At 41.2% G+C, this 144179-nt stretch overlaps 1 protein-coding gene and 1 long non-coding RNA gene across 4 annotated transcripts; one reads left to right on the top strand and one right to left on the bottom strand.

Annotated features, from left to right (window-relative positions):
* The first annotated feature begins 70204 nt into the window (after positions 1–70204).
* Positions 70205–103174, top strand: LOC126066067 (uncharacterized). 2 transcript variants are annotated; one of them, XR_007514998.1, is made up of 5 exons: positions 70205–70509; positions 80567–80809; positions 85887–86111; positions 97148–97315; positions 99097–103174. It is a non-coding gene; the product is annotated as an uncharacterized LOC126066067 (long non-coding RNA). The 2 variants fall into 2 exon arrangements; XR_007514997.1 differs by lacking the exon at positions 70205–70509 and adding an exon at positions 71162–71462.
* Positions 84271–132907, bottom strand: THBS4 (thrombospondin 4). Of its 2 annotated transcripts, none has more exons than XM_049866735.1 (22): positions 132619–132907; positions 127784–127987; positions 112840–113087; positions 109571–109679; positions 108821–108921; positions 108441–108492; positions 108012–108223; positions 106231–106368; positions 103429–103497; positions 99379–99531; positions 97075–97179; positions 96412–96519; positions 95940–96099; positions 94246–94364; positions 93303–93355; positions 90512–90705; positions 89323–89501; positions 88613–88661; positions 88317–88513; positions 87500–87672; positions 85381–85520; positions 84271–84481 (listed from the first exon to the last, which is right to left on the bottom strand). In XM_049866735.1, the coding sequence occupies exons 1-22, from the start codon at positions 132704–132706 to the stop codon at positions 84420–84422; spliced, it is 2913 nt and encodes a 970-aa protein (XP_049722692.1). In that variant the 5' UTR covers positions 132707–132907; the 3' UTR covers positions 84271–84419. The 2 variants fall into 2 exon arrangements, with proteins under 2 accessions (XP_049722692.1, XP_049722700.1); XM_049866743.1 differs by having other exon boundaries at positions 108821–108903; positions 132619–132906.
* Between the last annotated feature and the right edge of the window lie 11272 nt (positions 132908–144179).

Below are 144179 nucleotides of genomic sequence, written 5' to 3'. Positions count from 1 at the left end.
AGATGGTGTGGGACTGGGCAACATTTTGTTACACATAAGGTCCCCATGAGTCAGAGCTTACTTGGTGGTAACATAAGGATTGAAGACTACAGGCATTTTACTCCACTGTTCTATATTATAATGGAAACCCTGATGGCATAGTGATTAAGTGCTGCGGCTGCTAACCAAAGGGTCGGCAGTTCGAATCCGCCAGGTGCTCCTTGGAAACTCTATGGGGCAGGTCTACCTTGTCCTACAGGGTTGCTATGAGTCAGAATCAACTCGACGGCACTGGGTTTTGGTTCTGTATTAGCATCTCATTTCTTCTACACCAAGAATTCTGTCTCTAAAACATACAGGATGGGGAGCCAAGATGGTGGAATAGACAGACCCTTCCGTCAAGCCCTCTTTACAACAAAGACCGAAAAAAACAAGTGAAACGAGTATATTTGTGACAAGCTGGGAGCCCTGAGCATCAAAGGCAAGCTTAGGCGACGAACTGAGGGGCAAGAAAGGAAGAGGCCATTCAGAAGTGGAGAGGAGTTACCGGACCTGAATCACAAGGAGCCCTCAGGCACCATTCCTGGAGCGGTGGTGGCGGCGGCGGCGGGCTGGTACTCGCGTTTGGCTGTAGTTTCCTCAGGGAGAAGCAGCTAGCACACAGCCTACTCACAACTCCAGAACCTGAGGAGAATGGCACTCTCGGTAAAAGCTAAGTACTTGTGTATATTTTAGCACACCCCCACACCCCCAAGCTAGCTTCAGCGGCTGAATCCCTGGGCCTGAGATAGACCCTGGTGAGCACCTAGAGCCATCCTCCCTGCCTTGGGGAAGGAAAAATTTGTAACTGGGGGGAAAAGATAATTTGCTAGCTCCATTAAATGGGGGGGCTCAGGACAGAAGCTGCTTCTGTCCAGGGATAAACCGTCTGTGGACCTTGAGCACCTTTCTCTTCTGTGTGGACCCATGTGGGCCTATTTCGGAAGAATAGGCCCTTATTGGCAAACTCCGGCCATTTCAGCTGTGTGGTGGAGAGGTGGGTGTTTGACGTTTGACATTGCTTTGCCTATTAAACAAGGTCCTCACCTACCCACATCAGGGATCTAAGAACTGGTAGCTCCACTCACCCAGCCACCCGCGAGAGAGTCCAAAGATAACTGGTACCTCCCAGTCCTTACAACCAAAAACTTTGGGTGCCCATGGTCCCTCTGCAGAGCCCACCCACCAGCACATTCTAGGGGACAGAGACGCGTTTTCCTCAGAGACACTTGGGGGCCAATTCTCAGCCCCCTGCCTTGTTCAGAGCGTGACCCCCTGCTGCAATCAGATACCGGTATATACACCAATCACCCCTGCCTCTCTAAGACTATAGGACAGAGCCTGTGCCACACACTTGATATCAGCTACCTGGAAACCTGAGCTGAATTCATACAAGAAAACTGAATGGACTCCTAGACTGATATACCTGATAACAGCTCTAGCCAGCTGGGGACAGGACACCAGAGCTCCAAAGGCGAAAATAATCAAGCTAGCTCACTCAAGCAATCGGTAGGGGTATACCAAAACAAACCGAAGCAAGCAACTGCAACACAGTAAGCAAGCATGAACTAATACAATAACTTACAGATGGCTCAGAGACAACAGTCAATATCAAGTCACATAAAGAAACAGACCATGATCACCTCAACAGGCTCTCAAAACAAAGAATCCAGGGATCTTCTAGATGAAAGTGCATTTCTGGAATTACCAGAGGCAGAACACAAAAGTTTAATATAGAGAACCCTTCAAGACATCAGGAAGGAAATGAGGCAATACACAGAACAAGCCAAGGAACACACAGATAAAGCAACTGAAGAAATTAGAAAGATTATTCAGGAACATAATGAAAAGTTTAATAAGCTGGAAAAATTCATAGACAGCAATCATAAATTCAGAAGATTAAAAATAAAATTACAGAATTAGATAACTCAATAGAAAGAGGAGCAGAACTGAGCAAGTAGAAGCTAGAATTTCTGAACTCGAAGATAAATCACTTGGCACTAATATATTTGAAGAAAAATCAGATAAAAGAATTTAAAAACATGAAGAAACCTTAAGAATCATGTGGGACTCTATCAAGAGAAATAACCTGTGAGTGACTGGAGTACCAGAACAGGGAGATATAATAGAAAATACAGAGACAATTGTTGAAGATTTTTTGGCAGAAAAGTTCCCTGATACGGTGAAAGAAGATATCTGTCCAAGGTGCTCATCGAACTCCACATAAGGTAGATGTTAAAAGAAATTCACCAAGACATAATCAAACTTGCCAAAACCAAAGATAAAGAGAGAATTATAAGAGCAGTGAGGGATAAACGAAAAGTCACCTACAAAGGAGAGCCAATAAGAAGTAGCTCAGACTACTCGGCAGAAACCATGCAGGCAAGAAGGCAATGGGATGACATATTTAAAAAACTGAAGGAAAAAAATTCCCTGCCAAGAATCATATCCATCAAAACTGTCTCTTAAATGCGAAGGTGAAATTAAGACATTTCCAGATAAACACAAGTTTAGGGAATTTGTAAAAACCAAACCAAAACTGCAAGAAATACTAAAAGGAGTTCTTTGGTTAGAAAATCAATAATGTCAGGTATCAACCCAAGACTAGAACACTGGGCAGAGCAACCAGAAGTCAACCCAGACAGGGAAATCCAAAAAAAAAAAAACCCAAAACAGGGTAACAGCGATGTTATTATATAAAAGAAGACAACATTAAAATAATAAAGAAGGACTAAGAAATGTAATCATACACCTTCTATATGGAGAGGAAGATACTACGATACAAAGAAATAAAAGTTAGTTTTAAGTTTAGAAAAATAGGGGTAAGTAATGTAACCACAAAGGAGACAAACCATCTTACTCATCAAAATAAAATACAAGGGAAAAATATAGACTCAGCAGAAACAAAATCAAAAACAACAAATATGAGGCAAGGACAATATATAAAGAAAATCTACTCAGCATATGAAATCAAGTGGGAAAAAGAAACTTAACACACAAAAAAAGACATCAAAATGTTACACTAAATTCATACCTATCCATAATTACCCTGAATGTCGATGGAGTAAATGCACCAATAAAGAGACAGAGAGTGGCAGAATGGATTAAAAAAACAAGATCCATGTATGTGCTGCCTAGAAGAGAGTCACAGCTTAGACTCAGAGGAACAAACAAACTAAAAGGATGGAAAAAATATATCAAGCAAACAACAATCAAAAAAGATCAGGAGTGGCCATATTAATAATGACAAAATAGGCTTTAAAGTTAAATCCATCAGAAGGGATAAGGAAGGACACTATATAATGATTAAAGGGAAAATACACCAAGAAGATATAACCATATTAAACATTTATGCACCCAAGGGCAGGGCTGCAAGATACATAAACTCTATCAGCATTGAAAAGTGAGATAGACAGCTCCACAATAATAGTAGGAGATTTCAACACACCACTTTTGGTGAAGAACAGGACATCTAGAAAGAAGCTCAATAAAGACACGGAAGATCTAAATGCCACAATCAACCAACTTGACCTCGTAGACATACAGAGAACACTCCACCCAACTGCAACCAAGTATACTTTCTTTTCTAGTGCACATGGAACATTCTCTAGAATAGACCACATATTAGGTCATAAAGCAAGCCTTAGCAGAATCCCAAACAGTGAAATATTACAAAGCATCTTCTCTGACCATAAGGCCATAAAAGTGGAAACCAATAACACGAAAAGCAAGGAAAAGAAATCAAACACTTGGAAACTGAACAATACCCTGCTCAAAAAAGACTGGATTATAGAAGACATTAAGGATGCAATAAAGAAATTCAGAGAATCCAATGAGATTGAAAACACTTCCTATCAGAGCCTTTGGGACACAGCAAAAGCAGTGCTCAGAGGCCAATTTATATCAATAAATGCACACATCCAAAAAGAAGAAAGGGCCAAAATCAAAGAACTATCCCTACAACTTGAACAAATAAAAAGAGAGCAACAAAAGAAACCCACAGGCATCAAAATAAGAAAAATTAGAGCAGAACTAAATGAAATGGAAAACAGAAAAACAATTGAAAGAATTAACAAGACCAAAAGCTGGGTTTTTAAAAAAATCAACAAAATTGATAAACCACTGGCCAAACAGACTAAAGAAAACCAGGAGAGGAAGCAAATAACCCGAATAAGAAGTAAGATGGGCGATATTACAACAGACCCAACTGAAATGAAAAGAATCATATCAGATTACTATGAAAAACTATACTCAAACAAATTTGAAAACCTAGGAGAAATGGATGAATTCCTAGAAACACAGTACCTACCTAAACTAACACAAACAGATGTAGAACAACTAAATAGACCCATAACAAAAGCAAAGATTGAAAAGGTAATCAAAAACTCCCCACAAAAAAAAAACCCTGGTCTGGACAGCTTTACTGCAGAGTTCTACCAAACTTTCAGAGAAGAGTTAACACCACTACTACTAAAGGTATTTCAGAGCATAGAAAAGGATGGAATACTACCAAACTCATTCTCTGAAACCACCATATCCCTGATACCAAAACCAGGTAAAGACACCACAAGGAAAGAAAATTATAGACCTATATCCCTCATGAATGTAGATGCAAAAATCCTCAACAAAATTCTATCCAATAGAATTCAACAACATATCAAAAAAAATACTTCACCATGACCAAGTGGGATTCATACCAGGTATGCAGGGATGGTTCAACATTAGAAAAACAATTCATGTAATCCACCACATAAATAAAACAAAAGACAAGAATCACATGATTTTATCAATTGATGTGGAAAAGGCATTTGACAAAGTTCAACACCCATTCATGGTAAAAACTCTCAGCAAAATTGGAATAGAAGGAAAATTCCTCAACATAATAAAGGGCATTTATACAAAGCCAACAGCCAACATCACTGTAAATGGAGGGAGCCTGAAAACATTCCTACTGAGATTGGGAACCCGACAAGGATGCCCTTTATCACCACTCTTATTCAACATTCTGCTGGAAGTCCTATCTGGAGCAATTAGGGTAGATAAAGAAATAAAGGGCATCCAGATTGGCAAGGAAAACGTAAAAGTATCTCTATTTGCAGATGACATGACCTTATACACAGAAAACCCTAAGGAATCCTCAAGGAAACTGCTGAAACTAACGGAAGAGTTCAGCAGAGTATCAGGATACAAGATAAACATATAAAAATCAGTTGGATTCCTCTATACCAACAAAAAGAACATCGAAGAGGAAATCACGAAATCGGTGCCATTTATAGTAGCCCCCAAGAAGATAAAATACTTAGGAATAAATCTTACCAGAGATGTAAAAGGCTTATACAAAGAAAACTACAGTACACTTCTGCAAGAAACCAAAAGAGACTTACATGAGTGGAGGAACATACCTTGCTCGTGGATAGGAAGACTTAACATTATAAAAATATCTATTCTACCAAAAGCGATCTATGCATTTAATGTAATTCCGATCCAAAATCCAATGACATTCTTTAATAAGATGGAGAAACAAATCACCAACTTCATATGGATGGGAAAGAGGCCCCGGATATGTAGGGCATTACTGAAAAAGAAGAACAAATTACTTAACCTGATTTTAGAACCTATTATACTGCCACAGTAGTCAAAACAGCCTGGTACTGGTACAACAACAGATACAGGGACCAACGGGACAGAATTGGGAATCCAGACATAAATCCATTCACATATGAGCAGCTGATATTTGACAAAGGCCCCAAAACAGTTAAATGGGGAAAAGACAGTCTTTTTAACAAATGGTGCTGGCATAACTGGATATCCATCTGCAAAAGAATGAAACAAGACCCATACCTGACTCTATGCACAAAAACTAACTCAAGATGGATCAAAGACCTAAATATAAAATCTAAAATGATAAAGATAATGCAAGAAAATATAGGGACAACATTAGGAGCCCTAATATGTGGCATAAACAGTATACATAACATTGTAGAGAATGTAGAAGAAAAGCTAGATAACTGGGATCTCCTAAAAATCAAACACCTATGCTCTCTGGGTTATGCTCATCCAAAGACTTCACCAAAAGAGTAAAAAGACTACCTATAGACTGGGAAAAAGTTTTTAGGTATGACATTTCTGATCAGTGCCTGATCTCTAAAATCTACGTGATACTGCAAAAACTCAACTGCAAAAAGACAAATAACCCAGTTAAGAAATGGATAGAAGATATGAATAGACACTTCACTAAAGAATGACATTCAGGTAGCTAACCGATATATGAGGAAATGTTCACAATCATTAGTCATTAGAGAAATGCAAATCAAAACTACAATGAGATTTCCTCTCCAACAAGGCTGGCATTAATCCAATTAACAGAAAATAATAAATGTTGGCAAGGCCGTGGAGAGATTGGAACACTTATACACTGCTGTTGGGAATGTAAAGTGGTATGACCACTTTGGAAATTGATTTGGCGCTTCCTTAAAAAGCTAGAAATAGAACTACCATACGATGCAGCAATCCCACTCCTTGGAATAGATCCTAGAGAAATAAGAGCCTTTACACGAACAGATATATGCACACCCATGTTTACTACAGCACTGTTTACAATAGCAAAAAGTTGGAAGCAACCAAGGTGCCCATCAATGGATGAATGGATAAATAAATTATGGTATTTTCACACAATGGAATACTACACATCTATAAACAACAGTGAGGAATCTGTGAAACATTTCATAACATGGAGGAACCTGGAAGGCATTATGCCGAGTGAAATTAGTCAGTTGCAAAAGGACAAATATTGTATAAGACCACTATTATAAGAACTTGAGAAATAGTTTAAACTGAGAAGAAAACATTCTTTTGTGGTTAGGAGAGGGGTGAGGGAGGGAGGGTGGGAGAGGGGCATTCACTAATTAAATAGTAGATAAGAACTACTTTAGGTGAAGGGAAAGACAGCACACAATACAGGGGAGGTCCGCACAATTGGACTAAACCAAAAGTAAAGAAGTTTCCTGAATAAACTGAATACTTCAAAGGCCAGCGTGGCAGGGGCCGGGGTCTGGGGACCATGGTTTCAGGGGCCATCTAAGTCAATTGGCATAATAAAATCTATTAAGAATACATTCTGCATCCCACTTTGGAGAGTGGCGTCTGGGGCCTTAAACGCCAGCAAGCAGCCATCTAAGATGCATCAATTGATCTCAACCCATCTGGATCAAAGGAGAATGAAGAACACCAAGGACACAAGGCGATTACTAGCCCAAGAGACAGGAAGGGCCACATGAACCAGAGACTACATCATTCTGAGACCAAAAGAACTAGATGGTGCCCGGCTACAACCAATGACCACCCTGATACGGAACACAACAGAGAACCCCTGAGGGAGCAAGAGAGCAGTGGGATACAGACCCCAAATTCTCGTAAGACCAGGCTTAATGGTCTGACTGAGTCTAGAAGGACCCCGGAGGTCATGGCCCCCAGACCTTCTGTTGCCCCAGGACAGGAACCATTCCCAAAGCCAACTCTTCAGACATGGATTGGACTGGACAATGGGCTGGAGAGGGATGCTGGTGAGGAGTGAGCTTCTTGGATCAGGTGGACACTTGAGACTATGTTGGCATCTCCTGCCTGGAGGGGAGATGAGAGGGTGGAGGGGGTTAGAAGCTGGCGAAATGGACATGAAAAGAGAGAGTAGAGGGAGGGAGCGGGCTGTCTCATTAGGGGGAGAGTAATTGGGAGTGTGTAGCAAGGTGTATATGGGTTTTTGTGTGAGAGACTGACTTGATTTGTAAACTTTCACTTAAAGCACAATAAAAATTATTTAAAAAAAAATGTACAGGACGATAGGATATTCCAAACTTACCTTTATCCCACATTTCACACACAGCAGTTTCTGAAAATACTAATACAATTACCACCAATTATGATCAGTTTAAAGTGTTTTTTTTTTTTATTAATTTATTACCATTTTCCATGCATTTTTTAAAATAATTGTAGTCCCTGGGTGGTGCAGGAGGTTAAGCGCTCGACTACTAGCTGAAATGTTGGCAGTTTGAACCCTCGCGGAGGAGCTCTGGTTATCTGCTTCTGAAAAGTCACAACCTTGAATACTTTATGAGACAGTTCTACACGGCATACTTGGGTCCACCATGATTTGGAATATACTCGACAGCAGCTGACAACAACAACATCAACAATGCAAAAACTTGTTAAATGCCTTCCAATCGGTTATGACTCATAGCGGCCCTATGTACAACAGAATGAAACATTTCCCGGTCCTTCACCATTCTAACAATCGTTGCTATGTTTGAACCCATTGTTGCAGCCACCGTATCAATCTATCTTGTTGAGGGTCTTCCTCTTTTCCTCTGACCCTCTACCTTACCAAGCATGATGTCCTTCTCCAGGGACTAGTCCCTCCTGATAACATGTCCAAAGTACGTGAGCTTATAGTGATTATACATTACACTTTCCTTCTTTTAATCCTCGTTTAATCTCAATTCTATAAATAACTGTATGTTAATGACCATTTCCAGTCCTTATGTCAACGTCTTTCCAGTTATTTTGGTTGTCTGAAGTTTATTCTCTAGTAAATTCTTCATGAAAACAATATTCCTTGAGTTCTTGCATGCTGGTAACAGTTTGTGTTGGTTTCGCTGGATAGAAAATCTCATGGTCACATTCTCTTTTGAGTTTAAGGTGTACTTTCTTCTGGCATGAAGCATTGCTCTCAAAAAGTGGGAAGCTAATATAATTTTCTTTCCTTTGTGTAAATCACTTGCTGTGCTTCTCTAGGTGCTCAAAGAATTTTTATTCTTCTTTAAATTCAAATAATTTTATTAGGATATATCTTGGTTTTAGTCTAATTTGTTTTTCCTAGAGTTTTATAATAATGGAATCACAGAGAATGCACAATTCTGTGCCTATTTCCTTTCACTTAACATGTTTTTTTGATGTCGATCCATGTTGCTGCGTGTATCGGTAATTTCTAGTTTTATTTGCTGATGGTAATTTACTGCGTGAGTATACAATGAACCGTATGCACTCACCTGTGTGTGCGCATTGGAGTTGATTATCGTTTTTGGCTATTAAGGATAAAGTTGCTATGAATTTTCACATTCAAGCCTCTGTGTGGACACCTATACAGATCGTGTACATATTTTGTTAAATTACTGTTAAGAATTTTATTCTTCTGGGTGCTGTTATAAATTATATACATATATATAAATTTCTGATTGTCTGTTAAAAATAAATAGACCACAAAAACCTTGTCTCTTCTAGCCTGAGACCAGAACAAGACTGTGCCTGGCTACCACTACTGACTGTTCTAACCAGGAACAAAATAGAAGATCCCAGATAGAATGAGAGAAAAATGTGGAACAAAACTCAAATTCCTAAAAAAGACCAGGCTTCTGGAGTGATAGAGACTAGAGAAACTTCTGAGACTGTTGCCCTAAGGTACACTTTTTTAAAAAAATAATTTTTTATTGTGCTTTAAGTGAAAGTTTACAAATCAAGTCAGTCTCTCACACAAAAACCCATATATGGCTTGCTACACACTCCCAATTACTCTCCCCCTAATGAGGCAGCCCGCTCTCTCCCTCCACTCTCTCTTTTTGTGTCCTTTTTGTCAGCTTCTAACCCCCTCCACCCTCTCATCTCCCCTCCAGGCAGGAGATGCCAACATAGTCTCAAGTGTCCACCTGATCCAAGAAGCTCACTCCTCACCAGCATCTTCTCCAACCCATTGTCCAGTCCAATCCATGTCTGAAGAGTTGGCTTTGGGAATGGTTCCTGTCCTGGGGCAACAGAAGGTCTGGGGCCATGACCACCGGGGTCCTTCTAGTCTCAGTCAGACCATTAAGTCTGGTCTTATGAGAATTTGAGGTCTGTATCCCACTGCTCTCCTGCTCCCTCAGGGGTTCTCTAAGACACACTTTTAACTTGGAACTGAAGCTACTCCTGGAGGTCTCCTTTCAGCAAAATAATAGATTGACTTATAAAATAAACAAGATCATTTGTGAGGAATGTGCTGCCTTAAACAACTCTACAATACCAAATGGTCAACATTTGCCCAGAAACAAGGATGAGAGGGCAAGGAGGGGCAGGGAAGCTAGATAAATGGAAACAGAACAAAGTGGAAATAGAATGCTGACTCATTGCCAAAAATCGTAACCAATGTCCTGGGATAATTTGTACAAATATTGTTAAATGGGAACATAAGTTGCTGTACAAACTTTCACCTAAAATATTCTAAAGTCTTTTTTTTTTTTAAGTAAATAGAAATACAATCGGTCCTTTTATGTATTTTAATATATTGACCGTTAAGTGTAAAGAGATCTTGATAAACTCACTAGTCCCACAAGAATTTTTTTCAAAAGATTCCTTAGAATATTCCTGACAAGTCATGATATCTTCAAATAGAGACAGATTTACTTCTTTCCAATCTATATGCTTAAAAAAAAAAATTTTTTTTCCCTCATCTCACTAGCTACTAGCTAGTACCTCCAGTACAATGCTGAATGGAAGTGGTGAAAGTGGACATCCTTGTCTTGTTTTCAGTATGTTAGCCATAGGTTTCTTGTAGATGCCCTTTTATTCCTAGTTTGCTGAGATTTTTATCACAAGTTACTGTTGAATTTTGTCAAATGTCTTTTTGTAGATCTATTTTCTTGACATTGGTTTTTCCCTGGTATTCCATGAATTACTGTCTTAGTATAAAAGAGCAAAATCAGTGAAGTGTATATATATGTACAAATATATATGTAGAGAAATAGGTTTAAAGGAAATGGCTTATACAGTTGTGAAGGGTGGCAAGTCCCAAATTCATGTATCAGGTATCAAGCTGGAGGCATCTACTGACTCATGTGGTTGCAGGGGCTGATGAACCCATATAGGCAGGTCAGACAGTAGGGTGCTGGCTCATGGGGCTGTGGGAGCTGGCAAATTTCAAAATCTGTAGGTCAGATGGCAGACTGCTGGGTCATGTCCCAAGAACTGGAGGTCAGAGGATTATGAGTCAGATGCAGAATTCAGGGAGGGCAAGCTTTGCCAGAACATCCACATATATTGGATGTAAGCCACACCCCCAAAGAAACTCCTCTTTCAACTGATTGGCTGCTCACATCAGATTACAAAATGGCAGACAATTACATAATATCTGCCAACCCACTGAGTATCATGGCCTAGACAAGTTGACACATAACCTTAATGATCATAGCTCACCCCTTGTCAACTTGGCATCTATACACATCACCTTAAACCATACAAAATCTCTAAATAAAGACAATTATAAAGTCATTTCTGCCTTACATGATACAAATAACATGTGTACAACTTAAAATGCACTAGCCCCATTTACAGCTTATATTTTATAATAAATACTGGGGTAAGGGAAGGAAGAAAACAAAGATGTTTGCACACTTACACATAAGAAAACAAGGAAGAAATACTAAGATAATTACAGTCCTCATTTCTACAACTGGTCATGTGGTCATAGCTGGTATTTAGAACTACCTTCTTCCAAAATCCATTCCGTATTCCCTTTGCCGTCAGAAAACACCTCAGCTGGTGGTGGTTCTTTGCCTGAGGGGGTGACCCAAAGCTTTATTCCTGAAGGGACTGCACCGTGAGTAGTCATGTTGGTATTAATTTGCTGTGGTTTTCTATTGACTTTAATTATAGGGCATGGTAGTCCTAAGAGACTTCCTTAGGGATCTCCTGTATTCCAGACATACTCTTCTTTACCTCCATTATGTAATATCAATCCGATTTCCCCTTGATAATCAAGATCAGTCACACCAGCCAATATGATAACTCCCTTCTTCGTTGATCCAGAGGCATGAGGAGTCCAAGTGGCCGGATGGCATTCTTAACTTGCAGTTCAGTGGAATCAGTGTTGTGTCTCCTGGTGGGAACATTCCTCCCTTTAGAATAAGAACTTCTAGACACACAGAGCATAGGTTCACAGGGACAGGAGGCAAAAATTTTGCAAATGGGTCACTAGGGGCAATAATGAGTGGTACCATTCTCATTTCCACTGCTTGATTCCTGGACTCATGAATTCTGGCTATGGGAGAAATAGCACCATATATTGGGCGCTGGTTTAGAGCATATACAACCTCCTGGAGAACACTGTCCCAACCCTACAAAGTATTGCCATCTAGCTGGCACAGTAGTTGTGTCTTTAGAAGGCCATTCCATTGTTTTATCAAGCCAGCTGCTTCAGGATGATGAGGAACATAGTAAAACCAGTGAATTCCCTGAGCCTGGGCCCACTGCCGCACTTCATTTGCCATGACATAAGTTCCTTGATCCAAGGCAATGTTGTGAGGGATACCATGACGGTGGATAAGGCATTTCGTAAGTCCACGGATGGTAGTTTTGGCAGAAGCATTGTGTGCAGAGAAGGCAAATCTGTATCCAGAATAAATGTCTATTCCAGTAAGAACAAAATGCTGCCCTTTCCATGATGGAAGTGGTCCAATGTAGTCAACCTGCCACCATGTTACTGGCTGATCCCTCCTAGGAATGGTGCCATATTGGGGACTCAGTGTTTGTCTCTGCTGTTGGCAGATTGGGCACTCAGCTGTGGCTATAGCGAAGTCGGCCTTGGTGAGTGGAAGTACATGTTGCTGAGCCCAAGCATAAGCTCTGTCCCTGCCATCATGGCTACTTTGTTCATAAGCAGTGGCTGAGGAGAGAGAATGACTGGTATCCACAGAACGTGTCGTCCTATCCACTAGGTTTGTTAAACTCCTCCTCTGCCAAGGTCTCCCTTTGGTGACCATTGACATGAGACACAAATATCTTCACTTCTTTGGCCCATGCAGAGAGGTCTATCCACATGACACTTCCTCATACTCCTTGTCTCCAGTTTTCCAATCACGTTCCTTCTGAGTCCCTAACCATCCAGCCAAACCATTGGTCACAGCCCATGAATCAGTATATAATTTCACATCTGGCCACCTATGCTTCCAAGAAAAACGAACAACCAGGTACACTGTTTGAAATTCTGCCCACTGGGAGGACTTCCCTTCACCACTGTTCATCAGGGAAATCCCAGAAACGGGCTGCCTTGCTGCTACTGTCCACTTCTGAGAGGTGCCTGCATATTGTGCAGAACCATCTGTAAACCAGGAATGAGTTTTCTTTTCCTCAGTAAACTGGTCATTAGGAACTCCGCATGAGGAGTTCCCCCAAGGAAACCTGAAGAGTATACATCTCTGTCTTTGAATCTTGTAACAGGCCCCAGCTATAAATATCAGAATATTGTAGCTCTTTCTTTGTGTGTTTGAAAACAGTGAAATTTCTGAATTGCCTCTAGGGGAGTACAAACCCTGATGAGACAGGACTTGAGGGCTGAGTTGGCATGCAACACCCCCCCTCCAGACAAATCGGTAACGTTTAACACTTCTGTAGCAATATAGACCCCAAAATTTCCATCTTTTAACAAGGGGTTGGGGGAGTGTTCACCTCAGGTACAAGGATTCCCTGGGCGGAAGTCTCTCTGGCACCTGATAGTAATCCCATCCAAGCTAACATTAAAAACATTTTTACTCTTCAACTCTAGAAAGCCTTAACTTCAGGCCGTTGATGGACTGGGCTTTCCACTCCTTCTTGTCACGGTAGACGGGGCAGGGCTTGATACAGGAATGACGGATGCATGGTTTGATCCTGCAAGCTTTACAGCTGTGTGAGTGCTGAGCAGTACAGTGAAGGGTACTACTTAGGTACCCCTTAGGCTGTAACAGGAGCTCCTTCCACTTTCGAAGGAGCACCTGGTCGCTGGGCTGCAAAGAGTGCATGGCTATCTCAAGAGGTAACTTCTACTGAATCCACACTGCCATATGCAACTGGGACAGAATTTTGGTTAGAGAAAGCAAATATATGGACATTACATTAGGGGTCTGGGTGGAGGATTGCAGGGAGAGTTGGTTGAGTATGGTTTCCCATTAAGTACTTCAAAGGGACTGATTTTAAGTTTTCCCTGAGGTGAAATACAGACTCGGAGGAGAGCTAGTGACAGACCTGTCCAGGGCAGCCTGGTCCCTTGGCATGGTTTACTAAGGTGATATTTTACGGTCTGATTCAATCTTTCAACCTTTCCTCTAGATTGGGGTGTCTATGCTGCTTGGAGTTTCCACTTTATTCCTAAAGCAGCTGAAACCTGTTGTGCCACTGCGGATACAAAATGGGTGCCATCATCACCATTGAGACCTCTTGAAAGCCCGAAGTGGGCGATGATTTCTTTCAGAAGGGCCTTGGTTACCTCTTTAGCCATCTCGGTCCAGCAGGGAAAAGCTTCTACCCATCCTGAAAAAGAACTACACACACCAGTAAATATTTTATCTGATGTTTAGTTTTGAATACTTCACAAAAGGCAATTCACAGGGAAAGGGTCCTATTCCTTGAGGGCCAGAAATCTTGGGTCCATAAGTCTTCGGATTATTGACAGCACAAAGTAAGCAAGCATCAGCCGCGTGGTGAGTGGCTATAATGAGCTTTTCTTGAAAGACATGTTTCGTTAACCCAGTCAAATATGGTTTCTTTCCCAAACTATGAAGCCTGATATAAATGAAAAATAAAATTAAAAACCTGATTGGCAGGGATGAAAATCCTAACATCAGGGCTATGTTTCCAGCCCTGACTCTCTTGTGTGGCTCCCCAGTCCTGGCCTCTCTGTAGATCTTCCTGAGTATGTATATTGGGGAGGTTTGTCTGGCATGGAGAGGGTTGGGAGGAGAGCGCAAATTGGGCAGACTCCAGCAGCTACTCATTTGGCTTCCTGATAGGCTGCGTTATTCCCTCATATTATTGCATGGTCCCTATCATGGATTGAATTGTGTCCCCCCCAAAATATCTGTCAGCTTGGCTAGGTCATGATTCCTTTGTATGATTATATGATTGTCTACCATTTTATCATCTGATGTGATTTCCCTATGTGTTGCAAATGCCATTACTATGATGGAATAAAATGGATTAGCAGCAGTTATATTGATGAGATTTATAAGATTAGATAGTGTCTTAAGCCAATCTCTTTTGAGATATAAAAGAGAGAAGCAACCGGGGAGACATGGGGACCTCATACCACCAAGAAAGCAGTGCCAGGAGCAGAGCATGTCCCTTGGACCTGGATCCCTGCACAGAGATGCTCTCAGACCAAGGGAAGACTGATGACAAGGACCTTCCTCCAGAGCTGACAGAGAGAGAAAGCCTTCCCCTGGAGCTGGCACCCTGGATTTGGACTTGGAGCCTACTAGACAGTGAGAAAATAAATTTCTCTTTGTTAAAGCCATCCACTTGTAGTATTTCTGTTATAGCAGCATTAGATGACTAAAATAGTCCCCTTTTTGGTGAACTCGACAGTGCACTACTGCTACCTGCTGAGGTTTTAGGACAGCATCCAAAATTTGCAGCAGTTCAGTTCCATACTTAATAATTCTTTCTTGCGTTTAAGAGACCCCTTTCTTTCCACAGGCTCCATGCTCATGCAGCACTTTAAAAACATAATTGGAATCCGTGTAAATTATAATTTTCTTACCTTCTGCCAATTCCAAGGCTCTTATCATGGCAACGAGTTCAGTCTTCTGGGCCAAGGTGCCGGCTAGTAAGGGTTTGCTTTCAATAACTGCTGATAAAGACAATCGCATACCCTGCACACTGGCCTTCTACCATCAGTGAACCAGGTACTGTCTGGGTCGAGCAGGGGTTCATCTTGGAAATTGGGTGGACTTGAATAAATAGCATCAAGGACCTCAATACAATTATGGATACTTTCCTCTCAGGGGTCAAGTGGCACAGGGAGGCTGAGTTTAGCTGTGAACTCACCTGTAAAGTCAAATTTGATTCCCCCAAAAGCTGGGTTTGATATAGTGGTAGCCAACTGGAGGAGAGCCACAAATGTTCTTTTTGTTCCAATACTATAGTCACTGTGTGAGGGACAAATGTGATAGTATCATGTCCTAAAGTAAATTTGATAGCCTCTTTAATGAAAATGCTATCTGCAGCAACCGCTCAGAGACAGGCTGGCCAGCCTTTGATACAGGGTCCAGATTTTTAGAGAAATAGGCAACAGGGCTTCTCCATGGTCCCCAAAGCTGGGTTAATACACCAACAACTACTTCTCTTCTTTCGTTGGTATATAGTTTAAAGGATTTTTGATAATCTGGCAGCCCCAGGACTAGGGCTTTCGTCAACTGGGACTTTAAATCAAAAAAGTCTTGTTAACACTCGGGAGTCTATTTGAAAGTATCTCTCTCTGCCCCCTGAGTAGCCTGATAGAGAGGTTGTACAGGACCCCAAAATTGGGAATCCAGATGGTACAGAAACCCACAATTCCTAGGAATCCTCTGAGCTGTTTATGTGTCTTGAGAGGGGCTAGGCAGCAGATAGTTTCTATTACTTCAGGTAGTAAATGCCTTTGCCCTTGGGAGTTGAAGAAACCTAGGTATTTTACCTCTGTGAGGTTAGCTTGTAACTTTCCTAAAGATATTTGGTATCCAGCTTTGGCCAAAAAATTGAAGACAATCACAGTATTTGTGAGTCTTCTTCAGACTCACTTTCTATCAGGAGGTCATCCACTTGTTGCAGGACCACTCCTCAGTTGAGGGGAGGTAACTGCTCTAGATCTTGGGCCAGCACTGTTTCAAAAATTGTGGAGGAGTTCTTAAATGCTTGGGGTAGCACAGTCCCAACAGAGCTGCTTCTTTCCTTTGTCTGCCTCCCATTCAAAAGCAAAGATCAGCTGGGTCTCAGTGGCCAGTGGGATACAAAAGAGTTTTTTAAATCCAAAACAGTAAAATGAACACAGGAAGGTGGGAAGGCTGACAGTAGGGTATATGGGTTTGGGACTACCGGGTATAAGGTCTTCACAACTTTGTTAACAGCCCACAAATCTTGAACAAAATGGTACTTACCAGTTGACACCTTCGTCACCAGCAGAATAGGAGTGATGAATGGGAATAGGCACTCTCGTAACAGTCCCCACTCTAGGTATTGAGCGATCAGTCCCTGCAGTCCTAGGTGAGCCTCAGGTCCCAGCAGATATTGTTTAATCTAAGGAGGTATGACGTTGGGTAACAGCTCCATGGTCACAGGGAGGACAATCCAAGCTCATCCTGGCCAGCCACTTGCCCAAACCCATGGGGCCATGGCATCAACCACTTTTTGAGCCATGGGTGAGATGGGTGCCGGGGATAGCATTAATTGGGTGAGGGCCAAGAGAGCTGCTTGTATTTTCTAGGCATTTGCTGGTGGTACTGTCAGAAACAAGTCTTTTTCATCAAAAGAGATTTCAGAATGCACTTTACTCAGGAAATCCCACACCAAAAGGGTGACCAGGCATTCAGGCATGTATAGAAACTGGTGGAATAGCTTAGTTTCTCCTATTTCACAGCCCTTTGGCTGCCAAAATGATCTAGTCACCTCTTTTCCAGTCATCTGGGTGAGCACTGAGAAGGCTGTTCTGGTATCAACCAAAAGGTCTACTGGCTGTTCTCCTCCCATAACTTTTACCAGGGGATCAGTAGGAAGTAAATCAAAAGTTGTTTCCCCTGATCTCTGTCTTTCAGAGTCCTCCTCCAGCTCTTTCATAATTCCTTGAAAAAGCTTCTCCCCTTTTCAATCTTGCCTGGCCCTTTTCCATTCTTTCTTTTGGGGCATTCATATTTCCAGTGTCCCTCCTCTTTGCAAAATGCACACTGGTTTTTCGTAGTTGGGGCTTGTCCTTATCTTGGTCTCATTGTCTTCCTTCAGATGACTCTAGAGCATCAGCCAGTAGATTGGCTTGTTTCTTCACGTCTTGGTATTTTTCTTTCTTTTTCTCAGCCTCTTTTACCTGATCTCTCTTGGTAAAAACCTCAAATGCAATTTCAACCAATTGAGTTAAAGACAGCGCCCCTAGTCCTCCTTCCACCTTCTGCAATTTTCTTCAAATGTCAGTAGCAGTTTAACGAATAAAAGTCATGCTGATTGAGGACCATTCTGGGGCAGTACAGGGTTCATGTTTGTATACTTATGGGACCCTGTCATGAGCCATTCCAGAAAGGCTGATGAGTTTTCTTCTGACCCCTGAATGATCTCCTTGATTTTACAAAAGTTTATCTGTCTAGGTAAACTTTAGCCTGTACCGGAGGAAACCTTGGGAAGCTATGAGACTCCATCTGCCTTCTGTTGTATTCAAGTCCACCTTGGCTCTTTAGCCAGTACTGCTTCATCTGCTGGTACTCCAGCTACATTTTCTTCCTCATTGTATTTTTCTTCTGCCTTTTCTTTTGCTTTTGCTAAGACCATCTGTGTTTCTTCTGCAGTGAGGAGTGCATCTACTAAAGTCTGACAATCAGCCTATGTAGGATGGTAGGTAGCAAAAATGTGAGAAAAATGTTCAGTTATGGCATGTGGGTCTGACCGATACTCCAGAAGGTTTCGCTTCCAGTTATACAAATCCGAAGCTGGGAACATATTATGGACCTGCATCATCTGAGGTGGCCCTTCTGCAGCAGGGACTGGCACCTCCCGGAGTGGGTAAATCCCTCCTATGGGAACTGGGCCAAACTGTACCCCACTCCTAGTATGGGGTGGAGAGACCATATCTGTCCCACCTCTTTCATCCCACTTTAATGCCTTCCCATCCTCATCTTCTGATACCAGGGGGATTTTTGAGGCGGGGGAATGAAAAAAATCCTCCAGTTCTTCCTCTCCTACCCCACCATCATCACTTGCCTGCACAAGAGGGACTAAAACAGAGGCTTTATGTTTTTTCATTCCATAATGTCATAAAATACTCTATATACAGTTTTTCATCTCACTTGTTAGTTCGAGTACAAAACAGATCAAGCTGTATAATAGTACCAAAATCCCTAGAACCATTTACAGGCAACCTGACCCCACCGGGGAGCTGGTATTGAGGTTACACCTGATTACATAAACTTTTAAGGTATCTCTTAGTGGATCTCTCCCAAAATAAGTCCAGTTAGAAAGAATAAGACCTAACGGACTCTCAGCCAGAACCTTACTTCCCTGGGTACCCATTTGCAATGGGGAGCCTCACTGGTCTCTTTTCCAACCTCATGGGACCTAGTCATCCCTTCTTGGACGGAGTCTATGAGAACCAGTGCCCCTGTGGCTTTTACAGAGAACTTTCCACTCAGTGCTCAGCTACCTACCGTGGCCAACAGAAACTGCCTCCTTCCGTCTGAAGCTTGCAGCCACAGAGTCCTCCCCCATCGCCCGACCTCCAGGCCACCACAGGTTGAGGGACCTTCACAACTTGAGGAGGAGTGCATCTTCTCTCTCCCTGGGTCCTTCCCAGAGGGCCGGTCCTTAGGGAGAAGGAACCATGGCCAGAGTAATTTGAGCCCCAAGTTGGGTGCCAAAAATTTGTTGCCCGATTAGGGTCCATGCCCTGGAGCAGTTGAGCCAATGAAACGTACTCCAAGTCAGAAAGAGAGAGAAAGTTTATTTAGGAGGTGTCCACCAACAGAAAGTCTGACGGCAACACAGGCTGTCTCTGTGGAGTTCCAAAAGGCAATTTTACATTAGAGTTTATATATGATTTTTTTTTTTTTTTTTTTTACAAAGATTAGAACTGTCTTTGCAGCCTGCAGATGGCATGGCCAGAGAGTTATTAATTGCAAGATAAGTACAAAAGACTCTTTATCAGATTAAAGAGATAAATGAGGAACATCTCCTTATCAGGCTAAAGACATACATGCCAGACATCTGGGCTTTAATCTTCCTGTGGGGAGCTCATAAGTCACAGGTGGCTGGACAGAGCAAATCAAAGTCATTAACAAAGGTATGCAGAAAGGAGAAGGCAGGCAAAAAAGAAAAAAAAAAACTTATAGGTTCATCATGGTGTTAGTTATGTCAAGCTCTCAGTCACCCATTTTGAAAAGGAGAAAACATGCTGGGGAGTATTAGGGTCACAAGTCTGAATTCAGAGCTCTGGCTCCAGGGGAATGCTTTCTCTCTGTCGGCTCTGGAGGAAGATCCTTGTGATGCATCAGTCTTCCCTTGATCTGGGAGCATCTCAGCACAGGAACCTCAAGTCCAAAGGACATGCTCTGCTTTCTTGGTGGTATGAGATCCCCAACTCTCTGCTTGTTTCCTTTTCCATCTTGTAAGATAAAAGGTGGTGCTGGCCACACCCCAGGGAAACTCCCTTTACATTGGATCAGGGATGTGACCTTATTACAATTCCATCCTAATCCTCTTTAACATAAAATTACAATCACAAAATGGAGGACAACCAACCATTACTGGGAATCATGGCCCAGCCAAATTTATACACACATTTTTTGGGGGGACAGAATTCAATCCATGACACTACTGGACCCCTGGAAATTTCACTGAGGTAGAAGGGGCCTGAATTTTTGTCAGGTTAATTACCTGCCATCTGGCATGGAAATGTCTTGTCAATAAGACTAGAGTCATTGACACTTCTTCCTTACTAGGTCCCATCAGTATAATGTCATCAATATAACAGACCAGTGTAATGTCTGTGGAAAAAAAAGACGATCAAGGTCCCTATATCAATAATCTCAGACTGATCCAATTTTATGTACTTTACATCATTATCCCACATCCTTAATATCTATTATAGATTGAATTGTGTCCCCCCCCAAATATCTGTCAACTTGGCTAGGTCATGATTCCCAGTATTGTATAATAGTCTACCATTTTATCATCTGATGTGATTTCCCTATGTGTTGTAAATCCCATTACCATTATGTAATAAGATGGATTAGCGGCAGTTACATTAATGAGATCTACAAGATTAGATAGTGTCTTAAGCCAATCTCTTTTGAGATATTAAAGAGAGTAGTGAGCAGAGAGACATGGAGACCTCATACCACCAAGAAAGAAGCACCTGGAGCAGAGTGCAATCTTTGGACCTGGGGTTCCTGCTTGGAGAAACTCCTAGTCCAGGGAAGATTGAGGAGAAAGATCTTCCTCCAGAGCTGACAGAGAGAGAAAGCCTTCCCCTGGAGCTGACACTCTGAATTTGGACTTGTAGCCTTCTAGACTGAGAGAGAATAAATTTCTCTTTGTTAAAGCCATCCAATTCACTTGTGGTATTTCTGTTATGGCAGCACTAGATAAGCAAGGTAATAGCCATTTCCACACATACTCTCCAGGTTTCTGTTTGTATACCAAAAAACCAAATCTACTGCTATTAAATTGATTCTGACTCAGAGCGACCCCAAAGGGTTTCCAAGGCTGTAAATCTCTACAGAAGCAGACTGCCACATCTTTCTCCCTTGGAGCAGCTGGTGGTTTCGAACTGCCGATCTTTTAGTTAACAGTTGATCCCTTTAACCAATATATTAGAAAAATCAAGCAGTTCTTTTGGAGTGTAGTGTAGCTCCTTCTGGGTCATAATTTGTACTTCACCTCTTGGGGTTCTCTGTGACTTAAGTCTAGTTACAGGCCTGGAAGCAAAAATGGGTGGTGGGGGCAGAACTTGGGAACACTCAGCAATGTCTTGCAAGGCATCTGCCTCAGGCAATGCCCCAGTCAATGCCCCAGGAGCCACCTCAGGTGATATCTCAGACAAAGGCTCTTCAGGCACAGTTTGATTAATCTCATCAGATGGGGGTGGAAGAGATAATGGTTTTACTGGGGAGGGTGGTTTAGCAGACAAAAATGGAATAATCCCTTGAGATGAGAGTAAGAGAGCTGGTTCTGTTGGCAGGAGTGATTCAACAGAACTTACAGGCTCCAGTTCCTCAGTTTCCTGATTATCTGCCCATATGTCCCCATCCGAATTTTCAGGATCCCATTTCTTTCCAATCAATGCCTTCACTTTAACTTCAGACACCATTCTGTGTTAGGAATTCAACTGGCTTTGCAATCCAGCCACTCTTACTCTAGGTTTTTTTTTTTTTTTTTTTTGGCAATATCAGCTCTGTTACTACAAGAAATAAGACTTTCTTTCAAGGTGCAAGTGGCAACTTTCAAATCTTGTATGTGGCACTTGAACTGAAGCTTTGGGCTCATCCTTTTTTTCACCTTTGTCTATTGAAAGGAGAATTAACCAACCAGCTTCCCTATGCTTCTCATTCTGACGAAATTGTAGAAAAGTATTAAATATGCAATCACCCAAATATTTGTGTCTCACATATATTTAATCAATTGGTGGTGATATTTTTTATTATTCTATTGTGACCTCCCACCATGGATTAGCAGTGCCCTACTTACTACTGGAGGCAGAGTCATTGCTGCCTTAAAGACTAGCCAAACTTGAGAACTAATTCAGAAAATTCGTTCCTAGGATTTTGTCGTCTAGAACCACTCTTGGTACCAAATGCCTTAGGCTGAGTTCTCTAGAAAAGCAAAACCAGTGAAACGTATATATATAGGCTAGCAAGTCCCAAATCCATGGGTCAGGCATCAGGCTGAAGACTTCTGATTCACGTGGTCGCAGGGGCTGATGAACCCAAAATCGCCAGGTCAGATGACAGGCTGCTGGCTCACGGGGCTTCGGGAGCTAATGAATTCCAAGATCTGCAATTCAGACCGCACGCTGCTGGCTCATGTCTCAAGAACTGGAGGTCAGAGGATGATGAGTCAGATGCAAGAACGAGAGAGGAGGGCAGGCTTTGCCAAAACACCCAAGTGTTTTGGATGCAGGCCATATTCCCAAGGAAACTCCCCTTTCCACTGATTGACTACTCACATCAGATCACAAAACGGAAGATGATTACATAATATCTGCCAAACCACTCAGTATCACAGCCTAGCCTTTTTGACACATAATCTTATCCATCAGTATTACACTGACTGATTTTCAAATGTTAAGCTAATCTTACTTTCCATGAATAAAATCCAATTGACCATGATGTTATCTTTTTTATATGTTGCTGGATTTGATTTGTTAATATTTTGTAAAGTATTTTTGCATCTGTGATCATGCAGAATATTGGTCTGTAATTTTCTTGTCTTGTAATGAGTTTTTCTAGTTTTGGTATCAGGGTAAATTGAGCTTCATAAAATAAGTTGGGAAGTATGCTCTTCGCCTCTATTTTCTGGAAAGCTTTGGTAAAATTCATCGGTGAAAACATTTGGGCTTGGAGGTTATTTTGTGAAAAGCTTTCTAATTATGTGTTTGGTTTCTTTAATTAATATACTACTATTCAGATTTCTTTTAATTTCTTTTTTAATCAGTTTTGGTCATTGGTATCTTTTAAGAAATTTCATTATTTTATCTAGGTGTCAAATTTATTGACATAAAATTGTCAACACTATTCCACTATTATGCTTTTATTATCTACTATGTAATTTACACTCTCAAAAAGCAATGTACCCTCTTTATTTTATAATTGTATCCTCTGTTATCTCTTGATCAGTCCAGTTAGAAGTTTATTAAAAATTTTATTTATCTTTGCAAAGACTGACTTTTCATTTCATTGATTTTTCTCTATTTGTCTGTTTTCTATATACTTGATTTTTGCTTTTGTCTTTATTATTTCATTCCTTATTTTACTTTTAAGATTTTCTCTTCTTTTCCTAACTTTATAAAGTGAATGTGTCGATTATTGACTCGAGGACTTTTTTTTTTTGAAGTGTAAGTATTTAGGCCTACACAATTCCCTCTAGGCACTGCTTTAGCTGCGTGCCACAAGTTTTGATAGTGTTTCAATTGTCATTTAGGTATCTTCTAATATATCTTGTGATTTTTTTCTCCGTCATGGGTCATTTAGAAATTTTTTTACTTAACATCCAATAATTTGGAATTTACTAAACATATTTCGGTTATTAATTTCTATTTTAATGCCAATGTGGTGAGAGAACACAACTATATGATTTTGACCATTTTAAGTTTATTCAGACTTGTTTTATATCCTAGTATATGGTCTTTCTTGGAGCCCTGGTAGCACAGTGGTTAAGAGCTTGGCTGCTAACCAAAATGTTGGCAGTTCAAATTGACCACCCACTCCTTGGAAACCCTATGGGGAAGTTCTACTTTGGCTTATAGAGTTGCTATGAGTCAGAATTGACTCAACAGCAATTTTTTTTTTTAATTGTCTATTTTGGTAAATATACAATTGACAACTCCCATGCATCTGTCAGTTTGTTGTACTGTGGGGGCTTGTGTGTTGCTGTGATGCTGGAAGCTATGCCACCAGTATTCAAATCCCAGCAGAGTCCATGGGAGAGAGGTTTCAGTTGAGCTTCCATAGTAAGACAGAGTAGGAAGAAAGACCTGGTAGTCTACTTCTGAAAAGAATTAGCCAGTGAAAATCTTAGATTTTCTATGAACATTTGTCTGACATAGTGGCGGAAGATGAGTTTCTCAGGTTGGAAGGCACTCAAATACAGTGGTGGAAGAGCTGCCTCCTCAAAGTAGAGTTGATGTGGATAGAGTCAAGCTTTGGGGACCTTCATTTGCTGATGTGGCAGTACTCAAAATGAGAAGAAACACCTGCAAACATCCATTAATAACGGGAACATGGAATGTACGGAATACTAATCTAGGAAAATTGGAAATTGTCCAAAATGAAATGGAATACATAAAGATTGATATCCTAGGTATTGTTGTTTTTGTTAGGTGCCATCAACTCATAGTGACCCTATGTACAACAGAATGAAACACTGCCTCGTCCTGTGCCATCCTCACAATCTTTGTTATGCTCAAGCCCATTGTTGCAGCCACTGTATCAATCATCTAATTGAGGGTCTTCCCCTTTTTTGCTGACCCCCTGCTTTACCAAGCATGATGTTCTTCTTGAGGGACTGATCCCTTCTGACAACATGTCCAAAGTATGTTAGATGTAAGCTTGCCATCCTTGCTTCTAAGGCGCATTCAGGTTGTACTTCTTCCAAGACAGATTTGAATGAGCTGAAACGGACCGGTATTGGTCATTTTGAGTCAGACAATCATATAGTCTACTATGCTGCAACAATGGGCTCAAGCACAGCAACAATTGTAAGGATGGCTCAGGACTGGGCAGTATTTCGTTCTGTTGTGCATGAGGTCACTATGAGTTGGAGCCAACTTGATAGCACCTAACAACAACAACACTTGACAACAGTGTGTATTCTGCAGTTATTGATGGGTTGTTTTATTAATGTCTGTTGGAAGATAATTCTTCATAGGTCTCTCACATTCCTTCTTGACTTACAAGCAGAGGCACTGACAGTGCTTGTTTTGGAGTCCGTTTTCAAGGATGTTTGTAGTGCGAACAGAGGTTGAACACAGATCGTGTCTCCTTCTAGGGCAGAGGGCAGACTTGTTGGTAGAATAAAAACAAAGTTTACTTCAGGGCCAAATGTTAGGAAAGTTTTCTTGCAGCCCATTATTAACAACTGGGGTTCTTCAGCTGTACTGCATCCACCTGGGCCACTCAGCAGTGCCACCGGGGGACTTTGCGGGGAAAAGAGGAGCTAGCACAAACATGAAGCTCATGTTCATGGTTTCCTGTGCCAAAAGTAATAAAGTCCATTGTCTCTGACCCACTCTCACACTTTTCTCAAATATTGCCTTTTCAATGAAGTTCTGCCTGATTACTCAAGGTTCCCCCCACTTGCCTGAATCCTCTACCCCACTTTCCTGCTTTATTATTCTCCATAGCACTTAGCTCCATCTGACCTGCTGTTTATTTGTTTATTTTGTCTCTCCCGAGACTAGCATGTAAGGTCTCTGAGGACAGGGATTTTTATCTGCTGTGTTCACTGCTGTATTCCCGTTGTCTAGAATGGTGCCTGGCACATAATAGGTGCTCAACAAATAGTGATGAATTAATGAACATATGAGTGGATGAAAGAAGTATTTCTGAAAGGCAATAGTGAAAGACAAGACTAGAGAAATTTTGATGTCTCAAGAAGGGCTTTACATATAACATTGAAATGTCCATATCTGTATATTAATGTATATAGAAAAAGAATTATCATGGCATACGGGGAAAACGTAAGCAATATAAACAAGTGTTAATATTTTTAATATTGAAAGTGACCTTACAAAATGAATAAGAAAAAGATACTCCTATAGCAAAGTGGATAATCAGTGAACATATGAAAATAATGTTCAGTTTTATTAGTAATTAAAGAAATTTTGTTTCGCCCATCAAATTGGAAAATAATTTTAACTAAGTGCTGAAGATGATAAAGGAAAACGGTGTTTTCATAGGTTGTGGTGAGCCCTGGCGGCACAGTGTTTAAGAGCTTGGTTGCTAATAAAAGGTCAGCAGTTTGAATCCACCAGCCACTTCTTGGAAATACTATGGGGCAGTTCTACTCTGTCCTATAGGGTTGCTATGAGTCGAAATCAACTTGACAGTAAGGGGTTTTGGATTGGTGTGAGTGTGACTCAAATTGCCTAGGGCATTGAGCAAAATCTATCTTGAAAGAAATACAACCAGAATGCTCCCTGGCAGCAAGGATGGTGAGATTTCGTCTCATGCACTTAGAACAAGTTATTAGGAGAAACCAGTCCCTGAAGAAGGACATCATGCTTGGTAAGGTAGAGGGTCAGAGAAAAAGAAGAAGACCCTTGACAAGATGGATTGACACAGTGGCTGCAACAATGGGCTCAAACATAGCAACGATTGAGAGGATGGCGCAGGACCAGGCAGTGTTTTGTTCTGTTGTAGGTAGGGTCACTATAGGGTTGCCGTAAGTTGGAACTGTGACTCAACAGCGCCTAATGACAACAATAACAGCAAAAGCCCTAAAAAATGGCATACCTTTTGATGTGGCTTTCTCAATTCAAAGAATATTCCTAAGGGATTAAAGAGAGATAATTACAACTATTTTAATTACAAGAACATCCTACAATGTTTCTAATAGCAAAATAATGGAAATAAATTTCTTCAGAACATTTACACATGAAAATTATAAGTAACTAATAAAGTAGTGTTGTAGAAAAATATTTCATTGAATGTGTTCAGATGTATTGTTAAGTGAAAAATAATTTAGAAAACTCTTTAGATAATGTGATTCTAATCATGTGTGTGAACACAATGCATGTACAGGCTCACACTCACAAAGGAAATGTCCCCAAGTACTCATCTATTGTTTTGTCTTCACAGCAGCATCCCCCGCTCTGCTTTTCCTCCTCCATATTTGGGAATTGTCCTCATAGTTGTAGCAGGAACGGCCATTTTCTTTCCACGAAAACCCACTGTCACAGCTACAGTAAATTGATCCAGGAGTGGACTTCCAACCTAAGCTGGGGCATTTGGTCTCTGTCTGGAAATTTGGACTTGGAATTGAAAGAGTTCAGCTTTAGTTGGGCTAGTCTCTTGAACTGGGGCATTTAAGAGCTTAAAAGATGTTGTTTGTGGCTGTTTTAGGCATCATGGTTTGGGACACAGAAAGCCAATTTGCAGTAAGATACAGGATTAAAACGTGGGCACAGGAGCAGTTGTAAAAAGAGAGAAGGGAAAAGGAGGGAGAGAGGGAAAGAGGTAGGGGGTGAGGGGGGAAAAGACAGGGCGAATGGACTTGTTGGATTAATAAGTAAGACCAAAGAAGAACTGACACCTTTGAATTGTGGTGTTGGCAAAGGATATTGAATATATCATGGACTGCCAAAAGAACAAACAAATCTGTCTTGGAGGAAGTACAACCAGAGTTCTCCTTGGAAGCAAGGATGGTGAGACTGCGTCTCACATACTTTGGACATGTTCTCGGGAGGGATCAGTCCCTGGAGAAGGACATCATGCTTGGTAAAGCAGGGGGTCAGCGGAAAAGAGGAAGACCCTCAACGAGATGGACTGACAGTGGCTGCAACAATGGCCTCAAGCATAACAACTATTGTGAGGATGGCAGTGTTTCTTCTCTTGTGCATAGGGTCACTATGAGTTGGAACTGATTTGATGGCACCTAACAACAATGATTAAGTTTGGGATCAATGTTTACATGTTTAAATTATTTTAATTTATTAAGATTAAGCTTTTTAGTTTAGTGTGTTGTAAGTATTTAGGAAGGTTTTTGTCTATAGAAATGTGAGTCTGCTTTTTTAAGTGTTTGAAAATTAAATATTATTAAAATTACATAGTAGTTTGAAATTTCTAAAAAACTTAATTTAAAAAGTTTTTGACAAATATGGAATACAGACGTACTGGACCCATAAAGGCTGGAGGGACCCACAAATCTATTGCCCTTAGATAATCTTTAAATCCTGAGCTGAAATTATTCCCTAAAGTCATCTTTAAACTAAGCAAAAATTTAACTAAGTTGGTAAAGAATGTTTGTCTTGGGTATTGAGATGTTTTAAAGAATTATTTATATGAGATCAAATTGACAACAGTAACTCTAAAGCATAGATGAGAAGTTTAGAAGGTGATAAGTCTAAGACAATGGTGGTGAAACAATACGGGTAGAGGCAGCAAGAATGGTGATACAATGAGAAGAATGCAACCAATGTCATTGAACTGGACATGTAAAAGCTGTTTAATGAGTGTATGCTTTGCTGTGTATATTTTCACGAAAAATAAAATACATATTATTAAAAAAATAGAAAAAAATTTTGATAAATATTTGGGTGTACTTTATCAAATTTATGTGCCAATTAGCTATTAATCCAAGAGCAAATAAAATTGGATAATTTAAAATATTAACATGAAAATTAATTGGTAATTATACTCCTGAGTTTAAGGCTAAAAAATTAAAATTTGAAACATATATTTTAGCACATGAACGATAAATTGAAATCCAAGCAAATGTTTATTTGAATGCAAAAAACTCTCTTGACACATAAGAAATACTCCGTTGACACTTTGGTGGTCGGTATATTAGTTTAAGCTACTTTATGCTGTGTTAACAAGCAACCGCAAAAAATCTCAATGGCTTACAGTGACTAAAGTTTAGTTCTCAGTCACATTACATGTCAGTTGTCTGAAGCTTGGATTCAAGTTCTTTTCACTCTGGTAACCAGGCTGGTCTTATGGAAGAAGGAAAGAGAGAACATGGTAGAACCACATGAGGACTCTCAAAGTTCCCTCTTAGAAGTAGTACACATTAATTCTGTTACCATTACATTGGCAAAGCAAGTCTCATGGCCACTCTTGAGTTTAACAGGGTGGGGGATCCTCCCACTAGGAGGGGCACCTCAAGTCACATACCTAAGGCTGATGCAATGAGGCAGGGAAGTATCCTTCCCCAGGGTGAGCAGTAATTATTCTCAACAATAATACAATCTACCATAATAGAGAAAAAGGAGATTTAAAAAAAATTCTTACAATTTGCTTTTGCTTCTATTAGACATGCTGTCAGTGTGTCCTGAGGTATACACATAATCATGATGGGGTTCTGGAATTACAGGCTTCACAGATGGTGCATTTTTTACAAATTGAAGGTTTGTGGCAACCTTTCCTTGAGCAAGTCCATCGTCACCATTTTTCCAACAGCATGTGCTCACTTCGGGTCTCTGTGTCACATTTTGGTAATTCTCGCAATATTCCAAACTTTTCCATCATTAATGTATCTGTCTGTGATCAGTGATCTTTGATGTTACTCTTATAATTATTTTGGTATGCCATGAAATACACCCATAGAAGGCGGTGAACTTAATCTATCAATGTGTGTGTTCTGACTGCACCACCTACCATCCATTCCCCCATTTCTCTCCCTCTCCTCAGGCCTTCCTATCCCCTGAGAAACCACAATATTGAAATTTGGCCAATTAATAACCCTACATAGCCTCTAAGCGTTCAAGTGAAAGGAAGAGTCGCACATCTCTCACTTTAAATCAAAAGCTAGAAATGATTAAGCTTATTAAGGAAGTTACACCAAAAGCTAAGATAGCCTGAAAGCTAGGCCTCTTGCTCCAAACAGTTAGCCAAGTTGTGAATGCAAGGAAACATTCTTGAAGGAAATTAGAAGTGCTACTCCAGGGAACACACGAACTATAAGAAAGCGATTATTGCTGATACGGAGAAAGTTTTAGTGTTCTGGATAGAAGATAATCAGCCACAACATTCCCTTAAGCCAAGCCTAATCCAGAGCAAGCCACACTCTCTTCGGTTCTTTGAAGGCTGAGAGAGATGAGGAAGCTGCAGAAGAAAAGTTTGAAGCTAGCAAATGTTCATGAGGGTTAAGGAAAGAAGCCACCCATAACATAAAAGTTCAAGGTGAAGCAGCCAAGTGCTGATGTAGAAGCTGCAGCGAGCTATCCAGAAGATCTAGCTAAGATAATTGATGAAGGTGGCTACACTAAAGAACTGATTTTCAATATAGATGAAACAGTCTGATGTTGGAAGAAGATACCATCTGGGACTTTCATAGCTAGAGAGGAGAAGTCAATGCCTGGCTTCAAAGGTTCAAAGGACAGATTGACTCTCCTGTTAGGGGCTAATGCAGCTGATGACTTTAAGTTGAAGCCAATGCTCATTTACCATTCTGAAAGTCCTAGGGCCCCTAAGAATTATGCTAAATCAATTCTGCCTGTGCTCTATAATTGGAACAATAAAGACTAGATGAAGTACATCTGTTCACAACACGGTTTACTGAAGAGTTTAAGCCCACTGTTGAGACCTACCGCTCAGAAAAGATTACTTTCAAAATCTTACTGCTCATTGACAATGCACCTGGTCACCCAAGAGCTCTGATGGAGACGTACAAGGAGATTAATGTTGTTTTCATGCCTGCCTACGCAACATCCGGAAACCTGGTGGTATAGTGGTTAAGTGCTGCAGCTGCTAACCAAAAGGTCAGCAGTTTGAATCTATCAGGTGCTCCTTGAAACTCTATGGGGCCGTTCTACTCTGTCCTATAGGGTCATTATGGGTTGGAATCAACTCGATGGCAAAGGGTTAACGGGTTTAACACAACATTCATTCTGCAGCCCATGAATCAAGGAGGAATTTTGACTTTTATTATTTAAGAAATACATTTTGTTAGGCTGTTTCTGCCATAAATAATGATTCCTCCGATGGACCTGGACAAAGTAAATTGAAAACCTCCTGGAAAGGATTTACCATTCTATATGCTATTAAGAACATTCGTGACTCAGGGGAGGAGGTCAAAATATCAACATTAACAGGAGTTTGGAAGAAGTTGATTCTAATCCTCATGGATGATATTGAGGGATTCAAGACTTCAGTGGGGGAAGTAACTGCAGATGTGGAAATAGCCAGAGAACTAGAAGCGGAGCCTGAAGATGTGACTGAATTGCTACAATCTCATTATAAAGCTTTAATGGATGAGGAGTTGCTTCTGATGAATGAGCAAAGAAAGTGGTTTCTGAAATGAAATCTACTCCTGGTGAAGATGCTGTGAACATTGTTGAAATGGCAACAAAGGATTTAGGATATTACATAAACTTGGTTGATAAAGCAGCAGCAGGGTTTGAGAGGACTGACTCCAATTTTGAAAGAAGTTCTACTGTGGGTAAAATGCCATCAAACAGCATCGCATGCTACAGAGAAATCTTTTGTGAAAGAGAGTCAGTCAATGTGGCAAACTTCATTGTCGTCTTACTTTAAGAAAGTGCCACAGCCACTCCAACCTTCAGCAACCACCACCCTGATCAGTCAGCAGCCATCAACATGGAGGCAAGACCCTCCACCAGCTGAAGGCTCACATGATAGAATTTTTTAGCAATAAAGTATTTTTTAATTAAGGTACGTACATTGTTTTTTTAGACATAATGCTATTGCACACTTAATAGGCCACCAAAACCAAACCCAATGCCATCAAGTGGATTCCAACTCATAGCAACCCTGTAGTACAGAGCAGAACTGCCCCCTAGAGTTTCCAAGGAGCGCCTGGTGAATTTGAACTGCCGACCCTTTGGTTAGCAGCTGTAGCACTTAACCACTGCACCACCAGGGTTTCCTAATAGACTACAGTATAGTGTAAGCATAACTTTTATGTATACCTGGAAACCAAAAAATTCGTGTGACTTCCTTTATTGAGATATTTGCTGTATTGTGTTGGTCTGGATCTGAACCCACAATATTTCTAAGGTATGCCTGTATTTATGATTTTAATTTTCTTTTTTGTGCATTCTTTTCATATTCTGAAAATTTTCTGCAATATGTGTATATATATATCTTGTGTAGCTAGATTAAATTATAAGCTTTCTTTGGACAAAAAAGGCAGCAGATAACTAGTTTTTTGTGTTTAATACAGGAAGGGCGATGTGTACAGAACATATTAGAAAGACATATCTCACAATAAATATTGAAGAAAGAAATACATTTGGAGATGTATGGTGGGTAAGCTTGGCTTTTTGGTCTATCTCTATTCAACCTGTGAGCTTTGAAACACTGTGGCTATGAAATGGAGTGTGTTCATTAAGTAAAGGAGTAAATGATGCATGTTGGTTAGTTGGGTGGGGAAAGCATGGTCTCATGATGACTTAGAAGCATCTTGCATTACAAGATACATTCTTTTGTGGTTATCTGGCTGATGTCATAAAACACTGACTTCTGCCACCAGGGAAGATTATGTTTCTCCTTGGAAGGAAACTTCATCTTTTTTACAGTTTGAATTTCACAGCATTTTGTCTCAGTAAAACTTTTGTGCTTAATGGACTCTTATTTGCTTCTGATTTTACAGTCAGTACTGATGTACTCAACGGCATGGGTTTGGATTTTTGTTTGATACTGATCACACTGGTGAACTAGATTTTAATAATCCAGATTGAATCACTGCCTGATTGGTTGTTTCTGTCCCAATCCTGCTTGGTGGCCAAGACTAAATCACATTTTCCATTCTTTTTCTCCTGTGGCCTCCCCCCCTCTCCGCCCCCTTTTGGCTTTTCAGTGTATTCAACTGAATTTTCATAATGATGGCCTTAAGTGTTCTTCTTCTTTGTCCCGTGGAGACAAGAAAAACCTCAAGAGCACATAGATGGGTGACTCACAAGCTTCTCTCCCTCAATTAGTCTCTGAACTGAATAAACCTTTTTAAGTTTGCAGGAAAGCTCAAGAATCGGTCTCGAGACTTTGCAGAATAAATAGTGATAAAATCAATCTTTCCTTATTTCAAGTAATAACTTTATCAATATATCATCCACTTACCAGCCCACCCACTGCATGGCCTTTCCTGACCCATTTGATGACATCTCTTGAATCTGTTTATTTTTCTCTACCTTCAGGGCTGCTGTCTTGTTCAGGCTGGTGTTACTGCAACAACTGCCCACTGGGTCTCCATCTTCACAGCCCTAACCCCTTCTCAGCCACGGTGACTTTTCGACAACGTAAATCGAGTTGCCTAGGACACTCCTGTGTACAAATCCCATTGCCGCCATTATTCTTATAGACTGTTATGGATTACACCCTGCGTGGTACAAACAGTTAAGGCACTTGGCTGCTATACAAGAGATCGGAAGGTCAAGTCCACACAGAGGTACCTCAGAAGAAAGCCTGGGAGATCTACTTTCGAAAAATCAGCCATTGAAAACCCTATGGAGCACAGTTCTGTTCTGACATAGATGGAGTTGCCATGTGTTGGGATTGATTCAACGGCAACTAGAAAACAAAACAAAACCATTGACTTAGGACTTTTTTTTTTTTACAGGTTTGCTTATTTCATTCTCACAAACAACCCTGTGGGATAGGCATTATGAACTCTTTTTAGAAACTGAGGCTTGAAGACATTAGGTAATTTAATCAAGGTAGCCTAACTAGTACAAGTCACTGGGTAGTACAAAAGTTTAATGAATTTGGTTGCCAACCAAAAGACTGGAAGTATGAATCCACACAGAGAGGCAGCTCAAAAGAAAGGCCTGGTAGTCTACTTCCAAAAAATCAGTCATTGAAAACCCTATGGAGCACAGTTCTGTTCTGATGCACGTGGGGTTGTCATGAGTCAGAGTCAACTTGGGAGCAACTGGTAACCCAGTTAGTAAGTGGTGGTGGGGCTGGTATTTGAATTCAGGTCAGTCTGATTCTAAAGCCCACTTTCTCAGTTACCCTGTTTGTTTTGTAAAAGCAAAGACACTGGAGAGCATATTACTCAAGGTTGAAGGAGTGTTGCGTGCTGACAGATGATAAGGAAAACTGAAAATCAAAGGAAGAGGCCACTGAAATTTGGGAGTCAGTCGGTCCTGTGTAATTACCTACTGATATCTGTCTCTCCCTTCTTTGTGTTAAACTCACATTGTATTCATCACCTTTGTCATTTCTTGTTGAGCACTTACTATGGACTAGGCACCAGGCTAAGTGCTTTACCTGTATCACCTCAGTTAAAACCCCCACCAGTTCTATGAGGTAGGTACTGGTATTAACCTATTTCACAAATAAGGAACCTGAGGCTCAGAGAAGTGATTTTCCATGTGTGGTTATATAGAGAGTAAGTGACAGAGCCAAGACGAACTCAAGTCCATTTTACACCAGAGTCTTGGCTTAAGCACTTCACTATACCATTTTTCCTGTTATAGGTTGAATTGTGTCCCCCAAAAATGTGTGTCAGCTTGGCTAGGCCATGATTCCAGTATTGCGTGATTGTCCACTGTTCTGTTATCTGATGTGATTTTCCTATGTATTGTAAATCCTACCTCTGGGATGTTAATGAGGCAGGATTAGAGACAGTTATATTAATGAGGCAGGACTCAATCTACAAGATTAGGTTGTGTCTTGAATCAATCTCTTTTGAGATATAAAAAAGAGAAGTGAGCAGAGAGACAAGGGTACTTCATGCCACCAACAGTAAAGAACCAAAAGGGGAGTGTGTCCTTCAGACCCAGGGTCCCTGAGCTGAGAAGCCCCTAGATCAGTGGAGGATTGATGATGAGGGCCTTCCCCTAGAGCCGACAGAGAGAGAAAGCCTTCCCCCGGAGCTGGCATCCTGAATTTGGGACTTCTAGCTCCTAGACTGTGAGAGAATAGATTTCTCTTTGTTAAAGTCATGGACTTGTGGTATTTCCATTATACCAGCACTAGATAACTGTTACATCCCTTTTTAACTGGTTCCTACCCATATGCTTATCCATTGAAGTTAAGGATCCCAACAGTTCAGGTGTCCTGTCCTAGAGGGATGGAGAGAGTAATGCTCTCCAACCTGAGTCCTCTAGTTTAGGGCATCCCCCTCCAGGCCAGAGCAGACCTGGCTCCGGGGTGTTTGTTAGTCTCAAGGCCATGTGGAGGAGTTTTGATATCCCCTTGGCAGGTAACCAGAGCATTGAGCTTCTGCCTGCAGTGGGGGAGAAGGAAGGTGAGCACTCACTCCCTTCCTCACCCACAGACAGGGGTGGGGCGGGTGGATGGGAGTAGGAGAGGAGATGGAAATAATCCATGCAAGTCATCCCAGAGAAGGAAATGGCGCTGGGGAGGTGAGGAGGGGAGATACAGACTGAAATTTCCTGTGAGGTTCATAGTGATTCGGACTGTCTGGACCTCTCCTCTGCACTCTCTTTGTTCAGTAAGAGGAGGGAGACACCAAGCTGGATTTTAAGTCTTATTCCTTTCCCAGAAACTGTCAGTGCAGTGGATTTATGGCCCAGGTAAAAAAAATCCTCAGTACGAGAAGAAATGGAAAATCTCTGGCCTTAACTGACAGAGAAACCTGGTTTTAGGATTTGAAACTGTGATTGAATATAGCTTGCTTTTCTACAAGGAGAGGGAAAAGAGGCAGAGCACCAGAGGGGCCAAAGGGAGCCTCTTTCTGCGTTATTGCAGCAGAGGGAGGCTCCCCACCCTGCCCCCACACTCCTCATCCATCAGTCCCAGCCTCACAGGCATGGGTTTACCAGATGAAGCCAGATTGCTGATTTCTTTTACTTTTGTGTAGAATTGATGTCTTGTATGTCTTTCAATGTTGAATTAACTTTTTGACCAACCCATTCCAGCCACTTCTGATTTGTGGTGACCCCATGTGTTATAGAGTAGAGCTGCTTCATAGGGCTTTTTTTTTATTGTAATCTTTATGGAAGGTGCCTGTAGGCGGCACAAATGGTTAAGCCCTTGACTACTATCCGAAAAGCTGGTGGTTTGAACCCACTCAGAGGTGGCTCGGAAGACAGGCCTGGCGATCTGCCTCTGAAATGTCACAGTCTTGAAAACCTTATGGAGCAGTTCTACTCTGCACACATGGGATCACCACGAGTCAGGATCAGCTTGTCAGCAATTAACAACAACAACAACAAATCTTTATGGGCGCAGATAGCCAGGCCTTTCTTTCACAGTTCTGCTGCGTAGCTGAATGCAAACCATTTTTGCTACCCAGGGACCTCCTAACCCATTGTGTTGTTGTTGTTATTAGATGTTGTCAGGTTGGCTCTGACTCATAGTGACCCTATGTACAACACAACAAAACACTTCCCAGTCCTGCACCATCCTTGCAATGTTGCTATGTTTGAGCCCATTGTCACAGCCACTGTGTCAATTCATTTCATTAAGGGTCTTCCTCTTTTTCACTGGCCCTCTACTTTCCCAAGCATGATATCCTTCTCCAGGCACTGGTCCCTTCTGATAATATGTCCAAAATACAAGAGAGAAAGTCTCACCATACTCATTTCTAACGAGCATTCTGGCCGTATTTCTTCCAAGACAGGTTTCTTTGTTCTTCTGGCAGTCCATGGTATATTCAGTATTCTTTGCCAACATCAAAATTCAAATGTATCAGTTCTTCTTCAGTCTTTCTTAATTATTGTCCAACTTTTGCATGGATATAAGGTGATTGAAAAACACCATGGTTTAGGTCAGGCACACCTTTGTCCTCAAAGTGACATTTGCTCTTTTTTTTTTCTTTTAATTTTTATTGTGCTTTAAGTGAAAGCTTACAAATCAAGTCAGTCTCTCACACAAAAACTTACATACACCTTGCTGCATACTCCCAATTGCTTTCCCTGCAATGAGATCGCCCACTCCCTCCCTCCACTCTCTCTTTTCGTGTCCATTTCACCAGCTTCTAACCCCCTCCACCCTCTCATCTCCCCTCCAGGCAGGAGATGCCAACATAGTCTCAAGTGTCCGCCTGATCCAAGAAGCTCACTCCTCACCAGCATCTTCTCCAACCCATTGTCCAGTCCAATCCATGTCTGAAGAGTTGGCTTTGGGAATGGTTCCTGTCCTGGGCCAAAAGAAGGCCTGAAGCCATGAGCACCAGGGTCCTTCTAGTCTCAGTCAGACCATTAAGTCTGGTCTTTTTACGAGAATTTGGGGTCTGCAACCCACTGCTCTCCTGCTCCCTCAGGTGTTCTCTGTCACGTTCCCTGTCAGGGCAGTCATCGGTTATAGCTGGGCACCATCTAGCTCTTCTGGCCTCAGGCTGATGTAGTCTCTGGTTTATGTAGCCCTTTCTGTCTCTTGGGTTCGTAATTACCTTGCGTCCTTGGTGTTCTTCATTCTCCTTTGATCCTGGTGGATGAGACCAATTGATGCATCTTAGATGGCCACTTGCTAGTGTTTAAGACCCCAGACGCCACTCTCCGAAGTGGGATGCAGAATGTTTTCTTAATAGATTGTATTATGCCAATTGACTTAGATGTCCCCTGAAACCATGGTCCCCAAACCCCCACCCCTGCTACACTGGCCTTCAAAGCATTCAGTTTATTCAGGAAACTTCTTTGCTTTTGGTTTAGTTCAGTTGTGCTGACCTGGCCTGTATTGTGTGTTGTCTTTCCCCTCACCTAAAGTAGTTCTTATCTACTAATTAGTGAATACCTCTTTCCCACCCTCCATCCCTCCCCCCTCTTGTAACCATGAAAGAATATTTTCTTCTCTGTTTAAACTATTTCTGCAGTTCTTATAATAGTGGTCTTATACAATATTTGTCCTTTTGCAACTGACTAATTTCACTCGGCATAATGCCTTCCAGATTCCTCCATGTTATGAAATGTTTCACAGATTCATCATTGTTCTTTATTGATGTGTAATATTCCATTGTGTGAACATGCCATAATTTATTTATCCATTCATCCGTTGATGGGCACCTTGGTTGCTTCCATCTTTTTGCTATTGTAAACAGTGCTGCAATGGACGTGGGTGTGCATATATCTGTTCATGTAAAGACTCTTATTATATTCCAAGGACTGGGATTGGTGGATCGTATGGTAGTTCTGTTTCTAGCTTTTTAAGGAAGCAGCAAATCGATTTCCAAAGTGGTTGTACCGTTTTACATTCCCACCAGCAGTGTATAAGTGTTCCAGTCTCTCCACAACCTCTCCAACATTTATTGTTTTGTGTTCTTTGGATTAATGCCAGCCTTGTTGGAGTGAGATGAAGTCTCATTGTAGTTTTGATTTGCATTTCTCTAATGGCTAATGGAAATCCTGGTGGCATAGTGGTTAACTACTACGGCTGCTAATGAAGAGGCCAGCAGTTCAAATCCGCCAGGCGATCCTTGGAAACGCTATGGGGCAGCTCTACTCTGTCCTTTAGGGTCGCTATGAGTCACAATCGACTCGATGTCAGTGGGTTTGGTTTTTTTGGCTTTTTAATGGCTAATAATTGTGAGCATTTCCTCATGTATCTGTTAGCTACCTGAATGTCTTCTTTACTGAAGTGTCTCTTCATATCTTTTGCCCATTTTTTATTTAGATTATTTGTATTTTTGTGGTTGAGTTCTAGCAGAATCATGTAGATTTTAGAGATCAGGTGCTGATCAGAAATGTCATAGCCAAAAACTTTTTCCCAGTCTGTAGGTAGTCTTTTCACTCTTTTGGTGAAGTCTTTGGATGAACATAGGTGTTTGATTTTTAGGAGCTCTCAGTTATCAAGTTTTTCTTCTACATTGTTAGTAATGTTTTATATACTGTTTATGCCATGTATTAGGGCTTCTTACATTGTCTCTATTTTTTCTTCCGTGATCTGTATTGTTTTAGATTTTATACTTAGGTCTTTGATCCATTTTGAGCTCGTTTTTGTGCATGGAGTGAGGTATGGGTCTTGTTTCATTTTTTTGCAGATGGATATCCAGTTTTGTGAATGCCATTTGTTAAAAAGACTGTCTTTTCCCCATTTAACTGTTTTGGGGCCTTTGTCAAATATCAACTGCTCATATGTGGATGGATTTAGGTCTGGATTATCAATTCTGTACCATTGGTCCATGTATCTGTTGTTGTACCAGTACCAGGCTGTTTTGACTTCTGTGGTGGCATAATAGGCTCTAAAATCAGGTGGTGTGAGGCCTCCCACTTTGTACTTCTTTTTCAGTAATGTCTAATTTATCCAGGGCCTGTTTCACTTCCATATGAATTTGGTGATTTGTTTCTCCATCTCATTAAAGAATGTCCTTGGGATTTGGATTGGAACTGCATTAAAGTATAGATTGGTTTTGGTAGAATAGACATTTTTATAATGTTAAGTTTTCCTATCCATGAGCAAGGTATGTTTTTCCACTTATGTAAGTCTTTTTTGGTTTCTTGCAGAAGTGTACTGTAGTTTTCTTTGTATAAGTCTTTTACATCTCTGGTAAGATTTATTCCTAAGTATTTTATCTTCTTGGGGGCTACTGTAAATGGCATTGATTTTGTGATTTCCTCTTTGATGTTCTTTTTGTTGGTGTAGAGAAATCCAACTGATTTTTGTATGTTTATCTTGTATCCCGATACTCTGCCAAACTCTTCCATTAGTTTCAGTAGTTTTCTTGAGGATTCCTTAGGGTTTTCTGTGTATAAGATCATGTCATCTGCAAATAGAGATACTTTTACTTCTTCCTTGCCAATCTGGATGCCCTTTATTTCTTCATCTAGCCTAATTGCTCTGGCTAGGACCTCCAACACATTGTTGAATAAGAGTGGTGATAAAGGGCATCCTTGTCTGGTTCCCGATCTCAGTGGGAATGCTTTCAGGCTCTCTCCATTTAGGGTGATGTTGGCTGTTGGCTTTGTATAAAGCCCTTTTATTATGTTGAGGAATTTTCCTTCTGTTCCTATTTTGCTGAGAGTTTTTATCATGAATGGGTGTTGAGCTTTGTCAAATACCTTTCCTGCATCAACTGATAAAATCATCTGATTCTTGTCTTTTATTTATGTGATAAAAAAACCATCCCTGCATACCTAGTATGAATCCCACTTGGTCATGGTGAAGTATTTTTTTTGATATGTTGTGGAATTCTATTGGATAGAATTTTGTTGAGGATTTTTGCATCTACATTCATGAGGGATATAGGTCTATAATTTTCTTTCCTTGTGGTGTCTTTACCTGGTTTTGATATCAGGGATATGGTGGCTTCATAGAATGAGTTTGGTAGTATTCTGTCCTTTCCTATGCTCTGAAATACCTTTAGTAGTAGTGGTGTTAACTCTTCTCTGAAAGTTTGGTAGAACTCTGCAGTAAAGCTGTCCAGACCAGGGTTTTTTTTTTTTTTTTTGTGGGGAGTTTTTGGTTACCTTTTCAATCTCTTCTTTCATTATGGGTCTATTTAGTTGTTCTACATCTGTTTGTGTTAGTTTAGGTAGGTAGTGTGTTTCTGGGAATTCATCCATTTCTTCTAGGTTTTCAAATTTGTTAGAGTACAATTTTTCATAGTAATCTGATATGATTCTTTTCATTTCAGTTGGGTCTGTTGTAATATCGCCCATCTTACTTCTTATTCGGGTTATTTGCTTCCTCTCCTGGTTTTCTTTAGTCTGTTTGGCCAGTGGTTTATCAATTTTGTTGATTTTTTTCAAAAAAACAGCTTTTGGTCTTAATTCTTTCAATTGCTTTTCTGTTTTCTTTTTCATTTAGCTCAGCTCTAATTTTTATTACTTGTTTCTTCTGGTGCCTGTGAGTTTCTTTTGTTGCTCTCTTTCTATTTGTTCAAGTTGTAGGGATAATTCTTTGATTTTGGCCCTTTCTTCTGTTTGGATGTATACATTTGTTGATATAAATTGGCCTCTGAGCACCGCTTTTGCTGTATCCCAAAGGTTCTGATAGGAAGCGTTTTCATTCTCAAGGGATTCTATGAATTTCTTTATTGCATCCTTAATGTCTTCTATAATCCAGTCTTTTTTGAGCAGGGTATTGTTCAGTTTCCAAGTGTTTGATTTCTTTTCCTTGCTTTTCATGTTATTGATTTCCACTTTTAGGACCTTATGGTCAGAGAAGATGCTTTGTAATATTTCACTGTTTGGGATTCTGCTAAGGCTTGCTTTATGACCTAATATGTGGTCTATTCTAGAGAATGTTTCATGTGCACTAGAAAAGAAAGTATACTTGGTTACCGTTGCGTGGAGTTTTCTGTATATGTCTATGAGGTCAAGTTGGTTGATTGTGGCATTTAGATCTTTCACGTGTTTATTGAGCTTCTTTCTGGATGTCCTGTCCTTCACCAAAATTGTTGTGTTGAAGTTTCCTGCTGTTCTTGTGGAGCTGTGTATCTCACTTTTCAATGCTGATAGTTTGTTTTATGTATTTTCAGGCCTGTCATTGGGTGCATAAATATTTAATATAGTTATGTCTTCTTGGTGTATTTTCCCTTTAATCATTATATAGTGTCCTTCCTTAACCTTTCTGATGGATTTAACTTTAAAGTCTATTTTGTCAGAAATAATATTGCCACTCCTGCTGTTTTTTGATTGTTGTTTGCTTGCTGTATTTATTCCATCCTTTGAGATTTTGTTTGTTTGTGTTTCTAAGTCTAAGGTGTGTCTCTTCTAGGCAGCATATAGACGGATCTTGTTTTTTAATCCATTCTGCCACTCTCTGTCTCTTTATTGGTGCATGTAGTCCATTTACATTCAGGGTAATTAGGGATAGGTATGAATTTAGTGCTATCATTTTGATGTCTTTTTTTGTGTGTTGTTGCCAGTTTCTTTTTCCCACTTAATTTTATGTGCTGAGTAGATTATCTTTATATGTTGTCCTTTTCTCTTATTTATTGTTGTTGATTTTGTTTCAATTTTTCCCTTGTATTTTATTTTGATGTGTAGGACAGTTTGTCTCCTTTGTGGTTACCTTATTACTTACCCCTATTTTTCTAAATTTAAACCTTTTATTTCTTTGTGTCGCCGTATCTTCCTTTCCATATGGAAGGTCTATGATTTCATTTCTTAGTCCCTCTTTATTATTTTCATGTTGTCTTCTTTTATATGATAACATCGCTGTTACCCTGTTTTGAACTTTTTTTTTTTAATTCTTGTTTTGTTTTTTTGGATTTCCCTGTCTGGGTTGACTTCTGGTTGCTCTGCCCGGTGTTCTAGTCTTGGGTTGATACCTGAGATTATTGATTTTCTAACCAAACAAGTCCCTTTAGTATTTCTTGTAGTTTTGGTTTGGTCTTTACGAATTCCCTAAACTTGTGTTTATCTGGAAATGTCTTAATTTCACCTTCATATTTAAGAGACGGTTTTGCTGGATATTTTTTTTTATAGTTCTTGGCAGGCAATTTTTTTCCTTCAATTTTTTAAATATGTTATCCCATTGCCTTCTTGCCTGCATGGTTTCTGCTGGGTAGTCTGAGCTTATTCCTACTGGCTCTCCTTTGTAGGTGACTTTTCGTTTATCCCTCACTGCTCTTATAATTCTCTCTTTATCTTTGGTTTTGGCAAGTTTGATTATAATATATCTTAGTGACTTTCTTTTAAGATCTACCTTATATGGAGTTAGATGAGTATCTTGGATAGATATCTTCTCATCTTTCAGGATATCAAGGAAGTTTTCTACCAGCAAATCTTCAACAATTCTCTCTGTATTTTCTATTATCCCTCCCTGTTCTGGTACTCCAGTCACTCATAGGTTATTTCTCTTGATAGAGTCCCACATGATTCTTAAGGTTTCTTCATGTTTTTAAATTCTTTTATCTGATTTTTCTTCAAATATATTAGTGCCAAGTGAATTATCTTCGAGTTCAGAAATTCTAGCTTCTACTTGCTCAGTTCTGCTCCTCTTTCTATTGAGTTATCTAATTCTGTAATTTTATTTTTAATCTTCTGAATTTCTGATTGCTGTCTATGAATTTTTCCAGCTTGTTAAACTTTTCATTATGTTCCTGAATAATCTTTCTAATTTCTCCAGTTGCTTTATCTGTGTGTTCCTTGGCTTGTTCTGTGTATTGCCTCATTTCCTTCCTGATGTGTTGAAGGGTTCTGTATATTAAACTTTTGTATTCTGCCTCTGGTAATTCCAGAAATGCACTTCCATCTAGAAGATCCCTGGATTCTTCATTTTGAGAGCCTGTTGAGGTGATCATGGTCTGTTTCTTTATGTGACTTGATATTGACTGTTGTCTCTGAGCCATCTATAAGTTATTGCATTAGTTTATCTTTGCTTACTGTGTTGCAGCTTCTTGCTTTGTTTTGTTTTGGTATACCCCTATGGGTTACTGGAGTGAGCTAGCTTGATTATTTTTGCCTTTGGAGCTCTGACGTCCTGTCCCCAGCTGGCTAGAGCTGTTATCAGGTATATGAGTCTAGGAGTCCATTCAGTTTTCTTGTATGAATTCAGCTCAGGTGTCCAGCTAGCTGATCATCAAGTGTGTGGCACAGGCTCTGTCCTACAGTCTTAGAGGGGCAGGGGTGGTTGGCGTATATACTGGTATCTGATTGCAGCAGGGGATCATGCTCTGAACAAGGCATAGAGCTGAGAACCAGCCCCGTCATGTCTCTGAGGAAAATACATCCCTGTTTCCTAGAGTGTGCAGGTGGGTGGGTTCTGCAGAGGGACCATGGTCACCCAAAGTTTTTGGTTTTAAGTACTGGGAGGTACCAGTTATCTTTGGACCCATGTAGTGGGTGGCTGGGTAACCTGAGTGGAGCTACCAGTCCTTAGATCCCTGATATGGGTAAGCGAGGACGTTGTTTAATAGGCAAAGAAATGTCAAACATCAAACACCCACCTCTGCCCCACAGCTGAAATGGTTGGATTCTGCCAACAAGGGCCTATTCTCCCAAAATAGGCCCACACAAATCCATCCAGAAAGGAAAGGTGCTCAAAATCCATGGACAGTTTATGCCCAGACAGGAGCCACTTCTGTCCTGAGTTCCCCTGGTTAGTGGAGCTAGCAAATTTTCTTTTCCCCCAGTTGCAATTTTTTTGCTTCTCCAAGGCCAGAAGGATGGCTCTAGGTGCTCCACAGTGCCTATCTCAGGCCCAGGGAATTTAGCCGCTGAAGCTGGCTTGGGGGTGGGCGGGGGGGGGGGGGCTTGGTAAAATATACGCAAATACTTGGCTTTTGCTGGGAGCACTGTTCTCCTCAGGTTCTGGACATGTGAGTAGACTGTGTGGCTGGCTGCTTCTGCCTGAGAAAACTGTGGCCAAATGCTAGTACCAGCCTGCTGCCGTGGCTCTGGGAATGGTGCCTGAGGGTTCCGCATGAGTCAGGTCTGGTAACACCTCTTCACTTCTGAACCATCTCTTCCTCCCCCTGCTCCTCAGTTCATTGTCTAAGCTTGCCTTTGAAGCTCAGGGCTCCCAGCTTGTCACAAATACACTTGTTTGACTTTTTGGGGGGGTCTTTGTTGTAAAGAGGGCTCGCTGGAAGCATCTGTCTATTCCACCATCTTGGCTCCCACCTCTTTTTTTAATTTTTTTTTGTGCTTTAAGTGAAAGTTTACAAATCAAGTTGGACTCTTATACAAAAATTTATAAACACCTTGCTATATAATCCTAAATGCTCCCCCCCTAATGAAACAGCACACTCCTTCCCTCCACTCTTTCTTTTCTTGTCCATTTGGCCAGCTTCTGACCTTAGAGGGCAATTCTTAATCCACTAAGGTCACTGGGGAGGACAGTCTTGTAGTTTTATAACACATTTCTTGGTTCCTGGAATGGAGGCTGAGCAAGGGTTGGGTGGGCCTTTGGTCTGGAATTTCTGCTAGGAATCTGTGTCTGCCACTTTCACCCAAGCAATTATGACTCTTGGGAGAAGTTTATAGCTTAATTCCTCCCTGCTTCATTTTAATAGTAAAATGTCTGAAAAAAAAATGAGGATAATTAAGCCAGTAATAGCAGTAACCACATTGGAGGACAGACCATTTTTTGGGACCATGGCATCAAGCCCAGGGGGTGGACAACTGGTTTGGGAAGCACCAGATCAGGCTTTGTCTCAGCCACACCCCTAGTTTATGTGGAATCAATAAAGCCTCTGAGGCACACTATTCTTGTCTATAAAAGCATCACTCATTTGAAAATATTTGCTTAAAACTCCTAGTCAAGTCCACTTGTTAAGAAGCTTTAGTAGACAGTGAACATTTTGACTAGGTCAGGATATTTAGCTTTGATTAGTTTATTGTCTTGAACCCCCTTCTTTTACCTTGATGTGGAGAAGGAGCTGGAAGAAATGAGGGAAGGATAATGGGAACACTGAGCTATCTTGAGGGCACCCAAGAATAGAGGTGTAGTGAAAGTACCCCAAGTCCAGCACCAAAGGCAAGCTTGGTAGTGTCATGTTTGGGGGTCAGTCCTGCCAACAGGCATGAGTGGGACACAGCATGGCTGGAGATCCTGCACAGATACCACCCTGTGGCCCATTCTCTCTCTCCTTAAAAATGAGAGCACAAAGGATATACATAGACTAGTCACAGAAGACGGAACATGAATGGCTAGTAAACTCAGAAGAAAATGTTCAGCTGCACTGGGAGTTAAACAAAATGTGGATAAAAAAAGATACTACTTTTACTTTTCACATTGGGAAAGAAAACAAGTAGACAATGTGCAATACTGACAAGCATGCTTTGAAACAGGTGCACACTGGCAGGGAACAGATTCATGAGAGCTTTCTGGAAACAATTCAACACTATCTGTCATGGATTGAATTGTGTCTCCCCAAAATATCTGACAATTTGTCTAGACCATGATTCCCAGTATTGTGTGATTATCTACTATTTTGTCATCTGATGTGATTTTCCTATGTGTTATAAATCCTATCACTAAGATGTCAATGAGATGGATTATTGGCAGTTATAGTGATGAGATCTGTAAGATTAGTGTCTTAAGCCAATCTCTTTTGAGATATAAAAGAAGCGAACCTCATACCACCCAGAAAGCAGTGCCGGGAACAGCATGTCCTTTGGACCTGGGGTTCCTTGAGGGGAGAAGCTCCTAGTCCAGGGGTATATTGATGAGAAGGACCTTCCTCCAGAGCCCACAGAGGGAGAAAGCCTTTCCCTGGAGCTGATATCCTGAATTTGGACTTCTAGCCTTGTGAAAAAAAAAAAAGACTGTGAGAAAATAAATTTCTCTTTGTTAAAGCCATCCATTTGTGGTATTTCTGTCATAGTAGCACTAGATGACTAAGACACTATCAGGAACTTTAAAAAATATTCAATATTTCAACTCTGGTAATTTCGTCTAAGGAAATAAATTGAGATAATAAGTTTAAGGATGCAACGCTGGAAGCACTCACTTGTTTATGCCAAGAAATTTGGAAGACAGCTACCTGGCCAATTGATTGGAAGAGATCCATATTCGTACCCATTCCAAAGAAAGGTGATTCAGTGGAATGTGGAAATTATCGGACGGTATCATTACTATCACACGGAAGTAAAATTATGCTGAAGATAATTCAAGAATGGTTGCAACAGTACATTGACAGGGAACTACCAGAAATTCAAGCCACATTCACAAGACAGCATGGAATGAGAGATATTATTGCTGATGTCAGATGGATCCTGGCTGAAAGCAGAGAATACCAGAAAGATGTTTACCTGTGTTTTATTGACTTTGCAAAAGCATTGGACTGGACCGATCATAACAAATTATGGATAGCATTGTGAAAAACGGAAATTCTAGAACACTTAATTGTGTCCATGAGGAACCCGTACATAGACCAAGAGGCAATCATTCAAACAGAACAAGGGGATACTGCATGGCTGACTGAAAATCAGAAAGGTGTGAGTCAGGGTTGTATCCTTTCACCATATTCAATTTGTATGTTGAGTAGATAATCTGAGAAGCTGGATTATATGAGGCAGAAAGTTGCATCAGGATTGGAGAAAGACTAACAACATGTGATATAGAGATGACACAACCTTGCCGCTGAAAGCAAAGAGGACTTGAAGCACTTACTGATGAAGATCAAAGACTACAGCCTTAAGTATGGATTACACCTCAGCATAAAGAAAACAAAAATCCTCACAACTGGATCAGTAAGCAACATCATGATAAGTGGAGAAAAGATTGAAGTGTTCCAGGATTTTATGTTACTTGGATCCACAATCAATGCCCATGGAAGCAGCAGTCAAGAAATCAAATGCCAAGGGGAGCCAACATGGTGCTATAGACAGAAGCACCACGCTGTCCTTCCACAGCAAAGACCCAAAACACTAAGTAAAATAGAGACAAACATCAATCCTGGAATCCTAAGGGTCAAATGAGGGGATAAAGAACTCAACCAAGTACCAAATGGAATAAGAAACTGACAGAAAATAGAGAGCGAGGAGAGATATGGAGTGGAGGTCCCCTATCAGCTAAAACAGCATGGATTCACCATCTTGGACTCCTCAGCCACCAATATCGGTAGACAGGGAGTACAGGAAGGCAGCTTTACAGAGGTCCCAGCAGGAGACAGAGCAACCGATAACCAGTGATACATGCTTTCCCATCCCCCACCATTCTTCCCCCTGCTCTCAGCCTCTGTCACTTTCTAGTGAGCTGTGGTCACTCAGCCAGGGAGGAGCGAGCTCCTTGCCACTTGGATTCACCCTGCCCACACTGGCTGGCTCCTTCAATGTCATTTTTTTGTTGCTGTTGGTTTTGTTTTTTTTTTTTTTTTGCTTCTTTTGGTTTCTCTTTCTCTCACCTTTGTCCTTTCCTTTCTCTTGAACGCCTGGCTCCCTGTGCCATCTCTGCTCCTTCTTGACAGGCTGTGAAGTGCCGCTGTGCTGGGGAAACACTTCCCTGGTCCATACTGCCAACCCGGTGGGCTCCCTGGGAGCATTTTTTATTCTTTTTCCCTTTTTGTTTTTCTTCATGTCTCAGTTTTTCATCTCTCTCTACCTTCCTTCTTTTCCTGTCTCCTTAATACCTGGCACTGTGTGCCATCTCTGCTCCTTCTAGACGGGCTGTGAGCACTGCTGGCTTGGAAGCCACTTCCCTGGTCTGTGTCCTTGGTCTGGGCTCCCTTGAGGGTTTCTTTTTTCTTTCTTTTCTTGGTTTCTTGTCTCTCTGTACCATTCTTCCCTTCTTTTCTCCTGAACACCAGGCATTGTGTGCCATGTCTACCCCTTCTAGATAAACTGTGCAGTGCCTCTCAGCTGGGTAGCCACTTCCCTGGTCTGCACCAACACAGCAGTGGGCTCCCTTGGGGCATTTTTCCCCCTATCTTTCTGCTTTTTTTTTTCCTATTTTGTGTCTGTATCTACCTCCCTTCCTTACCTTCTCCTGAATACTTGTCACCATGTGCCATCTCTGCTGCTTCTTGACAGGCTGTGCAGTGCTATTTGGCTAGGGCCCAGCTTCTGGTAGGCTCCCTTGGGGCATTTTTTTCTTTCCTTCTTTTTTTCCCTCAGTTTCCTGTCTCTATCTTCCTTCCTCCCAGCCATCTGGCATATGTATTTTTTCTTTTTCTCAGTTTCTTGTCTCTATCTACATTTTTTCTATTCCTTTTTCCTGACCACCTAGCCATATGTGCCTTTCTCTCTTTCTTTCCTTTTTAAATCTAGTCTCTTATCTCTCTCCCCTTTCCTTCCTTTCCTTTCTCCCACCCACCTACCTATGTGTTGTGCTGTGTCTGTCCCTTCTTGAGGGGCTGTGTCTCATTGCTCAACTGGAAAGCCTCCAGCATACAGCTAACTTGAGTCTGTGACACTCCAATGGCAGAATCCCTCCATTTTTTTTTTTTTTTGGCTCCTGTTTCTCTTTCTCTTCTTTCCCACACACATCACAAACTCCTCTCTCCCTCCTGCTTATCTGTACTGTGCACTGAGCATTGCAGCCCCAAACAGCATGGGCACAGTCTACCAGAACCTGACCTGCACTGACCCCTGCCCCCACCCTGTCAGATCCAGTACATGCCACAAATGACCCATCCCAGCCCCTCTCTTCCACTGGACCTGCCCTGCTGCACCATAGCTGAGCAACTAGCCCTGCCCATTGGACAAAGTGGTGACAAGTGTTGTACCCACAGATGAGCAACAACAAGGAACACCCAGCTCGCCTGCTCAGACATAAACAAATAAAACAAAAAGCAGGATGAAACAAATCTATGATCAATAAACAAAGAAAATAATTACTGGATGTCCCAAAGACAGCAGAAAATATCAAAACATTTAAAAGGGGGGGGAGGGGGGAGGGACAGGATGATTCCAGTGAGCACCTAAAATAAAACTCTAGATGACCTTCCAGTAGAAGAAAAGGCACTCAAACTACCTTATAGGGAATTCAAATCTCTAATATTCAGGGCTATCCAAGAGTTGAAGGAAAAAGCGGAAGGAAATGAGGAAAAGAGACAAAATCATGAAAAAGACAGACAAAACAATGGAAGAATTCAGGAAAATAATATAGGAAAAAAGTGTGAAAATAAATTCACAACTAGAAATCATACAAAAACGACAATTAGAAATCCAAAAGATAAACAACGAGATTTCAGAAATGAACAGTTTCATAGAAGGTTTGAGGAGCAGATTTGAAACAATGGAAGACAGCATCAGCAAAATTGAAGACAAATCCTTGGCTACTACTTTATCTGAGGAAAAATCAGAAAAGAATGGAGAAGAATGAAGAAACCCTGAGAATGATGTGGGATAAAATAAAAAGCAAAAATCTGCACGTGATTGGAGTTCCAGAACAGGAGGAAAGAAAACTGAAAACACAAGAAAAGATCATTGAAGTATTGCTGACAGAAAATTTCCCTAATATCATGAAAGATGAAAAGCTGATTATCCAAGAAGTTCAACAAACCCCATATGGGGTAGACCCCAAAAGAAAAATACCAAGGCATATCATAATCACATTCACTAAAACCAAAGATAAAGGCAGAATTCTGAGAGCATCTCCAGAAAAATGAAAAGTCACATACAAAGGGGAAACAATAAGACTAAACTCTGATTACTTGGCAGAAACCATGCAAGCAAGAAGGCAATGGAATGACATATATGAAATCTTAAAAGAAAAAAATTGCCAACCAAAAATAATATATTTTGCAAACTCTTGTTCAAATATGGTGGTGAAATTAGGTCATTTACAGACAAACAGAAATTAAGGGAATATGTAAAAACCAAACCAAACTTATAAGAAGTATTGAAAGAAGTCCTTTCATTAGAGAACCACAACATCAGATGACAGCCTGAATCTAGGATGCAAGACCACATGAGCCAGATACCAACACAGGTAATGAACTCTCAAGGATAAATCAAAACTAAAAGATTTACAACAGGGAACCAGGGAAGTTAATCTTTAATGACAAAAACATCAGAACAATAAAAGAGGGAATAAACAGTGTAGATATAGAACATTCAAATGGAGAGGAAGTCAAGGCAATACCAAGTAATAGAAGACTGGTTCAAACTTAGGAAGATAAGGGTAAAGTTCAAGGTAACCACAAAGGAAGTTAACAAACCTACTCATCAAAATTAAGAAGAAAAACATAAAATCTCAGCAAACACAAAATCTACAAAAACAAAGAAATTAAAAAAAAAAAACCCACAAATAAAAGGAATTCAGCATGAAAGTAAGAGGAACAAAGAAAACATCAGCACCACAGGAAAAAAACACCACAAAATGACAGCAATAAACTCACACCTAACAATAATTACACTGAACGTAAATGGCCTAAATGCACGCATAAAGAGACAGAGAGTGACAGAATGGATTAAAAAACAGGATTCATCAATATGCTGTCTACAAGAGACACACCTTAGAAACAAAGACTTAAATTTATTAAAAATCAAAGGATGGAAAAAATATATTAATCAAACAGCCACCAAAAAAGAGCAAGAATGGTAATACTAATATCAGATAAAATAGACTTAAAACAAAACCCACCATAAAAGACAAAGAAGGGCATTATAGAATGATTAAAGGAACAATCCATCATGAAGACGTAACCATAATAAATATCTACACACCCAATGACAGGGCTCCAAGATACATAAAACAAGCTTTAACTGCACTGAAAAGAGAAACTGACAGTTCCACAATAATAGGCAGAGACTTCAACGCATCACTCTTGGTAAAGGACAGAACATCTAGAAAGAAACTCAACAAAGATACTGATCTGAAGGGCACAATCAGCAAACTTGGTGTCATAGACATATATAGAACATTCCACCCAACAGCTGCAAAGTACACATTCTTTTCCAATACACATGGAACGGTCTCCAGAATAGACCGCATCTTAGACCACAAAGCAACCCTCAAAAAAATCCAAAACACTGAGATAATTCAAATCATCTTCTCTGATCACAATGCCAACAAAGTAGAAACTAACAGCAGGAAGATCAAGGGAAAAAAAAAAAAAAAAACCAAATACATGAAAACTGTATAACACCCTGCTTAAAAACCACTGGGTCATAGAAGAAATCAAAGATGGAATTAAAGAAATCCTAAAGTGAAATGAGAGTGAAAACATATCATACTAAAACCTTTGGGACACAGCAAAAGCAGTGTTCAGAGGCCAATTTATGGCATCAAAAAAGAAGAAAGTGACAAAATCAAAACACTAGATACACAACTCAAACAAATAGAGAACAGCAAAAGAAGCCCACAGCTGCCAGAAGAAAGGAAATAATAAAGATCAGAGCAGAAATAAATGAAATAGAGAATAGAAAAACAATAGAAAGAATCCACAAGACCAAAAGTTGGTTCTTTGAAAGGATCAATAAAATTGGCAAACCACTGGCCAAATTGACAAAAAGAAAGTATGCAAATAACCCAAAATAAGAAACGAAATAGGGAACATTATGACAGACTCAACTGAAATAAAAAGGATCATAACAAAATACTATGAAAAATTATACTACAACTTATTTGAAAACTTAGAGGAAATGGACAAATTTCTAGAAAGACACAACCCACCCAAACTAACACAAACTGATGTTGAAAATCTGAACAGACCCATAACAAGAGAAGAAATTGAAAAGGTAAAAAACAAAACAAAACAAAAACCTCCCAACAACAACAAAAAATCGCTGGCCCAGGTGGCTTCACTGGAGAATACTACCAAACTTTCAGAGAACAGCTTACCTCAGCACCACTCAAAATATTTCAGAACACTGAAAAGGAAGGAATACTTCTGAATTCATTCTATGAAGCCAGCATGATCTTGATACCAAAACCAGGCAAAGACACCACAAAAAAAGAAAATTAAAGAACAGTGTGTCTCAAGAACACAGAGGCAAAAATTCTCAACAAAATTCTAATCAATAGAATTCAGCATCATGTATTAAAAAAAACCCAAAAACCATGACTAGGTAGGATTCCTACCGGGTATGCCAGGATGGTTAACATTAGAAAACCAATCAACATAATGCATCACATAAATAAAAGTATCACATGATCATGTCAATCAACACAGAAAAGGCATGTGAGAAAGTCCAACACCAATTCCTGATAAAAACTCTCAATAAAATATGTCTAGAAGGGAAATTCCTTAACATGATAAAGGGCATCTATGAGAAACCAACAGCCAACATCTTTCTTAATGGAGAGAGGCTGGAAACATTCCTACTGAGAACAGGAACAAGATAAGAATGTCCTTTATCACCACTTCTATTTAACATTGTGCTGGAAGGCCTACCTAGAGCAATAAGAAAAGAAAAAGAAATAAAGGGCGTTCAAATTGGTAATAAAGAGGTAAAACTGTCCCTACTTGTGGATGATATGATACTATACGTAGAAAACCCAAAAGACTCCATAAGAAAATTACTGGAACTAATAGAAAGACCAAGCAGAGTATCAGGATACAAGATAAACATAAAAAAAATCAGCTGGATTCCTATATACCACTATGGAGAATGATGACAAGGAAATCAGGAAAATAATACCATTTATAATAGCCCCTAAACAAATAAAATACTTAGGAATGAATCCAACCAGGGATGTAAAAGACCTATACAAAGAAAACTACAAAACACTACTGCAGGAAACCGAAAGAGACCTACATAAATGGAAAAACACACCATGCTCATGGATAGGTAGACTCGGCATTGTGAAATATCAATTCTACCCAAAGCAATCTACAAATACAATGCAATCCTAATAGAAATACCAACAACATTCTTAAAAGAGATGAAAAAACTAATCATTAAGTTTATATGGGAAGGGAAGAGGTCCTGGAAAAGTAAAGCACCACTAAAGAAGAAGAATAAAGCAGGAGGACTTGCTCTACTTGACCTCAGAAGCTACTATACAGCTAAGGTAGTCAAAATAGCCTGGAACTGGTATACAGACAGTTACATTGACCAATGGAACAGAATTGAGAACCCAGATATAAATCCATCCGCCTGTGGTCACCTGATCTTGGACAAGGCCCCAAGTCCATCAACTGGGGAAAAGACAGTCTTTTTAACAAATGGTACTGGCAAAACTGGATGTCCACCGACAAAAAAAAAAAAAAAAAAACAGGATCCGTACCTCATACCATACATTAAAAATTAATTAAAAATGGATCAAAGACCTAAATATGAAGCCAAAAACTATAAAGATCATAGAAGAAAAAATAGCATCAATACTGAGGCCCAATACACTGCATTAACAGGATATAAACCATAGCTAACAACACACAAACTCTAGAAGATAAGCTAGTTAAGTGGGATCTTCTAAAAATTAAACACTTATGCTCATCAAAAGAGTTTGCCAAAAGACTACAAAGAGAACCTACAGACTGGGAAAAAAATTTTGGCCATAACAAATTCGACAAAGGTCTAATCTCAAAAATCCATAGGAAAATCCAACACCTCTACAACAAAAAGACAAATAATCCAATTAAAAAATGGGCAAAGAAAATGAACAGACACTGCACCAAAGAAGACATTCAAGCAGTTAACAGACACATGAGGAAATGTTCGCGATCGCTGGCCATTGTGGAAATACAAATCAGAACCACAATGAGATACCATCTCACCCCAGCATTACTGGCACGAATAAAAACAACAGAAAATAACAAATGTTGGAGAGGCTTTGGGGCAATTGAAAGTCTTAAGCAGTGCTGGTGGGAATGCAAAATGATACAACCGTTTTGGAAAAGGATATGGCGCTTCCTTAAAAAGCTAGAAATAGAAATACCATACGATCCAGCAATTCCACTCCTAGGAATATAGCCTAGAGAAATAAGAGCCGTCACAGGAATAGACATATGCACACCCATGTTCATTGCAGCATTATTTACAATAGCACAAAGGTGGAAACAACCTAGATGCCCATCAACAGGTGAATGAATAAACAAACAATGGTGCATACACACAACGGAATACTACGCAATGATAAAGAACAATGATAAATCTGCAATGTATCTCACAACATGCATGAATCTGGAGGGCATTATGCTGAGTGAAGTAAGTCAAACACAAAAGGGACAAATATTATATAAGACTACTACTATAAAAACTCATGAAAAGATTTACACACAAAAAGAAACAATCTTTTATAGTTACAAGGAGGGGGCAGGGATGGAAAAACATTAACTAGACAATAGATAAATGGTAACTTTGGTGAAGGATATGACAGTACACAGTACTGTTACTGTACTGTCATATCCTTCATACAGCACAGCTTGTATAAGGCAAGGTTATGGAAGCTCCATAGCCACATCCAAACTCTCTGAGGGACCAAATTACTGGGCTAAGGGCTGTGGGGACCATGGTCTCTGGGAACATTCAGCTCAATTGGCATAACACAGTTTATAAAGAAAATGTCCTACGTTCTACTTTCATGAGTAGCATCTGGGGTCTTAAAAGCTTGTGAGTGGCCATTTAAGATACTCCACTGGTTTCACCCCGTCTAGAGCAAGGGAGAATGAAGAAAACAAAACACACAAGGAAAAGATTCGTCCAAAGGGCTAATGGACCACAATTACCACAGCTGCCATCAGACTGAATCCACCACAGCTAGATGGTGCCCGGCTACCACCACTGACTGCTCTGACAGGCATCACAATAGAGGGTCCTGGACAGGGCTGGAGAAAAATGTAGAACAAAATTCTAACTCACCAAAAAGAAAAAAAAAAAGAGCAGACTTACTGGTTTGACAGAGATTGGAGAAACCGTGAGAGTATGGCCCCCAGATGTGCTTTCAGCTCAGTAGTGAAGTCTTTCCTGAGGTTCATGCTTCAGCCAAAGTTTAGATACGCCCATAAAACAAAACGAGACTAAATGGGCACACCAGCCCAGTAGCAAGGACAAGAAGACAGGAGGGGGATAGCAAAACTGGTAATGGGGAACCTAAGATAGAGAAGGGGAGGGTGTTGACATGTCTTAGGGATGACAACCAATGTCACACCTTGATTTCTGACTTCTGGCCTCCAAAACAGTGGATAATATATTTCTGCTGTTTTAAGCCACCCAGCTTGTGGTACTTTGCTATGGCAGCCCTACCAGTACCAGTACCCAGTGCCGTCGAGTCGATTCCGACTGATAGCAACCCTATAGGACAGAGTAGAACTGCCCCATAGAGTTTCCAAGGAGCGCCTGGTGGATTCGAACTGCTGACCCTTTGGTTAGCAGCCGTAGCCCTTAATCACTACGCCACCACGGTCTCCAGAGCAGCCCCAGGAAACTAAAAAACATAGAATAGACTACTATGCGACTATTACAAATCATGATTTCAAGGACCCTTCGGCACGGATAAATGCACTTCCTACAATGTTAAGTTTTTGGGGTACCGTTTCTGTGGCCGCTGAGTTGATTCTGACTCATAGTAACCCTATAAGACAGAGTAGCCCTGCCTCACAGGGTTTCCAAGGCTGTCAATTTTTACGGTAGCAGATTGCCACATCTTTCTCCCACAGAGGGGCTGGTGGGTTCAAACCATGGATCTTTCAGTCAGCCCCCAAGCGTTTAACCCACTGTGTCACCAGGGCTCCCTGTTTTGCAGGGTAGAGAAGTCTAATATAGAACTGTGTACCCATTCCAATTATGCACATAAACCCTTGGAAGGGCATTTTCCAAAATGTTAAAACTGAGCCCCTCTGAGTTCCAGGATTGCAGGATTATTCCTTTTTGATATTTTTCGACATTTTCTAAAATACGCTTGTATTATTTTCATAATTACTAAAAAAAAAAAAAAGATGTCATTAAGAAGTGATTGCACCTGATTAGCTACAGCTTGCATTCTCTGCTGCCAGATGGTCCTCTGCTTTTGGCAAGAGACCTATTTCATGATTCTGGAAGCTCTGCCAGGAAAAGTGCACTTAACCAGAACAAATCTGCCCTGGGCCTGGCCAGCCCCAGCTGGAAGGAGGGAAGGTGCAGAGAAGCCCATTTGGGGAGAGGGGCAGCTTTGTTTCTCATATGCATTCCAAATTGAGCTGTGCGCCCCTACCTATTCCCAAGGCCCTGACCCAAAGATTAATTTCTGGTGCCAGCCTGAAGCTGGCTAAATGTCACATCGACCCTAGGGCTGTGTCGCTGTGCTGCCTTGAAGTGTGCGGCAACGTGGCTGGGCAGAAGCTCGGGGTGGACCGGGGTTTCATCCCCCTGGAAGCAGGGCCGAGCAGCCAGTGGAGAGCATCACATTTGCCTCCAAAAAACCATCAAGCTGCTTCCCCAGGAGCTCAGGTTTCTGGCAGAAGGCATCCTCGCCTGGCCTCAATGCATTGGAAACTACAATCCCCTCCTGCTGTACCGTCTAGCGCTTTCTGCTCAGATCAGCAGCAGTAGCAGCAGCATCTCCAGGGAGCTAGTTAGAAGTGCAGAATCTCAGAGCCTTATCCTGGATTTACTGAATCAGAACCTGCATTCTAGCAAATCCTCAGGTGACTCAGAAGCACTTTGGATTATAGGAAATATCTAGAAAAGGCGAGTAGTATACAGAGACCAGTTTACTAGTGGCTACCTGGGGTGGGTGGGGGAAACTCTGGTGGCCTAGTGGTTAAGTGCTACCGCTGCTAACCAGAAGGTCGGCAGTTGGAATCCGCCAGGTGCTCCTTGGAAACTCTATGGGGCAGTTCTACTCTGTCCTATAGGGTCGCTGCGAGTTGGAATTGACACAACGGGTTCATTTTTTTTGGGTTTGGGCTGGGTTGGAGGGAGGGGGAAAGGAAGACATAATGCTTGGGGGACACTGAGCTTCTGTTAAGGGTGATGGAGAAATTCAGGGGCCATTGATGTATGAATGATGAATGTAATTAATGTTACTGAAATGTACATGTGAAGATTATAGAAATGGCAAATGTTCTGTTACCTATGTACTTACCGTAATTAAAAAAAAAAAAAAAAAAAGCACATTGAGTTTGTATAGCACTGCTTGACTCACCTGTAGGGGTTGAAGCTCAGACTGGGCTGAGAGACAGCAGGGAGGGGGAAGAGACCGCTGAGGAGTTTAGTGGGAGCCTTGTGGGAAGCCTCACTGTAAGTCAGGTAGATTAGAAGCAGAAGTGGCTCCTGAAAGGAGGCAGAGGCAGCTGGAAGGAGCACTGGTTAGCATCTTACTTGTGCTATTTAGGGTAAAAGAAGCCATACAACAGCCTATTCCAGAGCAACCTTCTCTAGGAATGAGGGGGCTTAGTGGATAATCTCTCCCTGTCCCTCACAGGGTCCCTGGAGCTTCGTAGGAAGCAGAATGTATTAGTTTCATTTTCCAGATGGTTTTATAGGGGTTGCAGAGAGAGAAGCTGGGATATTGCCAGCTTACTGAGAACGCTCAGCATCCTCTCCTCAGCCTAATGGTGCCAGCTGGCTCTCAGGCCAGATATGGAGGCTTTGCCCAGGCACCATCACTCCAGATCCCAGGAGAGATGCCAAGGCCCTGTACTGGGGCTTCTTAGAAGTACAGAGAGACCTGGCCACTTTCATTTTGGGGCTGAGAGGGGCAGTGGTAGCTCTAGGATGTATTGCAAATCTGGAGATGCCAAAACAGGTTAAAAATGTTATGGTCTATTTTACTTTTTTATTTTTATTGTGCTTTAAGTGAAAGTTTACAAATCAAGTCAGTCTCTCATAAAAAATTTATGTACATCTTGCTATATACTCCTAGTTGCTCTCCCCCAATGAGACAGCACACTCCTTCTCTCCACCCTGTATTCTCCATGTCCATTCAGCCAGCTTCTGTCCCTGTCTGCCTTCTCATTTCCCTTCCAAACTGGAGCTGCCCACATAGTCTCATGTGTCTACTTGAGCCAAGAAGCTCACTCCTCACCAGTATCGTTATATATCTTAGAGTCCAGTCTAATCCCTGCCCAAAGATTTGGTTTTGGGAATGGTTCCAGTGTTATGATCTACTTTAAATATTTGCACTTTTAAAAATTAATGGTTTAAAAACACATACGAGGTGAGGCATTAACTAAGGGTAATAGTTACAGAATTTGAGTATTGTAACTGATATCACTAAGTTGTATACCAGTACAAAAAGTAAATAAACAAGGGTGAAAATTGGTCTGGGGAACATCTAGTTCAACTGGCATAACATATTTTATAAAGAAAATGTTCAACATCCTATTTTGGTGAGTAGCGTCTGGGGTCTTAAAAGCTTGTGAGTGGCCACCACTGGTCCCATGCCGTCTAGAGCAAGGGAGAATGAAGAAAACCAGAGACACAAGGAAAAGGTTAGCCCAAAGGACTAATGGATCACAACTATCACAGCCTCCACTCAGACTGAGTCCACCACAACTAGATGGTGCCCGGCTACCACCACTGACTGCTCTGACAGGGATCACAACAGAGGGTCCAGGTCAGAGCTGGAGAAAAATGTAGAACAAAATTCTAACTCACCCCCCGCCCCCCCTGCCAAAAAAAAGACCAAACTTACTAGTTTCACAGAGACTGTAGAAACCCCGAGAGTGTGGCCCCCGGGCACCTTTTATGAAGTCACTCCTGAGGTTCACCCTTCAGTCAAAGATTAGACAGGCCCATAAAACAAAACAAGACTAAATGGGCACACCAGCCCAGGGGTAAGAATGAGAAGGCAGGAGGGGACAGGAAAGCTGGTAATGGGGAACCCAAGGTTGAGAAGGGGAGAGTGTTGACATATCTTGGGGTTTGCAACCAATGTCACAAAACGATATGTGTATTAATTGTTTAATGAGAAGCTTGTTTGCTCTGTAAACCTTCATCTAAAGTACAATAAGAAAAGATGAAAATGACAAATAGATTGTTATACTTACTTTCACGACAAAAACAGCAGCCAAAAAAAAAAGGGGGGGGGCTGCAACTGTTGATACTTTCTTGCTGTTACTGTGTGCCACTGAATTGGTTCCAACTCATAGCAGCCCTACAGGACAGAGTAGAACTGCCCCATAAGGTTTCTTAGACTGTAATCTTTATAGGAGCAGATCACCAGGTCTTTTCTTCTGCAGAGCTGCTACATTTAGGTACAAACAAACACCTCATGGTGCAAAAGTTTAAGCTCATGGTTTCTTAGGCTTGCCCAGTCAACTGGCCTAATATTTTTTAAAGTTTCTGCTGTATTACCTAGTTCAGTGAGTAGTGCCTGGGGTCTTAAAAGCATCCTAGCCACCATTCAAGATACAACAATTTGTCTCTATTTGCCTGGAGCAACAGACGAAGGAGATCCAGGAATTGGATAAGGAAATGATCTGCAAGTCTAATTGCCTCCATGAACTGCTACCTCCCTTGCCTTAAGACTAGGAGAAATGGATGGTGCCTGGCTACCATTACAGAATGTTTTGATCAGGGACCCAATAGATGGATCTTGATCAAAAGGAGGAAAATTGTGGGATGGAACTTCAAATTCTTACTGAATACCAGACTTACTGTATATATTGAGACTGGCAGAACCCTGGAATCTATTGCCTGTAAACAACTGTTAAACTTTGAACCGAAACAATCCCATGAAGTCATCTTTAAACTAAACAGCAGTTCAGGTCAATAAATAATGTTTGCTTTGAGCATTGTGCCCTTTTGCCTGGAGCATTGTGTCCTTTTAAAAAATTACCTGTATGAGATGAAAATGACCATAGTAACTCTAAAGCACAGATGAGAACCTTAAGTGGCAAAAAGTCTAAGTTAACAGTGGTGAAACCATGTGGGCAGAGATAGGGAGAATGGTGATACAATGTGAAGCATGTAACCATTTTCAATGAACTCTACATGTAAAAATTGTTGAATGGGTGTGTGTTTTGTGCATATTTTCACCAAAAAACTATATTAATATCCTGTTTCTCATTAAACCTTCAATCACTAGGATAAAACCTACCCCTGCAAGCACACACATACAAAGTGAATACACCAAACCAAATCAGTTACCATAGAGTTGACTCTGAATTGTGGTGACCCCATGTGTGTCAGAGTAGAACTGTGCTCCATAGGGTTTTAGTGGCTGCTTTTTGGGAAGCAGATTTGCCAAGCCTTTCTTTGAAGGTGTCTCTGAGTGGACTTGAACCTCCAACCTTTCAGTTAGTAGCTGAGCACATTAGCTATCTGCACCACACTGGGAATCCCAAAGTGAATATAGACTTACCATAATTTGGAAAACACATCAAAATCTAAAAGGAATCCCTCTCAGGAATGTAGGACCCAGGCCCAGTGGCCCTCTTGCTCCTACCCTTGTCTGAGTTCTGGACCCTCGAACCACCCATGTGGGCAGCAGCAAGTGTCTGACTTTTTCTGTGGGGTTGGGGAAGGACAGGAAGAAAGGTCCTCCCTTCCCCTGACTCTACTCTAGCTGCTTCTTGCCCTCAGAACCACTCTCCCCTTCAGCCCCTCCTGTGGATCCTAGAAATTTGCTTTTTGCTGGCCAAGGGTGGAGGCTTGGTTCAGCCAATGCCCCTGCTGAATGCAGTCTCCCCAGGGGCCAGGACCTGACTGCCCCCATGCTCTGGGCATGCATGAAGAAGGCTGGCCAGGCATGGCATCTTCAAGCCCAGAAGATGTTCCTATGGTTCCGAACCCTAGAAGCCTTGCCCTAGATCCCTCCCTAAAAAATTATTCAACACTCACAAAGAGCAGAACCACCTGGTACCCACCTGTGCCTGGGGACCTGCTCTCTCAGACAAGGACATTCTCCCTTTTCAAGTCCTCCCTCCTCTCTGAAGCCACCCTTGGTAACTCCTGACCCCCTACACACTTCCCTCCTCTGTGTTCACCCAGAACACTTTCCTATTACACACAGACTTGCCTTGTCCAAGGCCTTGTTCCTTTCTTCAGCGGCGTCTTGTCTAATTATGTGAAAGTCCTGGCTCTTGTTAACGATTGTAAACTGCTGAGAGCAAAGGCCAGAGTAAGTTCTCTTTTTATACTCCACAGTTCCCTGCACGGTGCTGGCCAGAAGCTCAACAAAACCACGCTGATTTGAAGTGCGTTCCTCCCTCCTCTGTTCCAATTCTATGTTTAGATTTTCTGGCATGGTTAGGGATGGGGCTGGGCCTAAGCCATGAGGTCCTTCTAGATGGGCTTGAGGCACTCACTGCAGCTCTTGTGACTTAGTCTTTCTTTGAACTCCCAGCCTGATGCAGAGAACAAGCCATCTCAGCAGTGAGTGTGCCACAATGTGCAAATCCCCAAGAAGCCCCAGGGCTGCAGAGGGGGCATCATTAGGAAGCACTTACATGGTGCTGGGCAGGGTGGATTGGTGGAAGGGAGTGGGGGAAAGGGACGGTCTGGTTGGGGTGAAGGGTGTCCTGGAAGTTTCCGCCTCAAGTTCTTGGGCTTGAGATATCACAGAAGCCCAGCTCCCCTGGGGGTCTGTGGACAATCTTGGCCCCCTCGCAGCTCCTCGAGTTTTTAAAGAGATCTTATGTTCCAAGGAGTTAGAATTACTATTTCCCAAATGTTGAGAGCTTCTTGGTCCAAGTCAACATTTGAAACGAAAAGAGCAAGAGAGAGGCAGAAAAAATAGACAAGGATGCTCCAAGGCAGGTGTCCACCTCTGCTCACACCTGTGCCCATGGAACCCTCCACCAGCCCAAAGAATGCCGGCACATTCCTTGTAGGATGTGCCCAATAATTCTTACCTATAGTTGCTGTCATGTACTTATGCTTGTGAAACACTGAAACTTGTCTGTTACTGCTGGGGTGTCAGCTGCCTGGTAGCTCTCAAAACCACCCAAGGAGCTGCTTTGTCCAGTTCCCAGACAGGAAGGAGCAGGGGTTCCAGTTCCATAGCTCGAGCAAATCTGTGGGCAGCCCCTGATTAAGATGTGAAAAGAGAAGGAGAGGTGAGTGCTTTTGGCTGCTCTCACATGCTGGTGGACTTGGGGGAAAGCTGAAGGCCCTCCCTCAACTGCCTGTGGGTGACCAGGCATGCCAGACATGCTCTGAGCCAAGGTGCTGGGCTGCATGCAGAAAGCTCCTGGTACGCAGAGGCCTCCTGTTTTAGTTATCTAGTGCTGCTGTAACAGAAATACTACAAGTGGATGGCTTTAACAAAGAGAAATTTATTCTCTCACAGTCTAGGAAGCTAGAAGCTTGAATTCAGGGTGCCAGCTCCAGGGGAAGGCTTTCTGTCTCCGTCCCCTAGTCTAGGAGCTTCTCTACACAGGAATCTTGGGTCCAAAGGATGTGCACTGCTTTCTTAGTGGAATGAGGTCCCCCTGTCTCTCTGCTAGCTTGTCTCTTTTATATTCAAAAGAGATTGACTTAAAATACAACCTGATCTTGTGGAGTCCTACTTCATTAACGTAACTGTCTCTAATCCTGCCTCATTAACATCATAGAGGTAAGATTTACAATACATAGGAAAATCACATCAGATGACAAAATGGTGGACAGTCACACAATACTGGGAACCATGGCCCAGCCAAGTTGATACATAATTTTGGGGGACACAATTCAACTTATAACCCTTCCTATGGCCATTTAATGACCCACCTTCAATCCTGTTTGGAGGTCCAGGTATGGCGAGGCATTAGGGTCTCCAGGAGCCCTAGGAAACCTTCTGGGAGAAGTATGCAAAAGTGGGTGGTGTCTAAGTAATCTAGTGCTGCTATAATAGAAATACCACAAGTGGATGGCTTTAACAAAGAGAAATTTATTTTCTCACAGTCTAGTAGGCTACAAGTCCAATTTCAGGGTGTTATCTCCAGGGGAAGGCTCCCTCTCTCAGCTTTCTCAGCTCTGGAGGAAGCTCCTTTTCATCAATCTTCCCCTGAACTAGGAGCTTCTCCTTGCAGGAATCCCGGTCTAAAGGACACGTTCTGCTCCCAACACTGCTTTCTTGGTGGTATGAGGTCCCCCTCTCTCTCTGCTATCTTCTCTCTTTTATCTTTCAAAGAGATTGGCTTAAGACACAATCTAATCTTGTATATCTCATCAATATGACTGCCGCTAATCCATCTTATTACGTCATAGTGATAGGATTTACAACACAGGGAAATCACATCAGATAATAAAATGGTAGACAATCATATAAGGGAATCATGACCTAGCTGAGCTGACCGATATCTTTGGGGGACACAGTTCAATTCATGACAGGTGGTGTAAGGTTATGGGTGCAGTTCCACAGTCAGCTTATCTATATCTGAGTCTGGGCTTTTGTACTTATTAGCTGAATGAACATGGGCACGCTTCTTAACCTCTTTGGGCAGATAGAAAGCATATGTTTTTGCTTTGTTTAAGCCTTTAATGGGCTAATCCATGTGAAGGAACTGGTGTGTAGGGTATATACAATAAGTCTTATCTATAGGGTTGCTACAAGTCAGAATCAACTTGATGTGAATGGGTTATATGATGATGTAATAAACGGTCCCAGGCACAAAAGGTAGGTTTTGCATTAGATAGGCTTCTAAGATCCTATTTAAAATGTTATGAGTATTTAGAGAAGTATGTTTTAGTTACTAAGAGTCAGCATGGGTTCCAGTGTAGTGGACGTTTGTAGTGTTTGTCCATCATCTAACCTCACTTCCTAATAGCACCCATTACTTCCTCTTTTGGGACCACACTCCTGGGTATAGTTGTGGTGAGAGTCAGTGCTCTTTCCTTATAGAACTCAAAGTTTCCCCTCTCTTCTCAGCCATGGGTTGGGCACATGACTTGGGTTTGGCCAATTAAATTTTCTATCCTGGAAATTGACTCTGTTTTCTCTTTCTGGATTCCAGTTAGATAGATACTGGGCCTTCTAGATTGGTCATTTTTTTCTCTCCCATTTTCTATATTTTATTTTTCTAGATAGTTCCTCTATTTGATCCTCTATTATTTCTATTGAACTTATTATTTCAGCTACGGTAATTCTAACTCCCAAGAGCTTTTTTCTGTTTTCTGATTATCCTTTTTACTTTTCCCTAAATACAGAATTCTGGTTCTTTTTTTTTTCCTCCATGGATACGTGTCTTCTCATATTTCATTAGAACTACCCAGTGAAAACCTTATGAATACTCACCAAAATTGTCTGATATAGTGCTAGAAGGTGGGCCCCTCGGGTTGGAAGGCACTCAAAAGATGACTGGGGAAGAGCTGCCTCCTCAAAGTAGAGTTGATCTCAAAGATGTGAATGGAGTCAAGCTTTCTGGACCTTAATTTGCTGATGTGACATGACTCAAAATGAGAAGAAACAGCTGCAAACATTCATTAATAATCAGAACGTGGAATGTAAGAAGTATGAATATAGGAAAATTGGAAATCATCAAAAATGAAATGGAATGCATAAACATCCATATCCTAAGCATTAGTGAGCTGAAATGGACTGGTATTGGCCATTTTGAAATCACATAATCATACAGTCTACTATGCCAGGAATGACAACTTGAAGAGAAATGGTGTTGCATTCATCGTCAAAAAGAACACTTCAAGATCTATCCTGAAATACGACACTGTCAGTGATAGGATAATGTCCATACGCCTACAAGGAAAATCAGTTAATACGACTATTATTCAAATTCACATACCAATCAGGAAGGCAAAAGGTGAAGAAACTGAAGATTTTTTTAACCAACTTCTGCAGTCTGAAATTGATTTAATATGCAAATAGGATGCCTTGATAATTACTGGTGATTAGAATGCAAAAGTTGGAAACAAAGAAGAATGATTGGTTTTTGGAAAATATGGCCTTGGTAATAGAAATGATGCTGAAGATTGCATGACAGAATTTTGCAAGACTAAAGACTTCTTCATTGTAAATACCTTTTTTCAACAACTTAAAGGGCGACTACTGCTCATATGCCAGTCCAAGTTGAAGCTGAAGAAAATTAGAACAAGTCCACGAGAACAAAAGTGTGATTTTTTTTTTTTTTAGTGTTTTCTTGGCTGTAATTTTTTAAAAGTAATTTTTATTGTGCTTTAAGTGAAAGTTTACAAATCAAGCCAGTCTCTCACACAAAACCCCATATACACCTTGCTACACACTCCCAATTACTCTCCCCCTAATGAGACAGCCCACTCCCTCCCTCCACTCTCTCTTTTCGTGTCCATTTCACCAGCTTCTAACCCCCTCCACCCTCTCATCTCCCCTCCAGGCAGGAGATGCCAACATAGTCTCAAGTGTCCGCCTGATCCAAGAAGCTCACTCCTCACCAGCATCTTCTCCAACCCATTGTCCAGTCCAATCCATGTCTGAAGAGTTGGCTTTGGGAATGGTTCCTGTCCTGGGGCAAAGAAGGTCCGGGGGCCATGACCACTGGGGTCCTTCTAGTCTCAGTCAGACCATTAAGTCTGGTCTCAAAGTGTGATCTTGAGTATATTCCACCTGAATTTAGAGACCATCTTAAGAATAGATTTGACACACTGAACACTAATGACCAAAGACCAGACGAGTTGTGGAATGACATCAAGGACATCACCCATGAAGAAAGCAAGAGGTCATTAAAAAGACAGGAAAGAAAGAAAAGATCAAAAAGATGTCAGAAGAGACTCTGAAACTTGCTTTCGAATGTCAAATAGCTAAAGTGAAAGGAAGAAATGATGAAATAAAAGAGCTGAATGGAAGATTTCAAAGGGTGGCTCCAGAAAACAAAGTAAAGTAGTATAATGAAATGTGCAAAAACCTGGAGTGAGGAAAACAAAAGAGAAGAACACTCAGCATTTCTCAAGCTGAAAGGACTGAAGTAAAAATTCAAACCTTGAGTTGCAATACTGAAGGATTCCATGGGGAAAATATTAAACAACACAGGAAGCATCAAAAATAGATGGAGGGAAAACACAGAGTCGCTATACCAAAAAGAACTGGCAGATGTTCAGCCATTTCAGGAGGTAGCATATGATCAGGAACAAATGATATTAAAGGAAGATGTCTAAGCCGCACTGAAGGCAAAAAACAAGGCTCCAGAAATTGACAGAATACCAATTGAGATATTTTAATAAATGGATGCAGCGCTGGAAGTGCTCACTCGTCTATGCCAAGAAATTTGGAAGACAGCTACCTGACCAACCAATTGGAAGAGATCTATATTTAGGCCTATTCCAAAGAAAGGTGATCCAACTGAATGTGGAAATTATCAAACAGTATCATTAATATCACATGCAAGTCAAATTCTGCTGAAGATCGTTCAAAAGCGGTTGCAGCAGTACATTGACAGGGAATTGCCAGAAATTCAACCCAGATTCAGAAGAGGATATGGAACAAGGGTTATCATTGCTAATGTCAGGTGGATCCTAGTTGAAAGCAGAGAATACCAGAAAGATGTTTACCTGTGTTTTATTGACTAGGTAAAGGTGTTTGACTATGTGGACTGTAACAAATTATGGATAACATTGTGAAGAATGAGAATTCCAGAACACTTCATTGTGCTCATGAGAAACCTGTACATAGATCAAGAGGCAGCTGTTCAAACAGAACAAAATGATACTGCATGGTTTAAAGTCAGGAGGTGTGTGTGTCAGGATTGTACCCTTTCGCCATACATATTCAGTCTGTATACTGAGCAAATAATCCAAGAAGCTGGACTATATGAAGAACGGGGCATCAGGATCGGAGGAAGACTCATTAACAACCTGTGTTATGCAGATGACAAAACTTTCAGCAACCAAGGTTGTGTCATCTGCATAACACAGGTTGTTAATGAGTCTTCCTCCGATCCTGATGCCCCGTTCTTCATATAGTCCAGCTTCTTGGATTATTTGCTCAGTATACAGACTGAATATGTATGGCGAAAGGGTACAACCCTTATGCACATCTTCCCATTCTATCTGGGACCATGAATTCAGTCCCCAGCTGGAACCGGTAGCGGCAGGTGGGCACCATCTAGTTCTTCTGGTCTCAAGATAGGTGATGTCATTGTTCATGTAGTCTACTGGTTGTGTAAACTAGTTTCTTCACTGAGTCTTCAGTTTCCTTCTTTCTCTTTTGCTCCTGATGAGTAGAGACCAATAGTTGTATCTTAGATGGCCACTCACAAGCTTTTAAGACTCCAGACACTACTCGGGATTAGGATGTAGAACATTGTCATTATGGACTATATTGTTCCAATTGACCGACTTGCCCCATGAGACCATGGTCCTAAACCCTGAAACCCAGTAGAACAATCCCGTGAAGTGTTTGGTTGTGTCTAGGAAGTATCCATAACTGTGCCCCCTATGTGTTTATTTTATATCTAAAAATATATGCATCATGCATAAAGATTTATGTACATATGCCTACAGTTACATCTATACCTATACATCCATATATTCATATATGCCTTCTTGTACATATTTACTCATGCATATATATCTCTGTAACCAAAAGACACATATTTTTTAGTTGGATGTAACTTTCAAATGTGACTATAATATTAGCAATTTAACAAAAAAGTGGAATATGCTGTTTTAGTGGAATGAGAGGAATTGGGTTATAAAATTTTTAGTGAATGTGGGATACTAAGGTTTTTACTATATACCACATTTTCTACAAAAGAATATTCTACAACAAAGAAAATGAGTAAGTGAATTTAGTTGTTTCAACAGTCAGTGTAAAATTCTGTTGCTCTCCCACAACAAAAAATTGACCTCACCAATTTTGCTTTAAATGGCTCATATTTCAGATTTAATGCCTGTTTCATAATAAATGCTATAATTATAAATGAACAAATGAAAAGATGTCATAAAGGAAATTTGTCAGAAAACAAGTATTAAAACAAATGACTATTTTATTTTTAGACAGATTTTTCACCTTTTAACATGTTATAGTTAAAAACATTTCTTTCTGTTCTTAGCTCTTACAAATTCTTCAGTGATTTTGTCACAATTAAGCTGCCGAACAATATCTACTTCCATACGTAATAAGGATAGTGAATAGAGTCTTTCTTGAATCATTGTATGCTGAGGGTTTTCAAGTGTCCTTAGGGATGAAAATGAGCATTCTGTTGTGCAGTTTGTGATCATTAATGTTAAGAATATGTGTAAAACAGTTTCAACGTTGGGAAATACACATTGTATTTTATCTTTTATTATGGAACCCTACATGAGTAAAATTTGTCTTTCCTGAATCTGTAAACTTAGTTCTCGCTTAATGAAATTGTCACACTTCTCTGTAAAGGTTTGTATTTAAGTCATCAGTGTAAGCTTGCACTAATTTCTGGGATGCCTTTATGCATCTTCATCAGGCATATCCACATTATTTAAGAAGGAAAATCTATTTGAAAGAACTTCATTTGATACATAAAATAAAATTTTTCATGTTAAATATCAATATTTCCAGTATTTTTGGATGTTCTCTATGTTAGTATTATATTAAATTATTATTCATTAGTATTATATTAAATGTATGCTAAATTGCATCCACATGTATGCCAAACATATTTTAAAGTTAAAGTTATAAATATTATTGTTTGCAAAACTTAGGACATAACTCTGTATGTAAATGCTATACGGTTAAAAAGTAATTTGATTGAATTCATTGCAATGGTTGACTTATTCAATTTCCCTTGCTTTTGCATGTCATCTGGAACTGGAGTTCCCATAGGTTGTTTACCAGAATGTGCGCAATAGCATACCTTTGCGTTTGTATCATGGCAAAGAGCATCGGTCGCCCTCCTGATTGGAGTTTCTGGGTCAGTAGACGTGCATGTATAAGACGGTTCTCTCAAAATGGATCAGAGACCTATTAGCTACTGATATAATCTGTCCTTGACCAGTAACTGCTCGTGTTGGATCCAGTTGCATATTGGGTGAATGTATGGAGAGTTAGGCTGGACGGCACACCCCCACGTCTTGTTTCTTAGAAAGACATGATATACTCCCAACAGACCCACTAAGATAAGGAGTTTCAATTACATGGGAGGGGACCACAAGAGACAGATGTCAACAAAGGTGTTGAAGTGGTAGGGGCCTCATAGCTTAAACACCTTGCATGTGGGCGGCCTCATGATCCTGCATGAACTTTATTTCCAGCCAGTACGTTCTCATGCACTGGAGCTGGTATCGATTTCATTTAGTGCCTTGTCAGTTCCCTTCCACTGTGGCGCTCACCTTTCCTTGTGCCCTGTCTGCTTGGCGTCCCATGGGTCTTTGCTTTAGCCAAGTGGTGCCCCTGTTTTGTTGATATCCTAAGCACGGGCTTACCTTGTTTTTTGGGTAATCTGTCCCTGCTTCTCATCTATGCGTTAAAGTAACTGTTGTTCAGGGAGGCACTTGAGGGGATCCCTGAATTGGGTAGGAGGTTGAAGCAGGCATTCTACATGTGAATTAAATTTTCCCTTTGGGCAAGCGGCAAGGGGTGAGACAGAGCAGTCCTCAATAAGTCAGCAGATCTCCAGTAGGAGTGACAGCTGCTCTTGCTAAAATGAAAATATACTAGGAATAAACAGGCTGTTTTGAGAGTATGTTCCTGGCACACTCTTCTGAGGATGCAGAAGAATAGTTTGAAAAAACCAAATGCATTTTCTTTATCAAGTCATGTGCAAAAAGAGTAATACTAGGGGAAGCAGACTTGTTGCCCACGAAGATAAGATAGCTTAGTAGAGGATTGGAAGGAGGAGTGTTGTCAATCAGAGGCAGGCTGCTGTATTCCAGTTGCTTCTCTGATGAACAGATATTTACCTAGGGCCAGGGGCTGTGGTGGGAGGGGTTAAAAAGGTGGCTGAGAACCAGTACCATATTCCTTTTTTGTTCTAGTTTTTGGTTTACTTATTGGGCTTCGGGGATATTCTTGGAGGGGCAATAAAGCCTAGCCCAGTGGTTGAATGAGATGGATGTCTTTGGAATAGTTGGTTCTGGAAGAAGCTGGAAATTTCTGCACGTATGAGCACAGGGTGTCCTTTCCAACCTAAGATGACCCAATTCCGGATTTACGTAAAGTCTGAGTGGGCCGGTGCTGATGGGAATTTAAGTTGGTTACCCCAGAAGCAGACCCTGAGGTAAGGATTTTGAGTGTTGTTGTTTATTTGGGAGGTGAAGGAACCATGGGGAGAGTGAGGCAAATGCCACTGAGGGCAACTGAAGCTTATTCATGCTGGAACAACGTAGAATGCTTGCCTCAGAGCAATCCCCACGTGATGAGAGAGCTGGGATTTTTATACACCGGTGTAGGGTAATGCTATTCAGCTATATGCATCCCCTCCCTAGTGGAATCAGCTTTGCTCTTCCCTGAAGCATGCTGGAGATGAATTTGGGATGGACTTGGGCTAAGGTACAAAGCCGGGAGAGGCATGACTGGGCCAGTGGCCAAGGCCGAAGAATGCCTTAGCAACAAGAAGGAAAACATCTGGGCCTGGACATGAAGTCCTTGGGAACACTGACTGCCCAAGGATGTGGGAGAAAAACAATGATCCTTGGCCCCAACTGGAATGGTATGTAAGCTCGGGTCCCTTGCTAGGTGGTTGCAGAAAATACTCCAGCCAGCTGCCACTGGAGAGCAGCTGCTTGCCCCTGTCAGTAAGTTTCCCTGAATAAACGCATGAATCTGGAAAGGGCTATGTGTCAGTTCTTCAGCTTATCTGCCAGGACCCGCAGTGAGGGTCTTTCCTTGCTGCGGCTGTCCTCTGACAACCAGCTTCCCTTAGTCACTGTTCCTGGGGGCTCTTAATTTCTCACACTTTCAGCCTCCATCATGGGTAGAAAAACTGGCTTTGGCAACAGGGAAAGCCCGCAGAGGAAGAACTGCAGGTGCTGGCTGTTTGAAGTCAACGAGTAAAGAAGTGGTCAGAGATGTGGGCAGGCCACCAAAAGCATCTGCCACAGTCATAGAAACAGAAATTCCTGGATATAAGTAAGGCCAGGTGTGGATTGGGAAGATGGATCCCAACGAGTTCCTTCTCAAGCCTCAGGCTGGCCCGGACTCCGTTTAAGAATGTTTCGTCTGTGTACTTCCTAAAGGCAACAAGCCAAGGAGACGTAGATGGGACCGAAATCCAGCCTGTTTTCTGTCAGTAAGCACCGTATGGGCTAGAGGCGCTCTGAGGGATCCAGGTTCAAACCCCAAGTAAGGTGAACTTTAAAAAAAAAAAAAAAAAGGTGAACTTTAGGAATAGTTTTTTTGCTAAAAAAAAAAAAAGAGCTGCTCGTTTAGAATAGGGCGATCTTTGGAGGATTGCTGCCCCCTAGTGGATTTTAGAATCGACTCGTCGGCACTGGGTTTCTGGGTTAGTGGATTTTATGAAAAGAAACACGACCTTGAGGCCTTTTGCTGTTGGAAGCTGGTTGGCCTTTCCAATGCACCAAAACTTTATTGCCCAGTGGAGCGAGGTGTGTGGAGAAGAGCATGGCACCCTCCTCATCCTCCAGGAGTTCACGGAAAGTCAAGGTACCAGAAGGGACTTTTGAGACGTTATTTCTCAGATCCTGATCTTCAGACTTCGGTGGGAGAGGGGTGGGAGTTGGGTGTAATTATTGTGAACATAACTCATAAAAAAATCAGATTTTTTTTTCAATTAAAATTTTCCTTTAACAAATATTCCTTAGGCATTAGATGTCTGCTACTGTATATTCTATTGGATGCTATAAAATAAGCACTTAATGAACGACTGTTTGGGAAACAACAAAATAAAATGTGGCAACAGATGGTCACACTCAGTTTGACAGTCCTTCTGTGGACAACAGCTATTTTCCATTGTGTTTTATAGCCTACAAATTTAATATCACTTAGGAGCCCTGATGGTGCAGTGGTTAAGAGCCTGGCTGCTAACCAAAAGGCTGGCAGTTCAAATCCACCAGCCCCTCCCTGGAAACCTCATGGAGCAGTTCTGCTCTGTCCTATGGGATTGCTATGAGTCGGAATTAACTGCAAGGCAATGGGTTTGGTTTGGTCAACCCCCAAAACATGGGGCCCTGGTGATGCAGTGGGTTAAGCGCATGGTTGCTAACTGAAAAGTCAGTGGTTCCAGCCCACGAGCCCTGCTGTGGGAGAACTTTGTGGCAGTCTACTTCTGTACAGATTTTCAGCCTCTGGAACTCTATGGGGCTGTTCTACTCTGTCCTATGGGGTCATGATGAGCTGGAATTTCTAGGGTTGGAATCAACTTGACAGCAGCGGGTTTCGTTTTTTGGTTTAGCAAGTAAAACTTAATAAAGGGGCCACTTGTGTGCTAGAGCCCACCAACAAGTCTCGTGTATCAGATTGAACTAAGAAGCACATTCCTGATGTGTATTATTTTTTGTTTTATAGTCCTGTCTAATCTTTGTCTGAAGAGTGGGCTTTGGGAATGGTTTCAGTTCTGGGCTAACAAGCATATTTTACTTTTAAGAACTTAATCCAAACAGTAGGAGCTGAATAATCCCGGTCCAGTTTGCTCAGGCAACTGAAATTAAACTGAGTTGAAGTCCAGTCTTGGAGTGAGTTTGAGTTGGGAAGTAAAACCAAAAATGTTTGTTTTATTTCAATTTTAATTTTTCTCATTTATATCATTTAATATCATACTCCTTGTCTTAGTTGTCTAGTGCGGCTAATAACAGAAATACCACAAGTGAGTGGCTTTAACAAACAGAAATTTATTTTTTCATGGTTTAGGAGGCTAGAAATCTACATTCAGGGCACTTTGCAGGCTCCCCACTTCTGCGTGTGGGTCTAGGGCTGCCTGTGTCTGCCAGTGGTGACTGCAGGATAGATGGACAGTGTAACTAGAAACGCCTTCTGAGGTTGGGAGTACGGGGCCTGGAGGTGGCCCTGGCTCTCCCTGCTGCCCATTTCCCCACTGACTGCAGGCCCCTTTGGTGCTGCCCCTCAGGTCCTCCCTTCCTCCACTTTTCTTCCATCTGCCCCGCTCCCTGCTCTCACTCTGTCCTCCTACCCTCCCACCCAGCTAACCCCTAATATCAGGTCTTTGGGCTCCTTCCTCAACCTCATCCTCCCATTCAGGAATCCTTGCATGGTTTCAAGAGAGGAGAATAGGCGTCTTATCCTTTGTGGCCATTTCTTTTCTTTCTTTCTTAAAAAAAAAAAAGTTTATTGTGAAATACACATAATAAAACATTTGCCATTTCAATCATTTCTATGTGTGCAATTCAGTGGCATTAATTATACTCACCATGTTGTATAACCACCACCACTGTTTCCAAATTTCTTCATCACTGTTGACAGAAACTCAGTGCCCCTTAAGCAATACTTCTTCACCTGCCTCTGGTAACCACTAATCAACATTGGTCTCTATGCATTTGCCTGTTCTAGATATTTCATATACATGCTTCATGCAGTATTTGTCCTTTTGTGTCTGACTTATTTCATTCAGCATAATGTTTCCAAGGTTCAACCATGTCACAGCACTTATCAGAACTTCATTTTTCTTTATGGCTGAATAATATCCCATTGTATGTATATATCACATTTTGTTTATTCAACTCTTCAGGAAATACATGAACATTTTTCATGTTCAAAAAAAAAAAACCTCTTTGTTGAGGGACACTTGGGTTTGTTTCTGCCTTTTGGCTATTGTGAATAGTGAGTGGTCTCATACAGTATTTGTCCTTTTGTGAGTGACTTATTTCATTCAGCATAGCGTCCTCCAGTGCATCCATGTTATGTGATGCTTCACAGATTCATCGTTCTTCAGCATTGCGTACTACTCCATTGTGTGCACGCACCACGTTTTTTTTATCTGTTTATCTGTTGATGGGCATCTAGGTTGTTTCCGTATTTTCGCTATTGGTAACAATGCCTCAGTGAACATGGGCGTACTTGTATCTATTCTAGTGGCAACTCTTATTTCTCTAGGATATATTCCTAGGAGTGGGATTGTGGATCATATGGTATTTCTATTTCTAGCTTTCTAAGGAAGTGCCATATCATTTTCCAAAGTGGTTGTATCATTTTGGATTCCCACCAGCAGTGCATAAGAGTTCTGATCTCCCCACAGCCTCTCCAACATTTGTTATTTGCTGTTTTATCGATTCCTGTCAGTAATGCCGGGGGTGAGATGGGATCTCATTGTCATTTTGATTTGCATTTCTCTGATGGCTAGAGTCTGTGAGCATTCCTCATGTGTCTGTTGGCCACTTGAATGCCTTCTTTGGTGAAGTGTCTATTCATTTCCTTTGCCCATTTTTCAGTTGGCTTATTTGTCTTTTTGTTGTAGAGGTGTTGGATTTTCCTGTAGATTTTAGAGATTAGACTTTTGTCTGATTTGAAATAGCCAACTTTTTTTCCCCAGTTTATACTCTTTTGGTGAAGTCTTTTGATGAGCGTAAGTGTTTAATTTTTAGAAGATCCTAGTTATCTAGCTTATCTTCTGGAGTTTGTGTGTTAGTTATGGTTTGTATCCTGTTAATGCCATGTATTAGGGCCTCTAACGCTGATCCTATTTTTTCTTCTATGAACGTCATGGTTTTGGGCTTTATATTTAGGTCTTTGATCCACTTTGAGTTAGTTTTTGTATATGGTGTAAGGTATGGGCCCTGTTTCATTTTTTTACAGGTGGACATCCAGTTTTGCCAGCACCATTTGTTAAAAAGACTGTCTTTTCCCCATTTAATGGACTTTGGGCCCTTGTTGAAGATCAGGTGACCATAGGTGTATGGATTTACATCTGGGTTCTCAATCCTGTTCCATTGGTCAATGTATCTGTCATTGTATCAGTACCAGGCTGTTTTGACCACCGTAGCTGTATAGTAGGTTCTGAGGTCAGGTAGTGTGAGTCCTCCTACCTTCTTCTTCTTCTTCAGTAGTGCTTTACTTATTTGGGGCTTCTTTCCTTTCCATATAAAGTTAATGATAAGTTTGTCCATCTCTTTAAAGAATGTTGTTGGTATTTGGATTGGTATTGCATTGTATTTGTAAATCGCTTTGGGTAGAATTGTCAGTTTCACAATGTTGAGTCTACCTATCCATGAGCATGGCATGTTTTTCCATTTATGTAGATCTCTTTTGGTTTCTTGCAGTAGTGTTTTGTAGTTTTCTTTATATAGGTCTTTTACATTCCTGGTTAGATTTATTCCCAAGTATTTTATTTTTTTAGGGGCTATTATAAATGATATTGTTTTCCTGATTTCATTTTCATCGTTCTCTTTATTGGTGTATAGGACTCCAACTGATTTTTTTGTGTTGATCTTGTATCCTGCTACTCTGCTTAATCTATTAGTTCCAGTAGTTTTCTGGTGGAGTCTTTTGGATTTTCTTAGTATCATATCACCTGTAAATAGGGAGTGTTTAACTTTTTCATTACCAATTTGGATGCCCTTTATTTCTGTTTCTTGCCTTATTGCTCTAGCTAAGGCAATATTAAATAGGAGTGGTGATAAAGGGCATCCTTGTGTTGTTCCTGTTCTCAAGGGGAATGTTTTCAGCCTCTCTCCTTTGAGAATGTTGCTGGCCATTGGTTTTGCATAGATGTCCTTTATTGTGTTGAAAAATTTCCCTTCTATACCCATTTTATTGAGAGTTTTTGTCAGGAATGTGTGTTGAACTTCGTCAAATGCCTTTTCTGCATTGATTGAGATAGTCATGTGATTCTTTTCTTCCTTTTTATTTATGCATGGATTACATTGATTGATTTTCTAATGTTGAACCATCTTGCATACCTGGTATGAATCCTACTTGGTCACGGTATTTTTTTTTATATGATGCTGAATTCTATTGGCTAGAATTTTGTTGACAATTTTTACATCTATATTCATGAGAGTTAGTAGTCTGTAATTTTCTTTTTTTGTGATGTCTTTGCCTGGTTTTGGTATCAGGGTTATGCTGGCTTCATAAAATGAATTCGGAAGTATCGCTTCCTTTTCTATGTTCTGAAATAGTTTGAGTAGTAACAGTGTAAGTTTTTCTGTGAATGTTTGGTAGGATTCTCCAGTGAAGGCATCTAGGCCAGGGCTTTTTTTGGTTGGGAGTTCTTTTTTATTACTTTTTCAATCTCTCCTCTTGTTATAGATCTGTTCAGATTTTCAATGTCATTTTGTGTTAGTTTGGGTAGGTAGTGTGTCTCTAGAAACTTGTCCATTTCCTCTAGATTTTCAAATTTGTTGCAGTATAGTTTTTCATAATACTCTGTTGTGATCCTTTTTATTTCAGTTGGGTCTGTTGTAATGTCCCCCATTTCATTTCTTATTTGGGTTATTTGAGTTCTCTTCTGTTTTTCTTTTGTCAGTTTGGGAAGTCAGTTTCTCGATTTTGTTGATCCTTTCAAAGAACCAACTTGTGGTTTTGTTGATCCTTTCTATTGTTTTTCTATTCTCTATTTCATTTATTTCTGCTCCGGTCTTTATTATTTCCTTTCTTCTGGTGGCTCTGGGCTTCTTTTGCTGTTCTCTTTCTATATGCTCAAGTTGTATAACTAATGTTTTGATTTTGTCCCTTGCTTCTTTTTTGATGTGTGCATCTAGTGCTATAAATTGACCTCTGAGGACTGCCTTTGCTGTGTCCCAAATGTAACTGAACGCCGCTCGGGTTCTTGTCCTGTCTTATTAGCCAATTGAAATAAGACGGACACTGATTGCAACGGAAACAGAAAGTGGCAAGTTTATTGTCTGCGCATACAAGGAGCACGTGGGGTCTAGTGACCTTAAAGCCACGTGCTCGATGACTAAGGGGGCTGGGGAGCTTTTTGTTTTCAGTGGCATCAGGGGGTTGGGTTTGATACCTGGAATTTTCTGCCTTTAGCCCTCCCATGCCTATATTTGGGGGAGGGGTCAGTTGAAGGATGTGATTTCAATCTGTGCATGCTTCAAGGTGTAACTAGGGCTAGTCAGTGGACGGAGCCACTACCTGCTGCAACTTCCTGCTCAAAACAAGCTTGTGGTTAGCAAGACAAAGAGAGGGCAGAAGGGGTGTTGACTGGGGTTTTCAATATGGCTGAGCAGCCTATTTCACAAAGGTTTTGGTATGATGGGTTTTCATTCTTGTTTGATTTTAGGAACTTTTTGATTCCATCTTTGATTTCTTCTATTACCCAGTGGTTTTTAAGCAGGGTATTATTCAGTTTCCATGTAACTGATTTTTTCCTTACTCTTCCTGTTGTTAATTTATACTTTGATGGAATTGTGGTCAGAGAAGATACTTTGTATTATATCAGTGTTTTGGATTTTGTTGAGGGTTGCTCTGTGGCCTAAGATGTGGTCTATTCTGGAGAACGTTCCATGTGTGTTGGAAAAGAATGTGTACTTTGCAGCTGTTGGGTGGAGTGTTCTATATATGTCTATGAGATCGAGTTAGCTGATTGTTCTCTTTAGCTCTTCTGTATCTTTGTTGAGTTTCTTTCTAGATGTTCTGTCCTTTACTGAGAGTGGCGTGTTAAAGTCTCCTACTATTATTGTGGAACTGTCAATTTCTGTTTTCAGTGCTGTTAGAGTTTGTTTTATGTATTTTGGAGTCTTGTCATTGGGTGAGTAGATGTTTATTATGGTTAAGTCTTCATGATGGATTGTCCCTTTAATCATTATATAGTGCCCTTCTTTGTCTTTTATGGTAGATTTTGTTTTAAAGTCTATCTCATCTGAGATTAGTTTTGTCACTCCTGCTCTTTTTTGGTAGTTATTTGCTTTTTTTCCCCCCATCCTTTGATTTTTAATAAATTTACATCTTTGTTTCTAAGGCGTGTCTCTTGTAGATAGCATATTGATGGATCCCATTCAGTTTTCCATTCTGTCACTGTGTGTCTCTTTATGGGTGCATTTAGGTCATTTACATTTGGTGAAATTATTGATAGGTGTGAGTTTATTGCTGTCATTTTGTAGTGTTTTTTTTTTTTTTTTTTGTGGTGGTAACATTTTCTTTGTTCCTCTTACTCTCCTGTGCTGAGTTCCTTTTGTTTGTGGATTTATTTTGTTTTTGTAGATTTTGTTTTTATTGAGACTTTATGTTTTTCTTCTTTATCTTGATGAGTAGGTTTATTAACTTTCTTTGTGGTTACCTTGAAATTTAACCTTATCTTCCTAGGTTTGAATCAGTCTAGTATTACTTGGTATCGCCTTGCCTTCCTCTCCATTAGAAAGTTCTACACCTATATCGTTTATTCCCTCTTCTATTGTTCTGACGTTGTTCGCATTTACAGATTAACCTCTCTGGTTCCCTGATGCACTTCTTTTGGTTTTGGATAGCCCTTGAGAGTTCATTTCCTAAGTTGGTATCTGGCTGATACAATCTTGCATCCTACATTCAGGCTGTGGTCTGATATTGTTTGTTCTCAGACTAAAGGGCTCCCTTTAATAATCCTTGTAAGTTTGGTTTGGTTTTTACATATTTCCTTCATTTCTGTTTATCTGGAAATGTCCTAATTTCACCATCATATTTGAACTAAAGTTTTGCAGGATATATTATTCTCGGTTGGCAATTCTTTCTTTCAAGGTTTTATATATGTTTTTCCATTGCCTTCTTGCCTGCATGGTTTCTGCTGAATAATGAGAGCTTAGTTTTATTGTTTCTCCTCTGTATGTGTCTTTTTGTTTTTCTAAAGGTGCTCACAGGATTTTTTGCCTTTGGTTTTAGCGAGTGTGATTATGATATGCCTTGGTGTTTTTCTTTTGAGGTCTATCCTACATGGGATTTGTTGAGCTTCTTGGATGGTCAGCTTTTCATCATTCATGACATTAGGGAAGTTTTCTGTCAGCAATTCTTCAATGATCCTCTCTTTTGGATGCCTACTGGACCCATCCTGTCCTTTTTTTATATGTTTTGATATTGTCTGCTGTCTTCAGGACATTCAGTGTTATTTTCTTCGTTTCTTGATTGTAGATTTATTTGTTTCATCCTCCTTTTTTGTTTTATTTGGTTATGTCTGAGCAGGTGGGCTGTGCATTCTTTGTTGTTTGCTCATCTGTAGTCACAATACTTTTCACCTCCTTGTCCAATGGGCAGGGCCAGTCAATCAGCTATGGTGCAGCAGGGCAAGTCCAGCTGAAGGGGAGGCTGGGATGGGCTGTTTGTGGCACATACTAGGGCCAACAGGACAGGCCAGGAATCAGTGCTGGGCAGGTTCCAGTAGGTCGTGTCTGTGCTGCTTGGGGGTGTGATGTTCAGTGCATAGTGCAGGTAGGCAGGAAAGAGGGGGAGGTTGTGATGTGTGGCACTAATAGGGGAATGGGGAACAGGAGAGAGAGGAGAGAGAAACAGGAGCTAAAAAGAAACAAGCAAAGAAAGAAAGAAAAAGGTACTAAGGGAGCTTGCCATTGGAGTGGAGAGAAAGAAACCAAGAAATGGAGGAAAGCAAAAAGGAGAAAGGAAAAGGGAAAAAGAAAGAAAAAATAACTAGATAAAAATTTGGAAAAGAAAAAAAGAAAAGCCCCCAGGAGCCCCGGGGTCTCACCGATAGGGCTGCTAAAACTGGGGAAGTAACTCCCAGGCTGTGCAGTATAGCCTGGCTAGAAGGGGCATAGATATCCCACAGCCACAGGTATTCAGGAGACAGGTATTCAGGAGACAGGAAAAGAAGATAAGTGTAGAGAGACGAGATCTGAGAAATGAGGAAAGACAGAAATGGGAAAAGAGAGAAAATAAAAAAAAAAAAAAGAAAGAAGGAAAAAAAGAAATGCCCCCAGGGATCCCACCTACACGGCTGCCTAGATTGGGGGAGTGGCTCCTAAGCCATGCAGTGGAGCCTGGCTAGAAGGGGCTCCCAAGCTGCAAAAAGAAAAAGAAAACAAACAAAACAACAAAAGCAAAACAAGGCAAAAAAAAAAGCCCCAGGGATCCCATAGCATGGTGTTGCGGGCCGGGGGAATGGTTCCCCAGTCAAGCGTGGCTTCACAGCCTTTCAAGAAGAAGCAAAGATGGCACACGGAGCCAGGTGTTCCAGAGAAAGGAGGGGCAGGTGGTAGGAGGCACAGAAGAACCCAAAAGAGACAGGAAGAACCTACACCAGCGCAGGAGTATGGCCAGTGTGGGCAGGGCAAATCCAAGCAGCCTGAGGCCAAAGCAGTTGCCTCCTGGCCAAGAGACTTCAGCTGGTGGGAAGCAGAGGAGGCTGAAAGGGAGAGGCAAAAGAGGGGGTTAGGAAAGTGCATACTGCTCATTACCCTGTGCTCTGTCTTCCGCTGGGAACTTTGTGAAGCTGGTTTCCTGTACTCTCTGTCCGCCAATCTCCGAAGCAGGGGGGGCAAATCCATGCAGCAAATCCATGGTCGAGCCACTGCAGCCAGCCAGGAAGCTTGAAGGTAGGGGACAGAATGGGGGGTGGGAAAGCACGTGTTGCTGGTTACTGGGTGCTCTGGCTCCTGCTGGAGTTCCATGAAGCTGCTTTCCTGTGTTCCTTGTCTGCCTATCCCCAACACGAGTCCAAGATGGCGGATCCATGCTGCGTCAGTGATGGAGAGCTCCGCAGGTATCTCTCCTCGCTGTCTGACCTCTGTCAGTTTCTTATTCCATTTGGTGTTTGGCTGAGTTCTTTATCTCTTCATTTGACACTTCAGGTTACAGGAATGATGTTTATCTCTGTTTAACTTAGTTTTTCGGGTCTTTGTTAAAATTTTTTTTTTTTTTTGCTGTAGAGGGATGGTGTGGTGCTTCTGCCTATGGCACCACGTTGGCCGGAAGTCAGAATTGATGCCTTTGAATTATAGTGTTGGTGAAGAATATTGAATATACCATGGATTGGGCGAAGAACGAAAAGTCTGTCTTGGAAGAAGTACAGCCAGAGTACTCCTTGGAAGCGAGAATGGTGAGACTTTGTCTCACGTACTTGGGACATGTTATCAGGAGACACCAGTCCCTGGAGAAGGATATCATCCTTGGTAAGATAGAGGGTCAGTGAAAAAGAGGAGGACCTTCAATGAGATGGATTGACACAGTGGCTGCAACAATGGCCTCAAATATAGCAACTATTGTGAAGATGGTGCAAGATCAGGCAGTGTCTTGTTCTGTTGTATACAGGGTCAGTATAAGCTGAAACCAACTCAAGGGCACCTAACAACAGCGCAGTAATTACTACCATTGCTTTTTGGTTACTGGATGCGGCAGTGGGGATCTGGTCATCCACAACCTGGGGGCGCATGTTAGGATGGCGACAGTAGTGCTCCTCATTGTGGGCCTGCCAGCTGTTGCAGGCATGGCTATCAGTAGCCCTCTGCTCTCAGGGTATGGGCTAAGTGTCCAGTCCACAGCCACCGACAGATGCCCCATCAGAAGCTCCTCCTGCCTTGTCATGCCCTGTGGGAGTGGGATAGATATGACCTCTGCAGGCCCCACCACCCCTGTGTTCCACCAGCCTTGGGAAATCCTTTTCCCTCCTTTGTCTGGCCACCCCTTCTGACTTAAATCACCTCACATCTGACTCCATGAGATCCAAGTGGCAGATCACGTAGTTCTCAAGGTGTTTCACCTCTTGATCAGATTCCTTTTTGATGCTTGAGTCTATTTTGAGTTATTGTCCTGTTCTGGGATATAATACTTACAGATATTTAAATAGCAGGTGATTGGATTTGGCATCTTTCTCATTCTCTTTGTCTCTATAGCCCAGCACCAAAATTAAGCTAAGGGCAATCACCTATAACAATTCTGAAATACAAAATGGGAGAGAAAGAAGAGCTTCCTGCTTCTTTTTTGGGTGTAGGCAAAAAGTGCTATTAGCCTTTCCTTTCACCCCCCATTCTGCATCTCCTCCCATACCCCAGATCCTCCTCCTCATGTTCCCATTGCCCTCCTGTCCCCCACATCCTGTGGGGCTCCACTGCCCAGTTCCATTGGGTTGATTCTGACTCATAACGACTAGGCATGGCCTGTTCTCCACAGTACATCAAACATGGCAGTCCTCTTCTCTTTCCCAGTCACAACTTCCATTCCCTCAGTACCCTTGGTCTTGCCAAGAAGTCAGGAGTAGAGGCATCTGAATGAATTCAAAGTGGCTGGTGAGTGATTAATGGCCGCTCATAATCCCAGAAGTATTTTCACATTGAAAAAAATTTGAGGTAAAATTCACATAAAATTAACCATTTTAAAGTATAATCCAGTGACATTTACAGTGTTGTGCAAGTGTCACATCTATCTAGTTACAAAACATTTCATCACCCCAATAGGAAACCTCGTACCCATTAATCAATCATTTCCCACTCTCCCCCTTCCCCCAACTCTTGGCAACCACCTGTCTATTTCCTGTCTCTGTGCATTTGCCTATCCTGGTCACTTCATATAAATGGAACCATACGATACGTGGCTTTTCTGCATCTGGTTTCTTTCAGTTAACATAATATTTTCAAGGTTCATCCATTTTAGTAGCATGTATCACTATTTCATTCCTTTTTATAGCTGAATAGTATTCCATTGTAAGGATATACCACATTTTGTTTATCCAGTCATCAGTTCATGGACATTTTTGTTATTTTGAATAATGCCATTATGAACATTCCTTATGAGTTGGAATCGACTCGACGGCAACAGGTTTGGTTTTATTTTTTTATACAAGTTTTTGAGTACTTTTTTTCAATTCTTTTGGGTACATACCTAGAAGTAGAATTCCTGTGTCATACAGTAATTCTATGTTTAACTTATTGAGGAACTTCAAACAGTTTCCTGTAGCAGGTGTACCATTTTACATTCCTACCAGCAATGCATGAGGGATCTAATTTCTTCACATCCTCACCAACACGTTATATTATGAATCTTTGATAATAGCCATCCTAGTGGGTATGAGGAAATATTTCATTGTGGTTTTTATTGTATTTCCCTAATGATATTGAGCATCTTTTCATGTCCTGGTTGTCATTTGTATATCTTCTTTGGAGAAATGCCTATTCAAGTATTTTGCCCATTTTTAAATTGTGTTGTCTTTTTGTTGTTGTGTTATGATATTTTCACTTTTGAATAAGAATTTTACTAACCTGAATGGAACTCTAATAGGTATCTGAGTCACTGTGTTAAAACTGAGTACAAAAAGCATTCAGGAAGCCCTGGGAGCAACTTGGGGCAGAAGGCACCACCATCCTTGCCAGCCTATTCCCAAAACCTGCATCTAGGTAGCCTCTCTCAAGTGCTTTTTGATTTACCCAGCTTATTTCACTCCTCCAATTCTGAAACACCAAGTTTTCTGAAAGCTTCAACTTTTTGTACATCAGCTTCTGAAACATAGAGGAGAGACGACTAGGAATAGGACAAAGTAGCTGGGTCTTTCCCCTTGTGTGCTGGTAAATGTTTAACAATCAGCTTCTGGGGAAGGAGATTGATTTGTTGTGTTTGCTGATTTCTGTGGTGTAAAACTCTCATCACAGCCAGCTTCAAGCTGTCAACTGTTTAACAACAGGCTCACAAACTTCCTAAAAACTGAATAGTTGGCTCTTGTGAGCTGGTTTCAGCACACCACTGAATCTACCAGCCTCTTGTTAAAAATTCTCTGAGAGAATTTATGAAATTTTGAAAATTTGCCTTGATTTCTTACTTAAAAATGAAATATAAAATAGTCTAGTTCACAAATAAGGTAAGCTTCTGCCCTGTACATACAGTGAAGCTACTGATACTACTGTAGTTAGATGATGTGATGTGAACAGATTTTTGATCTAACAAGGCTTGTATGATCCACCTATTATCTATGTTACTTAAGAGGCATCCAGCCACCCACCCATCCAATCCATCCAAACTATCCATCCCATCCCTCCCTCCATCCCTCCCTCCATCCATCCATCCGTCCATCCATCCAAACAAGCATTCATTGGGTATCTACTACATGCCAGGTACTGTATTAGGCATTGGGAATACAGATTGTAGTAAAACGTGATCCTTTATGCGCAATAAACTCAGTTTCCACTAGGGGGAGCCAAATATATAAATAAGCGTAATAATCACGCAGGTGTTGGGATAAAAGTCTGTGTAGAATGTGTGTGTGGGGAGGCAGGTGGGAGGGAGCCAAGTGGGAGGGAGCCAACAGCATTGGACAAATCTGCCCTGGGATTGGTCAGAAGAGTCTTCACAGGGAAGGTGACCCCTGAGCTTGTATTTTTGAGACTCCTTAGATTGAGGAGGCTGCTGAGATGAGCATATAACTGCTAGGTGTTTTTGTGTGACGCTAATTGGAGTGACCAGAGATGAGACCTTTGACCTGGGCCTTCTGATCCATGCACACATTCAATCTGGCTGACTGACCTGGTCTGAGAAAAAAAAGATCCCCCTGCAGTTTCAATGTGTATACTGCAGAGCACAACAGACACACCATCAAGACCTGAGCCACGCCTAAACGATGTCTGACATGGTTTTTAGAAATCATCTCTTCTCCTTTATTGCCACATTCATATAAAAAGTTTTGATATATCTGGGCTGGTAAAAGAAAACCACAGTGTATACAAATAAAATCATAGGAAGTTAAAAAAATGTATGGCTTTAGTGTTTGGAAAAGCAGTTACAGATGGCTTCCTCGGTTTAATTATCCAAGTGATCAAAATTCTGGGTTTGAAACTCTTGGAAGTCCTCTGGAATGGTGTCTGTAAACAAGAACAGGGGCAAGAGAGGTTAGTAAAAAACCAAAACCAAACCCATTGCCATTGATTCAATTCTAACTCATAGTGACCCCATAGGACAGAGTAGAACTGCCCCACGTTTTCAAGGCTGTAGGTAATCTTTACAGAAGCAGAATGTCACATCTTTCTCCTGTGGAGCAGGTGATGGGTTTGACCTTCTGGTTAACAGCCAAGGACTTTAACCACTGTACCACCAGGGCTCCTTGGGGATGTTAGTAAAAAAAAAAAAAAAAACCTCATTGCCGTTGAGTGGATTCCGACTCATAACGACCCTATAGGACTGAGTAGAACTGCCTCATAGGGTTTCCCAGAAGCGGTTGGTAGATTTGAACTGCCGACCTTTTGGTTGGCGGCTGAGCTGTTAACCACTGCACCACCGGGGCTCCTTAAACCCCAGGAACCCTGGCCTATCTCGCACTGTGCGGAGATCCTGTAGGGGTCACTGTCAGCCTGCCCAAGAAGCCCAAAAGGCCCTGCAGCCATTTTCTACTTCACGATGCTTTGCAAATTGTTGGCTGAAAGCCCAGGAGTGCTCATTCACAGGCCTAGAGAAAATTAGCCGGCAGAATGGATTTTGAGTCTGTGATTATGTTTGAACCATGTGAATGTAAAGGCTGCCTATAAATTAAACCTGACAGAATTTCTCACTGAACCCCAAACCCCGAGCAGTTAAATTTTGTAGGTCTAAATTTCCACATCCATAAAATAGAAAAAATGGTATCTACTTTCTGTTTCCCTTCCAAAGGTTTTAATGAATATGTGGCTTGAGCTTTGAGCTTTTGGGAGGAAAGTGCAGTGTAAAAGATGGCGTTATTTGATAAATTCTAGTAATAATATTGTGCAGTAATAAGAATGTACATTACCATTGCAGCGATACTTGAGGTTGGACCAAATGATGTTTTCTTGAGAGAAGCAGAAAACACCAAGTCTGCCTCCACGCATAGTGGTGTCTATGGTGACGCCAGAGTCAGCCACCACCTCGGAGCCTTCATAGAATCGTACCCTGCAGACAACGCAGCCAGAGTAGGAATTCATGCAACCGCAACCAAGCTCAGGGTGAAGACCCCATTATCAGGCCCACGGGGTCCCACTGCTTATCCACAAGTCTCTTTTATAATCCATTTTTCACTGACTTGGATTGTGCTGTAGCTATTCTCCCATTCCCTACTAGACTGAAAGCTCCTTGAGGCCAGGGACCACGTGTTCACGTCTTCCAAATTTTTCTCTCTCAAAAGGTCTAACACAGTGCTGGGCACAGAGTCAAGCGCAGTGGGTACTTGATGACAAGTTAAAGAGAAATCACAACCTGATGTCATGTACAGGGGTTTTGTGACTTCACTGTCTTTTAAAAACTTCTGCTTTCCTTTAGGTCTGATTTAGATCATTTGGTGGAAACTCAGAGCAGTGATTCTCAACAAGAGCTGCAGCACTCCTTCAGCAGAGTTTTGGCAATCTGTGGGGCATTTTTGGTGGTCGCAGTGAAATTCAATGACAGGAGCCAGGGAAGCTAGATGGCCTCCCTGCACAGAACAATCTAAACTTCTCCCACGTCCCATAAGCCATACGCATTTGGATTGTTCCTGCAGACATTCAGGTAGGTAAAGTACCTGTTTATAATTATCTACGCCTAGAACCTAATGCCTTTTTCCTTATAAACACCAAGTATTTTCATACTATCTTAATAGAAAGTCCATTTTCCAGGAAAAATTGGAAACTGACTGAGTACTTTGTCTTGTTTGAAAATTAAGAATTGTTCATCATTTTAGAAATTTATACCACCACTGGCAACACCCTTGTAGTATCTGAGTCACCAACACAATGAACTTGTATTACAACGTCACTTTTATAGTGATTGTCAGTACTGTTGCAAGCACCTATTTTGTCTTTTTGTGTGGCTGTGCCTGAACATTTACATTATTTTGTTATAAATTATTCTTATTTCTTTATTATATTGTTAGAGATCAGATTGATTTTTCTAAAATTATGTATGCGTATATTCTCTATGATTTAATTTTAGAACAGAAAATGGGACATTTCAAAATATATATATTTTTTTAATTAAAAAAAGGGCCTTGGGCTGGATATGGCTGAGAACATGACCATCTTACTGTGAAGCAGAGTAGTCAATGTAATGTCACAAAGAACAAATATAAGTTAGCCCTCATGACTTTCTTTATTCCACTGGCTGCTTTCCTGCCCTGGTCAGGAGAATGCAATCAGTACTCTTCCCTAATTGCACTCCTCATGCTGGCGTGGATGTTTATCTGCAAGTCTCAGTAGTGAGATAAAGCAAGTATACTATTTAAATTTCAAAGGTGTAGTCCTAAACCATCCTAACTTCTGTGAATAAGTTTTTATTTATTTATTTTTTAAAAATTCCTATGGAGAAAGAAGGCAGCTCGAACTAGCTGACACGAAGATCAGTTCATACTGCACTTGGTACATGTCAGGCATTGTTCTTGGTGCTGGGGAGACTGAGATAAATTAAGACACAGGTGCTGCCCTCATGGAGTTTATAATCCAGCAGAGGAGACAGACTGTGTATGACTCATTACAATGCAGCGTGAAATAAGCAATAATATGATGGTACAGGGCCCAGTGGTATCACAGAGGAAGGTGTGGATTAGAGACTCAGCCACACTGCTTGCCTCACAGCCTGGCCACTCTCAGACTTCTCTGAAGAGTATGGTAGGAGAGGTTCTGCCATTCAAGTGCACCATCCAAACCCCAATGATAGAGCCTCCCCCCAAGAAGGTCCTTCTAGTCTCAGTTTGGCCCTTATGTCCAGGATGGACAGTCTGGGCCTGGGTGTCTTTCCCCCACCTCTTTTCTGGAAGCCACAGCCTAATGTCTCACAAGTCCTGGCTTATCCTAAAGAATTTTCTAGGCCAGGACTGCTCAGGGAAGAGGAGGTTCAGGGATGTAGAAGGGAGCATGTGCTTTGCTTTAGGCGCAAAGTGAGGAGATGGATCATCTGCCTACCTGATGTAGCCCACCTGGGGCCTGTGCTGCAGGAACCAGCGGTAGGACACCTTGTCCTTCCAGCCTACATTCCTGAAGTCCTTCCACAGCAGCCTGACCTGGTCGCTGGTGTCCCCAGTGTGCCACAGGGAGTTCCGGAGATGCTCTCCTGGGCCCGTCTTAGACTTAACAGCCTGGACAACAACATGAGGAAGTTTTTAAAGAAGATGCACAGACCACACTTCCTGCTTCCCAGAGCCCTAAGGTGATGGTGTGGTGATGCATTCATGGTTACAAGCTAGCTGCCTTGGCTTCAGACAAAAGCACAAACACTTAAATGCATGTCCACAGAGGTTACTCCCCTAACTCCTTAATAATAAGCATCAACCAGTATTCCACTAACCACCCACTTCACTTTTCCTACTGGAAATCTGTTGCTCCCCACATTTCCCCAATGAGAGCTTCCATCAAATGTCTGGCTACCAAAGCCTTCTCCTCTCCTAGCAAGCATGACAGAGGTAGCCTATCAGTTCTCCTGTACAAGGCCCTTGAGGAAATAGGTTAGCCAGTTTCCAACATAGTGTGTCTGAAGATGAACCCCCAAACTTCCCACCTGTTTGACCCTACTCAGGCTGAAAGTCCCACCATTACAATCATCCAAAGGTTAGAATGTAGCTAGTACCTAAGAATGAAGGCCCCAGGGTTAGCACTAGTCTTCCTTGACTTGAACGTTAGCATCGATGAATCAATTTCTTAGATAAATTAACTGCTACAGAATTTAAAAGAAGGAGGGTAAAGGGCCCAGAGAAAGAGATGAGTGGCTTCAAACCACCAATACCTTGAGTTGAATGCCAGGTTCTGCAACTGCCCGGAATGGGGTGGCTTGCCAATAGGTCTGCTCTGTCTGCTTCCACATGACTACATAGAAGCTAGAGCTATCTTGGTAACCAAAGATAAAGCCAGCGTAGTCATCATCTGTCTGGGTGTTTACATGGAAGGTCCCTTCAAAGTCAACTCCATTAAAAGCTGTATACCCTGTAGAGATCACAATAAGATTAGAAAAATAGACAAGCTACCTGAGTATCAGAAAAGAGTGAATTCTACTTGGAGTGGTGACTGAGACCCTGGACATACCCACTGCCAGGCCGGGATCGCTGTTCATGGTCTGCACAATCTCCATTCCCTGCAGAGAGGTGAGGGAGAGGGGGCTGAGTAAACTCATGGGAGCCCAGACACCATGATGAGTGGTTAGTGATGTCTGACCTCCACATACATATGTTATGGGAGTAACTACTCAACCCTGTTCTGTGCCTGAAGAAAGCATACGACACTACTTGTAAAGAAGGTAAAAAAAAACCACAAAGTTGAAATAATTTTGTTAAAACTGTCACTTAAGCTGATTCAATAAACCCTTAATTGGGGAATTTATAGTTCTAATAAAAGTGACTTTCTGTGTGACTCTGGAAAGTCTTCTAAGCCTCTTCGTGCCTTCCTTTCTTAGTTACACAGCGAGGAAGACACTGTGGGAGGCAGTCTATGGGAGAAATTAGGAGCATGGGCTCTGGACTCAGGCTGCCTGCTTCCAACTCCACCTACCTCTGCCAGCAGTGCTACCATGAGCAAGACATTTAGCTTTTCATGACTTGATTCTATCATCTGTAAAATGGGGATACTGAAAGCACTTGGTCATAGGACCACTGTGAGGAATAAATGAGATGTAGAACTGTGCCTGGCTCACAGTCAACACCTTTGAAATGTCACCCACTGCTATCATAGGAATCCCTGTTGAGATGCAAATCTGAGCTGTTGGCTGGGCTGGGACCTGCCAATGGTGCGATACTGACCTGGTTCAGAACCACCCAATTGGGATCGATCTGGGCATCCCCTTCAGGATCCAGGACCACAGTCTGGTAAGCCCTGAAGTCAGTCAAGGTGACCTCTGCATTCTCAGGGCAGACATCAATCCGATCAATGACTTGGTCTTGGTCAAAGTCTGTCTCACAGATATCTCCCACCCCGTCACCTGAATGGGGTGGAGAAAGAGGACAGGAGCTCAGTAATGCCAATACCTTCCACCACTCCTGGACAGAGAAGGAGGCTGGACATGGAACAGATGAAAGGCCCAAGTTCCCACCTCCAGAGCTACAATTTTCAGCCAGCACTGGTAAAGGAGGCCTGGGATCAATAATGTCAGAGCTGACCCTGGGCTCTGTCCTGGAGTCCTTGTGATGGGGTGACTAGACCAGCTCTCAGAAGACCCCCAGGGTTTCTTGTAGGATTAATTTAACAGTTGCCCTCCACTCTGTCCCCAGGAAGTTCTTTTTATTATGTAAGTTGAGTTCACCAACTGGTGGATCTTCAGCCTAACCTTACATAAGCTAAACTGTGTAGCACTTCCTGGACTATAATGTGTGCAAAGAAAGGAAGTTACTATTGTCACCAGAATATCTCTAAGTCAGACACTTCTGGTGGGCCTGGGCAGAATCTGGCCTGTAAGCATGTTTTGTTCAGCTGACATGATGGTTTTAAAACATCTGCATTTGTGTAGCTTTGGGTGGGCATGCCCCCTGTTTGCCATAGTCCCCACTACTTCCTGCTGTCTCCTATCTGGCTTAGTGCACATTTCCAAACCTGCCTAAGCCATTGGCTGCTGTGCCCTTCTCTCTCTCCTGCTCCTCCTTTTCTGGGACTCCCAATGAAAGGAGCCAGTAAGAGGGTAGAGCCACTCTCCAAGCCCCTCAGGGTCTGAGCTGTTAGCAGGTGGCTTCTTTCCTGCCCCTTGTGATCTCATGCTAGGGCTTTCCAGGAAGATGCAAAGCAGTTCTTCTCTGACAGAACTGGAGACTTGTGTTCTGGCAGACATCTACTGTCCATGGGCTGCTGCTGCTCAGAGGAGCTGGCTTTGGGGATGCAGCCAATCAGAGGTGGGGAAGGTCGGGTGGCTCCGAATTGGTATTCTGGGAGAGGCATGCCATTGTGTGTTTGGCTGAATGTGCCCAGGGTCCCACACGGCCCTGGACTGAGCCTGCTTACGGTTGCTATCCTCCTGGGCTGGATTGGGGACCAGCCGGCAGTTGTCTGGTCCTGGAGGCACCACGTCCGGTATTCCGTCATTGTCATCATCATCATCACACTCGTCACCAATGCCGTCCTTATCAGTGTCCAGTTGGGCACTGTTAATGACGGTGGGGCAGTTGTCTGTGCTGTCCTGGTGCCCATCTCCATCACTGTGGGAGAAAGGAGAATTCCTGGTTCAGCAGAGGGCATGAAGAGTCAGGTTCTTGGAGAGGAGACTTTATGTGGGGGTTTTAACCAGACTTTGGTCTCTTATCAAACTCACTGGGGTCATTTTCTTAGATAAGGCTGTCTGTAGGCCTCAGAGACAATCTTCCCACCTCTTCAGTCTGTTGAAACAAGTAGGTCATTTCCTACTCACAATGCTCAGGGTCTCCTTCTGTGATTTCTCTGACCAGATGTTCCTATCATTCCCTGAGGACGATTAGATGGTATCTGACTCAGAGAACTTGTGAAGGAACATCGTGAGGGCCTGTGGAGCCAGATGGCCTCGGTTTAAATCTTGGCTAGGTCACTTACCAGCATGTGACCACAGGCATGACACATGACCTCTCTATGGCTCAGTGTCCTCATGTGTAAAATGTGGATAATAATAGTACCTACCTCACAGGGCTGTTATGAAGATTAAATTATTAAAATTATTAAAATTTTATGTAATAAATTTTAACATATGGAAAGTACTTCCTAAGTGCCTGGCTCTTAGGAGCTCTGTGGTGTTTCCTTTTCTCTTATTCTTCATACTACCTGGTCAGTGGACCCAATAAGGATTCAGACCTGAATGCTATGGGAAAAACGGCAATGAGAATAGTGTTGCTCCTTCCTGAGAGGTGAGGATGTAGGTTAGGCTCAGCCTTAGTCTACATGACTTCTCAGAGCTTCATTCTCTGCCCACCTGACTTTTCTTCTTTCCAGGACTGAGGATGAGTCTGCCCTATCTCCCAGAGGTCTCCCTGAGTTGGCTGGGGCCTGCTATAGCTATTCAGGATCAGAGTGGATACTCCTCTCACTGTGCTCCCACCTATTCTGGACCTGGAGCTGCCGCTATACCCTCCAGGAATGGAAAGCAGGAGGAAGCAAGGACCGGTCTATGTCTTTCAGGCCGTGCTTCCTAGATGGCTATAGAGGGAAAGAAAGTGAGGCTAACCTGGAGAAGCAGAAGATGAAATGGCTCAAACAGCAAGATTCCAATGCACATGGCAGGGCTATTTTTTTGGAACAGAAGATTGAGCTACTTCCATTGGCAGCCATTCTATAGTCCTGGACGTTTTTATGTAAAAACAAGCAGTTCCCATCTTCTCCCCAAGGTTCAAATTTGTGGGAATTAAAATGCAGCAGAATGAGTCATTTGTTTTAGGCAAATATCTAGAGGCTAGTGGGATAGGATATTTTAGAAATTACTGTAAAAACTAACCAGAGTACACGATGACCTGAGACAGGGAACATTCTTGATGTATATCATTTAGTGCAATTGTCAGTGTACCAGCCCCAGGAAGGGAGAGGGACATCCTACATCAGACTCTGTTGCTGACTTGCCCCTCCTGGCACTATAATAATGACGACAACACAGCACTACTTTCTGGATATCACCTGAGGGTCAGCTCTGTGCTGGGAGCTTTATCCACATTATCTTTCATTTTCATCATGACCTGTGAGATGTATTTAATTATCTCCACTTTGCAGATGAAGAAATTGAGACTCTGAGAGATTGAGAAATATGTTTAAGTTCACCTAGTTAGCATGTATTTTGTAGTTAGGACACCGAGCATAATGAAAAATATTGTGTGTGCAAATGCCACTTGGCACTTTATAGAACTGTCCTTGAGCAAGATTTGGATAGAGAACTGGTGTCTGCAGGGCAACCTCTGACCTAGGTATTAGAAGAGACGGTCTATCTCTTCCTGCTGCTTTGCCTTCTAGAGTCCTTTCCCTCTCTCATCCCTGTACTGATGGCCCCTGTGAGAATCCTTAAGGAGATGAAAGGTTTAGAGCCTTGGATTGCAGGTGCCTCTCGGGCAGAGTTGCACATGTCTACATCTTTGGTGATGTTCCTTCAGCCCCTGATGCAACTCTGTGTCCTAATGTAGAACCTGGCCCATGCTGGGCTAGGAGGTTGACAAAATCCATTTGCACAGAACAATTCCACTCAAATAAAGGAAATTGGAAAAACTTCTAAGGACAATGAAATCTCAGAGCTCCTTCAGCAAATTTACAGCCTTCTATTTTGGGATGATAGTGAAGCTTTCTGGAGCTGAAAGGATATAACAGTAAAATAGCTAATATTTTTTTGAGCACTACCTAGGTAACAGAAACTCTAATAAGTACCTTTCATGGATTCATTCATTTTTACAACAGTCCTATGAGATAGATCCTATTGTTATCCCCATTTTACAGATGAGAAAATTGAGGCACAGAGAGATTAGATAACTTGCCTAAGGTAAGCTGGCTAGTCCATGAAGGATCTGGGATTTATATCTGGCTTTCTCATTCCCAAGCCTCTCTCGGAAGGATGATGCTCTACTTCTCCTATAATAGAACCTTACTTGCTAGAGTGCCTAGTGGCCCATTCTGACACTATCACTCTCTATTTAGAACTTTCAGGAAGGTATGACAACTCTAATCACAGGCAAGGCTATTTTCCCAACAGCAGCTTAATCCACCCAGAGAAATCCAAAGCATGTTAGCAGCAGAAAGCTAAAATTCTCTCTACATTTTCCCATCTGGCTCTGTGCAGCTGGGAGACAGGCCATACCTGTCCTGGTTGGTGTCACAGGAGTCCCCAACCAGATCATTATCCACATCAGACTGCAAAAAGAACAGAACATATCATCATTTATTCCTGAGCCTGCACGCACAGAATGCTCCAGAGAAGGCAGACCTGGCCCCATCATCCCTGGATCTCAGGAATCATTTCTCTAGAACTGGGCGGTGTAAAACTGCAAAAGGACAACACCATATTGGTGTAGGCACAATGCTGAATTTTCAGAAAAGCCTTCTAAAATATCAAGCTACATGGATGGGCTGCCTACACACCAGATGAGGTGATTGGGAAAGGGCGCCAGGGTAGCATGGTGGCAGGTGGGGATGTGGAACTCCGGCACGGGTCGGAAGGGAGCCAGCCACAGGCACTGGGACATTACAAATTGATTTTGCTTTGCTTCTCCATTTGGGAATTTAGCCAGAATGGTGGATGAGTCATGGAGGGCGACAATGACTCCCCTTTTTCAGGGCTTTAAAAATAAATGACACATCATACCCAGTTATCCCAATGGCAGGGGGGAGTGAGAAAGGAATCTCAACATGTTGCTGATTGAACTTAATCAGAAATGTCTATACATGGCTGTGTAGGGGTTTGGGGACTGAAGTGACATGAGGCTCCCAATGGTTAATGTCCATGTTCCAATTTCCTTTCAGCAGAGTAAACCTGTTTGGTGCATTCTTAAGCTCATATTGCAAACCTCATAGGCATTCTTCAGCCAGTGATATTAACTCAAGACCTCAGAGCTCCTCTAGTGTTCTTCCCATCCTCTCCAGCCTAAGGCATGTGGCTTCACCTCCCCTGCTCTGTTAGGTAAGGGGCAGCAGCAGAGAAATGGGCTGATGGGCTATGCTGTGTTTTCTAGACAATGGTCTTAAACTGGCCTTTGCGTGGGGAAGTTCAGCCTAGAGTGTAAACTCCCCTCTATCCTACTTACCTGGTTAGGGTTGCTGACATCAGGACAACTGTCACAGGCATCTCCCACACCATCATTGTCCTTGTCCTGTTGGTCGCGATTGGAAACTTTCGGGCAGTTGTCCAAAATGTTTTTTATTCCTGTGAGAAAGGAATACAATCCGGGATCGGGTGAATGTCACAGATAGGTGTGGAAGATACTGACCTCGAGGTGCTGTGTAGAGAAGACCTATACACAGGCATGTGGTGAGATCCTTCTGACTGGGCCATCATCACATAGCCAATACCTTTCTAGAGCAGTTATCTGGAGCAACTTCAAAGGATGGATTCTGGAAGACTGAAAATTGAACAGCTTTCTGAGGCATTTATCCATTGAATTATAATTTGTCTAAGATGTCAAGGGCTATCACAGCAACCAGATGAGCTGGCCCTGGAGAGGGAGTACCTTGTGGGGGTTGGAGCTGGGATTGGGACCCCAGGGCTCAGGGCAATGGTGTGTTGGAGCCAGCTTGGACTGGCTCATGAGGGCCCATTGTGCAACTCTCTTCCCAAATCCATGCTCAATAATGTCATATTGGTGACTTGAAATCAGCTATGATAGGAAATTGAGAAATATTATGGCAAATGCTCTTTTTTGGTTATTTCATAGAGTTGGTTTACTAGCACAGCACTGGATCTGGATCATTAGTAGGGCTCATAGAAAGTGAAGTGAGGTTATATTTTAGGGAGGTATGGATATCCTGGAGGTCCCTGAGTGGCACAAGCAGTTTACTACTGGCTGCTAACCTAAAGGTTGCAGTTTGAACACACCACAGAAGAAAGACCTAGAGGTCTTCTTCCCTAAAGATTATAGCCAAGAAAACCCTATGGAGCAGTTCTACTGTGTAACACATGAGGTAGCCATGAGTCAGAATCAACTCAGTAGCAATGGGTTTAGTTTGGATATTCTGGAGTGCTGTGTTTGTGTGTGCGTATGGGAGTACATTTCTGAAAGGATCTTTCTTCAAGGCCCTGTGATGTGATATGTTTTTTAGAAGCCATCAGAGCCCAGTCTATATGGTAATGATAGCCTTCTATATGCTACAGAAACTATACTGGAACAAATGTCCTCCCTTGAGCCCCATGGGACTCCAGGGTCAGTGAGAGCTATGCTCTAGGGAGTGCCGTTCCCAGACATCCCAATATGAGGTCCCTGGAGTGGAGGACACTGGAGCTGTGCAATACAGCCGCCACCCTGCCTCCAGAGCCCTCCCCCAGAACAGCAGGGCATGTCCAAGTCTCCTGGGAAATGCCTGATTGTTCAGGAGGAGCCTGACCCAGAGGGTGTAGTCTGTGATTCTGCTTAAGACCCCCTAGTTTGAGTCTCCATTTCCAGATCTCTAACATGTGAAAAGGGTGGTGGGAAAGTCAGGAGATGTATAAACTGGGAAACCAAATGCTTTACAAAGACACAGCCCCAATCAGACACTACTTGAAGTGATTCTTACAAAGCTTCAGGCAATGCTAGAGTCCCAGAAATATCTAGGGCTATTAAATGGGAATGGGCTGTGGAGTGTCCTTCCATAGAAACCTAGGGCTCTCCAGATAGAGGCCTCATTGAACACCCAGGGCTAGAAGGCCCTCCAAGTCAATAAATCTATTCCTATCCCCAATAGAGAACAATGTCAAAAGGACAAAAGAATCCCAAGCAAAAGGCAAAATGCAAGACAAACCCACCATCTCCATCCATGTCATCATCACAGGCATCCCCTTTTCCGTCCCCATCAGTGTCTTTCTGGTCATTATTTAGGACAGTCCTGCAGTTATCACAAGCATCTCCAAAGATATCTTTATCACTGTTCCTTTGGTCCACATTGTGAGTCAGGACACAGTTATCCTAAAAGATTGGAAGACTGAACATTTATTCAGACTTTTACTGAATCCCTACTACGTGCCACGCCCTGTGACAGATTCTGGACAATCCTTACCTTCCCCATTGTTATGTGATGTCAGAACTCCTGAGACCCAAGTTTGTCAGTTTTATATTGTAAACATTTGTGAACCTTAGTATAAAAAGTTGCAATGCTCTGAGAGCGCAGGTATGGAAATTAACATTCGGGATGATTAACAGCAATCGTTGGCTTCACAAGCTTTCTTCCATCTTCGTTGGCATGTGGCCATTCAAAGCCCCTCCCAGGAAAGCAGGTACCTGCTCATTCAGGACCCCGTCTCCATCAGCATCCTCATCACAAGCATCTCCAATGCCATCTCTGTCTGCATCTTCTTGACCAGAATTTGGTACATACTTGCAGTTATCCTAAGTTAGGAAGCACAGCTTAGAACGACATCCTACATGTGTCTTAAGTCAAAAAGTATTTCTAATCTCAAGACTGAGGCACTGGTCCTTCAGTGGTAGAATTCTTGCTTTCCACGCAGAAGACCTGAGTTCAATTCCAGGCCAATGCACCTCATGTGTAGCCACCACCTGTCTGTCAGTGGAAGCTTTTGTGTTACTATGATGCCGAACAGGTTTCAGCAGAGCTTCCAGACTAACACAGACTACACAGAAAGGCCTGGTAATCTACTTCTGAAAATCAGCCAACAAAAACCTTATGGAACTGATCATGGGTGGCACAGAACGGGGCAGTGTTTTGTACCATGAGTTGGGGGCCAACTCAACAGCAGCTAACAACAACCTCAAGACTGATTGTAGCTGCCTGGCTTTATTATTGATGGCTATTTTGCTTCCGTTAAGACATAGCTACTTTAAAAATGCAATTTCAGATGGGACCTGCAGAGCCTCTCCCCATATAAGATGTGGGTTTTGAAATCCACAGTATTTTTTTTTTTTTTTTGTATTTGTCCTCCTCACCTTCTTGCAGTTTCTGGTAGAGCATGGTAGTTCTTCATCCGGGTAACTGTCAATGTCCACATCCTTTCCACAGATATAACCATCACCAGCCCAACCGACTCCACACTGTGAATGGAAAACCCATCAGAGGCTTGGGAAGCAGAGCCTGGCGGGAGGCAGACAGCGGACAAGGACCTCTGCTCATATGGGTCCATCTCCAGAGTCCCCAGAGGGATGGCCTGGTACCAGGCAGCCTTGTTGGGTGGGATTTTAAAACTATTTAATTGTACCTGAGTATCAAATAGTTCAAAATGTACAAAGTACAAAGGGATATGTAGTGAAAACTTCCCTTCTCAGCCCTGCTGTCTTGGCTCCGGCAATCAATTCTCAGGTATACATGCTTTCAAAGATATTCTAGGCATAGCCAAGTGAATACACAGACATTCTTTTCTTCCTTTTGTTTTTTTACACAATTGGTGGTACATACATACATACTATGTGGTTCTTTGCTTTTTTTTTTAGTTAACATTATAGCTTGGACATCTCCCACCTAAGGAAGGTGGCAGAAGGGCACATGGAGGGGGGAGTCGAAGGGGAGGGGATGTTGACCTGTGAAAGGAGGTGAAAGGAGAGAGGAGGGAAAAGGTCTGAGAAACAGAGGCAGGGCCAAGGGAAAACAAATCTTACAAGAGGATGTTAAATTTCTTGGCCTCTCTAATCAAAATAAGGTGCTTTCAGAGCAGTGACTGCCCATCCAAATCATCTGTGCTCTCCTGCAGAGGACTTACAAGGCAGGATGCCAAAGACATCCCTCCCCATAATTATCCCCGCTGGCCGCCATTGCTTCAGCAGGGCCTGTAGAGGGCCTGGAAAGCTCAGCCATGAGATACAGCCTTTGATTCATTTTAATGAGGAAAAAATTTCCTCTAGGAACGAAGACTTTTTAATGAGCCATTTTCTGGCAGGTTAAATTATTTTAGTAGTCACATGAAGTTTATTAATCCCTTACCATCTGTCGTTAGGCCTTATTACAAATTCAAAAACATATTAAGAATCCCATCACCCACCACCCCAGGGAAGACGACAATTTATTCACAGAAAACAGGGATTTGTGTATATTTGCTTCTCAATGACTTTTTTTTTCTCCTTAATAAAGATGCCTAATTTACGAGAATTAGGGAAATTATTGGGATTTTATTCCCGCCTCTTACACAGCTCCTTCCTTCATCCTGACCTGTTATAGAATATCTGGATTGCCAGGGATAGCCAATGTTGTTATATCTATTTCTTTTTCAATTTTTTTTTTTTTCCTATTTGAGAAGTGATATGCTCATTGTAGAAAATTTTGCAGGCACACACATAATGAAGGCTAAGTTTAAAGTATAAAGCAGAGGGTACGAGTCTCCTAGAATCCATCCTGCCACCCAGAGGTGATCACTGTGAGCCTATGAATTGTAGACTCCTGTGCTGAGGGCCTGGTTCCCAGGGAAGGGAGGAGACGAGAAGGGAGGAGGAGTTAAGAGGCTGAAGTCTGCTGATTTCTCAGTGTCTAGAATCCAAGAGGACTCTGGAGCCTGGGATTTGGAGAATAGATGTAAGGAATAACCGCTTCACCCCCTGCACAAAGGGCCCACTAACATACCCGATGTAAGACCCATATCAGGCCAATATGGCTCTCCTCCCAGCCTCTTTCTCCCCATACCTCCTCCCCAGATAGGGCTCTGGGGCTAGGAAATGCATAAGAAAGGTGCTCACTTGCTGAGTTGAATGGCCCTCATCCACTCCTAGTTCACCTGTGGCAGACAGATAGTTTCTCTCTGAGTGCTTATGACAGCCCCCTACCTCTCCACTGTGACCTGCCTCCAATAGTATTAGGCTAGATTTTTAAACTGGAAGTCTTAACGGTGAGGCTAGTTAAAAATGACAGCACATATGGCTAGTAAGTCGTACAAAGAAGTAGACAGGACAGGAGAAGGAGGGAAAGGAGGGAGGGAGGATCCTTCACCTCCTTGCTGCTCACTTCTTGGATTTTTTTCTCAAAAGGTTCTTGGGAGCTGGGGTTCCACCTGGAAAAATCATCATTGAGGTGTTCAAGTGGGGTGTTAATTCATGACCAAGAGGGAAAGAAGAGGCAGCTGATGACTAGATGTACTTCAGATTGCTCCTCCAAACTCAGGTGACCTGTCACTGTTACATTCTGTGTTCATTTTGACCGCCATGTTTTCATTTTGAGTACTGTTACCCTGAGATAAGTGGGAACTGGTGAGGGGTCGGTGTTTATAATGGAAAAGGAAAAACGATAAAGCAAGTAAGCAAACAACTTACCACACATGTCACATCCCCCTGCTTCTCTTCAACGCACTGTGCATTCACACTGCAAGGGTTCAGTTCTGGATTTCTGCAGCTTCTTTCTGCTTTGCATCCTCTTGTCTGATCACCAGTGTATCCTGACTTACAAGGCCCACAGCGATAAGATCCCTGCAAGGAGCAATGATAAGATGATGGGCCAAGCACTCAAAACAGTGAGTAAAGGTACTGTTCTTGTGTTTATTTTGATATGTACTAGATAATTCCAGGATTAAGTGAGATCCACGCTTTCCTCCCTGTTCATTGTATATCTTATAAAATCGTGTGAATATTGGTTGAAAACACTATCAGAGTGGAAGCTGCAACAGTCCATGTAGACCATGAAGGAATAGAAAGGAAAGCAGAAGAAGGCTAGATGGCGAACTTTTACTTGCCAGCTCCATTGTGGGGGCCATAAGGAGAAAGGGCCAAAATCTGCAATGAGTCCTAGGAGGTAGAGTGAGAGGGTTTACTCCGGGGACAAGGGCAATGATTTGATTAAAAAGCAAGTGTTTTTTAAAAAGAAATTTTTAATATTCATTTGGCTCCTTATAGTTAAGTGATAAAGGATCAGATACACACGGAAGTGTTGTTGGCCAGCGTTGAGAATTGTTGTAGAGGTGGCTGCTGTGGAAGAAACTTAGCAGATGAGCTGTCAGCCCCATGGTGGTTACACTTTTAGGGCCAGGATGATTCTTTTATTTATTTTTTAAAACAGTTTCATGGAGATAAAATTTATATACATGAAGTTCACTGTTTAAAGCATACTACCCAATGATTTTAGTCACTGATGACCTCTTAAATGCCACGTCTAAAGGATGGTTTCCAATGATCTTCCTTGATCTATCAACCTCATCCTACATTTGTCAGCTTTCTCCTCTTCTTGGTTTCTGCTCCTTTTCCTTTTCCTCCTCCCTCATTTTGGGGTTCCCAGGATTTCTATCCACTGCCTATCTTTCTTTTCCCTGGTTGGCTTCAGTTATTACCTTTATGCCAATGTCTCCTGACATTGCTTTCTCCTGAGCTCCAGACCCATGAATTCTACTGCCTGCTAGGAGTTTCCACTTATATGTCCCACAGGTGCCTGTCTCCCTGGATAGCCACACCATCTCTCCAGCCACCCAATCTAAGAGCCATCCTTGGTCCTTCTTGTTCCTTCACTGTACCCCCCTCACACACTTTTGAATTAATCATCAAATACTGACAATTTACATCTTAAAAACTCCCCCAGCCCACCCACCACCCTAGCTCATCCCCACTACCATGATCATTACTCATCCATTGTCCCTGGTCTTCTGGTTTCCCACAATAGGCTCCTAATTGGTCTGCCTCTAGCTATCTTGCCTTCCTCAAATCCATTGTCCACAAGACTTTTAGGGAAACCTGGCTGAGATGAAAAGTTAACCCTGTTGTTCCCTTGCTTAAAACCTTTCCCTTTGACTTTCCATAGTCCATGCAGCCTCTCTCAACTGGTCCCCTAAGAGAAGTAAGCACTAAAGCCTGGTCTAAAGCATCCTTTTTATGTAATGAATTTACATAAATTATAAATTAATGGATTCATCATGTACCATCTTCTGGAGAATTGAGAACATAGTATCTCAAAATAATTTTCTGTAGCACTTAATTCTTTCCAGGAACCCCTGCTGAAAGAGTTTGGGAGAGCCCCAAAGGTCTTAAGGTGATATCTACCATAAGGAAGTTCCCCAAGGACACAGATTTTTGTTTTGTTCATGCTCAATTTCCAGAGCCTAGAACAGTGCCTGGCTCAGAATAAGTACTCAATAAACATATAAGGAATGAAGGAAGGAATTCAAGAGCTTTCAAGCTTGACTGTACAGCACCATTTATTTTCACCTTTTACACTACATATTACACTTTAGCAACAACACTAAACTGTTCCAGTTTTGCTGAACATGCCATATTGATCTTCGTATCATTTGCCTGTGAGTAAATAAGAGGGAAGACTATGATTTATTCATTTTTATATTGCTAGGTGCCTAGCTCAGAGCTTGGCACAAAGAAGCCATTTACTGTTCACAGAACTGAATTATGCTGAATAATTTTGTGAGAAAGGATGAAAACAGAAGGCATCATGTCAGGACTTTCATATGAGTCATTTATTCTTCTCTATTTAGAAATCACCTCTTAGGACCACCACAGACAGTTGTGCAGGTTGTACACTGCCCTTCTATAGACTGCAACATAAATGCAGCCCCTTCCACTTGTTCAGTGCATTATCTGCACAACAGTTTGTGGTCATCTTGCCTCACACATAGAGGTCATAAGAGACCTCATCCCTGTTCTAAAGGCCCTAAGGGACAACTCTAAGTACTAAATCTACTTAGCTTTTATTAACTGTTTTTATCTGCTGCTTTACATTCATTGCAATTACTTTCTTTTGCATTAAGAAACAATAAAAAAAACGAAAACCAGTTGCCGTTGGGTCTAACCTCTGACTCACGGTGACTCCGTATGCGTCAGAGTAGAACTGTGCTCCACAGGACTTTCAACGGCTGATTTTTCAGAAGTAGATCACCAGGTCTTTGTTTTGAGGCACCTCCGTGTGGGCTCAAATTGCCACCCTTTTGGTTAAGTGAGTTTGTTAACTATATACACCGTGTAGTGACTAAGAAAAAATAAATTCCTATATACCCTAGGCAGTCCAGAGTAGTGGCTAAGAACAAGGGCTTTGAACTGGTTGGCTCTGGTTCAAACCCATGCTGAGAATCTGCATTTCTAACAAGTTCCCAGGCAATGCTAACGCAGTAGAGCAGTGGTTCTCAAAATTGAATATACCTAAGAATCACCTGGGGATCTTGTTAAATTTTGAACCAGAATTAACTGATTTGAAGCCCTGCTAATAACAGAGCCTCTGTAGCCAGACTGGAAGTCTTATGAGATGTGTGACTTTAGCCTAGCTATTTAACTTTTCTGTGCCTCAGCTTCTTCAACTATAAAATGGGGGAAGTAATAGTGCCTATTCATAGGGTTATTGTGAGTATTAAACTAAGTGGCTTGATATTTGTAAAATGCTTTTACATACAAGGAAACTAGGAACCTAGAGATTAAATAACATTCCCAGGGATATCAAACTCATACATGTAATCAATAGTTCTTTTGTTGATGGTTAATTTTGCTACAGAAACCCTGATTGTGTAGTGGTTAAGAGCTACAGCTGCTACCCAAACGATCGGCAGTCCGAATCTACCAGGGGCTCCTTGGAAACCCTATGGGGCAGTCCTACTCTGTCCTATATCGACTCGACGGCAATGGGTTTGGTTCTGGTGGTTTGGTTAACTTTGTTAACATCTTTCATCTTGCAAACAGTTGACAGGAATTTTCAGACATAAACCTACTTCTGAATATTTAAATTATAAACTCCCTAAGTGCTAAGCAGAGTCCCTGGGTGGTGCAAATGGTTAAGTGCTTGACCATCAGCCAAAAGGTTGGTGGTTCGAACCCACAGAGGCAACTTGGAAGAAACCCTTGGCAATCTGTTTCCAAAAGGTCTTAAAAATCCTGTGAAGTAGTTCTAGACTGCAGACAGGGGTTTGCCATGAGTCAGACAGCAACAAACAGCAAGTCCTACATGTTGCAACTTAATAAAAATGACTTCTGAAAAGTTTTATGAAAATAAAGAATACCATTTGGAGATCATATAGTCACCAGCAAAATGCTTATTCTGGAATACTGAACTATTAATATAAACTAATTAGCTTTTCACATTTTTTAAACACAAGGATGATAATGACATTTTATTCAATAAATACTTATCTAAGAGCTCAATGTTGCAACTTTGATAAAAAATAAAGAACTTGGTATTTACAAAATTACTGGCATATGAAAAATTAAATTACTTAAAAAATTTACTCATATAAAAACCTGTGTTTCAGCACAAGCTTTTATCCTTATTCCGCAAATCAAATATATTATCCCCATGTATTCTACATGTGTTTTGGGGTTATGATCTATACATCTGTTTTAATAACTGATCCTGCTTAGAGAACAGGAGCTATGAGAAATACTTACCAAAGTGTTAATACAGATAGAGTTGAGAACGCATGCTCCATTTCGACACTCATCAATATCAGTACAGATCTAGTGCAGAAAAGTTTAAGAGAAACTTTGTTAAAAAAGAAATATGAATAAACTTTCCTTTGTTGTGATATTTTTGTGTGAAGTAGAGACATACAGAATTTCAGGTAGAATGGTAATCTGAGGGTCATTTTAGTCCCTGCTTTTGTACCAGTCTGTACTCAATCCCATTTCAAAAGATAGCTGCCTATGTAGTAATTAAAGTCATTCAGAAAAGATCACTTCTACAGTTACTCTGTCCTAGAGCCATTTTAGTCAAGAAAATTCTTTCCTGCTTGGGATTCAATGTACTCCATTTATCTGAGGATTCCTATTTTTCATCAATTTTCAAAATATTTCAGCTTCCCAATCTTGTCCTGTTTTTTTCTATTCTCTTTGGAACTACCATTAGACAAACATTGGACTTTCTCATTACTATCTCCTGTTGACTCTCAACCTCTCATTCATTAACGTCTCATTCATATTTTCTACATCTTTATCTCTCTGTGCTGTATTTTGGATGATTTCCTTAGACTCATCTTCCAGTTTATGAAGTCCCTGTTAGCTGTGTCTAATCTGTCTTGCCCATATAATGAGTTTTAAATTTCAATGGTTTTATATATATATATATATATATATTTTTTTTTTCCATTGATAAAGTTTTATTTGGCTTTTTTAAAAAACTTGCCCCCCCCATATTGCTCTATGCTTAATCCATTTTAAATTATTTTATATTTATCACATCTCCTCATAGTAGTTTCTTCGTATAAACTGCCATTTCTGTTTATGAGGTTATCCTTAGTGGTGCTTCTTTTGCCTATGGACATTCCATTGGCCCTGCGTTTTAAAGTGTTCTTACAAACTGGTGTGGCTTTGGCTTTAGCCAGAGCCCTGGGGATTTTACTACTCCAGGGCTGGTTTTTGTGTTAATATTTTGGCTTGTGTTTCTACATCGTGTGTGTAACATAGATTTGGACCTCACAAATGTATGTGGTGAAAGCTTGAAGCTTTGATATATTGTGGACGATTTTCATTTTTGTCAACCATATCCCAAAGGTAAAGTCTAGCTTCCTTATTGTTTCTTGGGGCTAGAAAAGTTTTTCTAGTTTTGTTTTAATGGATAGGGAATTTTTTTTTATTATTATGATAAAATGTATATAACAAAATTTGCCATTTGACTCATTTTAAACGTATAATTCAGTACCATTAATTACATGACAATGTGTACAACCATCACCACCACCTATTTCTAAAAGTTTTTCATCACCCCAAACAGAAACTCTGTACTCGTTAAACAGTAACTCTTCATTGTCCCCTCCCCCAGTCCCTGGTAACCTCTAACCTACTTTCTGACTCCATGAACTTGCAATTGGGTAACTTTTTTGAGGCTCCTCGTTTTACTCAGGGGTCTTAGGTCTTTCTAAAGGTCCAAGACTACAACTTCTGTATCCACATAGGTATTAACACTCCAGATCTCCACTTGTAGGATCTGTATTCAGCTCCCACCTCCTATGAGTTGCTGTGGGATCAGCTTCCCCTCATAGCTTTGGCTTTGAGTTTCCTCTTTGTTTCTGGAAACTACACAGTTCCCTCTATTTCTTTTGATCTTGGCAATGCATGTAAATTTGTTGTTAAATTTTAGCAAGGTGACCCTCCTCTACTTTAGTCTGCCATATTGCTGGAAATCCATCAGGAAGTGCTCTTACTAGCTTACATAAAACCAAAACCAAACCCATTACCACTGAGTCTATTTCAACTCATAGTGGCCCTATAGGACACAGTAGAACTGCCCCCTAGGGTTTCCAAGGAGCAGCTGGTGGATTCAAACTGCCAACCTTTTGGTTAGCAGCTGAGCTCTTAACCACTGCACCACCAGGGCTCCAGCTTACATAAAGCATCTTCTATTTCATTTTGTCTGTTTTCCTTGGTCTAGTCTCAGATACTTTGTTTTTAGAGGAGATGAAGAAAAACTTTATGTCATTACTCTAATGGCTTCTTGTCATTCCTATATGTTTAGCTTGCCTCTCTTTTCTAGTCTAAAAAATGATGCCCTCTAGACTCCTTTGATAGGCAACTAGGAAATAATGAACCCCTTCCCTTCTTCAAAGCTAATAACTTCCCTAAGGTTGTAAAATATATTTATAGGCCGACTATTTTTAAGAGCTGAAAACATCAAAAAGAATTTCACAGTCATTCAGTTAAATAACGACCAGGATCTAGTAGAACACTTGGAAATAAATGGAGACCGTCATGAAGTACTCAAGTGCTTTATGACAATTTATAGCTTATATAAGAATAAGGGTAGATTTCCTCAGGGTATTATTTCTATTCTTGAAATCCTCTCATCTCTAAAACAGCTACTGATTGTCAACAATGACTCCGTGAAAGTGACCTAATTTTGTAAAGCATTTGTTTACCTGATCCTCAAGTTACTTCTGCAAAAGAAAGTGTTCAGTGGCTATCAGTAAAATAAGCCTGAAATGATTCTACCTATTCAGTATTACCCCGTCTACTGTTTTTCTGGTGATACTCTATTATTCCAGTTTAACAGCTTCCTCCCATCTAGGTTTATGAACATATATCCTCATAAATGAGTTGAAAAATTGCCTAATTTGTCTGTTGTACATCCTGACATTCAATATGGTGTCGACTGCTCAAGTAGGTAAAAGGTTATACTTGAAGAGGTAGAAATCAACCGAAATTGTTCTGTCCATAATTAAGAAAAAAAAAAACAGGAAAACTGTAACTTCAGCCCACCTGCTTGTTTGACTTGGCAAAAGTGATTCCAACACCCTGCACCACGGGCCCTGTGAATCCCACTGGGCAGGCATCACATCTGAAGCCAGGAGCCAAGTTCACACAGCGCACACCAGGGTAGCAGGGATGGTATTTGCACTGTAGATAAAAAAAAGTTCAAAGTCTTCAGCCACATGGGTAGTACACTGGCAAACTTTCATTTATCTGTTTGCATATGGTTATTATTCCACTTAATTATTAATATTATTATGTTTTGTGGAAGAGATGAGAAAAGGGAATAAAGGTTTCCAATTCCAGAGTTGTGCCTTGAGTCCCTGGCCCACACATTCTGGCTTGTGTTTCTGCATCATCTGTGTAACATAACTATTTTGCTGTATGACAGAATAATGGCACATCCATGTTGAAAGCGTCTTTAATACTAACCAGCCTACCTCCAATGTAAGATCCTTGGTATTCTAACTAAATTTTAAAATCTCTGTGAGAGGATAGTTCTCCTAAACCACATGCTATCTGTTTGTTAGTTGAATCCAAAGGCATCATTGAACCAACTACTCAAATGAAGAGGCTTCAGGAAAATAAAGCAAGGAAGCTGTTTCTTCAATAAGATTTGATCCATCAGAATTTGTCCCAGTGTTCATGCCCTATGAAGTCCATGGCTATTCCAAGGCTTCCAGAGTTCAGCAGAATGGTTATGATATTCTTTTTTTTTTTTAACCACCTCAACTAATGTAAAAAACATAACCATTTCCTGCCCTTTCAAAAAGAGGAAAATTCCAGCTTGCTGATAAAAACCAGATGTAGTACTATGAAACGTGTACAGATGTTTCTTCAATTGAGGGATTGCTAGAGACCATCTTAATTGCTTACTAGCTGGAGAAATAATCAGTGAAGTATTGGCCAGGAACCACAGGGGTCCTGTGGGTGTCAGGGTGTGCCTAGGCTCCCTGCATTCTCCTCTCATCTCCATGTCTCCTCCCAGCCTCTGTCTGGCTGAGTGGGAGGGGAAAGATGCATCCTGGTGGCAGCCTCGCTACCTGCTGTGGAGGCCGCTTTGGGACTGGACGAATGACTGGCTTAACTATGTGTCCTGGAACAATTTCCTTCTGAGGCTCTGCCGGCCAGTCAAACAGCCTGTACTTGCTGTATGTGTCTGTCTGGTTCCATCCCTGGGCACTCTTTGTTACTCACAGGTTTATAGAACCCCCTAACAGGTCTTGTTGGTGTGGGATTCCCCTCTGCTCTTCTATTTTAGGAAGCCTGAAGAAATCAGTTGTAACACTTGAAGTATACCTTTCCAACAGGGTCCCCCCCTTTTTATATTTGCAAAGGCATAGAAAGAGCAAAATTGTAACACAGACTGTACACAGAGAAGTAATCAATGCAGATGTTAAAGTGTAAAGTGGAAATCTTAGCATCCTATCAATGTGGACCAGTAGAACAGCTGGAAACACCGAGATCTCCCCATCCACGTTTCATGCTCCCTTCCTCCCACTGCTCTTGTGTTTCATGGTCTGAAAGGAAGTAGTTTTATTTTCCCTGGGGGACAACTGAAAAACCAAACCAGACCCGTTGCCGTTGAGTAGATTCTGACTCATAGTGACTCTGTAGGACAGCGTAGAATGGCCCCACAGGGTTTCCAAGGAGCGCCTGGTGGATTGGAACTGTTGACCTTTATGATTAGCAGCCATAGATAGCTCTTAACCACTATGCCACCAGGGTTTATAAGCTATAGGATGTGGAAGATACTTAGGTAGCCCCTACCTATCTAATTTAACTTTTACCTCATCAATATCAGAACAGGTGATTCCGTTTCCTGTGTAGCCCACGGGGCAGGGCCCACACTGAAAGCCATCTCTTGTATCAGTGCATTGGACGCCTCGGAAACATGAGTTTGGGCCACACCGGCGCACAGGGGATGTTGGGGATGTGGGGGGTGCTGGGGGTGCAGGGGGCACCAGTGTGTTTGGGGTTGGAGCCTGAACGCTGAGAGGACCTAGAGAAAAATAATAGTTCATAGACTTATTCGCAACCAGAAAAATATACCTGATACCAAATAAAATTTGTGTTCCCGCCAAACTTCTCTTCCCTTCCCTCCAGCTCTGAGCTGACCCTCCAGAAACCGCAGTCAATGCAGCCTCACTCAAGGCACTTCATCAGTCTGTGTCCACTCACTTGACTCCGAATGAAGCAGTTACTAGAAAAGCACTTACCACAAGCCTGGCATTCAGCTATGGTGTTTCGCAAAAATGATGTTTCCTTGACCTTTAGAGATGGGAAGGGGGAATAAAAAAGACTGAAAAGAAGTACATGACATATAATGCAGAAATAAAAGAATCCGTGTGTAGCTATCCATGCAACACTTCTTAGAGTAGAGCTGGAAGCAGCCTTTGATACGTTTATCACAAGCTTGTCCTCCATTTCCAGAGCCTTCTAGCAAATCTCTGGAGTAGCGGGCAGTATGAGGCTGTCTGAGGTCTGGATCAGGTTCTTCTCCTTGCCTCTGAGAGCCTGCAACTCTATCCCACCAGCGGATACAAAGAACTGCTCTGATAAGACCGGGGCTTTTCCGATGATACGTCCTGTTTGTTACCTGTTGTCTTAGAAGATCCTTCACCTCTGCCAGTAGGTGGTTCAGTTGTGTCATTTGCCCCAAGAACTGCCGATTAAAGTCCCCTGTAGAAATAGCAAAACCTAAGGAGCATTCAATGATTAACAGTGACTCAAGAACAAATGATTCCTCCAGAGAATCATCATGACAAGATGATTCAAAAACCCAGGGCATCTGAATTTAACTAGGGATCATCTGTCTAATTCACCTAAAAAATAATGATCCCAGTGATGATGCCCAGTTGTAACCAGTTGTCATCGAGTCGACTCCAACTCCAGGTGACCCCGCATGTCAGGGTAGAACTGTGCTCCATAGAGGTTTCAGTGGCTGATTTTTGGGAAGTAGATCACTAGGTCTTTCTTTTGAGATGCCCCTGGGTAGGCTTGAACCTTTAACCTTTGGATTAGCAGCTAAACGCTTAACTGTTTACACCACCCAGGGACTCCAGGTGCAATGAAAATATTCTCTGTCCTGGACTTTGGAACAAGAGCCTGACTTTTTTTGTAAATTTTTTCTAGCATTTTATTATAAAGATTTTCAAACATGCAGCAAAATTGAAAGAGTTTTACAGTGAACACACCCATATATCCACTGTAGAGCCTGACTTTTGTAAATACATCCTGTTGGGTTATTCTGCTGACAGCTACCTTTTGGTATGGGGACCCAGCCCATTTAGGGCTCTGGAGATTGTGTTGCAGAAGGGGTATAAACTTTCCTGGACCCTGCACCCACCTGTGTTTGTGGTGGCCAGTGGCTCACTCTGCTGCAGGAAGCAGTCTTGCAGGCTGGCCACCTGGATCAGTGAGCCTCTCACCACCAGCTTCAGCTCTTCCAAAAAGTCCTGGAAGAAATCGTATTCATACCACACGTTGCTGACACTGTTGAAAAGCAAGCATACTTGCATATTCTGCATACAGTTTTCATAATAGAGTAGCCTTGTATATTTGGACTCTGATGTCTTACATAATTTTGTGGGTTCACATTTTTCCTAACACCTACCAGGCCTTTGGATGGAAACAAATATGGAAATGGCAATAACCTAGGAGAATGCTGGCATTCAACTTGGCCTAGAGTTCATAAATATAGCTGAGAAAAAGGAAGGCTGTTTTTCTTCATGGTAAATGAGTTATTTCATGGCAGGAGCCACTTATGAATTACCTGGAATTTGTTTACGGAGTTTAGGCTGCAATAAAGAAGATATTGATCCCAATTTTAAAAAGTGATGTTTTTAGGATGTTTTGGCTCCAAATCTTGGAAAAACCTCTGATTTTTCTTGGGTTACAAGAACTAGTAAACAGTATATTCTATCATTATTAGGTCGTGGGAACATATGTATACATTATTGGTTAATATCACCCTTTTTTTGTTAGTTGCAAAATCAATTTCCTCACCCCTTTATTTTGCAACTTACACTTATTTTTATTATAGATATACACAATTGAAAAAGTTTATATAACTGTCAACATAAAGTCATCATTCTTATTTTAGAAATGAGCATGCTAAGGATTTTCAGAAGAATTCTACTTTTTAATTTAACTAAGTTAAGATATATGCAACAGTGCGACACTTGGTTTGTAACAAATATTAACTTGGACATCAGGCTGTAAGCTCCACGGAGGCAGGGCTGTGACTGGTTGTTCCCCATGGTCTCCCTAATGTCAAGTATGTGCCTGACACATAGCCAAGAACCAAACCAAACCCATTGCTGTCGAGTCAATTCCAACTCATAATGACCATATAGGACAGAGTAGAACTGCCCCATTGGGTTTTCAAGGCTGTAAATCTTTACGGAAGCAGATTGCTACATCTTTACATGGAGCAGCTGGTGGGTTTGAACCATCAACATTTTGGTTAGCGGCTGAGCACTTAACCACTGCCCCACCATGGCTCCTTGCCTGACACATAGTCGACTCTCATTAAATCTCTTTTGACTAATTGACTGAATGAATGAATGAGTAGGTGACTGTGACTATAGATCTGCTGTGGTCCCTGCTGATAGTATAAGGAAGTAGACCTTTTAAACCTTTTCCTCACTTATCCACTATCTCATTATCCAACATTTTGCATTTACAACAATAGAAAAAAATTTATTATCCAACTATTTTGTGCATTAATGATGTACGTCTGGCGGTAATGAACGCTGAGGTGCAAGGCAAGAGTAACACTGATGACACGGTTGTGTGTCAACTTGGCTGGGCTATGATTCTCAGTGGTTTGGCAGTTATGCAATGATGTAGTCACTCTCCATTTTGTGACCTGATGTGGTCACCCTCCATTTTTGCATAACACCGATTTTGTATAATAACCTGGTCTTTGAAATATAACCGTGTGGCTAAGTGAGGAGAGGGTATAGTTTCCAATGACCTTTTCCAGTGAGCCAGCTGATGCTTGGCTTTTAGAGATTGACTTATTTGATGGTGGTTACTAATTTCTGAAATGGTCCATGACACAATTTCTGACTGTCATTCTGATTACTTAGGCTAGTTTAGGAATTCAGAAATAAAGTTTAGCGTATCTCTCTATTCATTAATTTTTTCATATATATACGTATACGTACATATATGTATGTAACATTAAAAAAAATTTTTTTTATGTTACATACATATATATATATAACCCATTGCTGCCAAGTCTATTCTAACTCATAGCGACCCTATAGGACAGAGTAGAATTGTACCATAGGGTTTCCTAGGAGCGGCTGGTGGATTCGAACTGCTGACCTTTCGGTTAGCAGCCAAATGCTTAACCACTGTACCACGAGGGCTCCATATATATATATATATATATATATATATATGGGTTTGGTGGGTTATATATATACACACACACACATACACACACATATGTATATACATGTACATATGTATGTATTATGTGTGTGCGTATGTATATATACATATATATACACACACAATCGTCTGCAAAAACAAAACAAAAAACCCTTTGGATTTCAGCTTTCTTAGAATTTCTGCTTTAAAAATGCATCCTGTTATCCAAGCACAAAATTCTAGAACAGGATTAATAGATTTTATATTAGTACTAAACCTTTTCGCCCATTCCTCATTGTAATGGAAATTATGGCCTACACCCTGCCTCTTTGTACAAAGGGCTCAGAGCAGCTTGTAACTAAAACACGTATAATGAAGCAATAAAAAAAAATGGAAAGTGAGAAGTAAGAGATAGAAGACAACAATATTACTAATCCTAATGGATGAACATAGTTACCAAGGTTGGGACTGGCTTCTATAGCAGATGAAATTCAGAGAGTTATGACTAGTTACAGTGATAATTATTAGAAAGGAGAAAGAATACAGGAAACAAAGCACTTGCTAACACAAAATTCTAAAAGAAAGGAATGTGGGAACTTCTACAGCAGGTGCGATGATAGAAGGAAAACAATACTGTCAACACGGTGTAAAACAGATGACGGAGCTGATGGGATCTTTTGAGACCACATGGAACTAAGCTGGCAATAAATTCCTATTTTGTTTGTGGATGATCTGACGAGACCTGTGACAAATATTGTTCCTAGTGCTTAGCAGCTTTCAATCATTCTTCTTTATTTTCATTAAAAATAGACAACACTATAGAAAGATCGAAAATATATAAAATAGATAATTCTATTACCTACAGTAGCTATTTTTATTTTTGTTATGTCCTTTCCAATGTTACAATTGTATTCAAAGAATCTCTACTTGTCATCTAAAGCAGAAACTGAATTTTGACTTCACATTAGAATCAGTATTTAGAAAGTACTGATGCCTGGGCCTCACCCCCATAGATTCAGATCCAATTGGTCTTGGGTATAAGTCCTGTATATGTAATTTTTTTTTAAGTTCCCCAGCAGATTGTAATATGTAGCCAGAGTTAAGACCACTGACCATAGGATGGAACAGGTTCATGACATGAACCAACCTACTTTCCTCAGCACACTACTCTCTGTTCCTTGAGCCTTGGCACTCCATCTTTCCACTTTAGAAAATGGTCTTCTTGATTCCTACCTGTGCCTTCCTCTGGAAAGTCCTCAATTCAACGGATCCAGGACTCTGAGAGAGGCCAGAAAAGGCTCTGGGGAGATTGTGAACAGAATCCACTTGGGTGCAGTCTACGTAGAGCTCTACCGAGCCAGCTCCTCGCTGCAAATTGGTCAGTCTCAGGAGAATCCTGTGCCGCCTCCCATCAGCCAGCTGCAGGTTGTTGAAAACCACCAAATGAATCTTCCCATCAGTCTTTAGGTAACGGAGGATGGCTGAAACCAAGCACAGACCAGTGAACACTGCTATATGGGCAAGACGGTGAGGAACGTACTGAACAGCCTCCTGGTCTCAAAGCTGGGTTGCTGGAAAGAATATGAGCAACTTGTTACCACAAATACGGATGTAACAACATGTTCTGCATGCCAGGCACTATTCTAGGCACTGGCAAGGTAGTTGGTGAAACCAGGCCCACTCTCTACCCTGAGGACATTTTATGTTCATAGAGAGATAGACAATAAGCAGCAAATTAAAAATAAACAATATAATTCCAGACAGTGATAAGTATGATGAGCAAGCAGAACCCCATCAGAGATAAACTAAAATCTAAGCAGATGGTAAGCTTCTCAGGGCACAAATTCATTAATTAAGCAAGCATTTACTGAGCGCCACCATGGGTTAAAACCAAAAAAACCAAACCCAGTGCCATAGAGTCAATTGCAACTCAGAGCGACCCTATAGGACAGAGTAGAACTGCCCCATAGAGTTTCCAAGGAGTGCCTGGTGGATTTGAACTGCTGACCCTTTGGTTAGCAGCCGTAGCACTTTGCCACTACACCACCAGGGTTTCCGGATGCTGTCCTTAGTTGCTTTAAATACTTAACTTCTACTCATTGCACCCCTATAAGATTGGAATCACTGTAGATGAGGAAAGTGAAGTTCAGATAGGTAAAGGAACTTTCTTGAGGGCAGAGTAAGTGGCAGGACTGGAATTTGAACTTGAGTGTGCATGGCCTCAAAGCCAGTGTTGGTTTATTTCATGACTAAAAGAATACTAGGCATGGTAGGCCCTTTGTAAGCATATGTTGAACTGAGTGTAATCTGTCATATTTTCCCATAGTAACCCGTCCCAAAATTTATAAATGCTTAGTTAGAAAATAAAAGGCACAAACCATATCCATGGTTGCAAAAGAAGGACTAAGATGGAGATTCAATATCGTATTTTCTGTTTTTTTTTTTTTTTTTCTATGCAGGTAACTCTCTATGCATGTAACTTCCTAAGCTCGCTAAATGAAAATTCATGCAGATTTTAAAATTTTGCTTTTCTGCCTTTTTATTGTTATTGTCCTGAATACATTGGACCCTGCGTTAAAATCTCATCTTGGATGTAGCCCTTTGTGAATGAAGACCACTGGCTGAGGTTTGCTATAAAGACCAAAGTGATTTGCTCCCAAAGTCTAAGTAAGTGCACCAATAACACGTCCAGGTTTACACACAGGTGCCGCTCACACTCCCAGATTCATCACCAGAAACAATTCCAGCAACAAGGAAGGAAAGTTGATTGTAAGTGTTCTTGGACAACTGAGGTAGGAAGCACGTCGTTGTAGCTCCAAAGGTCTAACAGTCTTTGGCTGCCCTGGGTTGGAAAGACTTCACATATCATTGGCAGGACTTTTCTGGAGGGCAGTTGAGCGGTCGGTATCAGAACCTTAAATATGTACAGATCCCATGGCCCAGCAATGCCACTTGTAGGAACTGAAATCAAGGAAATTTTTTTAAAAAGTAAATACATACGGATAAGAATCTTTATTACATAAATATTTACTATAACAAATATTTTTCACAATATATATGTCTAAAAAGAGAGGGATGGCTACTTAAATTACGCTGTAATCATAAAATATAAATAAAAAATGTAAAAATATTAAAACCTTAATAAGGCATTACCGGTATTTGGTTACGCAAAAAACGAAGTTATGAATCAGTACAGTTTTATTCAGGAATAAAAGTGTGTGTGTGTATGCACACACAAATATGTACATATTGTATGCATGTATATGGACATACATATCTATATGTCCATACATATATAGAAAAGTAGAAGAAAATATGTCAACATTATTATGGTCATTACTGGGTGCTTGGATGATTGTGTGTGTGTGTGTTTCTCTCCTTGCTCATCTTCATCGTCTAATTTCTCTACAAGAAACATGCATCACTTACATAAGACAAAAAGTAAAAAAGAAAAACACACACATAAACCAACTGTGTGGCTGTCAATCTATGATTTGTGGCAAGTAACTTGGCCCATCATTTCTCAGGTACCTTTTCTGTACAGTGTAAATGCAAACTTGGGGGTGCCCCGTGGCTTAGCTAGCCATGAATACCTATTTATGTTGCGGCATCACCAAAAAAAATCCCCAAACAATCATTACAGTGAATCTTTAAGGACATATTTTAAGTCTTCTGCCACATTAGACTTCCCAAGTTCATTTTCCCACTCCTTCTAAACTCTGACTAGATTTGACCATGGGTGGAGAGAGCCAGCTGGCCTCAGGTTCTGTGGTGCAGAGAGATGCTGTAGAGGAATCTGATAGAAAATCTTCTACCTAGTCACAACCACCTGCTTACCAAAAGAAAAGAATTGGTAAGGTCTGGCAAGGCAGACTAAATAAACAGAATTTCTGTGAATATAGGACAATACTAAGTTTCTCGAAGCAAAGTATCAGTAAGACATACTTGGTATGAAGAGACAGAAAAAAATGGGAAGGAAGCAGACAGACACAAGTGGAAATTCTTTGGGTATTTCAAATCTGGGATACAACAAAAGTTTTTACCTTTTTATTTAATATTATTGTTGAGAATTTATAATAGTAGCTGCATGGCTGGAAACTGAAGCATATATAATACCCAAGAGAGGGAGAAGGAAATTGAGCCCAAACATATGCACAAATTCAATTTTTTAATCTTCTATTCACTTATTATTTAGAACAGTTTTGCAAATAACTGGAGTTTTTAACAGGCCAATAAAAACACCACTTGGACCACCAAACTTGTATTAGATCAGACACACGTTTACACATTATCTCCTTATTCCAGTTATGGTCACCACCTTCTGCTCCCATATTTACAGTGTAAGAGGATACACATAGTGGCTTAAAACAAATACTCTCGGTTTTCCTCCCCAAACTGAGATTTCTGTGAAACATATTTCAAAGGAAACATATTTTCTTGGGCATGTTGCCTGCTTTTAACAGGCCTTCACAGGTCATGTGGGCCGCGGTTTATTTTCATAACTGAATAGCTGAGTTTAATTTTATAAATAGTACCTAGAGGAGTACTTTGCACATAGCAGGTACACATTAAATGTTGTGAATATGAAATTTAAATGACTAATTAAAGGATTCCATTTAAAACATTTCATATATAAAATAAAAATGTTTAGAGAATGACAATTTAACATCTTACTCCGGATAGGAAAATTCTACTATTGTGTCCATACCCTCATTTATGGTGGCTTCTGTACTTCCGCCTTGCCTTTGTTGCAGTGCAACACCGAAATGACAAATTCCTCATGTTCCTAGGTCTTGTGACAATAACAAAGGGACAAAAAGGAGAAGAAGAATTATGGAATCTTCCATCTTCACAATGTCTGTTAGCAGAAAAATTATCAAGTGCTTTGACGTTTACCATTCTTCATACTTGATCCAATAATTCTTGTTTCTCTTGTGGCTTCCATTTTTCATTTTTATTGCAAATTCCTTACTTCAGGGCCTCTGTACTTATTTTATCTCCAGAGCTTTAAGACTACCCTAGAGGGCAGTCAGGCACCTGCTTGGACAACTCAACATTGTCACATCAGTCTACTGAGCCTGGAAATGACCTAAAGCTCTGTCCCCAGGAGGCTGCAGCCTGCTAGGTGGGAAGTGCCCTTGGGATGGGGAGATAATAGACATGCTCCCTCTTCCCTTCTCTAGCCCCCTTCCCCAGTGTTCACCTCGCCCCATCTTGGCCAAACACACCAGGGGCAGGTTATCCAATAGGCAAGGTAAGCATGGTGCTTACCCTGCTTGCCAGATCATCTGTAATGTACAATTTCAGATCTTTTCAACATGTTAAAGATTCTGCTTCTAGGTATGACCGGCATCTGTCTCTCTCCCAATCCCACAGCACCTTCCTAAAGAATCAAAGGTTCTTTTCAAATTTACAATTCTTAACGATGTCCCAGTAAGAAATTGTTCACTAGTTTAGTAAGTAAGCACAAATAAGCCTGTGTTTACCTTGCTCACTAGGTCATCCACCCCTGCAACACACACACATAGCGTGGGGGAAACAGCACAGGGACAATACTAGAGGGAGGAAGACAATCATTTCTCACCACTGGAAAGGAGAAGCCAGCCCTCACTGAAGCTGGAGGGAGCGTCCTGCTTCCTGCTCCACCACACCTCTGCCCGGTCACCACTCAGGGGAGCGCCATACTCAGAAAAAAGTCATGGGCGCACCTCTATTTCTTCAGCTGCGGCATATTCAGTTCTCAGGCTCGTTTTCCAGTGTCCACCAGCTGAAACTAGTTTGCTTGGTGATTTTGACCTGGGCTGGTACAGAGAACTCGGTGCACTGTGATTAAAACTGAAGGCTTTGGGTCATAGGGTTTTCACTGCCAGATTTTTTTTTTTTGGAAGTAGATTGCCAGGCCTTTCTCCCTAGTCTGTCCTAGCCTGGAAGCTCCACTGAAAACTGTTCAGCATCATAGCAGTACGCAAGCCTCCGCTGACAGACGGGTGGTGGCTGCACACGAGGTGCACTGGCTAGGAATCAAACTGTGTCTCCCTCACGGAAGGCAAAAACTCCATTACTGAACCACCACTGCCTCATCGATTGCTCCATCCAAAAAAACAAACGAGTTGCTGCCGAGTTGATTCTAACTGATGGTGACCCCATGTGTTTCAGGATAGAGTTGCACATAGGGTTTTCAATGGTTGTGACCTTTTGGAAGTAGCTCACCAGACCTTTCTTCCAAGGCACCTCTAGGTAGATTTGAACCTCCAGCTTTTCAGTTAGTAGCCAAGCACTTAACTGTCGGTGCCACCCAGGGACTCCTAATAGCTCCCTAACAAAAACAAACAAAAAAACCCATTGCTGTACTCATGGCAACCCTATTAGTCAGAGCAGAACTACCCCATAGGATTTCCAAGGAGTAGCTGGTAGATTCGAACTGCTGATCTTTTGGTTAGCAGCTGAATGCTTAGCCAGTGTGCCACCAGAGCTCCAGGGCTCCAATAGCTCCCTAAACCAAAAAAACCCAATCCTGTTGCCATTGAGTCAATTCCAACTCATAGTGACCCTATAGGACAGGGTAGAACTGGGCAACATGCCCAAGAAAATATGTTTCCTTTGAAATGTTTCACAGAAATCTCAGTTTGGGGAGGAAAACCAAGAATATTTGTTTTAAGCCACTATATGTATCCTCTTACACTGTTAAGCCACTCCAAGGAGTGGCTGGTGGATTCAAACTACTGACCTTTTGGTTAGCTGCCGAACACTCAACCACTGTACCACCAGGGCTCCAGTAGCTCCCTACCCAGTAAACCCAGTGCCGTCGAGTCGATAGCTCCCTATAACCTTGTAAATAATGTCTAAACATCTCATCTGAGGGCTGGCCCTGATCTTCCAGTCACCTTAGTTGTCTGCCACAGTGCTGATACCCAGCCAACCTGAACAACCTGTTCTATGTTTGCATGCCCCTCTAGCTTCCTCTAGCCCCCCTCATCCTCATCTTCCTGTGCAGAATATTCTCTTCTCCATTGCTTTCTTGTTCCATCAACACTACACATCTGAAGCCAAGATCCACTCACATGTAGCCTACTCCCTGAAGTATTCCTTGTTCCCTACAGTTGGAAGTTCTCTCTCATATTCCCTTACACTTTTCAAGGTGTACTTTTCCAGAACTCAGATTCCAGTCATGGCTTGATAGCTATGTGACCTTGGGCCAGTTAATTTTTGCTAAGCTTCAGTTTCTCAAACGTAAATGGAGTTAATAACTGCCCATCCTACTTTATTTTGTTTTCAGTGAGGACCAAATAAGAAAATGAAAAACTATAAACTGCTACACAAATGTAAGTATTAATATATTTACTTGTGTTTACTTTTAATCTTCTCTACTAGAGCATAAAGTCCATTTCTTACTAATTTTCCTGTGTTCCATAGCACCTGACAGTACCAAGTACAACCATTTATTGAAGGAGAAAAACAGATAAAATATTTATATGTCAACTCTGATTTTTGTTACCTACAATGATACCTTTTTAAAAAAAACGAGGGTGAAGTTTCTATTGGCATATTTACATAAAGCCTTTCCCTCTAAACTTAGCATCTCTGTGTCCTTGATTATTTGGGGCCTGATTTTATGGCTGTATCCAATAGCTACCTGTCTATGCATGGATACCAAGCTGACACAGGAACCATGTAGCCTATCCTACTTAAATATGATCTCAGTGATTAGCAGCAGATGAAGAAACAAACCCAAGCAATGAAGTTTTGAAATATTGCTATCTCAGAAAAGGCTTTTCAAAAACGCTTTTAAAAAAGTGGATCTGGTAGTCGAAAAATATTAGTATATGCTGAACGTAAAGCAATGAAGCAGGGTGCCAGCTTTAAAGAACTGGAATGATACTATTTTGTTTCCTTGGCCAAAAGGAATTCAGTGTGAGCTGACCTGCAGGCAGCAAATCCATGACGGTCGTCCAGGGCTTTCCGCTGTGCTTGGCCAATGACAGCGCTCTTTGGCACTTCTAAAAATAGGATGGAAGCCATCACTGCCAATCTTTCCTCTTCTTTTTTAATCATCATATATTTAAAAAAATGCCTTCTTGCCATTAATGTCTCTTGTGATGGATATTCTTGTTTGCCTTTGCTTATTTGTCTGTATGCCCTGAACACTAGGTCTTTGTAGTCTTTGTAGCTTCAGCGCTTTGGAAGTCCATAGAAAAAGTAAATCATCAAATTGATTTTCCTGAAAATACTGTGTGACTTCTAGCTGTGATAAATATGTAACTACAGTCTGTGTGTTTCAAAATTTTCTTATGGTGGTTTGAACAAATGTAAAGTTTCCAGACTACACACACACACACACACACACACACACACACGCATATAATGCAAGGAAATCATCCACTGAAACACAGCATAATATTAAGTACACACAGAGGGCTTGATATTTTCAAAAATTATGAGACTTTTCATTGTACACAACTCTCTGGTAGGTGAGAAAGCTGTGAGTGTGCACAGAATCCCAAGGTCACATTGTAGGAGAGAACCATAAAGGAATTTCTTGAGCGTCCATGGGGCCTCTCTAGCCTTAGTAGAATTACAGAATATTACCATTAGAAGTCTTTCAGCTTAATCTCTCACTTCACAAATCCCTTCAATAAAAAGTTCAGCCTCTGCCGGCACATTTCAAGTAGCAGGAAACTCATTACTTTGCAGAGAAACCCATTTCACTTCTGGCAAGCTCTCCAAGATTTCCCTAATACAGAGCCAATGTCTGTTTCTTCTGATTTCCACCAGTGGGTTCTAATTTTACTCTTCAGAGCTATAGACAGATTTAGTCTGATTCTTATTTCAAATGATATTCTGCAAATATTTTAAGGCAACTTTCTTATCTCTCATGTCTTCTGTCTGGCTCTTTTATTTCTCTAGCTCCTTTAAATTTTTTGACTTGTAATGTGGTATAAAATGGTGTCCACATGGGTGTGGTTTTAGTGACTCTCCTCAAGATAATCTCTGGTTTGACAGCATCCCTGTGAAACGTGTCCAGGACTAGACACAGTATTCTAGATATAGTCTGGACAATTAAAGGTAGAGTGGGAGCATTAACTTCCTTAACCTGACATGTATGCATGAATGGAGCCTAAAATTTAAGGAGTTTTTAAAAACAGTGCATCAAATATCTATTCCTTCCTTCATTTACTCAACAAACACTTTTGAGTACTATGGTAAACACTGACTGGTTCTTATTATTGTTAAATAGGACAGCCAGACCCTGTACTTCTGTAACTTACTTTTCACTGCTAGATGATGGATCTACATTTATTCTTGTTAAGTTTCATCTGATGGTTGGGGACCATTGTGTCAGTCTGGCAGGTTCTATGAATCTTGGTGATGGTATCCAACACGTTCAACTCCCTGTTCTGGTTTTGTGCCAGTTGCAAACACGATAAAATATTGTCTGTGTCTTCACCTATGTCATTGATATATTGAACAGTTCAATGCCCAAAACAGCTTTGCCAAAAAAAAAAAAAAAATTGCCAAAAGCCACTAGTTATTTGGTTATAAGGTGACTTATCAACCCCTAACAGTATTATTATTGAGCTCATTCTTTTTATATTAATTATAAATATATGAGTGAAATCCTGGTGGTGTAGTGGTTAAGTGCTATGGCTGCTAACCAAAGGGTCAGCAGTTCAAATCTGCCAGGTGCTCCTTGGAAACTCTAGGGGGCAGTTCTACACTGTCCTATAGGGCTGCTATGAGTCGGAATCGACTCGACAGCACTGGGTTTGGTTTTTTGTTTTGGTATATGAGTGACTTCATAAAATTCTTTTCTAAAGTCAAGATGCGTCATGTTTACAGCATCTTTTTGATCCACCAGTTTCAAACTTTACTGAAAAAAAAGTTTGACATGCTTATTCTTTTTTTTTTTTTTTGGAGGAACATGAGACTACATTTATTTCTGGGAAAGTTCCATTACTATTTGTTGTACAATATACCTATCGTTAATTGATGTGTCAAGGGCTCCAGTATGTAGGTTAGTTTTGAAATACCATTGTTTTAGCTCTCCACCCTCCCCTTCCCCCCAAAAATCTGCATCCAGTGTACCTCAGGGAGACTTGGCTAGAAACGTGGAGATGATGGAATTCCAGTAAAGAAATACAAATTAAAATCAAATGTTAAAGAATAAAGAGAAACTAAGTCCCAACACATGCTACCACTCCCAAAACATCATGCTGAGTGAAATAAGCTAGTCACAAAAGGACAAAAACTGTATGATCCCACCCATCTGAAATAGGCCAATGTATAGAGACCATATTAGTGGGCAGAAGGGAGGGGGATAGAGGAACTCAGTGCTAGAGGACACCAAATTTCTGCTAATGGTGGTGGAATAATCTGGAAAAATGGCATGACTTACTCCTAGTAAACCCATTTTTCCTTTGAATAGTCACAGCTTTCTTTTCCAGGACATCCCCAAATACACGAATAATAATAATATAACTCACTGGGTATTTGTCCTAAAGTTCACTGGCCTGTGGTTTTTCAGAGTCCACGTTCTCCTTCTTCATAAAATTGAAACGTTTGGTTGTGCCCAGTCTTTTAGGACCTTTCTGTTCTCTGTGATTTCTAAATGTTACCAACAGTGGCTCCACTATCAATTTCTTCACTGAGTACCCTAAGATATATTTACCTGGACCTGGACAATTAAATGCAACGAAGAAATTGGGGGATTTCCTGCTATTTCCTCATCTAGCTTGAGTTTTTACTTTCTTTTAACAAGCTTGGTCCATTCTTGATAACTTAAAGAACATTTTCCCTGATGGGTAAGATAGAAACAAGAGCTGAGTATGCATGACATTTCTATCATCTGTTCATCTTGCATTACCTATTCCAGGCTAAGGAGTTACTCCTTCCTTATTCTGAACATAGCTAAAACAGCCCTTTCATTACCTTATGTGTGAATCGCTAACTGACTCAATTAGGTCTCAAATTTTCCACCCTAATTATTATAGTTTTGTGTCAAGTTTTAACATTTTTTCTTCCATTTTCTGCATATGAGCCCTTTAAATTCGAGCTCATCAAGAACTCCTCCTACGAATATTGTGAAAGTTAAAAGGGAGAATGGGTGTTGCACCTGTAGCACCATCCTGGTACATTATTTAAGAGCTCCGTAACTATTACCTGTACTCGTTGCCACTGAGTCAATTCCAACTCACAGCAACCCTGTATGACAGAGTAGAACTGCCCCCTAGGGTTTCCAAGGCTTTAAATCTTTATAAAAGCAGACTGCCACATCTTTCTCCCACTGAGCAGCTGGTGGGTTCAAACCACCGACCTTTCGGTTAGCAAGTGCTTAACCACTGTGCCACCAGGGCTCCTCCATAACTATTACTCATTATTTTTTGAGGCAATTCCTTTCCCCTCTTTCATTATTAGGTCTGGAATTCTAGTTTGTAGACTCTTCCATGTCTCTTAGCAGGCTTCAGACCACTACTCTGAACCTTTTGACATCTCCTATTCCTAGGTTAGAAGCCCTGGTGGCACAATGGTTAAGTGTTTGGTCACTAACTGAAAGGTTCAAACCCACCTCTGTAGAAAACACCTGACAATCTGCTTCTGTAAAGATTACAGCCTAGGAAGCCCTATGAGGCAGTTCTACTCTGTCCTATAAGGTCGCTATGAGTCAGAATTGACTCGTTGGCACACAATAACAACAACAACATTTCTAGGCTAAGGAGCTTGACTGACTCTCCCCAGTCATTACTGAAAATTCCTGGGGTTCCCTTCATATCCACAGCACCAAGTTGCTCTTCAGTGGCAATCAGATTGAGACTAAAAGAACACCTCTCCTTGTCTCCTTTTGCTGAAAGGCAAAGCTATCATCAAAGCAAGTCAAGAGTTGACCAAATCATTATCTTTGGCACACAGCTGCCTAAAGAGTAGACATTTCCTATCACTACTATATAATAAAAGAACCTAAAATTTTTACTGAGCTTCATAGTCTAAAAAATGTGACATATCTAATGTAATTCAGTTCTCAAAATAAACCTGTGAGGAAGCTAGGTATTAGTATTCCCACTTTAAAACCCGAAAAACCAAACCCAGTGCTGTCGAGTCAATTACAACTCATAGCGACCCTATAGGACAGAGTAGAACTGCCCCATAGAGTTTTCAAGGAGTGGCTGGCAGATTTGAACTGCTGACCCTTTGGTTAGCAAGCATAGCACTTAACCGTTATGCCACCAGGGTTGATACAGACGTTAAGACAGATTCAGAGATGTATTCATGGTGACACAGCAAGGGTTTTAGCTATAACTCAAACTCAGGATATAAACTAGGAAGCTACCTCTATGCCAGATACAAGAAAAGCATTAACCACGTCTTCTATCCAGCCAGGTAGTTTCTGAGGAATGCTCATTTCTATCAGGATTATACCATCTGTATTATTATTAATAATCTGATAAGTAATTTCTCTTATTATGTCCTCATCCTAATGGTTTTCAAAATTCATTCATTCAAAAGCCTTTTTTGGACATCTATACGTTCCAGGCTTTGTACTTTCAGCATTTCTGCAATGGCATGTCTTCTTTAATAAGCAAGGTTACTCTTCTCAGCCTCCATTTATTCTGTTCAATTTGTTCATGAGCCACTTCTATGGACAAGGCCTGTGTTAGGTGCTGCAGTAGGTACAAAGGTGAGTTAAGGTATGTGCAGTCCCTGACTTAAGAGAGTTTACAGTCTACTGGAAAGAAGACCCATAAGCAAAGTAAGATTAGTGCCTTCCTTGAGGGGTACAAAGACACATAAGGAAAGATTTTTTTTTGGGGGGGGTCAAATCTTTTTTTTTTAATTGTACTTTAGATGAAGGTTTACAGAACAAACTAGTTCCTCATTAAACAGTTAGTACACATATTGTTTTGTGGCATTGGTTAACAACCCCACGATATGTCAACATTCTCCCTTCTTGACCTTGGGTTCTCTATTACCAGCTTTCCTGTCCCCTCCTGCCTTCTTGTCCTTGCTCCTGGGTTGGTGTGCCCCTTAGTCCCATTTTGTTTTATGAGCTTGTCCAGTCTTTGGTTGAAGGGTAAACCTCAGAAATGACTTCATTACTGAGCTGAAAGGGTGTCCAGGGGCCATACTCTCAGGGTTTCTCCAGTTTCTGTCAGGCCAGGAAGTCTAGTGTTTCTTTTTGACTTAGAATTTTGTTCTACATTTTTCTCCAGCTCTGTCCAGGACACTCTATTCTGATCCCCGTCAGAGCAGTCAGTGGTGGTAGCCGGGTACCATCTAGTTGTACTGGACTCAGTCTGGTAGAGGCCATGGTAGATGTGGTCCATTAGTCCTTTGGACTAATCTTTCCCTTGTGTCTTTAGTTTTCTTCATTATTCCTTGCCCCCAAAGAGGTGAGACCAGTGGAGTATATAAGGAAAGATTTTAAAAGGAGTTTGAGACGGGTCTTGAATGTGTAGGATTTTGGTATCTGGAGATGGTGCAAGGCATGTACAAGGGGAGCAGAGGGTAAGAACAAAAGGGACAGTATGGATGGGTCCAGGGAATGATGGATAATCTATCTAGCTGAAGCACAGGCTGCATGGAGGGTTGGGAAGAGGGATAAATTGGAAAGGTTGGTTGGGTCATACAGTGGAAAGCCCTGAATGCTTGCCTGAAGCATTTGTGCTTTATTCAGTTTGGAACTGGCAGCCACCGAAGGTCTCTGGGGTCAGGTGTGACGTGATCTAAGTTGTGCTTTGGGAGTGGTAATAGTGCAGTCATGGATAGGATGACTTGGAGAGGCTGAGAGTAGAGGCAGAGGCAAAGGCGTTCTTCGCAGTCTTCAGGAACTACACTTCATTTTGTTCCAAGAACTCACCTAGGGCAGACAACCAAATCTTGCTCTTTGAGACTTTCTGTGTAGTCACCCTCCTTCGTCTCCCAAATCATGGCCTTTAATGGAGGGAAGGACACTTTCTATTTCCTATTCAAGTCATTTAAGTCAGCAGAGATACATCTTTATTTCTTCTGGCTGTTTTACTCTTTTCCATGTAAATCAAGAGAAGAGGAGATCAGCTAAACCTTGGCAGGTTGAATAATGTCTGGAGCTCACCCTCCAGAGATAATTCCTCCCACACCCTCCATAAATCATATCAGCTGCATGGCCACCACTGAATACCTCAGTAGGGAGTCACAACCACATGCCAAATATTTTCCTTGGACGTAATGAAGCCAATGGCTTCTCCTTACTGTTCCAGTCAGAATGGGCTGCTGCTCCTTCCTAGAACTTTCAGATTCATCAGCTATGGCAAATCTTTGTACTTTCCCTATTGCTCCTATGAAATTTCTTCTCTGCTCTGCATTCTTCAGCTCTCCAAGTGCTAAATCTAGTATATATTCCTGTTTCTTTTTTGAGGATTTTCATTTCTGGATTCTTTTATGACTCTTTTCTTCATCTTTTCTAAGAGTCATTTCTGTTCCCTAATTTTTTTTTAATAGGGCTGGAGGGTGGAGAGGTGTTCATCAAACCTTTCATATTCTCCTCTAACATGGAGATCAGCTGGTATTTACAGCTAAATAACATGACTGGTGATTCTTCAGCGAAAACACCCTCACAACTTCCTTCCCTATCCACCTACCTGCCCATCTATCTGGTGGGGCTCCTGCTTAACGTAAAGTAAACGAAACACAAAGAATCAGTTCAGGGGAAGATGCTTCCCGTGTTTCTAGGCAACATAGACATTCCACAATGGGATCAAACAATACAAACCAATTTAGAATTAGGGGGTGAGATTCAGTGAGGGTGGAAAGCTAGGAACAGAGAAATAGAGTTCAGTGAGAAACTGCTAATATTTAGATGAGTAACAGTGATTTTACAGATCACAGCCTGAGTAGCATGGTGGTTATAAGAAGAGTAGTTCCTTCCACAGATGTGAGTCAGAATGGAGCTGTCTCATTTGAGGCAGAGAGATGGGCTAAATCACCTTCCATCATAGCTGAGGCTGGGCAAAGGGCGGCAGGAATGGTTGAACCACCTGCTGACCACGTCCACAGACTCTGTTCATTATGTGAACCTCCTCACAGCCCGCATCACAGAGGCTGTGAGGGACAAAGAAGCCAGGTTTGTGAGTGGGTGGGAGGAGGGATGGTTGCCCACATCGCCAAAAACACCAGTTCTTCCGTATGACATTTGAATCAGGAGAAACACAGCACAATATTCACCACTGGGTTATGGCCTTCAAAAAAAGACTAAATTTGCAAACACAAAATTGGATTTGGCTAAAGAAATGGCTCTGAAAATATCTACTAGGAAAAAAAAAAGAAAAGCACAGACATAAAAGAAGGGGTTAAAGCCTCATTCCTCCTCCACTTCAAGTCTTGCTTTGAACTCTGTAGTTCTATGAAGGCTAAGAATTAGGAATTTCTTTCCGCTCTTAATGCCTGCAGATTTAAGTGTTCAATCACAATTAGAATTGAAGAGAGAGCATGGAACACTTGAAATGTTGACTTGGTGAAGTGAACTGCAATAACTATAAAATCTGGCCAGAAGGACCTGTCCTCCTGTTTTTATTCAGTGCATGAGACAGCACGAACACATATCTGTCACATTCCTCGATAAGCAGGAACAGGTGTTGCTCCCAGGGCAGAAGAGAAGGGGAAGGAGATGAAGAGAATTGGGAGCCGTTTCTTAGTGGTTATAGTATTTCACTTTGAAGTAAAACAGATGACAATGCAGGGATCAAGCAGGTGACAGACCTGGGTAAACTGGCATGAATCAGGGAGGAAAGAGAGCTGTTCACTTTGCTCTACTGGTTGAGGTATGTTCTCTCCATTAAGGCCAAGAAGGTGCTTGCAGAACTAGGAGTTACGCCTGCTCAGTCAGGTGCTCCCAAAGGAACATAAGAATATTGTAGGTGGCCTACTTGTCCTGGGTCGTGTCCTTTCCAGAACTGGGTTCAGAATAACATGAAGGTGGGACAATGTCAAAAGCATCTTGGTCACAAACAATTCTTCATTCCTTTTCCCAACACTACCCTACTCCTTATTATAAGTAAATATACAATGAGAAGCATTTGGTCTTGAAAACTGAAACAAACAGTGAGTGAGAATAAAATTGTACAAGGAAGCCACTTAAGGAAAGTAGATCCCAAATCCTGGAATAGGAAACGGGAATTTTCAAGACACTGATTTTTGCAAATTTGCTTACCTTTATTTAAGCGTCCCATCACCGTAAATTCAAAGTATTTGCTGTTGTCAGTTGAAGAGTAAAGGCCAAAGACAGTGGCTGTGCTTTTAGTCTGCAGCTTGAAAGTGGAGATTACATAGAGCTCATTCAGGGTGGGGTCTGTCAGGATTGGCTGCAGAATGCCTGGGTTCAGCCTTTGGCTGGAGGAGGGTAGAAGGTCAAAGACTGGGAGGAATGAGGAGAAAGGGATAATTAGTTAAAGATTTGACTTTGGGGCAAACATGTTTTGTGGGAGACAATCTGACAATTAACTACAGATAAAGGAAACTAATTTCGTAATCATTTTCCACATTGCCAAACACACCAGTTCTTCCGTATGACACTTTCAGTGGCTAGACATTTGAATCAGAAGAAACACAGCACAATATTCACCACTGGGTTATGGCCCTCAAAAAAAGACTAAATTTGCAAACACAAAATTGGATTTGGCTAAAGAAATGGCTCTGAAAATACCTGCTAGGAAAAGCACAGAAAGCTTGAAATACAAGGGGGCAGGTGACAGCATCTAAAGTCACCGTTTTCTTTGTGTCCCAAATTAGTGATTTTCTGTTTTGGGGTCCTTTATACACCTCTGGGGTCAGAGCCAATTGTATTTTCCTGGTAAGTGATAAACAACGCAGAGAACGCCGCAGAGAGCAGAGGTGTGGTGGGAGAGATACTGTCAGCAAAACTATTTGCTACCTTTGTGATACCTCAGTGTTCTCCAATATCTCTCTGAAAAAAAAAAAAATACCAATGTGGAAATAAAAAACAAAATACTGTGGTTTATATTTTTTGACTCTACCCCGACCCATAGAGTTGGTCTATGAAAAATAGAATCTATATTTGTATAACTTCCCTTTGATTAAGCAAGTGGGACTTTCTCTCAAAAGCTTTATAATATTTATGAAAGCAGTGAGAGAGTATACCCAGAGCCGTTTAAAAGGCAAAGGCCAAATGTGGGTAATTTCATTAGAAATTACTTAGTACTTCTGTTGGTTTATTTGACTCTTGTTTAAACAAATCCAACATCTCGGAGGCACTTCAGCACCTAGAGCTGTCTCCTGGGTACAATAATCTGGTTACTAAAACAACAACAACAACAACAAAAGCCCATTGCTATCAAGTCAATTCCGACTCACAGCAACCCTATAAAACAGAGTAGAACTGTCCCATAGGGTTTCCAAGGCTGTAAATCTTTACAGAAGCAGACTGCCACATCTTTCTCCTGCAGAATGCCTGGTGGGTTCCAGCTGCCAACCTTTGGTTAGCCGAGCACTTTAACCACTGCACCACTAGGGCTCCTTCAGTTTAGTTACTAAAAGGTTAATATCCATAATTTCTGACGAGCTGTTACAAATCAATAAAATGATAAGCAAGCATTCTAATCTAAAAATAGGCAACAAACATGAAAAGGCAATTCACAAGAAAGGATTAGAAATGGTCAGCTCATATGCTTAACTAATGATGAAAGAATTGCTCATCTAAACAATAAGATCTCATTTTCACTGTCAAATTGGAAAACAATGAAACGGTAATACCCAGTTGTTAGTGAGGGTCCAGGAAAGTGAACGTTCTTGTACACTTCTGAGTATGATTTAAACCAGTGTTAACATTTTGAGGACAGCTTAAATAACAGTATTAAAAAAAAAAAAAAAGAGGCCGTAAAATATGCATGCTCCTTTAAAAAAATGCATGCATGCTTTTTGTTCTTAATGATCCCACTTATAGAAATCTATTCTGAGGAAATAATGAATACATATGGTAAATGATTTAGATACGAGGATGCTGACCACCAGTGGTAATTCTAGAATTTCTATGAAGGACTTACATGAAGCACTCTAATAGGAAGGGCTGGGAAACCTGAAGCTCTGTTAGCATAGTACTTTACTTTGAAGACATAGACTCTCCTTGAAATGAAAGAAGGGCTTGATAGAGATTACCGGGATGGCTAAAGCCACCCAGGGCATCCTGGGGGCACTACAATTGTTTAATGTTATTTATAATATCAAAATATGGCAAACAATTTAACTGTCCTTTATTAGGGCCCTGGCTAAAATGTTAGTCCTTCTAAAATGTGGAATACTGTCTATTAAAAAGGTAATGCAGCTGAATGCTTACACACATGGAAAGGCGTTCATGACATATTAAGCAAAAAAAAAAAAAAAAGTTATAAGATGATATGTATAACATGAACCCATTTGAAATAAATCTTTGCATAGAAAAATGTTATGCTGGGTGAAATAAGTCAATCACAAAAGGACAAATATTGTGTGAGACCACCATTATAAAAGCTCAAGAAAAGGTTTACACACAGGGAAAAAAAGCAAACTTTTCTGGTTACAAGGGAGGGGAGGGATGGGCAGTGAAAATCACTAACTAGATAGGAGACAATTGTCAACTTTGGTGAAGCGGAAGACAGCACACAATATAGGGGAAGTCAACACAGCTTTAAAAAGAAAAAATGAAAAAAAAATGAGAGACTATACAACATAATGTTAGTATTCATAGTGGCTATCTCTGAGTTATATAATTTTATTTTTTCCTTTTTTTCGCTTATCGTATTTTCTGTTTTTTTCTGCAGTGAACAAGTGTTGCTTTTGTAATAAGAAAAAATGAAAAAAAAAGTTAGAAAACAAACAAGTAAAACAGTTGCTCAATAATGTCTACTGTTTTTAAAAGACAGCCTGTCTTCCAACTGGGTCTATATTGTTTCTTTCACGTGCACCAGAGGACCTTCCATGGTAATAAAGGCAATACTAGAGGTGTCGGAAAGCAGAATACCTCCAAAACATAAAGACTGCTGCCTACTGTATTTCCAAAGGGAAATTAAAAATTTTAATTTCCAGAGAGTTGAAAACTTTACATTTCTACTAGTAAGGGTAAAGGGAAGTAAAGCAAAATGTTTGAAAGTGTCACTCAGAACTAAGCATTTGCAGAAGAGACGTGTATTTAAGGTATGGGAACTGCATTCAGAACTAACCTCTCGGTATTTTTTATTCTTCCTTTGACTATGATCATGCCAATGGTTTCGTTCAAGCTGAACTTGCCACACTTAAGTCTGTGCACATGGTCTGATCTGCTTCTCTCTCAAGAGGCAGAGTTGGGATTAGTTAGTAATGAGTTTTTGAAAAGGAAATCAGACACTATAATTTTCTATTAAGTTATTACATTTTAGGAATAGCACCGGGGTCTAAGCACAACCTTCTAGTGTTAGTGAATTTACTGCTACCCATGAGCCCAGCTACCGTGGTATGTAAATGAAATACGTAGTAATTTAAGACCCTAGCAATGCAGCTCAGAGGAAAAAAAAGAGGAGATAAGCAAATTATCCAGTTAAGCTGATGATTGCAAACTAGCTAACTCAGTAAAAGAATCTATCAGAAACTTAGCTTAATTGGATCATCTACAACAACTAAATTAACCAGATAATTTAGGTTGTATAGCCTATGTTCAAGTTTCCACGAAACAGGCAGCTGCGTCTAAGGAGAAACGGGAATCCATATCTAAGGCACGCCATGAAGTTGTGTTCAAATGTCAAGAATTTATATAACGCAAACATACTTACGAATTCAAGCACACTAAATAATCGCTGCAGTAAGCTTCCTTTCTTACCTTGCTAGAAGCACAGGTCACAATGAATGAATATTATAGCCCACAGCCTTTCAAATATTTCAACCCAAACCAAAGGCAGCAAATAGCACCCTCTGAAGCCCAATTCTGGTTGCCTGGTGTGGAGTCAAGATGAGCAATTCAGCGAAACGCAGCTTAAACGGGTGATTACTGAAATGCCACAGAGGTACAGAGTTCAGAGTGGCCTCACAGGTGTTCCTCACAAAGCTTCCACCTGGTATTTGTGATGAATAACCACTTTTACCTCAAGTGTTGTGTCTTTTCCAGTTTTACTTTCTCAGTCAGTAATAAACCATTCCAGGCACCAGTTTCAAACAGATGAACGTCTCTGGGTGGGATAGCCAGTTAAAGTTCTAAGAATTCCTTGCTTAAATCATTTCTTCCTTCCAGTCTTTACCAAAAAAATTCTAACCTTAAATGCTTCCTGCTCAAGAGCTATTGCCACTCCATCCCACAAAGGGGTCTGAGGATTGATTTCCCAAATGTCTTTTCAAATTATTTAACGAATTTTTATCTTTTCATAGCAAAAGATTGACTTCTCTGCCCTTTTTTTTTTTTTAATTTAATCTCAATAATCAAGAGATTAAGCCAACTCCTGAAAGAGGGTTTGCTTTTTGGGGTTCAACCAAAGTCAGAGCAGAAAAGGGCAGGTATCAGGGCAAACAGAAACGCTGCGCCTTTCTCAGGGATGCCGGTCTCAACCTGGGTGAACACTGCCCCTGTCGTGTCTGAGGGATTTTACGGCAAGGACCAAGTGGAGGGCCAGAAAAGGCCTCAGGGAACGGAAACCGGTCTTCGTACAGAACCCGGATTTCACCCTACACCACACAGGACTTTTTAAAGGTTTAAGGTCTGTAGTAACCTGTGAAGAAAACCCCACTTCTTTGCAGAGACTGAAAATAAGTTTTGCATCCCCATAAATATTGTTTTGGGACTTGGTCTCATCACCGGATGATCGATTTCAGAAAGTTCTATACTTGAGTCACCGCTTCCAATCACAGTATGTTTTGACTCGGGACCCGGGAGCATACAAGGGGTCCCCAGCAAGGCCCCAGGAACAACGGGTCGAGCAGTGCCCGCCAAACTGGTTTCTTCACCGGCCCAAGTAGAGGGCGGAATCGCGGGCTCCGCAGACGGCGGGACCTTGAGCCCTTTGCCCCTACGCGGGGCTCGAGCCCACTTACCCTGGGGGGTGGCTTGGGCGTCGGCCCCCAGCCACGGCTGCAGGACCAGGTGCAGCAGGAGGAAGGCGGCTCCGTGCCGGGCCAGCATGTTGGCTCTTCTTGATTCCCGCGGGACGCCTGCGGGTGAAAGCAGCGGAGGCGCTGCCTCAGTGTCCCCGGGGGCGCGCTGTCCCCCCGGTGCCGGCTCTCCGCCGGAGGCGCAGGAGCGCGCGCGGGGCGGGGAGCGGGGCGCGGGGCAGAACAGGGGGTGCGAGGCTGCCGTCGGGGGCGCTAGCGTCCTGGCCGGTCGACGCCGAGCTATGGGCGCTCACCACTGGCCTCGGCGGCGCGGCCCGGCTCTTTATGGTCTGGCCAGCCCGGTGGGCGGGGGAGGACCGACTCCGGGGCGGCCCCCTTGGCGGGAATCCCCTTTCCCCGGAGGAGTGGGGGCGACCGCAGCGGAGAGCATGGGCGGCGGAGAGAAAGAAGTCGGTGTGGGAATGGGCATGAGACGAGATGGACCATGGACTGAGTCTTGGGCTGGGGACAGGCGCGAGCCCAGACAGGCGAGCAAGAGGGTTTAGGAGGTTGAGAAGAGCGAGGATAGGCAGTAGGGGGCTGGTGAGAAAGTGAGGACCAGGCAGAGGCACGCAAGGAGACAGGGTAGTGATGAAGGGAAAAAAAGGAGACGAAGGGAGACGGTGACACTGACCCACTAGATTGGGTCTCCATCAGTGGACTGCACCAGGTTACACTGTCGGAGAGGGCCACACCAAAATGACTGTCTATAAAATTTTTGTGCAGTGTTTTAGGGAAATTTATTATTTTTTTAAAACTATCCCTGTAAGTTATAAAAACAAACGTTTTTGGGCTTACATGTATCAATATACCTACCTGTACCGCTACTGTCCAGTCGATTCCAACTCATAGCGACCCTATAGGACAGAGTAGAGCTGTCCCATAGGGTTTCCAAGGGGCAGCTGATGGATCCCGAACTGGCGACCTTGTGGTTAGTAGCCATAACTCTTAACCACTACACCACAAGGACTACTCAATATACCTTCAGGGCTAAAACTCTATACTAATTTACTTTTTAAACCTTCTAATGCACTCTGGTCAGAGCTGTCATTATCACCCAATTATAATGAATCACGCGGTTTTGTCTGCACGGGAGCTACAAGCACATTGCTGCCAGTTTTTTTTGTTTTTTTTTAATATTTTATTGTTTTTGGTGAAAGCTTACATAGGAAGTTTCTCATTTAACAATTTATGTACATATTGTTGAGTGACATTGGTTACATTCTTCACAATATATCAGTATTCTCCTTATTTCCATTTTGGTTCTTGTTTCCATTAATCTGGCTTCCCTGTCCCCCCAAGTCTTATCATCTTTGGTCTAGGGTAAATGTCAACCATTTGGTTTCATCTAGATGATTATTTTGAGAAGCACAGTACTCTTGGTGATATTTATTTTATGTGCTGGTCTGTCATTTCTGCCACAGTTTTTATAGTCACAGATTTTGTCAAATTTTCTAGTGTTTTAGCATTGTGGTAATTAGCATGAGGGGTGACACCAACCCTAGTGACCCCACTGTCCCCATCAGTCCTCCTACTCTTTGTACTTCTTGTATTTTCTGAAAAGAAGAACTGCGTTTGGTCAGGCTTTGAAGGCACATCTTAGGTCCTGTTCTGAACAAACCCAGAAGGCTCTCCGGGAGCATTTTTCCTCCTAAAGTGGTGCAAAGAGCAGTTGGTTTTCTTCCAGTTTTTCTTGAATACTTCAAGTGTTGAATGCTTTTCCTATCATGTTTTGAGACATGAACAGCAAAAGGTTTTGTTTTTATTTTTTAGTGCAATAAAAACATATATCAAGGAATCCATCAAGACAGCGCCATTTGTAGGATGGTGGATCCGTGTTTTATGGAGAATTTATTTCCAGTCTGCTTTCCAAAGACCTACATCCCTACCTCTATTCCCCCACACCCCAAAAATATTCCTATGACACTAAATATATGGGGTAGAACCTGAAAGATATGGAAGAAACAAATGGTTTTCCTATTAGGTACCAAAACCAAACCAAACCCAGTGTCGTCGAGTCGATTCTAACTTGTAGCAACACTATAGGACAGAGTAGAACTGCCCGATAGAGTCTCCAAGGAGCACCTGGTGGATTTGAACTGCCGACCCTTTGGTTAGCAGCCATAGCACTTAAACCACTACACCCTCAGGGTTTCCTTCCTGTTAGGTAAAGCCCCCTAAAATGGTGGAAGTTAACTAGAGGAATAAACATCTGAAGAACAATGGCAAAAATTTCCCTGTAGACAATCCCGATTAATGGATATGATCCAGTAAAGTGTTTCTATCCCTATTGTTCGTGTTTCAAACAATTCTTTTTAAAGTTTAAGAAGCTATCTTCCCCAAGCTGGGAGATGAACCCACCATCTTATTCCCAAACCCCGTTGTGCCACCTAATTTCTACCAGGATAGATAGATAGATAGCTGCTATTGAGTTGACTCAGACTCATGGCGAGCTTGTGGACAACAGAACCAAACCTTGCCAGGTCCTGCATCATCTTCATGATGGCAGGCATGTTGGAGTTCATTACTGCAGCACGTGCCAGTCCATTTCACTGAGGGTCTCCCTTGCCCTTGCTGACCTTGTACTTCACTAAATGTGATGTCCTCTTCCAACAACTGAGCCCTCCCGATGACGTGCCTGAAGCAGCAAGTTGGACAATATTCTGTTGTGATTCATAAGGTTTTCACTAGCTAATTTTCAGAAGTAAGTCGCCAGGCCTTTCTTCCTAGTCTGTCTTAGTCTGGAAGCTCTGCTGAAATGTGTCCACCATGGATGACCCTGCTGGTATTTGAAATAAAAGTGGCATAGCTGTCAGCATTGTAGCAACATGTAAGCCACCACAGTACAAAAAACTGACATACAGGTAGTGGCTAGGAAAAACTCCTACCAATTAGGATTACTTTTTATAGCTAATGACCTGGAGACTATTGAGCTCTCTCCAGAGCCAACTTCTATTTGAGATCTAAATATGTCTAACCCTGGCTTTATTTCATCACATTACATTAAATTGCCAGTATGAAACAGGTCACCTTATGTTTATGTATGAGAGAGTTCTGAAGACAAACACAGAGTGTACATGTTTCTCTGCAAGGTGACTATAAACTAATGGGCTGGACTAGACTTGGGAGTCTTCAAGTTCTCAAACTACATGTCTAGGATGCTCCAGAAGGCTCCAGGCTTCCAATCTCTGCTTCAAGCAGAGCAACTTTGCTTTTATATGCTTTATACACTGGATATCAGAGTAGGGTTTTCTTTGACGAGAGTAATGTTAAAAATTTTGAAAACCACTCTTCAGTGACTCTCAACTAATTGGGTGTGTCAGAATCTCCTGGAGACCTTAAAAAATATAAATTAGGTGCTTATGGGGAACAAATTAAACCAAGCAGCAAATGGAACAATTAGCATATTATACTATACCATAGCCTACTCTGACACAAAAAATAGGACTATTCTTTAAATGAGCAAGCTTTAGAGATGCTTCTGTGAGTTCTGATGTAAATGAAGATTGTGTCATGTGCCAGACATTGCCTGTTTCCCCTCTGATCCAGCCTTCGCCCTTCCTCAGCTCACTTACCTGCAGTGTGGATAAAGCCAGTGGACAACTGGAGAGCAATAAGAGGGTAGAAACCATAGTATTTCCCTCTCTTTCTGGCATGAATGGATGCATATTCTTTGTAAGTCTTACAGAGTGATTCTAGTTTCTGCCCCAACAATCTTTGCCCTTCCAGCCATGGAGATGGAGGTGGCTTCCTGCAGTTGCTAAAATCTGGATTGCTTCACTGTCTCCTGTGGGTCCTCTTGGTTCTTCTATCACCTACGTAACTATGTCCATGTATTAATTCCCTCTATTTAATTTTATTTAAAATACCCAGAGTAGTTTCAGTTTTCCTGACACATATGCAGGACTAAGCTGTAAGTTATTTGAAACATTTTTTAGTCATCTTTGTGTTCTCAATTCCTCTTAAATTCCCAGCAAAGCAGCTTGTATATATAGGCAGAGTAAATTTTGTTTGAACTGAACTGACTGTTAAGTGTAATGGAGCAAGAAAAGAAGCAAATGACTTTCTGCCAGTGTAACAGAACTAACAATCTAGTTTTGCTTCCAGAAATCCTGCATTGTTATGAAGCTAATCACAGAGCCTCAATCAGCTTTCTCTCTTCATGTCCTCAGAATTGAGAGGAAATTTCATTATAATATAATTCATTAAATTGGCTATGAAATCTATGGTAAAGGAGGCTTAGAAGGTTAATCAGTGTCTTTTCTGGGCTACCTATTATTAAAATATCTGTTGTTGCACCTACCACACTGAATTGTAACTGATTTATTTTAATAATTTATCTTTCCAATAACAGACCGTAAGCTAATTAGGACTATCTTTAATATTTTTGTAGCCCCAATTCCAAGTACAGTGCCTAGCATTTAGAGTTCACTGAATTGAATTGACTTTCCTTCTCCAATTTCTATAAACGAGGATAAAAGTGGTTGTGATATGTTATTAATCCAGTCATAGTTGTGGTAAATTGCAAAAGTGCCCCCAATTCTTCATACCTCTATATACACATCTTTGACCTTCCCTCTGTGACTCTTGGATTCGCCATGTAACTTGCTTAGCCAATAGCATTTTAACAAAAAGTGCCACAAACAGAGGTTTTAAAAGTGTTTCGTGTGATTGGGCTTGCTTACTTTTGCACCTCTGCCTTTGCCATGATAACATGCCTGTGCTAGCCTGTTGGAGGATGAGAGACATGGAACAGAACTGTCACCACAGTCACCATTGGCAAAGCCAGCTGAAATCAGCTGGCATCTGACTCAGATGGGTGAGAGAGTCTGCACAAGGTCAGCACAGCTGTCTAACTGACTCCAGACATGTGAGCAATAAACATTTCTTTTTGTATGCCATTGAAGTTTAGGACTTATTTGTTATATAACACTATTGTAGCAATAGATCACTGATACATTACATTTCTTACCTTTTCTAACTGTCGTAAGTAATAAAGCTCATGACTTCATTTGTGTTGTTTGACTGCTGACAGCTTTCAAGTCCCACCACACTCTTTCCCTTTCTGCCCCACATCAGGCCAAGCTGATAAGAAAGCCAGTTATTGTTAGGTGCCATCCAGTTGCTTCCGACTCATAGCAATCCCGTGTAAAACAGAACGAAACACAGCAGAACGAAATGTCCTCGTGATCGTTGTTATACTTGAGCCCATTGTTGCAAGAAAGGCTGGGAACTCCTTTTTTGTTTCTGCCAGAACCATGCAGACCCAACAGACCCAAGCACATGAGTGGGACTCTCACTCCAGCTTCCCTACAATCACCATGAAAACTCAAAGTTACTCTCTTTTCCCTTTTCTCTTAAGCCATTTTCAGACCAGCTTGGGAGTCTGCCCTGCTCTCCCTAGAAAGCCTCGCTTTGTGAGCAGCAAGCCTTTTTAAAACCTCTTGCTGCATGTATGGCATTGTCAGTTGATGATAAGTTTTGAATGTAGGGGGTCCATCCTGCTCCAGGAGGGTGACCACAACACTGTTCTTTCAGAGGTGGGGGAAGTTACTCATATTACATACTGTTATTTGGTGCAACTAAGTAGAAGTTTTATACATGATTTTTATTTGACATAAGGTTTTCCACTTGAATTTTTGAAGGGAATAGAAACGGAATATAATTGTTAACATTAAAAGATGATTTAGAGGCGGAGCCAAGATGGCAGACTAGGTGGATGCTACCGCGGATCCCTCTTGCAACAAAGACTCGGAAAAACAAGTGAATCGATCACATACATAACAATCTACGAACTCTGAACAACAAACACAGATTTAGAGACGGAGAATGAACAAATACGGGGAAGCAGAGATTGTTTTCAGAGCCTGGAGCCAGCGTACCAGTCAGCGGATTTTCTGGAAAAACTAGTTTCCCAGTGATGGCTCGGAGACAGCAGTCCATATCAAACCACATAAAGAAGCAAACCATGACAGCTTCTCCAACCCCCCAAACAAAAGAATCAAAGTCTTTCCCAAATGAAGATACAATCCTGGAATTATCAGATACAGAATATAAAAAACTAATTTACAGAATGCTTCAAGACATCACAAACGAAATAAGGCAAACTGCAGAAAAAGCCAAGGAACACACTGATAAAACTGTTGAAGAACTCAAAAAGATTATTCAAGAACATAGTGGAAAAATTAATAAGTTGCAAGAATCCATAGAGAGACAGCATGTAGAAATCCAAAAGATTGACAATAAAATTACAGAATTAGACAACGCAATAGGAAGTCAGAGGAGCAGACTCGAGCAATTAGAATGCAGACTGGGACATCTGGAGGACCAGGGAATCAACACCAACGTAGCCGAAAAAAAATCAGAGAAAAGAATTAAAAAAAAAATGAAGAAACCCTAAGAATCATGCAGGACTCTATCAAGAAGGATAACTTGTGTGTGATTGGAGTCCCAGAACAGGGAGGGGGGACAGAAAACACAGAGAAAATAGTTGAAGAACTCCTGACACAAAACTTCCCTGACATCATGAAAGACGAAAGGATATCTACCCAAGATGCTCATCGAACCCCGCTCAAGATTGATCCAAAAAGAAAAACACCAAGACATATTATCATCAAACTTGCCAAAACCAAAGATAAACAGAAAATTTTAAAAGCAGCCAGAAGAAAAGAAAGTTTTCCTTCAAGGGAGAATCAATAAGTTCAGACTACTCAGCAGAAACCATGCAGGCAAGAAGAGAATGGGACGACATATACAGAACACTGAAGGAGAAAAACTGCCAGCCAAGGATCATATATCCAGCAAAACTCTCTCTGAAATATGAAGGCGAAATTAAGATATTTACAGACAAACACAAGTTTAGAGAATTTGCAAAAACCAAACCAAAGCTACAAGAAATGCTAAAGAAGATTGTTTGGTCAGAAAACCAATAATATCAGGTACCAGCACAATACAAGGTCACAAAACAGAACGTCCTGGTATCAACTCAAATAGGGAAATTACAAAAACAAACAAATTAAGATTAATTAAAAATAAATAAATAAAATAATACACATAACAGGGAATCATGGAAGTCAATAGGTAAAAGATCACAATAATCAAAAAGAGGGACTAAATACAGGAGGCATTGAACTGCCAGATGGAGAGTGATACAAGGCGATATAGAACGATACAAGTTAGGTTTTTACTTAGAATAATAGGGGTAAATAATAAGGTAACCACAAAAAGGAATATCAACTCCATAACTCAAGATAAAAGCCAAGAAAAACGTAACGACTCAACTAACATAAAGTCAAACACTATGAAAATGAGGATCTCACAATTTACTAAGAAAAACATCTCAGCACAAAAAAGTATGTGGAAAAATGAAATGGCCAACAACACACATGAAAAGGCATCAAAATGACAGCACTAAAAACTTATTTATCTATAATTACCCTGAATGTAAATGGACTAAATGCACCAATAAAGAGACAGAGAGTCACAGACTGGATAAAGAAACACGATCCATCTATATGCTGCCTACAAGAGACACACCTTAGACTTAGAGACACAAACAAACTAAAACTCAAAGGATGGAAAAAAATATATCAAGCAAACAATAAGCAAAAAAGAAGAGGAGTAGCAATATTAATTTCTGACAAAATAGACTTTAGACTTAAATCCACCATAAAGGATAAAGAAGGACACTATATAATGATAAAAGGGACAATTGATCAGGAAGACATAACCATATTAAATATTTACGCACCCAATGACAGGGCTGCAAGATACATAAATCAAATTTTAACAGAATTGAAAAGTGAGATAGACACCCCCACATTTATAGTAGGAGACTTCAACACACCACTTTCGGAGAAGGACAGGACATCCAGTCAGAAGCTCAACAGAGACACGGAAGACCTAATTACAACAATCAACCAACTTGACCTCATTGACTTATACAGAACTCTCCACCCAACTGCTGCAAAATATACTTTTTTTTCTAGCGCACATGGAACATTCTCTAGAATAGACCACATATTAGGTCATAAAACAAACATTTGCAGAGTCCAAAACATCGAAATATTACAAAGCATCTTCTCAGACCACAAGGCAATGAAACTAGAAATCAATAACAGAAAAACTAGGGAAAAGAAATCAAATACTTGGAAAATGAACAATACCCTCCTGAAAAAAGACTGGGTTATAGAAGACATCAAGGAGGGAATAAGGAACTTCATAGAAAGCAACGAGAATGAAAATACTTCCTATCAAAACCTCTGGGACACAGCAAAAGCAGTGCTCAGAGGCCAATTTATATCGATAAATGCACACATACAAAAAGAAGAAAGAGCCAAAATCAGAAAACTGTCCCTACAACTTGAACAAATAGAAAGTGAGCAACAAAAGAACCCATCAGGCACCAGAAGAAAACAAATAATAAAAATTAGAGCTGAACTAAATGAATTAGAGAACAGAAAAACAATTGAAAGAATTAACAAAGCCAAAAGCTGGTTCTTTGAAAAAATTAACAAAATTGATAAACCATTGGCTAGACTGACTAAAGAAATACAGGAAAGGAAACAAATAACCGGAATAAGAAACAAGAACCACATCACAACAGAACCAAATGAAATTAAAAGAATCATTTCAGATTATTATGAAAAATTGTACTCTAACAAATTTGAAAACCTAGAAGAAATGGATGAATTCTTGGAAAAACACTACCTACCTAAACTAACACATTCAGAAGTAGAACAACTAAATAGACCCATAACAAAAAAAGAGATTGAAACGGTAATCAAAAAACTCCCAACAAAAAAAAGCCCTGGCCCGGACGGCTTCACTGCAGAGTTCTACCAAACTTTCAGAGAAGACTTAACACCACTACTACTAAAGGTATTCCAAAGCATAGAAAATGACGGAATACTACCCAACTCATTCTATGAAGCCACCATCTCCCTGATACCAAAACCAGGTAAAGACATTACAAAAAAGAAAATTATAGACCTATATCCCTCATGAACATAGATGCAAAAACCCTCAACAAAATTCTAGCCAATAGAATCCAACAACACATCAAAAAAATAATTCACCCTGATCAAGTGGGATTTATACCAGGTATGCAAGGCTGGTTTAATATCAGAAAAACCATTAATGTAATCCATCACATAAATAAAACAAAAGATAAAAACCACATGCTCTTATCAATTGATGCAGAAAAGGCATTTGACAAAGTTCAACACCCATTCATGATAAAAACTCTTACCAAAATAGGAATTGAAGGAAAATTCCTCAACATAATAAAGGGCATATATGCAAAGCCAACAGCCAATATCACTCTAAATGGAGAGAAGCTGAAAGCATTTCCCTTGAGAACGGGAATCAGACAAGGATGCCCTTTATCACCGCTCTTATTCAACATCGTACTTAAAGTCCTAGCCAGGGCAATTAGGCTAGACAAAGAAATAAAGGGTATCCGGATTGGCAAGAAGGAAGTAAAGTTATCGCTATTTGCAGATGACATGATCTTATACACAGAAAACCCTAAGGAATCCTCCAGAAAACTACTGAAACTAATAGAAGAGTTTGGCAGAGTCTCAGGTTATAAAATAAACATACAAAAATCACTTGGATTCTTCTACATCAACCAAAAGATCACCGAAGAGGAAATAACCAAATCAATACCATTCACAGTAGCCCCCAAGAAGATAAAATACTTAGGAATAAATCTTACCAAGGATGTAAAAACCTATACAAAGAAAACTACAAAGCTCTACTACAAGAAATTCAAAAGGACATACTTAAGTGGAAAAACATACCTTGCTCATGGATAGGAAGACAATATAGTAAAAATGTCTATTCTACCAAAAGCCATCTATACATACAATGCACTTCCGATCCAAATTCCAACGTCATATTTTAAGGGGATAGAGAAACAAATCACCAATTTCATATGGAACGGAAAGAAGCCCCGGATAAGCAAAGCATTACTGAAAAAGAAGAAGAAAGTGGGAGGCCTCACTCTACCTGATTTCAGAAGCTATTATACAGCCACAGTAGTCAAAACAGCCTGGTATTGGTACAACAACAGGCACATAGACCAATGGAACAGAATTGAGAACCCAGATATAAATCCATCCACGTATGAGCAGCTGATATTTGACAAAGGACCAGTGTCAGTTAATTGGGGAAAAGATAGTCTTTTTAACAAATGGTGCTGGCATACCTGGATATCCATTTGTAAAAAAATGAAACAGGACCCATACCTCACACCATGCACAAAAACTAACTCCAAGTGGATCAAAGACCTAAACATAAAGTCTAAAACGATAAAGATCATGGAAGAAAAAATAGGGACAACCTTAGGAGCCCTAATACAAGGGATAAACAGAATACAAAACATTACCAAAAATGATGAAGAGAAACCCGATAACTGGGAGCTCCTAAAAATCAAACACCTATGCTCATCTAAAGACTTCACCAAAAGAGTAAAAAGACCACCTACAGACTGGGAAAGAATTTTCAGCTACGACATCTCCGACCAGTGCCTGATCTCTAAAATCTACATGATTCTGTCAAAACTCAACCGCAAAAAGACAAACAACCCAATCAAGAAGTGAGCAAAGGATATGAACACACATTTCACTAAAGAAGATATTCAGGCAGCCAACAGATACGTGAGAAAATGCTCCCAATCATTAGCCATTAAAAAAAAAAAAAAAAGCCATTAGAGAAATGCAAATTAAAACTACGATGAGATTCCATCTCACACCAACTAGGCTGGCATTAATCCAAAAAACACAAAATAATAAATGTTGGAGAGGCTGCGGAGAGATTGGAACTCTCATACACTGCTGGTGGGAATGTAAAATGGTACAACCACTTTGGAAATCTATCTGGCGTTAAACAGTTAGAAATAGAACTACCATACAACCCAGAAATCCCACTCCTCGGAATATACCCTAGAGATACAAGAGCCGTCACACAAACTGATATATGCACACCCATGTTTATTGCAGCTCTGTTTACAATAGCAAAAAGCTGGAAGCAACCAAGGTGTCCGTCAACGGATGAATGGGTAAATAAATTGTGGTATATTCACACAATGGAATACTACGCATCGATAAAGAACAGTGACGAATCGGTGAAACATTTCATAACATGGAGGAACCTGGAAGGCATTATGCTGAGCGAAATTAGTCAGAGGCAAAAGGACAAATATTGTATAAGACCACTATTATAAGATCTTGAGAATTAGAAAAAACTGAGAAGAACACATATTTTTGTGGTTACGAAGGGGTGAGGGATGGAGGGAGGGAGAGGGTTTTTTATTGATTAATCAGTAGATAAGAACTGCTTTGGGTGAAGGGAAAGACAACACTCAATACATGGAAGGTCAGCTCAATTGGACTGGACCAAAAGCAAAGAAGTTTCCGGGATAAAATGAATGCTTCAAAGCTCAGCGGAGCAGGGGCGGGGTCTGGGGAACATGGTTTGCGGGGACTTCTAAGTCAATTGGC

This window comes from Elephas maximus, chromosome 2 (assembly GCF_024166365.1).
Source record: "Elephas maximus indicus isolate mEleMax1 chromosome 2, mEleMax1 primary haplotype, whole genome shotgun sequence".
NCBI classification, from domain to species: domain Eukaryota; kingdom Metazoa; phylum Chordata; class Mammalia; order Proboscidea; family Elephantidae; genus Elephas; species Elephas maximus.
This window is presented reverse-complemented; position numbering and strand designations above follow the sequence as displayed.

What these genes read in the sequence shown, in the direction of transcription:
- THBS4 (XM_049866735.1), bottom strand. Translation starts at nt 132,706, where the DNA reads ATGCTGGCCCGGCACGGAGCCGCCTTCCTCCTGCTGCACCTGGTCCTG. An exon ending in GATGGGACGCTTAAATAAAG is followed by an intron (nt 113,088 to 127,783) that starts GTAAGCAAATTT and finishes GCTTGGTTTCAG; the next exon opens with CCATCCTCCGTTACCTAAAG. An exon ending in CCCCAGGTGGGCTACATCAG is followed by an intron (nt 85,521 to 87,499) that starts GTAGGCAGATGA and finishes CGTTGTCTGCAG; the next exon opens with GGTACGATTCTATGAAGGCT.